Source organism: Nicotiana tomentosiformis, chromosome 6, assembly GCF_000390325.3.
Source record: "Nicotiana tomentosiformis chromosome 6, ASM39032v3, whole genome shotgun sequence".
Lineage (NCBI taxonomy): Eukaryota > Viridiplantae > Streptophyta > Magnoliopsida > Solanales > Solanaceae > Nicotiana > Nicotiana tomentosiformis.
Window position 1 is genome coordinate 94,039,403 of NC_090817.1, and position 144,179 is coordinate 94,183,581.

Consider the following 144,179-nt stretch of genomic DNA (forward strand, 5'->3'; position numbering starts at 1 on the left):
TTTGAAAATTAGTCTGAACAGTCACAAAAATCAACCGAGCTACACCTGAACTTGAGGTAAGTCACTTATGATCATTGTCAGTCAATAATATTGAATTATCATTGAGTATTTCGACTAGATTACTTATTTTTGAGGTGAAATTCGAGGATTTGGACCTAGGGATTTGAAAATAAGATTTTGAGGATTTGAAGGTCGAGTTGATGTCGGAATTTGGTAAATTTGGTATGGTTGAACTCGTAGTTGAATGAGCGTTCATATTTTATAACTTTTATTGGGTTCCGAGATATGGTCCCCACTGATAATGTTTGAGTTAAATTTTGATTTTTTTTTGAAAATTTAGTAATTTCATATGGAATTGATTTCGATAATTCGTATTGATTGAATCGGATTATTGTGACTAGATTTGAGGCATTCGGAGGCCAATTCGTAAGGCAAGGGCTTGCTAGCGGAGTGATTTGAGTTACTTGAGGTAAGTATCGTATTTAAACTCGGTTAAGGCACTAGTTGCTTGAATTGTTTTGATATCCACGTACGTTTGGGTGCGCACATGTGTGGGGATGGTCCCACGTGCAGGCATCGGGGTTTTGTATTTATGTTTGGGTTGTTCTCGGGCTCCTATAAGCCCATAAATGACTGTTAAGCTTCGAGCTTCGATAACAAATATGTGGTAACATTTTATGCGATCTGATTAAACCATGATGTGTTTACTCAGAGGTCTAAATCCCGAGACAAACTTGATAAATGCTTTTCATTGATGAAATTCCCAGATTAGTTACGATAGCACACTTTGCACAGGCCTACACTTTATCATGTCATTTATACTAGTCCGGAGACATGAGAATATTATTTTATTCATTATATACTTGTACCCTTGCTTTATTGCTACTGTGTGATACTTTGGCACGTTAGTTTTCCGTGCAGCACGTAAGTCGTCTGTGCGGATCCATATATTGATACTTTGGCATGTGAGTTATCCATACAGCACGTAAGTTGTCTGTGCATATCTATATATTATATTATTGACACGTGAGTTGTCCGTGTCGCACGTGAACTGTCCGTGCAGATTCTATTATTAACACATGAGTTGTCCGTGCATCACGTGAGTTGTGAGTGCAATGTGTGAAACTTGTATTTTCTTGATCTTTATCTGATTTACTTGCTTTCTTTCCCCTACATGCCAAAATACTGTTGAGCATAATATAGTTGTACTGATTTAACTCGTGAATTCAACAAATTAAGCTTCTCTTACCTTGCCCTATTTACTTGCGATACTTATTGAGTTGGTTGTACTCATACTACACCCAACACCTCGTGTGCAGATCTAGGTACTTACAGATATGGTGGTTGCTAGATTCGGGGATTCATCTGTTGGAGACTATCGAGATAGTTATTTGGCGTCCGCAGACCTTGACTCTCTTCCCTTTTAGTTATTTCTGTTGTTCTATATTTTTAGACAGTATTTTTATCAGTCAGACTGTGTTATCATTTAGATGTTCATGTACTCAGTAACACCGGGTGTTCGGAGTGTATTTATATCAGTATTTGTGGGATTTTCTATTAAATTTAAATATTATGTTTTCAAACTTAAAGAAATTTATGGTTTATTGAGGTTGTCGGGTTGCCTATTATTAAGATAGGCATCATCACGACATGTGTGATTTTGGGTGGTGACAAAGAGGTTACATAGCTTAGGTTACATAGGTCTCACGAGTCATGAGCGGGTTTAGTAGAGTCTTGCAGATCAGTACGGAGACGTCTGTACTTATCTTCGAGAGGCTGCCAAACCCTTAGGAAAAATTTCACTTTCTTGTATTCTGTCGTGTGAATTTGTCAATTTCGAAAACTAAAATTTTGTTATTCTATTCTCTCACAGATGGTGAGGACACGTACTACCCGATCGGATGGTCAGCCACCAGTTACAGCCACGAGAGACCGGGGTCGTGGTAGAGGTCGGGGCTGTGGCAGAGGTCGAGGTGTAGCTCGCACAGCAATTAGAGCAGCACATGTAGAACCACCAGTTTCTCCAGCTCAGGAGCAGGTTCCAGATATAGTTTGGTTGGCAGGACCAGCTCATGCACCAGCTATGCCTATTGTGATTTTGGGCCTTCAAGAGACTTTAGCCCAGATATTGGCTGTTTGCACTGGCCTTGCCCAAGTGGTTTCGGCTCAAGCTACACCAGCCACTTCTCAGGCCGGGGGAGGTACCCATATCCCTGTTGCCCGTACTCCAGAGCAGGTAGTGCAGGGACTTCAGATATCGGGGGCACTGCCAGTCCAGCAGGTTGCAGCTGCTCAGGCCCAGGTGGATCCTATTATGAATTACTAGGAGAAGAAGAGACTAGAGAGGTTTGGGAGACTCCGTCCTCCATCATTCAGTGGAACTGAGTCAGAGGATGCACAAAATTTCTTGGACAGATGCTAGTGGATTCTTCGTACAACGGGTATTCTCGAGACCAGTGGGGTCTCATTTACTACTTTTCATTTAACGGGAGCAGCTTTCAGATGGTGAGAGACTTATGAGAGGAACAGACCAGTTGGTGCAGCACCACTATCATGGCATGAGTTCTCCGTATTATTCCTGGAGAAGTTTGTGCCATAGACCCGCAGAGAGGAACTACGCAGGCAGCTCGATCATTTACGTTAGGAGGACTATCCGTGACCTAGTATGAGATGCGGTTTTCAAAATTGGCTCGTCATGTAGTTTGGTTGGTTCCCACTGAGAGGGAGAAGATCATGAGGTTCATTAATGGCCTTAACCAGTAGCTCCGTTTTGTTATGACTCTGGGAAATGTAGCAGGTGCTAAAGTCGACGAGGTGGTTAATAGTGCTCGACGGCTAGAGATGGTCTGTATTCAGGAGCATGAGGAGAGGGAGGCCAAAAGGTCTCGTGGTCCGGGTAATTCCAGCGGCGTTCCTTCTGGGGATAAAAACATATCACAGCAGGGGTCGTTCTTATAGGCCCGCTCAGATGGCTCGTTCAGCCCAACATGGTGCATCAGATAGCCACAGTTCTTACAGTGCTCGCGCACGCCAGTCCTCATTCGTATGCAGATCCAGGTACTTCCAGATATGGCGGTTGCTAGATTCGGGGATTCATCTATTAGAGACTATCGAGGTAGTTGCTTGGCGTCCGCAGACCTTGACTCTCTTCCCTTTTAGTTATTTTTGTTGTTCTATAATTTTAGACAGTATTTTTATCAGTCAGACTGTGTTATCATTTAGATGCTCATGTACTCAGTGACACCGGGTTTTGGGAGTGTATTTATATCAGTATTTGTGGGATTTTCTATTAAATTTAAATATTATGTTTTCAAACTTAAAGAAATTTATAGTTTATTGAGGTTATCGGTTTGCCTAGTATTAAGGTAGGCATCATCACGACAGGTGTGATTTTGGGTGGTGACAAAGAGGTTACATAGGTCTCACAAGTCATGAGCAGGTTTAATAGAGTATTGCGGATCGGTACGGAGACGTCTGTACTTATCTTCGAGAGGCTGCCGAACCCTTAGAAAAAAATTCACTTTCTTGTATTCTGTCGTGCGAATTTGTCAATTTCAGAAACTAAAATTCTGTTATTCTATTCTCTCACGGATGGTGAGGACACGTACTACCAGATTGGACGGTCAGCCACCAGTGCCACCAATTAGGGCCACGAGAGACCGGGCCCGTGGTAGAGGTCGGGCTCGTAGTAGAGGTCGAGGTGTAGCTCGCACAGCAATTACAGCAGCATATGTAGAACCACCAGTTGCTCTAGCTCAAGAGCAGGTTCCAGATATAGTTGGGCCGGCAGGACCAGCTCATGCACCAGCTATGCCTATTGTGATTTCGTGCCTTCAAGAAACTTTAGCCCAGATATTGACTGTTTGCACTGGCCTTGGCCAGGTGGTTTCGGCTCAAGCTGCACCAGCCACTTCTGAGGCTGGGGGAGGTACTCATACCCCTGTCACCCGTACTCCAGAGCAGGTAATGTAGGTACTTCAGATACCGGGGGCTCTACCAGTCCAGCCGGTTGCAGTTGCTCAGGCCCAGGTGGATCCTATTATGAATTACGAGGAGAAGAAGAGACTAGAAAGGTTTGGGAGACTCCGTCCTCCATCATTCAGTGGAACTGAGTCAGAGGATGCTCAGGATTTCTTGGACAGACGCCAATGGATTCTTCGTACAGCAGGTATTCTCGAGACCAGTAGGGTCTCATTTACTACTTTTTATTTAACTAGAGCAGCTTTCAGATGGTGGGAGACTTATGAGAGGAGCAGACCAATTGGTGCAGCACCACTATCATGGCATGAGTTCTCCGTATTATTCATGGAGAAGTTTGTGCCATAGACCCGCAGAGAGGAACTGCGCAGGCAGTTTGATCATTTACGTTAGGAGGACTATCCGTGACCCAGTATGAGATGCGATTTTCAGTCATGCAGTTTGGTTGGTTCCCACTGAGAGGGAGAAGATCATGAGATTCATTAATGGCCTCAACCAGCAGCTCCGTTTTGTTATGACTCTGGGAAATGTAGCAGGTGCTAAATTCAACGAGGTGGTTAATAGTGCTCGACGGCTAGAGATGGTCCGTATTCAGGAGCATGAGGAGAGGAAGGCCAATAGGTCTCGTGGTCTGGGTAATTCCAGCGGTGTTCCTTTTAGGGGAAAAGCATATCACAGCAAGGGTCGTTCTTATGGCCCGCTCAGATGGCTCGTTCAGCCCAACATGGTGCATCAGATAGCCACAGTTCTTACAGTGCTCGTGCAGGCCAGTCCTCATTCGTGTGCAGATCCAGGTACTTCCGGATATGGCGGTTGCTAGATTCGTGGATTCATCTATTGGAGACTATCGAGGTAGCTGCTTGGCATCCGCAGACCTTGACTCTTTTTCCTTTCAGTTATTTCTGTTGTTCTATATTTTTAGTAAGTATTTTTATCAGTTAGACTATGTTATCATTTAGATGCTCATGTACTCAATGACACCGAATTTTGGGAGTGTATTTTTATCAGTATTTGTGGGATTTTCTATTAAATTTAAATATTATATTTTCAAACTTAAAGAAATTTATGGTTTTTTGAGGTTATCGGCTTGCCTAGTATTAAGATAGGCACCATCACGACAGATGTGATTTTTCGTGATGACAAAGAGGTTATAGAGCCTAGGTTACATAGGTCTCACGAGCCATGAGTAGGTTTAGTAGAATCTTGCGGATCGGTACGGAGACGTTTGTACTTATCTTCGAAAGGCTGCCGAACCCTTAGAAAAAATTTAACTTTCTTGTATTCTGTCGTGCGAATTTGTCGATTTCGGGAACTAAAATTCTGTTATTCTATTCTCTCACAGATGGTGAGGATACGTACTACCGGATCGGACGGTCAGCCACCAGTGCCACCAGTTAGGGCCATGAGAGGTCGGGGCTGTGGTAGAGGTCGAGGTGTAGCTCACACAGCAATTAGAGCAGCACTTGTAGAACCACCAGTTTCTCCAGCTCAAGAGCAGGTTCCAGACATAGTTGGGTCGGCAGGACCAGCTCATGCACCAGCTATGCCTATTGTGATTCCGGGCCTTCAAGAGACTTTAGCCCATGTATTGACTATTTGTACTGACCTTGCCCAGGTGGTTTCGGCTCAAGCTGCACCAGCCACTTCTTAGGCCGGGGGAGGTACTCATACCCCTGTCGCCCGTACTTCAGAGCAGGTAGTGTAGGGACTTCAGATACCGGGGGCACTACCAGTCCAGCCGGTTGCAGCTGCTGAGGCCCAGGTGGATCCTATTATGAATTACGAGGAAAAGAAGATACTATAGAGGTTTGGGAGACTACATCATCCATCATTCAGTGAAACTGAGTCAGAGGATGCTCAGGATTTCTTAAACAGATGCCAGCGGATTCTTCGTATAGCGGGTATTCTAGAGACCAGTGGGGTCTCATTTACTACTTTTCATTTAACCGGAGCAGCCTTCAGATGGTAGGAGACTTATGAGAGAAGCAGACCAGTTGGTTCAGCACAACTATCATGGCATGAGTTCTCCGTATTATTCCTGGAGAAGTTTGTGCCACAGACCCGCAGAGAGGAACTGCGCATGTAGTTCAATCATTTACATCAGGAGGACTATCCGTGACCTAGTATTAGATGCGGTTTTCAGAATTGGCTTGTCATGCAGTTTGGTTGGTTCCCACTGAGAGGGATAAGATCAGGAGGTTCATTAATGGCCTCAACCAGCAGCTCTGTTTTGTTATGAATCTGGGAAATATAGCAGGTGTTAAATTCGATGAGGTGGTTAATAGTGCTCGACGAGTAGAGATGGTCCGTATTCAGGAGCGTGAGGAGAGGGAGGCCAAGAGGTCTCGTGGTCCGAGTAATTCCAGTGGTGTTCCTTCTGGGGGAAAAACTTATCACAGCAGGAGTCGTTCTTATAGGCCCGCTCAGATGGCTCGTTCAGCCCAGCATGTTGCATCAGATAGCCACGGTTCTTACAGTGCTCGCGCAGGCCAATCCTCATTCAGTGCACTACCAGTACAGAGTTGTCACCATACCTCGTCTGCTCAGGTTTCTATAGGGAGTGCCTTGGGTTATCAGGACCAGTAGCTCCGTCAGAGGAGGGGTTATTTCGAGTGCGGGGACTTGGGTCATATCAAGAGAGATTGCCCTAGATTGTTGAGTGGGACTCCACAGCAAAGTTCTCGGCCGATGGTACCAGCACCGGCGATTCCACCACCCACCTAGTTAGTTCGAGGAGGGGCTCAGTCAGCTAGGGGTCGCCCAAGAGGGGGAGGTCGATCAGGTGGCAGTCAGGCCCAATTCTATGTTATTCCTGCCAGGCCAGATGTCGTTGCTTCAGATGCTATAATCATAGGTATTGTCTCGGTATGCCACAGGGAACCTTCTATATTATTTGACCCTCGTTCCACATATTCATATATATCATCATATTTTGCTCATTATCTGGATATGCCCTGTGAGTCCTTAGTTTCACTTGCTCGTGTATCCATACCGGTGGGCGATACTATTATTGTGGACCGTGTGTATCAGTCGTGTATGGTAACTATTGGGTGACTGGAGACTAGAGTTGATCTCTTATTACTTAGTATAGTTGATTTCGACGTAATCTTGGGTATGGATTGGTTGTCTCCATGTCATGCTATTCTGTACTGTCACACAAAAATCGTGACGTTGGCGATACCAGGATTGCCAAAGGTCGAGTGGAGAGGTTCTCTAGATTATGTTCCCAGCAGGGTAATTTCTTACTTTAAGGCCCAACGGATAGTTGAGAAGGGGTGTTTGACATATTTGGCCTTTATGAAAGATGTTGATGCAGACACTCCTACTATTGACTTTGTACCGGTAGTGCGAGACTTTCCGGTTGTATTTCCTGTAGACCTGTCAAGTATGCCACCCGACAGAGATATTGACTTTGGTATTGACTTGGTGCCGGGTACTCAGCCAATTTATATTCTTTCGTATCGTATGGCACCAGCTGAGTTGAAGGAATAGAAATAGCAACTTCAGGAACTTCTTGATAAGGGGTTTATTAGGCCTAGTGTGACGCCTTGGGGTGCACTAGTTCATTTTATGAAAAAGAAAGACGGTACTATGTGGATGTGTATCGACTACAGGCAGTTGAATAAAGTTACAATCAAGAACAAGTATCCTTTGCCACGTATTGATGATTTAATTGACCAGCTTCAAGGAGCGAGGGTGTTCTCTAAGATTGATTTGAGGTCTGGGTATCACCAGTTAAAAATTCGGGATTCGGATATTCTAAAGATGGCATTCGAGACCTATTATGGTCACTATGAATTTCTTGTGATGTCTTTTGGGCTGACCAACACCCCAGCAACATTTATGCACTTGATGAATAGTATATTCCAGCCATATCTTGATTTGTTTGTCGTAGTATTTATTGATGATATCCTGGTGTACTCATGTAGCTAGAAGGAACATGCTCAACACTTGAGTATTGTATTGCAGAGATTGAGGGAAGGGAAACTTTATGCCATGTTCTCCAAGTGTGAGTTTTGGCTTAGTTCGGTGGCATTCTTAGGGCACGTGGTGTCCAGTGAGGGGATTCAGGTGGATCCGAAGAAGATAAAGGCAGTTCAGAGTTGGCCCAGGCCATCTTCAGCTACTGAGATTCATAGTTTTCTCGGCTTGGCCGGGTATTATCGTCGCTTCGTGGAGGGCTTCTCGTCTATTGCGACGCCTATGACTAAATTGATCCAGAAAAGTGCTCCATTTAGGTGGTCGGATGAGTGTGAAAAGAGTTTCCAGAAGCTCAAGACTGATGATGTCACCCAAACTCACAGCACTAATTGGGATTGTGAGGCGGTCGATGCAATTATAAATACCCAACGCGAGTCGGGGTCGATTCCACGGAGAGCTTTATGTTGGATTAGGTATATACCTAGTCTAAGTATATGACGTGTCCAAGATTATACTTCCACATATTCGGTTGTTTCTTTTCTACTTCTAAATCTTATGCTAATGTTGTAATTGTAAAGCTAAAGGATGATGTTTTTGGTATTGTTTTTTTTTTTCAGGTTATAAAAGATCTAGGGTTGTAACTCCCTCCTAGTTGGTTACCTAACGGATTGAGAGCTTTAGGGCATATTTGGTTGGTCAGGATATAATATAGCAATCACACGCGATTACTCACTCTATACCTCTCGGTAGTTTGAGTGATTTTGCCCAATTTGGTTTTCTCAAGTCCAAATGGGTATCTCACGAAACAAGTGATAGCTGCTCAAGTCGGGTCTTACTATCTTTTGATTCGACCCTTTAATTGGGGCTATCAATTTCTCGAGTTCACCCCAATTGCTTGTTAGCCAAGTTTTCCTAGATTTAGTCTCTCTTTCTGAAGTAGAGACTAAGTCAATTAGGCATGAATCAATGTTTGCAACCAATAATTCTCAAATTCAAGCAAGAACTAGGCTAAATATCATATACCAAATCATAAATAATCCCTAATTCAATTACCCATTAAGTACCCATACTAGGGTTGGGTCATAACCCTAGATAAGGGTTTAGCTACTCAAAGAAAATGAAGAAATTAAAGAAGAAACTAAGATAAAACTCATAATAGATGATTAAGGGAAGAAAATCTAATGTTAAAATAATAAACTATTACAAAGTTGCCCAAAACAGAAAAATGGCTATCTATTTTCTGGAGTTCAAACTTAACCTAAAAATGACAAAAAGATCTATTTATACCCAGCTAAAATTATCGGACAAAATTGCCCCTGCGGAGATTCTGCGGCCGCACAATTATGTGTGCGGTCCACACTTTGACACTAGCTTGACAGGATGGACTTCTGCGACTGCACAATTCTGGGTTGCGGCCGCACTTCTTTAAATTCCGCGGTCTGCACATTTCTGAGTGCGGCCGCACTCTCGAGTTTTAGCTTGGACATGCAAGACTTTTGCGGAACGCACATTTCTGAGTGCGGCCACACTTTTGATTCTGCGGCCGCAAAATAATGGTGTGGTTCGCACTTCTTCATGACCCCAGAATCCATCTCTCTAAACCTCATCTTCTACGGCTGCACAATAATTGTGCGGTCCACACTTTGCATGAAAAATTTGTCAGAGGATTCCTCATGTTCTGTGGCCGCACTCAATATTGTATGGTCTGCATTTTGCCCTTTTAGCTTAGTTTTGGTCCTTGTCCAAAATTACTCCTTCTTGAGTTGATTTTCATTTCTTTGACTCATATTCCAACACTCCTGCAAGAAAGCACATTTCATCAGTTTTCGGGAAAACCTTTAAGCAATTTTGAGCTAAACCAAAAATAAAAGAGTGCAAATAAGTAGTCAAAATCCCTACTCATCAACTCCTCCAAACTTAAGATTTTGCTTGTCCTCAAGTAAATAAGGTAATTCCCAACTCCACAAGAAAAGAGCTATTTCAGCTGGCCTAAGGTGAATCAAACACACATCAATTGGGACCAACACTGACCCACAACACTTATGAATTATCAACAATGGAGTGATTTGACTTTTTAAGTACAATAGTTCTAATGTGACACTAGAGCATCAAGAGTTGACTTTATTCATCAAGGAAGTTCGCTCTTTTATGTAGGTCATTGTGGATCCCAAACTCCTCTTCCTCTACTCTCCGTTAGCATATCTCACTTAAGAATGTAACACTCAATACAAGGATTGTGAAAAGTTCGCTCATCTCTCTCAAAAGAATGTCGCAAGTACGGCTCGAAGTACCATATGCTTGCCCCTCATGTAAATCACCACTAATGCAAGCTCACTCGACTTGAAATGATGTAGGGCTTTTTTCGGGATGTAATGAAGGCTTTTGGACTAAGGTAGGATTTGTTGGAATATCATCTTTACTTAAGCACTCCATTTTCTCTTTTTGGCTCATACTTTGTCGACTCTTTGAGTCATGTTCTTTTTCCTCGGTGGAACTAGAGAGGCTTAACGTCACTCTTTCTTGGTCATGATATTCATTTTCTCCTTCTTTGTTTAATCCATGCCTTTCATCCTTGTTTTTCTTTTAATCCCTTCAACTCTTTACTTTATTTACTTTCTTTTTGGCATTTTTCTTTTTGTTCTTTATTTCTTTTCTTTGCCTTCCCTTTTCTTCATTTCTTTCCTCTTATTTGTACCTTTATATCACTTTTAAACTCCTCATCTCTCCCCCAAACTTATATTTTAGCCAATTGTTTCTCAAGAATGCCAAGGAAAGATCGGGTGCCAAGAGAGGGTCATTACAGACGGGTACATGCTTGTAACGTGGTTATTAAATGAAAAAGGGCTTAGGCTCTAATGGGTTGACTAGGGATATCACATTGGTAGGCTATGGAAAATTTCAAATTGGATCAAGGAGAGCCTACAATCATTTCTCAAGCCAAGCCAAACTTAGAATTTCGCCTAGAAAAATATTCGGGCCAAGTTCTAGACTATTAGCACGGGTACTTGGACTTGCAACTAAATATATCACCTCTCATGCTGCTGGATTGCTAAGAGTAACGGAGTCGAAGGCCCACAACAAACCTATTTAATATTGAACAACACAAATGGCTCGACTGGACCACTCGATGAATGCTTAAGTCAACATAAAAGTCAAAAGGTCACAACTAGAGCTATTTTCTGCCAAAAACTTATTTTTAACCATAAGGTCGTAGGTAAATGTGTTGGTACCAAGTGAAGCATGCTTGAGACCCTTTTATTCATTACTACTGTTTTTTACCTAATCATAAAAAAACGGACTCAATCCCTTAGGAAGGTTATCACGCCATCTATCATTGGGAAGAGCCACCCGGTTCACACAAAACCTACCTTTGGAAAGAACCGTGGCATTAATAAAACCAAAGGCTTATTGATCACTTAAACATAACAAGAAGCTACCAAATCAAAAAAGAAGATATTGAAGTAAATAAGAAGTTATACTACTCAGAAAAACAAACTACAGAAGGTATAAAATAAACTACTGAAAGTAAGACGATGAATATACAAATCGAGGGGAAATGAATATATACATCAAGGTAAAGGGAGGACTATATACATAAGGGAAGAGAGAATAAAGATAAAAGAAAAGGAGTATTAAAGTTATTATAGGCCAATGTCAATGTCATAATAAACTATCCAAAATAGACCACCCCCCTAAAACAATAATCATTGTCCTCAATGCTTAACAAAAATAAGGATAGAGAGTGAAGAGAACTCCCTATGTGGTCTCAGTGTGCATGGCATCATCAGCAACCTCTGGATCCTCCAACTGGATTTCATCATCCTCCGGTCGGGGAATAATGGGGTGGCTGAACATCTGGAGCATCTCCTCAATGGTGTGGGCAGCAGGGTCCGGCTCTTCAGATTGGCCAGTTGTTGTCTCTGATGCCTCAGGTACTGGTGGAACTGTTGGTGCTGTCTCCATCAGAATGTCAAGGGGAATATCCCCAGCTGATGCAAGCTTGGCCACCTCGGTGCGCAATCTTTCCACTGATTTCTTTGATGCCTGAGATTTCCGTATATTCTTCACCTGTTTGCCCAACTCCTCAATAGCTCTCCCGTGAGCCACCACTGTACCCATGATAGTCTTCTGATTTTCCAGGATCTTCTTCAAAGTTTCATCCACAGACGGAGGTACTTGAGGTGCTGTTGGGGTAGAGGATTATGCTGCAACAGCATTGGATATGTCAGACAGCTTCGAAGTAGCTGTCTGCATCCAGTTGTTGAGACTCGCCAATGTCTGGGAGACTCACAACGCAGTGAGTGGATATGTGGAAGAGCCAGGCACTGGCACTGATGTAGATGGTCTAGAAGGTGGAGGTGGTGGCATGTCAGCTATCTCGGTGGAAGGGTCGGCTGCTGTGGAAGGCATGGCAGCTGTAGAAGGCTCAGCAGCTGAATCTGTAACCACCATTGTTCGCTCATCAGACTGGCCACCGGTGGTAGTTGCCTTACCCTTGAACTTTGGGTTTCCCGGACCTTGTAAAGAGTACCATGAGAATGGCTATTTAGTCCGAACCTTTTGATCAAAACTCCTCGGCTCCACATTTGCATCCGTGAGGTATGATGTGGGTGTGTTGGGATATGGATAGGAAATTTCACCTCTTTGGACCACCAACGACATATTGGCCGACATGATGGCACCCATATTTATTGGGTACCCGGCCATGATGGATGCCACCAAAACTGCTCGGGGGAGGGGAAGATTATTTTCATTCCTGCTCGGGTCTAAGCGGCTACACACAAAATTTTGCCATATTTTTGCCTCAAAATTGAGGGTGGCCCGAGCAATGGGGACCCCCACTGTGATCCACGGTGGTGGTGGTCCTGGAGCTGCCAATATCTCTGCTAGCCAAGGGCGAATTGCATCACCCTTAGATAGCTTTTCCAAGTACTGGACTGGTTCTAACTCCTCGAATCCCAAGTACTGGTTCAGAGTGCCCTGATCGAATCTAACTTTCAAATTCCGCACTTTGGTAACTTTGGTACCCTTCTTGATGTGTGCCATATTGGTATAGAATTCTCGTACTAAGTGCTCCTTGGCATTCTTGGCACTCTGTGTGAACCACATCCACCCCTGGCGCTCCTTGAACTGCCTAAGGATATTTGGATTGTATTTATCCAAATCCTTCAGTAAGATTTGCCGCTCAAGTATGAGCAATCTCTGGGGCCACCACTCTCTGAACCTGTTGAAGGCTGTCAAACTCACAAATCGATCCTCTCATGCTTCCATCTTCTTCCACCTCTCTAGGCCGCCCACTCGAGTGTCACCTCCTCTACCATCATCATCATCATCATCTATATCAATTGGTGCGGGAGGAGTGTGTGTAGAGGAGGGCTTTGAACCCTGGATGCCGACATCTGAACCCTCAGAAGAACTTGCTGGGGTGGAGGGTTTGTCACGGAGTTGGTATCTCCTTGGAAAGTGTGATGGTTGGGACTGGGCCTCAGGCTGTTTTCCCATTGAGTGACCTTCGGAGACTTCCCTAGACGGGACATATGATCTTGATTCAGAAGGTTCTGTGGCCCTGCCTCACCCCGGGGTTTACTTTTTTGTCAAAGTTTTCTTTTGCACCCCCAAAGGTTCAGTGCCTTTTCCCCGGCCTCGGGAGGGTTCACCTCTCCATTTAGATGTATCTCCTCTACCTCATGAACGAACCATTGTCTGTAATATGAGTCACATAAGTCAGTTAAAGCTCAAAGCAGTGTACACAGATGCATAACAGTTGCAGGAAAACAGACAAGAGGCAGTGTGGACCGCACAATTTTGAGTGCGGTCGCAGACTACCACGTGAGGACCGCAAAATTTTGAAGTGCGGTCGCACATCCTGAAGTGTGGACCGCACAATTTTGAGTGCAGCAGCATAATCCTAATTCCAGAACACTGGTTCTCCGAAGTTCCAAAGTGCGGTCGCATATATTATTTTGCGGTCGCACAATTTTTTCTGCGGTCCGCACTTGTCATGCAACATTTTAGCCCTAAGTTTAAGATCTGTGGACCGCACAAATTTGTGTGCGGCTGAACAATTTGAGATTACGCAGCACTAACTCTATGTTTTGCAAGTTTTGCATAATTTAGACTTGGTATTTGCAATTAAACACGATTAATGATCTACCCAGGCCCGAATGAATATATATGATATTACCCACATGATTTTAAGCACACATGACTAACAATTGACATTTTAGGTCTAACAATAACTCTATCACAAAAGAACAAAAACTAAAAAAATTTGCAAAATCTAAAGATGTAATGAACATACCAGTTATGAAGGATGTAGGTAAGAATTTACACTAATGAAATGAAGGAAGATTGTGAACTAATTGAACGTGCATTGTGTTTGCGTAGGGTTCAAGAACTCAGAGTGGTAAAGTTGTGAATAGTGTATTGAGGTTTTATTTATAGGTTGACCAATTCTCCCCAAACCTAAGGTGAATGCGGCTACACAATTTTGAGTGTGGACCGCACTTTTTACCTGGACTTTAATGCAACGCTGCGGTCCGCACAAAAGTGAGTACGGCCACAGAATTTGTGCGGACCGCACAATTTTGTGCGCGGCCGCAGATTGGCTATGAATTTTCACAGGCCAACTTCAGAGAACATGCAATTTTGGTCTTCCAGTTATGCGACCGCACACAGAATTCTACGGCCGCAGAGTGATTTCTGCTCCTGCCTTTTTCAACACTTAGCCAATTTTTTTATGACACAGTCCCTGCAATGCATATTTATTCCTGCATACACTTCAAAACTAGTTAGCACAAAACAAAGCCTATCTAATGAAAAAGAAAAAGAAAAAGACACATGGGTTGGCTCCCAAGAAGCGCCCGATTTAACGTCGCGGCACGGCGCAGGTTACCATCAATCACTTGAAATGAATTAACACCACAATGTGGCCATCATCAACTTTGCCAAGATAATGTTTCACCCGATGACCATGGACTATAAACACTTCATCATTTTTATTCTTCAAGTCTAATGCACCAAAGGGTGTCACATGTACAACCTCAAATGGACCACTCCACTTGGACTTCAACTTTCCCGGAAACATGCGCAACCGAGAATTGAACAATAGCACAAGATCACCTTCTTTGAACTCCTTGTTTTGGATGTACTTGTCATGGAGGTACTTTATTTTGTCCTTGTATAAAGACGAAATTGAATATGCATGGTACCGGAATTCACCAAGCTCATTCAATAATGCTACCCTTAAGTTGGCGGCGACATCCCATTCAAGATTAAGCTTCTCCAATGCCCACATATCCTTGTACTCAAGTTCCGCCGGTAGGTGACAAGCTTTCCAACACTAACCGATATGGAGACATACCAATCGGTATTTTGTAAGTCGTCCTATAAGACCAAATAGCATCATCAAGTTTCTTTGACCAATTCGTCCGGTTGGCATTCACAGTCTTCGACAAAATACTCTTGATCTCCCGGTTGGAGACTTCGACTTGCCCACTTGCTTGAGGATGATAGGGAGTTGACACTTTGTGAGTAACACCATACTTTGTGAGTAAGGTATCAAAAGCTTTGTTACAAAAGTTCAATCCCCCATCACTAATAATGGACCTTGGAGTACCAAATCTCGTGAAGATGTTCTTTTTCAAAAATGCCACCACACTTCGAGCTTCATTGTTAAGTAAAGCCACGACTTTAACCCATTTTGACACATAATCCACAACTACCAATATGTAAGTGTTCCCACAAGAGCTCACGAACGGACCCATGAAATCAATGCCCCACACATCAAAAAAGTCAATCTCCAAGATGGTGGTGAGGGGGCATCTCATTCTTCTTAGAAATCCCACCGGCCCTTTGACATTCATCACAATGCTTGACGATATCGCTAGCGTCCTTGTAAAGAGTAGGCCAGTATAATCCACAACTCAACATTTTTGTTGCTGTTCTAGCTCCACCATGGTGAACACCATATGGTAAAGAGTAGCAAGCCTCAAGAATTTCCTTTTGTTCCTCCTCCAGCACACATTGCCGAATCACACCATCAATACAAATCCGGAAGAGATACGGCTTATTCCAATAATAGTCAAGGCAATCCCGTTTGAGCTTCTTCCTTTGGTTTGAAAAGAACTCATTCAGTACGATACCACTCACAAGATAATTGGTTAAATCGGTGAACCATGGCATCCCGGTCATTGAAATGGCTAGAAGATGCTCGTCGGGGAAGGAATCATTTATCCCAAGACCGTCATGTGGCCTCCCCTCTTCCTCTAAATGAGACAAGTGGTCTGCCACTTGGTTTTCACTACCCTTGTGGTCTTGAATCTCTACATCAAACTCTTGCAATAGAAGCACCCACCGCATTAATCTTACTTTAAAATCTTTCTTGCTCATCAAATATCGAAGCACCGCATGGTCGGTGTGTACAATCACCTTTGTACCCATCAAGTACGGGTGGAACTTCTCTATAGCAAAAACAATAGCAAGGAGATCTTTTTCGGTCACTGTGTAGTTGACTTGGCCATCATTCATGGTCTTACTAGCATAATAGACCGGATGGAAGATTTTGTTGATACGTTGCCCCAAAACTGCTCCGACCACCACATCACTTGCGTCACACATGAGCTCAAAAGGCAAGCTCCAATCTGGTACGGTGATAATAGGAATAGTAGTCAACTTGAACTTGATCAATTCGAATGCCTTCATACAATCCTCGTTGAAATGGAACTTGGCACCCTTCTCCAAAATTTTACACAAGGGGTTCACCACCTTAGAAAAGTCCTTGATGAATCGGCGATAGAACCCTGCACGACCCAAGAAGCTCCTCACTCCCTTCACGGATGTAGGGGGAGGGAGTTTGGAGACCACCTCAATTTTGGCCTTGTCGACCTCAATACCATGCTTTGAAATTTTGTGGCCGAGGACTATGACTTCTTCGACCATGAAGTGACATTTCTCCCAATTCAAAACCAAGTTTGTCTCCTCACATTTTGCCAAGACCTTATCCAAGTTGTTCAAGCAATCATTGAAGGAATTCCCAACCATAGAGAAATCATCCATAAAGACCTCAAAAAAATCCTCCACCATGTTGTGGAAGATGGCCATCATACACCGTTAAAAAGTCACTGGTGCATTGCATAACCCAAATGGCATCCGCGAGAATGCGAAAGTACCATAGGGACAAGTGAAAGTAGTCTTCTTTTGGTCCTCAGAAGCAGTGAGAATTTGATTGTAGCCGGAATATCCATCAAGGAAATAATAAAAAGCTCGTCCGGCCAACTTATCAAGCATTTGATCAAGAAATGGAAGCGGAAAATGATCTTTTCGAGTGACTTTGTTGAGCTTCCGATAGTCCATGCACACTCTCCACCCGGTCACCATTCTTGTAGGAATCAATTCGTTCTTGTCATTGGTGACCACAATCATGCCCTCTTTCTTTGGTACACATTGCATCGGAGAGGTCCACGAGCTATCGGAAATGGGGTAAACTACCCCGGCATCCAACCACTTTATGATCTCCTTCTTCACCACCTCTTGCATTGCTTCATTTAATCTTCTTTGATGTTCAATGGAGGGTTTGGAATCCTCCTCCAATATAATCTTGTGCATGCAAAAGGCTGGGCTTATACCTCGAATATCCGCCAGTGTCCATCCTATAGCTTTCTTTCTCTTTTGAAGCACCGCTAAAGTAGAATCTACATGCACGTTAGTCAAGCAAACGGAAAGAATAACAGGTAAAGTAGAACATGGGCCAAGAAACTCATACTTGAGATGTGAAGGCAATGGCTTTAACTCCAAAGTGGGATTCAATGCGGTCGATACAACGTCTCCAAAAATTGATGTCGCCCAAACTCACACCACTAATTAGGATTGTGAGGCAGCCGATGCAATTATAAATATCCAACGTGAGTCGGGGTCGATTCCACACAGAGCTTTATGTTGGATTAGGTATATACCTAGTCTAAGTATATGACGTGCCCAAGATTGCACTTCTACATATTCGGTTGTTTCTTTTCTACTTCTAAATCTTATGCTAATGCTGTAATTGTAAAGCTAAAGGACGATATTTTTGGTATTGTTGTTTTTCAGGTTATAAAAGATCTAGGATTGTAACTTCCTCCTAGTTGGTTACCTAACGGATTGAGAGCTTTAGGGCATGTTTGGTTGGTCGGGATACAATATAGCAATCACACGCGATTACTCACTCTACCTCTCGGTAGTTTGAGTGATTTTGCCCAATTTGGCTTTCTCAAGTCCAAATGGGTATCTCACGAAACAAGTGATAGCTGCTAAAAGTCGGGTCTTACTATCTCTAGATTCGACCCTTTAATTAGGGCATCAATTTCTCGAGTTTACCCCAAATTCTTGTTAGCCAAGTTTTCTTAGACTTAGTCTTTCTTTCTCAAGTAGAGACTAAGTCAATTAGGCATGAATCAATATTTGTAACCATCAATTCTCAAATTCAAGCAAGAACTAGGCTAAATATCATATACCCAATCATAAATAAGCCTTAATTCAATCACCCATTAAGTACCCATACTAGGGTTGGATCATAACCCTAGCTAAGGGTTTAGCTACTCATAGAAAATGAAGAAATTAAAGAAGAAACTAAGACAAAACTCATAATAGATAATTAAGGGAAGAAAATCTAATGTTAAAATGATAAACTATTACAAAGTTGCCCAAAACAGTAAAGAAAAACGACTATCTATTTTTTAGAGTTCAAACTTAACCTAAAATGACAAAAAGATCTATTTAAACCCAACTAATTATCGGACAAAATTGTCTCTGCGAAGATTCTGCGGCCGCACAATTATGTATGTGGTCCGCACTTTGACACTAGCTTGACAAAATGGACTTCTGTGGCCGCACAATTCTTGGTTGCGGACGCACTTCTTCAAATTCTACGATCCGCACATTTCTGAGTGCGGCCGCACTCTCGAGTTTTAGCTTTAACATCCAAGACTTCTGCGGACCGCACATTTCTGAGTGCGACCGCACTTTTGATTCCTCCGCCGCACAATAATGGTGCGGTCCTCACTTCTTCACGACCCCAGAATCCATCTCTCTGAACCTCATCTTCTGCGGCCACACAATAATTATGCGGTCCGCACTTTTCATGGAAATTTTGTTAGAGGCTTCCTCATGTTCTGCGGCCGCACTCAATATTGTGCGGTCCGCATTTTGCCCTTTTAGCTTAGTTTTGGTCCTCTTCCAAAATTACTCTTTCTTGAGTTGATTTTCATCTCTTTGGCTCATATTCCAACACTCCTGCAAGAAAGCACAATTCATCAGTTTTCGGGAATATCTTTAAGTAATTTTGAGCTAAAACAAAAGTAAAAGAGTACAAATAAGTAGTCAAAATCGCTACTTATCAACTGCCTTGACCACAACTCCAGTTCTAGTTTTGCCTTCAGCTTCAGGCTCTTATACAATGTATTTTGATGCTTCACAGATCGGTATTGGGTGTGTCTTAATACAGGAAGGTAGAGTGATTTCTTATGCTTCGCGCCAGTTGAAGTCATACGAAAAGAGCTACCATGTTCATGATTTAGACTTGGCAGCCATTGTTCATGCATTGAAGATTTAGAGGCACTATCTCTATGGTGTGTCTTGTGAGGTATTTACAGATCATCGGAGTCTTCAGCACTTATTCAAATAGAAGTATCTAAATTTGAGGCAGTGGAGATGGTTGGAGTTGCTAAAGGACTATGATATTATTATTCTGTATCATCCCGGGAAGTCCAATGTGGTGTTCGATGCCTTGAGTAGAAAGGTGGTGAGTATGGGTAGCCTTGTATTCATTCATGTTAGTGAGATTCCTCTTGCAGTTGATGTTCAGGCCTTGGCCAACTAGTTTGTGAGATTAGATATTTCGGAGCTCAGTCGGGTTCTAGCTTGTGTAGTTTCTCGATCTTCCTTATATGACCACATCAGAGAGCGCCAATATGATGATCCCCATTTGCTTGTCCTAAAGGACACAGTTTAGTACTGTGATGCCAAAGATGTTACTATTGGAGATTATGGGATGTTGAGGATGCAGGGTCGAAATTGTGTGCCTAATGTAGATGGGTTGCGTGAGTTAATTCTTGAAGAAGCCCACATTTCGCGGTATTCCATTCATCCGGGTGCCGCTAAGATGTATCAGGACTTGAGGCAACATTATTGGTGGAGAAAGATGAAGAAAGATATAGTTTGGTTTGTAGCCCGATGTTTAAATTGTCAACAGGTGAAGTACAAGCATCAGAGACCAGGTGGATTGCTTCAGAGACTTGAAATTCCGGAGTGGAAGTAGGAGCGCATTACCATGGACTTCGTAGTTGGACTCCCACAGACCTCGAGGAAGTTTGATGTTGTTTGGGTGATTGTGGATCGGTTAACCAAGTCCGCGCATTGTATTCCAGTCGATACTACTTATTCTTCGGAGCAGTTAGCTGAGATCTATATTCGCGAGATTGTTCGCCTTCACGGTGTGCCAGTGTCCATCATTTCAGATCGGGGCACGCAGTTTACATCACAGTTTTGGAGAGCAGTGCAGCGAGAATTAGGCACACAGGTTCAGTTGAGTACAGCATTTCACCCTCAGATGGACGGACAGTTCGAGCGCACTATTTAGATATTGAAAGATATGCTATGTGCTTGTGTTATAGATTTCGGGGGTTCTTAGGATCAGTTTCTGCCGCTTGCAGAGTTTGCCTATAACAACAGCTACCAATCGAGCATTCAGATTGCTCTGTATGAGTCTTTGTATGGGAGACGGTGTCCGTCTCCGGTAGGTTGGTTTGATCCGGGTGAGGCTAGGCTATTGGGTACTGATTTAGTCCAAGATGCTTTGGAAAAGGTTAAATTGATTCAGGATCGACTTCGCACGGCGCAGTCTAGACAGAAGAGTTATGCCGATCGGAAGGTTCACGATGTTGCTTACATGGTAGGAGAGAAGGTACTACTCTGAGTTTTGCCTATGAAAGGTGATATGAGGTTCAGAAAGAAGGGCAAGTTGAGTCCTAGGTATATTGGGCCTTTTGAAATACTTAAGAAGATTGCATTGCCGCCTAGTCTATCGGGTGTTCATCCAATGTTTCGTGTATCCATGCTCCGGAAGTATGTCGGAGATCCGTCTCATGTTTTGGATTTCAGTACAGTGCAATTGGATGGTAACTTGACTTATGATGTGGAGCCAGTGGCCATTTTGGATCGACAGGTTCGAAAGTTGAGATCAAAGAACATAGCTTCAGTGAAAGTGTAGTGGAGAGGCCAGCCAGTAGGAGAAGCTACCTAGAAGACTGGGCGGGGGATGTGGAGTAAATATTCACACCTATTTGAGACTCCAGGTATGATTCTAAACTCGTTCGAAGACGAATGTTTGTTTAAGAGGGGGAGAATATAACGACCCGACCGATCGTTTTGGGTATTACAGCCTTGTTTCCTCATTTATTACTCATTTTGTGCTTTACATTTGTTATGTGACTTGCCAAGGTAATTGGTTCGGGTCCGGTGAGGTTTTGGAATGAATTGAGACACTTAGTCTCAAGATGAAAGCTTAAGTTGAAATAGTTGACCGGATGTTGATATGTGTAAACGACTCCGAAATAGAGTTTTGATAATTCCCATTTTCTAGCCTAACTTCCCACCTTTCATGTCATATTCCCTCACGTCTCCTCGCAGCACACACCTCACTTTCCACCTCCCCACGCTTCCTTTCTAACAACTCTCACGCCATACTATATAATATAATTGGCTTTTAACATTTGGGAGGGAGGGGGCAAAAAGGAAAACTAAACAATTGAGTAAGTAAAAAACGAAAAGAGAGAATTGAGAGCCGAACAATAAGAAAAGAGTGAGCAGTATTTTCCACCCAAAGAACATTTTGGTTTCATCGCCATTCTCATGCTTAACTCTTCATCATGTAAAGGCAATGATAGCTCATGTTTTTTAGCCATAGATTAGTAAAACCTCACTGTTTCGTCACCTAAAACCAGCTCCAAAACAATACAAAAACACTACCAAAAACTCCTCCAAAGCAGCCACAAAAATCTGTAGTGAAACAACCCAAATCAGTCACCAAACAGCCCCAAAAACAGCACAAAACCACCACCAAAATCAACTCAAAAACTGTCCAAAAGAAAACTAACGCCAAACATATCTGAAAATTTGTTTAGAAACCATCTGAAAATTAGTCTGAACAGTCACAAAAATCAGTCGAGCTCCACCTGAACTTGAGGTAAGTCACTTCTGATCATTGTTAGTCAATAATATTGAATTATCATTGAGTATTTCGACTAGATTACGTGTTTTTGAGGTGAAATTCGAGCATTTGGGCCTAGGGATTTGAAAATAAGATTTTGAGGATTTAAAGGTCGGGTTGATATCGGAATTTGGTAAATTTGGTATGGTTGGACTCGTGGTTGAATGGGCATTCATATTTTATAACTTTTGTTGGGTTTCGATATGTGGTCCCCACTGATAATATTTGAGTTAAATTTCGAATTTTGTTGGAAATTTTAGTAATTTCATATGGAATTGATTCCTATAATTCGTGTTGATTTTATCGAATCATTGTGACTAGATTTGAGGCGTTCGGAGGTCGATTCACGAGGCAAGGGCTTTCTAGCAGAGTGATTTGAGTTGCTTGAGGTAAGTATCGTATTTAAACTCGGTTAAGGCACTAGTTGCCTAAATTGTTGTGATAGCCACGTACTTTTGGGTGCGCACATGTATGGGGATGGTCCCGTGTGCAGGAATCGGGTTGTGTATTTATGTTTGGGTTGTGCTCGGGATCCTATAAGCCCAAAAATAACTTTTAAGCTTAAAGCTTTGATAACAAATATGTGGTAACATTTTATGCGATCTGATTAAACCATGATATGTTTACTCAGAGATTTAAATCCCGGGACAAACTTGATAAATGCTTTTCATTGATGAAATTTCCGGATTAGTTATGATAGCACACTTTGCACAGGCCTACACTTTAGCATGTCATTTATACCAGTCCGGGGACATGAGAATCTTATTTCATTCATTATATATTTCTACCCTTACTTTATTGCTACTGTATGATACTTCGGCATGTGAGTTGTACGTACAGCACGTGAGTCGTCCATGTAGATCCATATATTGATACTTTGGCACGTGAGTTATCCGTGCGGATCTATATATTATATTATTGACATGAGTTATCTGTGTCGCACGTAAATTGTCCGTGCAGATTCTATTGTTAGCACGTGAGTTGTCCGTGCAGCACGTGAGTTGTCCTTGCAATGTTTGAAACTTGTATTTTCTTGATCTTTATATGATTTACTTGCTTTATTTCCCCTACATGCCAAAATACTGTTGAGCATGATATAGTTGTACTGATTTAACTGGTGAATTCAACAAATTAAGATTCTCTTACCTTGCCCTGTTTATTTGCGATACTTATTGAGTTGGTTGTACTCACACTACACCTTTGCACCTCGTGTGCAAATTAAGGTACTTCCTGATATGGCGGTTGCTAGATTCGGGGATTCATCTATTGGAGACTATCGAGGTAGCTGCTTGGCGTCCGCAGACCTTGACTCTCTTCCCTTTCATTTATTTTAGTTGTTCTATATTTTCGGACAATATTTTTATCAGTCAGACTATGTTATCATTTATATGCCCATGTACTCAGTGACACCGGATTTTGGGAGTGTATTTATATCATTATTTGTGGGATTTTCTATTAAATTTAAATATTATATTTTCAAACTTAAAGAAATTTATGGTTTATTGAGGTTGTCGGCTTACCTAGTATTAAGATAGGCGCCATCACGACAAGTCTGATTTTGGGTTGTGACAAAGAGGTTACAATATTTTCTGGGCTAGTTGAGATCCCTCTATCACATAAGAGTTTATCGAACTTGAATGACAAGGAACTAGAGTTCACTTTCAACAATCTTCCCTAAAGTATAAAGTTAATGCAGAAGATGAGCACTATTTGGTTGCTTGAAAATGAAGAAGATGAGTTAAAACTCTATTAAAAGTCTTGAAACTCGCTTAAACTTGTGTTTGCAAACTGAGAGTTCCCAAAATTAGAATTTATTTTGAGAAGGTGCTATTGAAATAGTTTAGGTACATCTTAAGGAGTTTGAATTCTCAATTTTGGGCTGTTTTACTGGAGATTTGAGGTGGTTTGAATTAAATTTGAGCCAAATACGAAGTAGAAGATGAATATGGAAGAAGATAATGTTAGGACCGAAATAATCAGGTGTCATGCGGAAGCTAGTAAACCAAATCTTGAACAATGATAAATCAGGAAATAAAAGATAAATATACTAAAAGAGACACAGATATTTAATGTGGTTCGGTCAATTGACCTACATTTACAGGCGGAGATGAACAACCCACCATATAAAAGTGAGTACAAAATATCGAGAGAACAACCTCACAAATAAGCAAACACAAGTGGCAGGCTAACACTTATCCCGAAATTCTCCCCCTAAACAAGACTATCACTAACAATTTGCATGCCACTGCTTTGCTGGTCCCAAGTTTTTCATAGCAAAAGACTTATTTAATTCTTACTTCAACCTTTAAATTCTGCAAGAAATATGACCAACAACAAGTATGTCATCAACATAAAGTAATAAAATAATAAAGTCATCGTCAAAGAATTTTTGCACAAAAATATAATGGTTTGAAGAAGTCTTCTTGAAGCCCTGCTAACTCACTGGTGAACCAAACTTCTTGTAACATTGTCTGGGAGTTTGTTTCAAACCATACAAGAACTTTTTCAACTTGCAAACATTATTCTCTTTTTCCTTGATTTCAAAACCTTCTGGCTGCTCCATATATATTTTTTCATCTGACTCACCATGGAGAAAAGCAGCCTTAACATCCATTTGCTCAATCTCCAAATCTAGACTTGCAGCTAAGCATAGAATCACACGAATGGATGACATCTTTACAACAGGAGAGCATATATCATCAAAATCCTTTATTTCTAATTAAATCCCTTAACAACTAATATAGTCTTGTATCGTGGAACTGGGCTACCATCTTCATGTTTCACCCTGAAAACCCACCTATTTTTCAAAGCTTTTTTGTCTTTAGTTAGCTTAACCAAATCAAAGGTATGATTATCATACAAAGATTTCATCTCATCTTCTATAGCATCAAACCACTTTTCCTTTTATTCACTGTCCATGGCCTCTTCAAAACTTTTAGATTCTCCCATATCAATCAAGAGTACATACTCAATAGGAGGATAACGAAATAAAGGTATTTTCTTTCCAGTAGATCTTCTGAGAGAACTCTTTAGAGCATCAATAGTAGTTGGTTGTTGGCCAACCACATCACCTTGCACTGGAGCATCAACAACATCATATTGGTCATTCTGAACATGATCGTCATCTTCATTATCAACTTGATTATCATCAGTTTGAAGATTTTCTCGAGGTGAAATAGTCACAGGAACTGGATCAACATCAACTAAGCTCTCATTGCTCTGAAAATCAACCTTCTCAACCTTATCAAAATAATCAATTATCTGGTTTTCAAAGAACACAATATCATAGTTTCTAACAAGTTTCTTCTCAACTGGATCACATAAACGATAGCCAAATTCATCTTGATCATAACCAATAAAAATACACTGTCTAGTTTTAACATCCAACTTTGACCTCTCATCCTTAGGAACGTGCACAAAGGCCTTACACCCGAAGACTCTCAAGTGATCATAAGAAACATTCTTACCAAACCAAACTCTGTTGGGGACATTACCATCCAAAGCAACAGTAGGAGACAAATTGATAAAATAAGCAGCAGTATTAAGTGCTTCTGCCCAGAAGGAGTCTGGAAGCTTAGCATCTAAAAGCAAACATCTAACCCTCTCAACTAAAGTTCACATCCTCTCTACTAAACCATTTAACTGAGGAGTCTTTGAAGGAGTTTTCTGATGTCGAATATCCTGTGATCAGCAATAATTATCAAAAGGACTAATATACTCACCACCATTGTCTAAGTAGATATATTTTAATTTCTTCCCTATCTGTCTTTCAACCAAGGCCTGAAAATTCTTGAAGACATCAAGTATTTGATCCTTGGACTTCAAAGGAAGTACCTTGAGTTTACGAGAATGATCATCAATAAAATTTACAAAGTAAAGTGCATCACGATAATACCTTGCTTTAAAAGGATCTCATAAATGAGAATGTACCAATTCCAGCAATAAAGCAATTGTATTTAATGACATTTTTGAAAATTAGTTTAACGGATTTATGAATGCATGCAAATTAGCAAATAATAACTTACCAAACGCTTTTTTCGGATATAAGATGGCTTGATGACAATGTCGAATGAAGGGGCATAAACAACCAAGTCTCCTGATCCATTAAGTGCTTGATCAGCTGGCGGAGCTGCCGTACCTATCTCTGAACCAGCTCATTTGTAAGTTGACTATTTTTGGAACTGAAGTTTAAAGGTTAAGCATGAAGATAGATGTGTCACACCACACTAGCTACAAGCTGAAGATCTTCAAAGAAGCTTACCCTGCACAATTTCTTCGTCCAATGGATGCAGCTCAGGCTCTTTGATGGCAGTTACGTCCCACTTTAAGCTGCCATTTATCCCATATATTTTAACGTAAAAGTTTGAATTTCCAACATAGGAAAAGGTTAAAAATTCTCCAAATTTCAAATTATTGTCCCGCACAAAGTCTGGCCAACCTCCCATGAAAAAGAAATCATTGTCATTCTTTTCCACAACAACCTTCCAAGATCTCCCTGCAAGATCTTGAAGCATAGAGTTTGCGGGAATATCTCCATTGAAAAACTTGAGAAAGGCCGGTGGAATTCTCTAAGCAAAGGAGACACAAAACGAAACGTAACTTCACTTTGATTTCCGAAGGAAGAAAGATGTGCAATATAAACAATAGAACAAGATAGAATTGCTTTAACAAAAATTAAAGTACACTCCTAGCTGGGTCTTATTCCAGTGCTAATTTCTTGAGTATATTGTCTGATAATGTCCACCCTAGTCATCTAGGGCCATAACTACCCGGTAAAGCTTTTATTATGTCAACATTCACTCTTCAGTCAATAATGAAGTGTATTAAATTGGCATTCATTTAGCATATACATCTTTAAGCCTTCTTTAAATATTTACAAACCATCTCTAATCCTAGTTTCTCTGCAATTATAAGAGTATAGATTGCTTATTAGGATAATAAACACTCATTCTTACCAGATTATTAGGAGTAGCAGTAGGAAATAAATATTTGCAAGTTTTGAGTATTATTTTCATCAACATCTAAAAGGACCCATATTACTGTGAACATTCAGACAAGAACCAAAAACTCTAAGAGAACATACCAGCATGAAATGATCTCTGTTTTTCAATTAATTAAGAACAGCAACAAGGTTGGAATAAGTTAAAAGTTCAACTAGTGGATCTTAATGCGACAGTTCTGTTACCAGTTAAGGAGAAATAACTAACAATTATAACAGCAAATATTACCAGTTGGGGGTTGCATATTTGAGGGTGATAAATCTTAAAGAACTCAGGGAGATGATCTGGGATAGTCACTTGCTCAATTGATGTCACCATTTTATCTTTCACCTTCTTTCTCTGGCTCATTTTGTCTATTGGAAATATGCTCTCTATCTCCACAAGGTAGGGTAAGGTTTGCGGACACACTATACTCCCCAAACCTTAGTATGTGAGATTACACAAGGTATGTTGTTGTTGTTTCTTTCTCTGACTCAACTATAAAACAACAGAGACAGAGAGAGGGGGAAATCAGTACTTAAAACAAGAAAATCGTATAAACACACAATGTAAACAAAATAAAGAGGAAAATGGAGAATACGAGTGAGCAGTAAAGATAAAATGAAACCTACATCCTATAGTACTTGACTTTTGGTTTTTGGTTCTGATTTTTGCTGGGATTTATAGAGGGGGGATAAGAAAGGAGATGAAGAATTGGGTCGACCCATTTGGGACGCGAATTACCTCTCTCTCTCTCTCTCCTTCCTAATCTACCTCTTCCCGAGGTGTCCCAGGTCTGAAGCATTGGGGATTTGATGATTTTGGCGTGGGGATGTGATTCCAGAAGTTTCACAAAAAAGGGATGTGATTCCAGAAGTTTCACAAAAACGGGATGTGAGAGAAGGGTGAAGAATGAGCAAGGGAAAAAGACTAAACATGAAAATGGAAAAAGAGATAGCAGTTGATGCAGAGCTGACAGTGGCGGCGGAGTAGCCGCCGGTGACATGACTGGACGAAAGTCGGAATAAAGGAAGAGAAGAAATAGGGGTTACAGGGAGGTCCTCCTTTGAATTTAACCTTTACCCAAAATAGACATTACTGTAATAAATACTGTACCATGACTACGGAGTAGTTTGTTTGAATAACTAGTATTAGCCTGTATTAAAGCAAACTTAACTTGACAAATTGTGATTTGATTTGTTTGAGCATATTAAATTATATTATTTTAATAAAATTTCAATTATATCTCTTTTATCAATATAGTGTACCTAATGATATAGTAAGTTTTATGATATTAATTTAAGCAAATGGCTATCTAGTAACTTTTTTATTTTATATTTTTATTATTATTCTCTATTTAGTATTATTATATTAGTAATATGACTTTTTATTAACTTGTCACTTGAATTAATATATTTATCGACTATTTCTTCTTTTTTGAATAAATGAAGAGTAATAATAAGGGCGTTAAGTCAAATTAGGGACTAATTAAACTCACATGGCAAAGTAATAACATCATTCACTAATTTTCTTTTTAATAACACACACGCAAGCATGCACGTGCGCGTATATATATATATATATATATATATATATATATATATATATATATATATATATATATATATTAAATTTTAATTGAATTGTTCACAATTTTTTAATTGTCTAACCCAAAAATAATATTTTTGAGTGTTATTTACTTACTGTATTTTATTCTTGAGTTAATTCGAAGTATAAATATCCTCATAATATATCTACCCCTCTTTCTATGTTTTTATCATATTCATTAACAATTCAACTTTCAATTTCTTTTTTTCCAGTGAGATTTAGTTTCAAAAAAAATTCTTTATTTCTAAAATTCATGACCAGTCAAACACCTTCTAAAATGCATGAACCTTTACATTTGCTCTTTGCTTATTACTATTGCTATATCAATACGAGATATCATTACATTATCTTCTATTGGCTTTCTACTACACTTAGAGCCTGTTAGGCCAAGCTGCCAAAAACTGCTTATTTTGAAATATATTTTTTTCTAAAAGTAAGATATCATTACATTATCTTCTATTGGCTTTCTACTTGACTTAGAGCCTGTTAGGCCAAGCTGCCAAAAACTGCTTATTTTGAAATGTATTTTTTTCTAAAAGTACTTTTTTAAAAGTACTTTTTAAAAAAAAATTGTGTTTGGCCAATTCATTTAATAAGTACTTTTTGCAATATTTGATAAACAAATTATCTTTGGCTAATCTTTATAAAAAGTGCTTTTGAGTGTCAAATTACCAAAAAGAATAGTACCAAGGTTTTATAATTATTTAAAAAAAATATATATATATATTTAAATATTTATTATAAGAGACTGTTATTATTTTTTTATTTAATTTAATTAAAATATAAACATAAAGTAAACATAAATACCAAATATTTAAATCATTGCAACATCTATAGTTATACTAAAGCAATAATATTATCTAGTATAATTACTTGTTATTTACACGATGATTTGAATAATCAAAATACGTCATTTAGTGTGACTTAAAGTTTATTCCATATATTGATAATCAACAATGAAATAGTAAGCAAAGTCACTCACACATGATAATATTTCTCAACAATTCATCTCTAATTCTATCACGCAACTCATCCATAATAGTAGAAGACTTGTTTTGCATTTCTAAAGGAATACCAGAAGGCCCATCTTCTTCCTCAATCTCTGCAGTAATGTCTTCATTAGCATAATAGTTGAATTCTTTATCAGTAGAAGAATGTCGTTGGATGAAATTGTGTATAACCATGGTAGTTGTAACAAGATGAATCTGAGTGTCAAACTTGAAAGTTGGCATTGAACGTAAAATAGAAAACCTAATTTTCCACACTCCAAATATTCTTTCAATTGTACATCGAAGACTGAGAGAATTCTAGGAGATCTATTAATTTAGAAAAATAAAAAAACAAGATTAGTCAAAGAAAACATCAAAAACAAGAAAAGTCAAAAAAAAAATTGAAAAATTACAAGATGATTCATGTATTTGATATCTTTAATTTTTAAAATAATGGTAGAAATTAGAGAAAAAGAAAAGAAAAAAAGAACTATCCAAGCGAAAGAAGCAAAAACAAAAAAAAGACAAAAAACGAATTTGAAAAGTGTCACGACCCAATTTCACCTATAGGTCGTGATGGCGCCCAACACTACGGCTAGGCAAGCCAACTAATAAGTCAAACGTACATTGGTTAAACTTTTATTCCAAAAAAATAATAAAATACCAATTTCTACCAATGAGTGTGCCAAGACCCGGTGTCACAAGTGCATGAGCATCTAGTAGATTATACAAAACTCCAAATACTGTCTGAAATGAAATAGACGGAATATAAGTATAAAAAAAGACACTGGTAGCTGCAGAACGGCTCAGAAAGGCAGCTCACTACTATGCCTCGGGATGACGTGGGTATGTGATGATAGGTCCTCCACTAGTACCTGTCTGAAATCCTGCACAAAAAGTGCAGCAAGTGTAGTATGAGTACGTAAACAACGTGTACCTAGTAAAATATCAAGCCTAATCTCGAAGTGGTAAAGACGAAATGGCCGACTTTGACACTCACTATGGGTCAATAATAATAACTGAAATAAAACTAGGATATTTAAATCAGCATGATTTACAGAATTCACAATAATTTATTTAATGAGCAAAAATAATCAAATTCCTTCAAATGTAACAATTCTCAATATATTAATTAAATTCCTTCAATTCAAATAGTTTCCAATTTATCGATTAAACATCATTTACAGGAGTAACAATTAATTCCTTAACAAGCAAGAATAATAATTCATTAAATTCTAAGGATTTTTCAATTTATTAATTAACTTCACAAGCTGAAATAAATTATTAAAGCATCGTGTAATTATTATTATTATTAAGCACGATTTCTGCCGAGGACGCACGGCCCGATCCACAGTGTCGTGTACACTGATGAGGGACGTGCGGCGCGATCCATAGATGCATCTATCCTGCCGAGGCGTTCGGCCCGCTCCACAAGAAAGGAGGACATTTTCTTATGTGCCTCCGGAAGGAGAGTATATTTATTATAAGGTAAATTCAGGAGGAGAACAAGTTCTTTTAACAATTAATAGATTTAAACAGAAAATCAAGCCTATGAGATTTCCATCCTTTAATATCTTTATCTAATAATTCACAATATATTCATATAGATATCAATTAATATAAATAAATCAAAGAATACAATTTACACAAGTAAGGCATGCTTTGAGTCCTAAACTACCCGGACTTTAGCATTAATAGTAGCTACGCACGGACTCTCGTCACCTCGTGCATACGTAGCCCCCCACAATTAGCAATAATTATTTAATTTTAATCACCTATGAGGTAATTTTTCCCTCACAAGATTAGACAAGAGACTTATCTCGTCTTGCTCCAATTTAATCCACTATAAAGCCTTTTCCACGATTATCCAACTCCGTCTGGCTCGAATCTAGCCAAAATAATTCGATACAATCACTAAATATTATACGAATCAATTCTATAAGAAAATACTATATTTTTAAGAAAAGATCCCGAAATTAATTAAAAATTCGCTCGCAGGGCCCACATCTCGAAATATGGCGAAAGTTATGAAATCTGACAACCCATTCAATTACGAGTCCAATCATACCAGTTTCACTCAAATCCGACTCTGTATCGATACCGAAATCTCAAAAATTCGCTTCTATAAGATTTCTAAAATTTTCCAAATTTCAATCTCAAAACACTAATTAAATTGTGAAAATAATGATATATTTATGTTTATAGACCAAATTCAAGTTAGAATCACTTACCCCAATGTCTTTTCCTTGAAAATTTATCAAAAATCGCCTCTGCTCAAGTTTCAATTTGTTAAAAATAGTGAATGGGACGAATGCCCTCTTTTTATAAAACTGCCCAGCAGCCTTCGGAACTGGGCCTCGATCGCGGCTCCGATCACAGGCTCGAGCCTGGACCTCGGTCATGGCCTCGATCAGGGCATCGAGCATGTGCCTTCGATCAGAGCATCGAGCATGGGCCTTCGATCACGGCATCGAGCATGGGCCTTCGATCAGGGCATCGAGCATGGGCCTTCGATCAGGGCATCGAGCATGAGTCTCGATCCTAGCCTTCGAGCCTTACCTTCGATCATGGCCTCGAGCTGGACCTTCGATCGTGGCTTCGATCTCAAGCTCGAGCCTGAGCCTCGTCAACCCTGGGCTCGATACCTGGGCAAGATATCAACACAGAATATCCAACAGAAGAGGAAACAACACTGCAGCAGCTTTTAAGTCCAATTTGTTTGATCTGTTAACCATCCGAAACTCACCCCGAGGCCTTGGGGACCTCAACCAAATATACCAACAAGTCCTAAAACATCATACGAACTTAGTGGAACCTCTAAATCACATCAAACAAATGCTAAAACCATGAATCATACCCCAATTCAAGCTTAATGAAACTAAGAGTTTTCAACTTCTACATTCGATGTCGGAACCTATCAAATCAACTCCGATTGACCTCAAATTTTTCACACGAGTCATAAATGACATAACGGAGCTATAAAAATTTTCGGAACTGAATTCCGACTCCGGTATCAAAAAGTCAACTCATCGGTCAAACTTCCAAACTTAAATTCTTGTTTTTAGCCATTTCAAGCCTAATTTAACTACGAACTTCCAAATAAAATTTCAAACACGCTCCTAAGTCCAAAATCACTATACAGAGCTGTTGGAATCATCAAAATTCTATTCCGGGATCGTTTTCACATAATTAGGCATCCGGTCACTATTCGAACTTAAACATTTTAATTTTTCTTCGAAATTCCATATCTCGGGCTAGGGACCTCGGAATTTACTTCCGGGCATACGCCCAAGTCCCAAATCACGATACGGACCTACCGGAACTGTCAAAATACTGATCCGAGTTCGTTTGCTCAAAATGTTGACCAAAGTCAACTCAATTGAGTTTTAAAGCTCTAATACATATTTTAAATCCATTTTTCACATAAAAACTTTCCATAAAATTTTACGGATTGCGCACGCAAGTCGAGGAATGATAAATAGTACTTGCCGAGGTCTTAGAATACATAATTAATTATTAAATTTAAAGATGACATTTTGGGTCATCACAAAAAGTTTACATGATTCATGTATCTGATGGTAGAAAAGTTACACACACACACACACACACACACACACACACACATATATATATATATATATATATATATATATATATATATATATATATATATATATATTCATGGTGAGGAAAGTTTTGTCTTGAATAAATTAATTTTCTTCTTCTGCTTCTGCTTCTTGGAAGAAGCTAAAATTTTCTGCTTCTTCCCAAAAGCTGAAAAATTGCTTCTGTTGTTGGCAAAAAATACTTTTTTATTTTGGCCAAACACCTTAAATTTTTCAAAAAGTACTTTTTTGACCCAAAAAAAAAAGTATTTTTGGCCTCCGAGAAGCTTAGCCAAACAGGTTCTTAGTGTCCTTAACATTACTTCGTTTACTCAGATAAATATTAACATAATTTTTTTTAAAATTAGTATATTTTTATACTTTATTTTATTGCTCAAAGTTCTTTCAGTATTATTTAAATATGTTTTGTAACAAACATCAGCTCTAGTTGAATACTCTAACAATAACTGTTCATACCTATTTTCTTTTCTGTTTTTTCCTTCCATAGTTGGTTCTTCAATTTTCATGTGTTATGTCACTACTGATTATGCACAAATTGAAATGAAGTAATTTACCTATAAACTTTAGCTTTAGCAAGAGACCTATACGATCATAAATCTTTTATCAGTAAAATCTAGGTGAAGATTGAAACTAAATATTCATTTGAAAAAAAAAAGAGAGAAAGAAAGATGAAAACAATAGAGAAAAAATAGAAATAGCAAAATAAAAACAATAAAAGAAATTTAATGATAAATGGCTTAATGAATTAAAAAATCGCTTAATAAAAATAGAAATACAAAAAGAAGAAAGAAAAGGCTACTTGTTTCTGTTGCGGAAGCCGAATATATAGAGAGTGATTAAATCACAACTACTATATCTAAAGGTAGCTAATAAATAGTAAATGAGACAATAATAAAAAGAACACCAGAAATTAACGAGTTTCGGCAAAATTTGATTTTTGCCTAGTCCTCGGACACAATCAACTCAAACTTTATTTCACTCAAAAAAATACAAGTGAAATACTACAAGAGAGAGAGAATATTCAAATACCTTAGGAGATAAGAATGCAAGTGAGAGATGTTTACAAGTGAACAAAACCCTTGCTATTTATAGAAGGGAAATGACCTTAATAATGTCATGCATAAGTCATAACATCATATTAAGTGTGATCATGCAATGTAAATGCATGAAAAATGCATCTACCAATTTCTTCCAAAAAACGAGGCTTCAAATATTCACACTAATTCACATTAATCTTGTCAAATTCAACAAATCTCCACCTTGGTAAGATTCTATTTTTTTAATTTTCTCTCACTGATAAATTTTGATTGTGTCTTCAACTTCTGTCACGACCCGAAATTCCTACCATCGGGACCGTGATGGCGCCTAACATTTCACTTGCTAGGCAAGCCAACGTTAGAGAATCATTAAACCAATCCTTATTCCATTAAGTAAATAACAACAATTAACTAGGATGAAATATAGTAAGTGCGGAATAATATAAGAACTACATTAATTTCTACCATCCGGATCTGGAGTCACAATTCACGAGCATTCTAGAATTCACTACAAGTAATAGTCTGAAAGAAATATAATTGTCTGAATGAAAGAAACAGTAGAACAGAAAAGATAGACGGGGACTTCAAGGTCAGTGAACGCCGACAGATCTACCTTGAGTCTCCGTATAGCGGTCCAATAGCAAACTCTCGATCAACCCGAGCCAGTACCAAAATCTGCACAGAAAGTGCAAAGTGCGGTATCAGTACAACCGACCCCATGTACTGGTAAATGTCGGGCCTAACCTCGACGAAGTAGTGACGAGGCTAAGGCAAGACACCTACATACAATTAAACAGTATATATACAAATAACAGTAATGAAGAGCTAGACAAGAATTATCGGGAGGGGGAAACATGTTGGAGGGAAATACGAAATAAAGAGCTACAGCAAAATGAGAACTGGAACAACCAATATACTATGAATCAACAGGAGCACGAATACAGTAAAGGAAAAAATGCACGGCATCACCCTTCGTGCTTTTACTCTCAATCTAACCATAAAATCAACAGAAATGGTACGGCATCACCCTTCGTGTGTTAACTCTCATATCATGGCAAGGTATCACCCTTCGTGCATTAACTCTCATATCATGACACGATATCACCTTTTGTACTTTTACACTCACAATATGGCACGGCATCACCCTTCGTGCATTAACACTCTCCCTTACCATAATGCAATGCATAAATAACAACAGAGAGATAGAATAACAAGTACAAGCCTTACTTAAAAATTTGGTTCCACAATATCAATCTCAACTTTGAAATAAATACTCGATTATCACCAGAAAATCCGTAAACATGATAAGAGCGATCAATTTAACAACACTAGTATAAACACTTAGTAATTAGGCATAGAAAAGAGACAATATAAGAAAAATGAGAGAAAACAGGGAAAACAAGTAAATTAGCGGTGCATAAGTACTCGTCACCTTACATATACGCCGCTCACATAAATTTCACATAGCAAATAATCTGAGGTTTCTAATTCCCTCAAGTCAGGGTTAGACACAACACTTACCTCGTTCCGAAGGCCACTCAATACTCAATCACAGCTTTTCCTCTAGAATTCACCTCCAAACCACTCGTATCTATTCAAAAATGACTCAATAATATCAAATATTGCTAAAAGAATCAATTGCATTGCATAAATTAAATTTCCCAAATTTTTCTCCAAAAAGTCGAAAATCGACCCCGGGCCCGCTTGATTCAAAACTCAAGGTTCGGACCAAAATTCATTTACCCATTCACCCCCGAGCCCGAATATATAATTAGTTTTAGAATCTGACCTCAAATTGAGGTCTAAATCCTCAAATTTCCGAAATCTCTAGTTTCTATCCAAACCCCTAATTCTACCATGAAAACTCTAGATTTTAGGTTGAAAATTAATGAAATGTAATGGATAATTAAAAGAAAATGGTTTAGAATCACTTACCAATACCCTGGGGAAGAACATATCTCTTGAAAATCGCCTCTAGCCCGTTTGGTTCTTGAAAATGTGAAATAATGACTAAATCCCGTTTTTGATTCTGTTAAGTGTTGGGCGACAGTGTTCATCACGATCGTGTGAACACTGTCGCGTTCGCGAAGTGCAACCTCCTAAGGACTTATGCGATCGCGGGAGGCTTTACGCGTTCGCGAAGGTTTAGCCCGCCTTACCTTCGCGTTCGCGACAGGGCTCGCGTTCGCATAGAGTTTCCCAGGTCCCCTACCCAGCCTAGCTAAAGTTATGCGTTCGCGTTCGACGGGTCGCATTCGCGTAGAGCAACTCCCCCCAATGCTCCGCATTCGCGACCATGATCTCTCGTTCGCGTAGAGTAAAATCCTCCCCAGCCCAGGTTCCCCTTCGCGATCGCGAAGCACAACATATCAGATACCAGATACAAAATAGACACACTAGATTTTCTAAGTCTAAAACATCCCGTAGCCTATCTGAAACTCACCCGAGCCCTCGGGGCTCCAAACTAAATATGCACACAAGTCTAAAGACATCATACGAACTTGCTCGCGTGATCAAACTGCCAAAATAACATCTATAACTACGAATTTAGCACCAAATTGAACGAAATTTTCAAGAAAGCTTTAAAATTCCTATTTCCACAACCGGACGTCCGAATCACGTCAAATCAACTCCGTTTCTCACCAAATTTCACAGATAATTCATAAATATTATATTGGACATATACCGGGCTCCGAAACTAAAATACGAACCCGATAACAACAAGGCCAAACATCAACAAATTCTTAAAAACAATTAATTTTCAGACTTTTAATTTTTATTAAAAATTCATAACTCGAGCTAAGGACTTCCAAATTCGATTTCGGGCATATGCCCAGGTCCCATAATTCGATACGAACCCACCAGGACCGTCAAAATACGGATCCGGGCTCGTTGACCAAAAATATTGACCGAAGTCAACTAAAATTAATTTTTAAGGCAAACATTCTTATTTTCATCAATTTTCAATATAAAAGTTTTCCGCAAATACGCCCGGAGTGCGCACGCAAATTGAGGAGGGTAAAAATAAGATTTTTAAGGCTTAAGAGTACAGATTCGAGTTCTAAAATATAAGATGACATTTTGGGTCATCACAACTTCAATCTTCAAAGTTTGACAATGTTGATCAAGTTCAAACAATGTTGAAACTTGATTGCAGTCACTACTTTTGTTAGAATATCGGCAGGGTTGTCTGTAGTCCTTTCTATACCATGACTCTACCTTCTTCTATAATATCTCGTACAAAGTGATATCGAACATCAATGTGCTTCGTCCTTGCATGATAAACTTGGTTCTTTGCTAATTGGATAGCACTCTGTCTATCATAAAATAGTGTGATATTTTTTTGACCAATACCAAGCTCTCTAAGCAACCCTTGAAGCCAAATTGCCTCCTTTACAGCCTCTGTAATTGCCATGTACTCTGCCTCAGTAGTAGACAAAGCAACCATTAACTGCAAAGTAGACTTCCAACTAACTAGTGCATTTGCAAAAGTGAAAACATAACCAGTAGTTAATCTACGCTTATCCAAATCACCCGCATAATACGAGTCACAATATCCAACCAGATACTGACTATCTTCCTGCTCAAAAATTAATTCAACATCTACAGTATTACAAATATACCGTAGAATCCATTTCACAGCTTGCCAATGCTCCTTTTCTGGATCATGCATATACCTGCTTACAACTCTGATAGCATGTGAAATATCAGGTCTTGTGCAAACCATTGCATACATCAAGCTACCAACGGCATTCGCATATGGCACTTTTGACATATACTCTCGTTCAACTTCATTCTTTGGCGACATAGCAGCACTGAGCTTAAAGTGAGGAGCAAGAGGAGTGCTAACCGACTTCGTATTCTCATTCATGCCAAATCGATCTATTACTCTCTTCAAGTATTCTTTTTGAAATAGATAGAGTTTCTTTGAATGTCTATCTCTTTTTATCTCAATGCCAAGAATTTTCTTCGCCTTACCCCTATCTTTCATCTCAAACTCTTTTCTTAGTTGAATCATCAATTTCTCAATTTCCTCTTGACTTTTGGAAGCTATCAACATATCATCAACGTATAGGAGAAGATATATGAAGGATCTGTCTTCAAGCTTGCGCAAATACACACAATGATCGTATTTGTTTCTTCTGTACTTCTGCCGCAACATAAACTTGTCAAATCATTTGTACCATTGTCTAGAAGATTGTTTCAATCCGTACAACGATTTTTCAAGTTTGCATACCATATTTTCCTTTTCAGCAACTTTGAATCCCTCTGGCTGAGTCATATAGATTTCCTCTTCCAAGTCTCCATGTAAAAATGCAGTTTTTACATCTAACTAAACTAGTTTCAAATTCAACTGTACTACCAAAGCCAACAAAACTCTAATGGAGGAGTATTTCATGACTGAAGAAAATACCTCATTGTAATTAATTCCCTCCTTTTGAGCGTACCCTTTGGCCACCAATCTTGCTTTGTAACGAACATCTTTTTGGTTAGGAAATCCTTCTTTCTTTGCAAATATCCATTTGCACCCAATTGCTTTCTTGCCCTTTGGGAGATTGGCCAATTTCCATGTGCAATTCTTATGAAGGGACTGCATTTCTTCATTCATGTAAATCCTCCACTTACCTTCTTCTGAACTTTGGACTACATCTTTATAAGTGGTAGGAATACCATCAGCTACAATTGAAGCTGCACAAGCCACCGCCTCTATGAGATGAACAAGTTTCTTTATTGTTCTTTTTGGCTTGCTGGTTGTTATTGATTCAAGTTGTTGTTGGGGTTCCTGAGTTGGAATCTCCCCTTCCACTAACTCTTCTTCCAGGGGAAAATCTTCTTTCGTTTTCTCGTTTTCTCCCTGTGTTGGGAAAATTAATTTTCCATCAAACTCCACCTGCTTTGAAGCACCATCAGTTTGTTTGACATCTTCAACCGTCACCTTATCTGTTATGGACTTATGGCATATTCATCAAAGGTAACATCTCTGCTGAATATAATTTTTCTTGTCTCTGGACACCATAATCGGTATCTTTTGACTCCAGAAGTAATCCCCATAAATATAGCTTTCTTTGCCTTAAATCCAATTTTGACTCTTTCACATGATAGTATGCATTTGAGCAAAACACATGCAAAAAATTATAATCTTCAGCAGGTTTTCCATATCATTTTTCAAATGGTGTCTTGCCTCCAATAGCGACAAATGGTAGACGATTAATGAGGTGGCATGCATATGTTATTGCCTTAGCTAAGGCTATGCATGGATCAGATCGGATTCAGCACATTTCGGATTCGGATTTCAAATTTCGGATTTCAGATTCTACAAATGCAATCTGAATCCGATCCGAATTAATATCGGATCAGATCAAATTTTAAAATTTGGATCGGATCGGATTTTTGAATTTCGGATCGGATTATTATGCCTCAAAATTGCAAAATTATATGTATATTTTCTTTGTAAAAGAGGCAATACAGTGAGAAAAATTCATGTTTCTGCAATTATGATAGTACTATGGTGCCAATATAGCTAAATCCAACAATTGAAAAAGTAATAACTTGGAGAAAGATGTAAAGGAAGTACTGACTATCCGAAATTAAAGTTTAATATTTATACATGCCCTAATAATTTTGGATTTTGGATCGGATCGAGTTACAATTATACCAATCTGAATTCGATCCGAATATCCAAAATTTTAATAAACACAATCCAAAATCCTATCCAAATATCCGAAATCCGAAATTCGAAATTGAGCGGATCGGTTCGGATTTTGGATATCCGATCCAAATGAACAACCCTAGCCTCAGCCCAAAATTCTCTGCCCAAGCGAGCATTAGACAACATACACCGAACCTTCTTCAGCAAAGTCCGGTTCATGCGTTCTGCTACTCCATTCTATTGTGGTGTATTTCTGACAGTGAAATGTCTCAAAATGCCATTATCTTCACAAATCTTATTGTAAAGATCATTTTTGTATTCTCCATAGTTATCGGTGCAAAGACACTTTATTTTTCTGCATGTTTGAGTCTCTATCATCACCTTCCATTTGAGGAAAATTCCCAGTACCTCATCTTTGGTTTTTATAGTATACACCCACACTCTCCGGGAAAAGTCATCAATAAAGGTTGCAAAATAATGTTTCCCACCTAATGAAGGTATTTTGGAAGCACCCCAAATATCAGAGTGAACATAATCTAAAATACCTTTAGTATTATGGATTGCTATTTCAAATTTAACCCTTGTATGTTTCCCCTTGACACAATGCTCACAAAACTCCAAATTGCAAGTCTTTACTCCTTTTAACATTCCTTGATCTGATAAAATCTTTAAGGATTTTCTTCCAGCATGTCCCAAGCGCATGTGCCATAGCTTGGTTGCTTCTGCCTCCTTGTCATCACTGGATATCACTGTTGTTGTTCCAATAACTGTACTACCGTGATAGCGGTACATGTTATTATTTCGCCGAATTTCCTTCATTACCACTAGTACACCAAAGCATATTCTCATTATCCTATTTTCTGCAACGACTTTGAGCCCATTTGACTCTAGAGGTCCTACAGAAATGAGATTTTTCTTCAATTCCGATACATATTGAACATATGTTAATGTTTTGATCAATCCATCATGGTTCCTTAATCGGATTGAACCAATACCATATGCGGTAAGAGGATTATTATTCGCGGTGTGAATAACTCCACATTCTCCTTCTTGAAAATCAATGAACCAGTCCCTGTTGGGACACATATGATAGCTACAAGCCGAATCCATCATCCATATGTCAGATGGTTTGAATGGCTCAGTTGTAACTAGTGAGAAATCAGAGTCATCACAATCAACTACATTTGAATCCATGACAGCTTTCCCATTGTTAGGTTTGGCCTTGTTTTTTAACTTTGGACAGTCTTTCTTCCAGTGCCCGTTTTCTCGGCAAAAGGCGCATTCATCTTTGCTAGGTCTGGATCTTGACTTGGAAGTTGGATCTTCCTTTCTTCGTTCTCATATGATTTTGAGAACGACCTCTCACAACCAGTGCTTCTCCTTCTCTACTCTTTTGCTTTTTTCTCTTTCTTTGTTCATAGCTGTATAAGGCAGAATAAACTTCTTTGAGAGATACATCATCATTCCCATGAAGTAGAGTTGTTTCGAGGTGTTCGTACTCATCGGGAAGTGAACTTAATAACATTAAGGCCATATCTCCATCACTAAAGGTCACGTCCATATTCTGCAAATCTATCGCAAACTTATTAAAGCTGGTGATGTGATCATTCATTGTAGTACTAGAAACATATGTGAAGCGCAACAATCTTTTTTTCATGTAAAGTTTATTTTGACTGTTTTTTTTCAAGAATTTATCCTCCAATGCATTCCACAATTTACTTGCAGAAGTTTCTTTTATGTATGGATATTTATGTTCTCTTGCGAGGTAAGATCGAATGGTACCACAAGCAACGCGGTTGATAATCTTCCAATCTCCTTCTCCGATATTGTCTGATTTATTTTCTTCTATGGCAATATCTAGCCCTTGTTGAAAACGGACATCAAGAACCTCAGCTTGCCATATACCGAAATGTCCTGACCCGTAAAAAATTTTAATTGCAAATTTCGCATTTGACGTAATTCTTGTCATAAGCGAAGATGTCAACGACGTATTACTGACACCTGATGTGGACTCTTCATTTTTATTATCTTCCATTTTACTACAGATACTATTTATTTGCTGACATTACAGAACACCAAAGTAATTCTTTTTTGATGTGGAAATTCAGACTATACTGCAACCACAGAGCATACTAAGATAGAACTTTGGTTTTGATACCAATTCTTGCGAAAGCTGAATATATAGAGAGTGATTAAATCACAACTACTATATCTAAAGGTAGCTAATATATAGTAAATGAGACAATAATAAAAAGAACACCAAAAATTAACGAGGTTTGACAAAATTTAATTTTTGCCTAGTTCTTGGACACAATCAACTCAAACTTTTCTTCACTCCAAAAAATACAAGTGAAATACTACAAGAGAGAAATAATATTCAAATGCCTTAGGAGATAAGAAGGCAAGTGAGAGATGTTTACAAATGAACAAAACCCTTGCTATTTATAGAAGGAAAATGACCTTAATAATGTCATGCATGACATCATATTAAGTGTGATAATGCAATGTAAATGCATCTACTAATTTCTTCCAAAAAAAGAGGCTTTAAATATTTATACTAGTTTACATTAATCTTGTCAAATTCAACAGTTTCTTCATTTCACAAATAACACAAACTTGAACTTTTCATATGCACTACATTTGTGGGTTTGCTATTGCAAGAATTTTACTTTTAATTGAATCTTAATATTTTTAACAATTTTCATATTCTTATAAAATTTAAAGCTCGCACCTTATATAACCTGTTGAACAAAATCTATTGATAAATGTATGAGTAAAATCCAATTTACCCCCTTAACCATTAAAGCTTAGAAAACTATACCCCTCTTCACATTTTGAGCAGGAACGACAACCCCTTATGCAATCCAAAGGTTGAAAAACTATATCCCTTTTCCTTTTGAATGGGAATGATAACCCCTTGCACTCAAAAGATGAAGTATATTTCAACGGCATCTCAATTCTCCCTTAGAGCTTTTGTCCTTGTATCAAGAGTATTCAGCTTTGTCCCTATATGTCCCAGAATGAACAAAATGGCACCTCACAGGAAATTTCACAATACTTTAATCATATATCATCGCTAGTAGAATGTGTCTACCCTACATGGCTTTAGACCATTCTATAAGGCAACACATTTAGAAGAATCTCTAAAAAATTTTACTTAAGATGCCTATCTTTTCTTGAACTTTTTTGATATACGATTTTCTCTATTACATGATTCTTAGGAATGACCTCAAAATAACATAAAAATATCTTAAAATTTTCAAGCAAGAAAACTCAAGTATTATTTTGGATGAAAATATTACACTTCACCTTATAGTAAAATGCCATGTTAGGCTAGCAAGCCACTGGAAATCTTCAGATGAAAGTGTTTGAATAAATTTGCATCGATTTGGTGCAAATGATGAGGACCCCAACAATCCCGATTGAGAAGATATAGATAAAAAAAGCCTAGAAGTGAAGCTCTTAGGTGGAATTCCTTGCTGTTGGATTGAAGAGATATGGATTCATCGATGGAAGTTAACGAAGAGAAAGATATTGGATTGGACAGATAAAACTTTAACCACTTGCAAATCAATACATATAATGAAAACATTCTTAAGTGAAAATAAAAAAGTGAAAGAGATGTGTAGTATTCGCTCACTAGATATTGAGCAAGGAGTTGATTTTGAAAAAGATTAGAATACCCCCATTGTTGCTGCTGAGCAGTACCCATAGTTTCTCAACTAATAAGGCCGATGGACTCCATTCATATTTTAGTATATGTCTTTTGTCCCTTTGAAACATAGAATATGACAAATAATATTATAATAAGAATATATTATATAAATAGATAGGAGTACAAACTTTGTAAATTGTGTGCAAGCACAAAACCACTTATATGGAATAGTGAAAAAGGTTACTCACCTTGAAAAGTTCGTCTAGTTTCCGGATAACTCTAGGAGCTCGTTCGGACATAAGAATTGTTTTTCTTTTTTCCCACAAAAAAATTACTTTTTTCGAAATCAACGTTTATTCATAAAATTTCTAATTTTCACTTAAAAATACATTTTGAAAATTTTTAAAAATTTAAAAAACTCCAAAAAGCTATTTTTCATAATTTTCACTCAAATCACTCACAAAACTTCAAAAACAACTCAAAATTATATTCATGTCCAAACACAACTCTAAATTTCAAATACCATTTTCACTTGAAGATTTTTTCCCCCTATTTTGGAATTTTACAATTCTTATGTCCAAACCCACTATGTTTTTCCCAAATTTTTCAGTCAAGCTTTTGCTTAAAAGTTAAAATAAAATACTATAATTTATGCTAATTACCAGAATATAGCGCCAAAACTATTCCCTCCAAAAAGAGGGTTTATTCTGATAGTTTTTTTTTTCCAACTGATTTTTTAGTATAAGGGGTTGTCGTTCCCATTCAAAATATGAAGGGGGTATAGTTTCCCAAACTTTAAAGGTTAAGGGGTAAACTGAATTTTACTCTAAACGTATTGGACTACATAAAATAAAGCTAAAACCGATTACTTGCACTCAACTTGTCGAGTTGTAGGCTAATATTTATATAGAGAAGGAGTAAAACATAGGACTATCAGTAATGTTACATCACTAAGGATTAGGCTAAGGATAAAACGCTAAAAGGATATTTATCTTCAATCCAAATTCAAACATTAATAATGTGATCTCTATTTTCAAAATAATTATGTACATTATGTTGGAGATATATTTGGGTAAATTCAAATTGAAAATTATTTTGTCACTTCATTCCCTCAAACCCCGGCGTTTTATTTATTATAAATGTTGTACAAATTATGTTGAATAGAGTATATTATTTAAATAAATTAAATTCGCACTATTTTTAGCACTTTAATTTTACTAAACCACACGGTTTTAATTTCATCTAAAAAAGGTGTGCAGATTATTTACATAAATTTTGATGTTCAATTCAAAATAAAAACTAACAATATTCATTTGTAAAACTTTATCTTTCAAAACCTTAATGTTTTTAACGAAAATATGTTATTATTAAAAGTTTATTATGGTAAAACGGGAAATCCAATCCTTCATGATGGCGTTTGTTTCAAGAAATTGAAAAATAGTTTTTCAAATTCTACAAAATATAGTTTCAACTAAACTCCACCATTGAAACGCTGTTATTTTTTTAAAAAAATCTTGATTGAGTTTTGGCGAAAAATAATTTTACAATTTCGCTTTTTAATTTTTGAGAAAAAGTCACCATAATTTTAAAAAAAATCCACGAGGAGGGTGATAAAATAGACAAGAAATAAATCTAGAATTTTTTTTATTTTGTTTATTTAAAAAGCTTTATCTTTGAATTTAAATTTAATGTTATTACCTAATTTAGATGACATTGTCATAAGATTGCCTAGTGATTTATTTTTAGCTTGCCATTTCGCTTAACCACATTGTAAACTACTCTCATTTTTATATATACAAAGTATATATGATATTTGGTTAAAATTAAAGTTAAAGTTGCAAAAAAGTTCTTAATTTTTTTGTTTTGGCAAGAACTATATTTTACTTAAATATTTAAAAACTTGTGAAATTTTAAGATATTTTATTTAAAATGCACCTTAAACTAGTATTCTAAGTATTATTTAAAAGTTAAAGAGTTTAGCTTATAAGAATCGACACTGTTGACTGTAAATATGTTGACATATTCAAATCAAAATGATCTACAACAATATGTAGTTGTCTATAATAAATATGATTTGCTAACTTACAGAACGGAGTAAATAAGCCGTACGTAAAACTAGATCAATACGTACTAGTATAAATGCATATCCATAAAATCTGATTGTACTTGAACAAACAAGTCATGATTGCACTTCTTCGTTAAAAAAGATTGATGGACAGCTTGAATCAAATTTATTGTGAAAGGTATTTTTCGCGCCAAACAGTTTATGTTTGGCTAATGAAAGTTTTATCGGAAAGAAGTTTATGTTTGGCTAACTTAAAAAGTATTACAGAGCAGTAATTAGTATTTGATCAAACTTTTAAAAAATATTTTAAGTATATTTTGAAAAAAAAAAACTATTTTTTCTACTTCTCAAAAACTAATTTTGACTCAAAAATAATTTGTTTTGCCCATATAAAAGTTTGGTCAAATTAACTTTGAAAAAAAAATTACTTTTACCAAAACAAAAGTTTAGTCAAACAGGCTATGAATCCTACAAATGTTGTGTTCAAACACTCAAGAGTTAAGAGTGTTCCTTGATAAACTCGTGCACTTTATCAATGAATCCTTTTTGAAATACAATTATAAGTTCCACAGCGTTAAGTGTTCCTTTCTTTCTTGGATTAATTTCATTTAACACGTAATATTTGTAAATTAAAAGTTCCAAGTTCCAACTATCAAACAATAAGACGCTAACCATTCAACTAAGACTAACAACGACACATAATATCAAAACAAGCTCAAAATTTATAATCCGATAAATGGTAACTGTCATTTCTCAAGTACAAAGAATTGCCAGAAACGACCATTTGGAATCAAACACATATAGTTAAATACTAGATGATGTCAAGCCTGTGCTGAGCACTGGCCCAACATTGTGCTTATAAGCTAGTAGCTTACAAAGAAATTTAAATTATTGCAAACTAAGAGCCCGTTTGGACATAAGAAAATTTTTACTTTTTTTCTAAAAATTTTAAAAACTCCAAAAAGTTATTTTTTTAAATTTTCACTCAGATTAATTACAAAACTTCAAAAACAACCCAAAATTATATTCATATCCAAATACAACTCTAGTTTTCAAATATCATTTTCACTTAGAATTGTTTTTTTTTTTTTTTTTACTTTTTTCCGAAATTTTATAATTCTTATGTCCAAACGCCCACTAAAGCTAACTCAAATGGACCTACCAGAGCTTAGCGCTCTCCTTTTTTATTTTAATTATTTTATCAGAGTTGAACGTTTTCAAGTCTCTAGTTAAGTTTAAAAACTCTTGGATAGAGATAGTACATTTTTATTTTACAAGATGAAGTTTAGTAGATTTGGTGCCTATAAACTGAGCATTGGAGTTAGCACAATAAATAATATTTTATTCAAGTGATCATATCGCATAAACAATGATCTTTAAAAAATAAAATTACTTTCAGATGCCTTTTCACTTTCTAAGCTCTAGAGGGCAAAGGTCATCCCTACAATTATTATTGATCGGGTATGGCAGGTTTTGAGACCAATACAGTATCAAGATGGTCTAATTTCTCCTCCAGCTCTATTTTGCATGGAGCTAGCTCATCTCGAGCATCCAACAAAGATATATACGCTCCAATGGTGTCTGCAAACATGAAAGTTTTAAATTATCAGCCAATAGATCATTACAACAATGAGTTAAAACTTTCTATCATACAAAGAAATGTCATACTTGTGATTTTTGATAATTGAGCTTCTCCAAGAAGTACACAAATGAAAAAACTACAACAAATCTAGTGTAATCCCATAAGTGGGGTCTGGAGAGAGTAGTATTTACACTGACTTTATCCCTATCTTTAAGAAGGCAAAAATATTACTTCTGGTAGATCTTCGACTCATGAAAGATTTAAAAAAAAGTCAACAACACAAGCAAACCAATCGGAAAACACAAATGAAGCATTGATATAAATTCAGGAGGCCCCTCTTTTGGCCTACAGGCCAAATCTAGTAGAATCTGGCTAATACTGACATCGAAAGTAGAAAAAGAATAATAGTCAACATTAATTTAAATCAAGATAAAAACAATGACGTTTCATTTTCTATATTTCAGATAGGGAATTTTACTTGTAACAACATCAATTAAAGTACTTACCTTTTTGATATATTCATATTAGTTATAATTACAACAATTGATACCTAATTTAAAACTTGATGATGATAATGATTTATATTTTGAGCTAGTAAAGGTTTTGAGTGGCTCCAACAACAAATTCAAAGTATTTGGTCCCTTCTCTGGAATGAAGCGTCTGAATTTGGAGAATCTATTTTATTTTAATTCTTGAAGCCTGACAACCTTTAATCCCTTAGATGTCTTAGACATACATAGTAAAAGGAGTAGCAGGGTAGTTCAGCAAGATGTTGCATAAACTATTACCTCTTCTTGAGTTTCATAAGCCTATCAACTTTTTCTAGTTCCCCTCCACATACTTAATATTCTAGAACTTGTTAAGGTTCTTGTTTCAACTTTTATTCATGATACTTTTATGATAACACCTCAACATATAATTGAACATACATGATTCGGAATTATAAGCTTTTTTACTTCAATCTTTTTCTTAATCAACTCTTTTTCCTGCCAACTTAATGGAACTTCTAAAGCTTCAACCTAGTAAGAATTCAATACCGTAAATTTTCAGTTGAGCATAAGAGCCACCAAGTCCAAGCAAGTTCTTATTTTCTTTTATAAGCACAAAAATTTCAGCTCTACGTGTGTTTTTCTTTTTTCTTCAACAAGTGAGACTCTAGATATCAGAATACGGAAGTCATAGTAAAATGAAACAAAAAAGCACAAAATAGTTGAAAAGAAATTAAAAAGCTAAATATAAATACCTTATGGGATAGGATAATCTTTAAAATTCACATAAAATAGACTACCAACATAATAAAATGATCTTTTAGGAGTAATACACTGTTGAAATAGTCCATCAAAAAAGTTAACTTTTCCCAAGTATCACTCTTCTGGGACATTAAATAAGATTGAGGAAAATCTCAAAATACAATAAGATGAACATATGACCTACTTTTGAGAATATAACATAATGCATCTGACACTACAGAGACGAAAAAGCTGCAGCTACAAGCTAGTAGCCATTCCTTGAAGAACTTGAGAAGAGAACCTTCGGGATAGAGGTTGAAGTATACCCACATTTAATATGGAATTAATTGAGAAGTTTCTTCTAATAAAATATTTTCTAAAGAAATTTATCCAATAGAGTTATGAGGAACCAAATATAATAATACATTCAATTACTCAATAATAGATTTTCTAACATTGAATGGTAACAACCTAACATAATGGGGGGATTCATTTTCAGTTAATCACCAAATCAAACATTTAGTAAGTCTTGTTTAAAGATAGGTCAAAATATAAGAAGTCATATTTAAGATCTCAAATTTATCAGAGTATAGTCGAAAGAAAGAAAGAAAAAGGCTTAACCAACTCTTAACGGGAAGCTATAAAAGGCATTTCAAAACATATCAGAAATAGAATGTCATTGTTACTTGAACATGTAAGCATTTATCAACAAGAGCCAAATAATTGGACCGTATCACATTCACATGTCAACCAGATGTATCATTATTCCCTAATATTAGAATGAAGCAGTTAAATTTACCTTACAATATTTTCATTTCTTATTCAAACTCTCTTCAACGAAAGGCAATAAACAAGTTATTGCTATTAATTGTCGGCTAACCTCTCCTCTTTGAATAAAAGAAAAATCATTCATATCCAAGTTGTGGTGAAAGAAACAACGTATTAATTTTATGGAGCATCAAATTGTTGCCATTTGCATTCCAGTACTAATATTCTTCTATTGTAACATCTAGGTTAACAAAACTCCGCTTCAGTTAGCGGAAAAATTTATTCATGAACGAAAAACATAAACATAGACTTAGATAATTTTTCAAACTAAGGATTAAAGGAGAAAAATAACAAATTCAAGCTTAACAAATAGATGAAGCATCCAAACAAATCAAATCTTGTCTAGTAAGTGTTAATGTCAGTAAATAGACTTCAAAAGAGAGCAAATATTCTTCTTAATTATGATTATATAGCAATAACACAAAATCCTAAATCTGAAAGCCAGTTTCAAGAAACTACCTGGAACAATAGATTTTGCTAGCCTGATTATATAAAATACTGATGTGTATTTGACATACTTCCCTTACTCTGTTAATCTTCTTATGCATTTACATATAGCATAAAGGAAAAGTTTTAAAACAAAGAGGTGTTAGAGGAAAATTCAAAATTAGCTACTTCCAGATAGAGGAGAGGATTTTGGCCTATATAATGTGAAAAAATTTAACTAAATATGCTATCTATTTTTCCATCTGAAAGAGTATTATATGTGAAAGTGTGAAGGAGGAGAATCTTTTTTTTTTCACCGAAGAAGAAGGAAAGAAGGAGAATAGGAGTAAAAGAGATGGACGTGTCGATGTTTCTAGACTTAGGTTTGTGGGAAAGAAAATATAAAATGTCCGAAATGACAGGTTTGCCCTTGGTCGACCATGATGGCTTTTCTATATAATAGAAGAAATAAAGATCTTGAATTCTTTATATATTCATAAATAAAGTAAGTAGAGACAAGAACATATATAGAGTCCATTTAGATTGACTTAAAAAAAGTGATTTTTTATTAGAAATAACTTTTAAACCAAAAACTAAAAGTTAGGGTTGCCCAGTTTATTACTTTTGGCTTGTTTTGAGCACTTTTAAATTTATTTTAAACACTTTTTGACTTTTCAAACACTAAAAAAAATTAAAAAGATCTTTAAAACCTCAAATAGCAACCTGCTAAATGCATATTGAGCTTCTTTCTTTATATCCACATCCTTTATTTATTCAATTCGGTTCAATCTCAAAGAACACAATTGACTAGAATGTCAATTTTGGCCCTTTTGGTTTGCTCACATTCTTACTATGAAATTATGAATCTTCTTGCTTCTTGTCTCTATTGAACTCTAGGTTAAAGATTATTCAATCAGGGAGACCTTCCTGTCTCTGGATCTTTCTATTGGTAGTCTATGAAACCCAGCTCGATTGTCAATTCAATATATTGGAGTAGGGTACCAACTACCAATTACCAAACTTTAAGAACGTTCCCATATTTTTTGACCTACACGTGTATCTGTAAATTAGAGATGTGTGGACAATCTTATCAGGCTATATAATTAAATAAATTAAGCCTAAAAGATGCACTTACCATGAATAGTCGTACGTTTAATGTACTCCCGCTTTATTTTTGCATCAAATTTATCTATTTATCATAAATCAAGTCATAAATTAAGTAAGAATGTACATCCATTAATTATGATTACATGAAAATAATACGTGTCAAGATATCATGCATTTATTGGATTCTCTAAACACTGAAAAATAAAAATTTATTTTACAAGATAGACAATATAAATTGGCGTGGAAAAGTAGAGCAAAAGCACATATAAGAATATTAGAACAAGAAAGGCTTTGTAGTTAATTCAGAAGATTTTTTGTTTTTTTTTTAGAAACAACAACAACCCAGTATAATCCCACAAGTGGGGTCTGGGAAGGGTAGTTTGTACATAGATGATGTGTGACTATAATTTCATAGTTTCGTACATTATGTGCCTTACATTTTACATGCTTTAATGATAAATTATATTTTATTTGCGCATAATGGAATCTATTTTATGTGTAGGTGAATGGAAAAGAAAGTAGAGCAAAATGGATACTTAAACGTTGAAAGTGTGCTCGAGAACAGTGAAAAGGAGAGACCTGGCGAGGCCAGCCAAAGGCCAGGCTGAACCAGGCTTTAGCCTGGCGAGGCCAGCCAAAGGCCAGGCTTAACCAGGCTTTAGCCTGGAGAGGCCAGCCAAACCAGGCTAAAGCATTAGACTGGCGACGCCAGGCCTGAGGCCAGGTCCAATCCGAGTTTTGAAGACTTAATTCATTTTCGGGTTTGACTAGGACTTGGTCTACACGTTAGGGTTTATTCTACACATATAAATAGACCTAAAAACACCACTTGGAGGTATTTTTGCAACCAGAGGCAAGAATAGCTGGTGGAATCACCCCTTGGGAGTTAGAATCATAGATTTCTACATCTTTTCATCTTTACTCTGTATTTTAATTATGCAAAATATTTGAAATATTGTTACTATGAGTATGAGTAGCTAAATTCCTAATCTAGGGTTTTGATGGAACCTATTGAAGGATAATTTTTTTGTTACGTTAATATAGATTTGCCGTAGTATTTTCTCTATTTGTTCAACTATATTATTCTTGTGATTGATAGAAGGGCCCTCAATTAGCTGTGCCTATTTAGTATGTATTACTCGGGAGATAGTGCATATTTAGGTGGTTGTTGAACAACATCACTCCTAAACATATATGAGGGATCAATACAGAGGTTTAAATGTGGGTTTAGGGATAACGAAACCTTGATGCGATCTGAGTGAGCTGTACTTAATTCTAGCTAGCGTAATTCGGGAGAATATGCCTAATAAATTATGGTAATTACTCGGGAGAGAGTTACGACAGTTAGAGTGCTCATGGTCGATAGAGAAGACTTAGAAAGATTTATAGGAAATGTGGCGGAAAAGATTCCGACAATAGGGGAAATCACAACCTTAGATCATTTCAATTCTTGTTTACAACCCGTTCATAATTAGTTATTAATTATTACATTTTTATTACGTAATATTTAGTTAATAAAAACCTAAATTGTTACTTAAATATTTCTGAAGATTGATTGTGTGAATTTTTGCGAGTCTAGTAGCTGTGTTTGATAGGTTAATTCCCTGTAGGATTCGACTCCGGACTTATACGCCGGAATATATTTGCAATGACCACTTAGTCCTTTTTATAAGGCATAGTTGGGCATGATCAAATTTTGGCGTCGTTGTCGGGGAATTAACGGTGTTATTAATTGCAGCTAAAAGAAGTGCTAGAATTCTTAGTGTAGTCAATTTTCTCGATTCTAAACCAAATACATTGAAATTTTAACGTTTTTAGTCTTGGGTGTTACAAGTGCATGCCTAAGAACTCCTCAAGAACTGGTGAATTGATCGAAGCGTTATCAGATCCTGAGAAAGTTTTCAAGGCGCTAAATCGTGCAAACAAGAAAAGCAAACAGCAACGAAACTCGACAGAACAAATCGAACCAAACATGGCTGACGGAATAGAAAATCCAATCAACAATAGAAACAATGAGAATGAACCAAACAATCGGGGTGTGGTGCCTTTTGTACGAGAAACAACATTATATTATTGGGCACAGCCCACCGCCGACAATCTGGCAACTGCAATTACAGTCCCTCAGATACAAGCAGAATCATTCCAAATCACAAATAACATGCTACATTTGTTGCAGTACAAGGGACTGTTCTTAGGGTCACACATTGAAGATCCTCAGCAGCACCTGAAGAATTTCCTGTCAATATGTTTAACGCAAAGGCAACCTAACGTAACACCGGACGCAATAAAGCTTTTGTTGTTACCATTCTCGCTGATAGGAGAAGCTCATACTTGGCTTAATTCACTCCCCGTAAATTCCATCACTACTTGGGAGGAATTAGTCAAGCAATTTTTGAACAAATTCTACCCACCAAATAAAATTGCCCAACAGATTGATGATATATTGAGCTACAAGAAACGTGGGAGAGGTTCAAGGGCATGCTGGTTAAGTGTCAACATCATGGTATTCCAGATCAGATGTTGGGACAAAGATTCTATATGGGACTGGCTGGCAGCTTAAAAGCCAATGTTGATGCTCCAGCAGGTGGAGTATTTTTGAGTAAAACATTCGCAGAATGCAAGATCCTACTTGATAAGATGGCACAAAACTCAGGATGGATGACAAAGCCTCCACGATCACTCCGGTAATTCACTCAGTGGCTTTGGACCCAAACAACTTCATAGCTGAAAATGAAGCCACTCTAATGACACAAATGAGTATCCTCACCAAAAAGATTGATGAATCAGGCCAGAAGCAGCAGGTTCACATAGTTGACACAACTAATGGGGGCTTATGTACATCATGCATTAACCAACCATATGTTTGCTCGTGGAGTGCGGAAAGTGACAACCAGCAATATCATGAAGATATGAATTATGTAGCCAACTATGGGGGACAGAGGCAAGGTGGTCAGAATTGGGGTCAACATAATCAACAATATAGACCAGCGCAACAGCAGTACAATAACAACAACAATCCTGGAGCTATGCGACCACTGGGTCAAGTTGTGCCTTACCAAAGGCAATAGGGCTACATTCAGCAAAATCAGTAGCTGACTTATCAACAACCTCAATAATAACAGATTATGAGACTAGATGATGGGTTTACTAAACTTGAGGGAATGCTGGATAGCAACAACAAAATGCTGCAACAATTGATTAGGTCCACAGGAAAAATGCAATAGAAGGTAGACTCACATGAATCAGATATAAAGGGTATTGAGATTCAATTAGGACAGATTTCTATGGCCCTAAACAATCATCCCCAAGGGACGTTACCTGCAGATACACAAGTTAATCCAAAAGAACAGGGCCCGAAATAGCTTATGGCAGTGAGTCTACGAAATGGTAGAGACCTAGATCTGGAGCAAGAGATGGCTCGCGAAAGCAGGCCTACTGAAACACTTGTGCTAGTACCCATCGAGATAGATGACTCAACAGGGTTAACAGAGGTGACGGTACAACATGTGCCAGCTGAAACAAGCAAAGAAAAAGAAGTCGCGAAGGAAACTGAGTCAGAGCAAGAGAAGGCAGCAGAAACAGTGCTAGAGCAGGTTCAAAATCAAACCACATTAAAGAAGCGGCCTCCAGCACCCTTCCCCCAAAGATTGGCCAAATATCAAAAAGATAAGCAATATAAGAAATTCTTGGAGATGTTGAAGCAAATTCAGGTAAACATTCCATTTATTGACGCCTTAAAGGAAATGCCTGGTTATGCAAAAATGATGAAGGACTTGATGTCTCGTAAGTTCGACTTTCAAGACTTGGCCACGGTTACACTGACTCAGACATGTAGTGCTGTTGTGACAAAACCCATAGCTGAGAAGTTATCTGATCCAGGGAGTTTCACAATCCCATGCACAATAGGCAACTATGTGTTTACTAAGGCACTTTGTGATTTGGGGGCAAGCATAAACTTGATGCCCTTGGTTATCTACAAAAGGTTAGGCATTGGAAGAGCTAGACCCACGTCTATGTTATTACAGCTGGCTGACCGGATAGTGAAAAGGCCCTATGGTATCCTTGATGATGTATTAGTACAGGTGGGGAAGTTTGTTTTCCCAGCAGATTTTGTCATTTTAGACTGCCGGATTGACGAGGAGATTCCCATAATTTTGGGAAGGCCATTCTTGGCCACTGGGAGAGCCCTAATTGATTGTGAAACTGGAGAGCTAAAGATGAGACTGAACGATGAAGAGATAACGTTTAATGTGCAAAAATCTATGCGGCGACCCAGTGAGTTTGCTAATTACTCTCTAATAGAGGCTGTGGATGTGATCTTAGAGGAGGAAGATGAGACTCTGAATGCAAAAGACCCTCTAGCAGCATGCCTCATGAACTTAGAAGAAATGAATGGTAAAAACTTGGCAGAGTGGGTTTTGGCCCTTGAAGGGCGAGGGTACTGGAAAAGAGAGCTCGAATTCGAGCCCTTACACTTAGAAGAAAGAAAAATACCTCCAGTTAAGCCGTCAATTGAAGAGCCACCACAGTTGGAACTAAAAACGTTACCGTCTCACCTTAGGTACGTTTTCTTGGGACCTAAATCCACTTTACCTGTTATTATCTCATCCAGTTTGTTAGATGTGCAGGCAGAACATCTTTTGCAGGTGTTAATGGAATGCAAGACTGCAATTGGCTGGACCATTGCAGATATTAGGGGGATCAGCTAGACATTTTGTATGCATAAGATTCTACTGGAAGATGGGCACAAACCTTCCAGAGAACATCAAAGAAGGCTAAACCCCCCAACATGAAAGAAGTGGTGAAGAAAGAAGTGATCAAGTGGTTAGATGCGGGAATCATCTTCCCAATCTCTAACAGTAACTGGGTTAGCCCAAATCAGTGTGTGCCAAAGAAGGGTGGAATGACTGTAGTGCCCAATGAGAATAATGAGTTGATCTCAACTCGTACAGTTACGGGTTGGTGAATTTGTATGGATTATAGAAAACTGAACACAGCCACCCGGAAAGACCATTTGCCTTTACCATTCATTGACCAAATGTTGGATAGACTGTCAGAGAGGTCTCACTTCTGCTTTTTGGATGGGTATTCGGGGTACAATCAAATTTCCATAGCCCCTGAGGATAGAGAGAAGACATCATTCACTTGTCTGTATGGCATCTTTGCCTTTCGGAGAATGCCATTTGGCCTATGCAATGCACCTGCCACCTTTCAGAGGTGTATGTTAGCCATTTTCACTGACATGGTTGAAGATATTATGGAAGTCTTTATGGATGATTTCTCTGTGGTGGGGAATTCGTTCGAAGATTGTCTGCACAATTTAAGAAGAGTGTTAAAAAGGTGTGTGGAGACAAATTTAGTGCTGAACTGGGAGAAGTGCCATTTTATCGTACAAGAAGGTATAGTGCTGGGGTATCGAGTGTCCAGTAAGGGTATTGAGGTTGACCATGCTAAGGTTGAGGTGATTGAGAACTTGCCACCGCCCACTTCAGTTAAGGCAGTAAGAAGTTTCCTCGAGCACGCCGGTTTCTACAGGCGATTTATAAAGGATTTCTCTAAAATTGCTAACCCCTTATGTAAACTCCTTGAAAAGGATCATTCTTTTGTGTTTTCTGATGACTGCAGGTTAGCATTTGAGGAGCTGAAGAGGAGACTGGTGACTGCACCAATCATCGTTGCACCCAACTGGGAGCAACCATTTGAGCTCATGTGTGATGCGTGCGACTATACTATAGGAGCATTCCTGGGGCAGCGGAAGGACAAACTGGTGCACCTAATTTACTATGCAAGCAGAACACTAAGCGGTGCACAACTCAATTATACCGTGACTGAGAAAGAGATGCTGGATGTGGTGTTTGCATTCGACAAATTCAGGTCTTATTTGATTGGTTCAAAAGTGATTGTTTATACTGACCATGCATCACTTAGGTACCTGATAGCAAAGAAGGAGTCAAAGCCACGCTTGATCCATTAGGTTCTTTTGCTACAAGAATTTGATTTGGAGATCCACGATAGAAAAAGGGCATAGAACCAAGTGGCAGACCACCTTTCAAGGTTGGAGGGAGCTGAAAAGAGAGTCGAGGTAGAAGATATAACTGAGACATTCCCAGATGAACAATTGCTAACAGTGACATTGGAGGAAGCGCCATGGTATGCAGACATTGCAAACTACCTGGCAAGCGGTATTGTCCCCTATGATCTTTCCTCTGTTCAAAAGAAAAAGTTCTTTCGTTACTGTCACATGTATTATTGGGATGAGCCTTACCTGTTTAGGATTTGTGTTGATAACATGATCTGGAGATGTATCCCCGAGATAGAACAATCTTCTATTGTGCAGGCTTGTCATGCATCACCATATGGTGGCCACTTCGGAGGAGTAAGGACCGCCGTGAAAGTGCTGGAATCGAGCTTCTACTGGCCGACAGTGTTCAAAGATGCACACTTATGGGTGAAAGGTTGTGACGAATGCCAACGAACTAGGAATATTTCTCACCGACATGAGATGCCTATGAACCCAATTCAAGAGGTAGAAGTGTTTGACGTGTGGGGAATCAATTTCATGGGGCCTTTCGTCAGCTCATATAGCAACAAATACATACTCGTAGCTGTGGACTATGTGTCGAAATGGGTGGAGGCTGCAACGCTCCCGACAAATGATGCTAAGGGGGTAATTGGTTTTTTGAGAAAGAACATATTCACCTGATTTGGCAGTCCAAGGGCGATAATCAGTGATGGAGGCACTCACTTCTGTAATCGAGCCTTTACAAAGTTGTTAGAAAAGTATTGTGTACGTCACAAAGTGGCCACCCCATATCATCCACAAACGAGTGGGCAAGTAGAAGTGTCGAACAAAGAGATAAAGAGTGTTTTGACAAAGACTGTGAATGCTACAAGAACGGATTGGGCAAGAAAGTTAGATAATACACTCTAGGCCTATCGTGCCGCTTTCAAAACTCCGATTGGTATGACGCCATATAAATTTGTATTTGGGAAGGCATGTCACCTACCAGTGGAGTTGGAGCATAGAGCTTTATGGGCACTGTGGCAGTTGAATCTCGATATAGAAGCTGCGGGCATAAGTAGAGTCACAGAGCTGCACGAGCTTGATGAATTTCGTTACCATGCTTTTGAGAGCACAAGATTATACAAGGAGAGAATGAAAATAATGCACGATAAAAATATTCTTGAGCGGAGTTTTAAACCCGGAGATAAGGTATTGCTATACAACTCAAGGTTGAGGTTATTCCCGGGTAAGTTAAAGTCACGATGGTCGGGACCATTTAGTGTGGTGGAGATTCACCCCACGGGAGCTATAGATATTGTTGCATCAAATGACTCTTGCACGTTTAGAGTCAATGGGCACAGGGTAAAACATTATTTGGGCATGGAAGATGCGAAGGTAGTATTGGTGACTCATTTGCTCGAGCCACCAAGGTTAAGCGAGCCTTAAGTGCAATTATCTGCATCGTGCCACGACATTAAATCAGGCGCTCGTTGGGAGGCAACCCAATTCGTAGTTGATTTTTAGTGTAGTTAGAATTTTATTTTATTTTTTGTTTTGTTTTTAGGTACTAACAAGTTTGCAGGCGAGTTTGGGCAAGTTGAACATGGTTTCAGCATCACCTGACGTACACCAGGCGCTGGGGCTGGTGACGCCCGGCTAACGTCAGGTTCTGCTTGGCCTTAGGCTGGTGACGCCTGGCTAACGCCAGGTTCTGCTTGGCCTTAGGCTGGCGACGCCTGGCTAACGCCAGGTACTGGGCCAGGCAATGCTAGGAACAACAATGCCTCCCTGAAAAGACACAGGCAAAGCCAAGGCTACTTTCACTGCGCCGGCTAAAATAAAGGCGACCTCAGCACATTCCCCAAAGAAGAGAAAAAAAGGGGAAGCTACCTCCAATCTAAGTGGAGTACAAGCTGTGGCAGTTATAGCAACCATGCGTCAACAACCACAAGGCCAACGGGAGTTTGGCATCAACAACATACCACCGCATACTAAGGATTGGTACATGCATTGTATGCCTAAACATGTACACCCGGAAGTAGCTATCAATGAACGCAGCTTGAAAGCAAAATATCAGGCAATTTGGAGGGGCATTCAAGATATGGGGTTGAGCTATGTATTCAAGAACACAGGTAACATTAATCTCAACTTAGTCCGAGAATTCTATGCAGGGTTTGATCCGCAGAGTACTGAACAGCTGGTGCCGATTCATGGATGATTGATAGACTTTTCACCCACGGCCATATGTAAATTTTTAGGTGCTCCGGATGTTCCTGTGGAGCCATTGGATCACTTCATTCGCCGGCCTACATATAGAGAGTTAAGACACATGCTTTGTGGTGCCGATTCTACGGCAGCATAGGTCCAGGATAAGATAACTAATTAGCACAAGAGGTTTCCCAAGAAGAAGATGAGGGCGAAGGCTCAAGTGTGGATTAAACTGATAAATGCACGGCTCCTACCGTGCAATCATGACACACTCATTAGCCGTAAAAGGACATGTGTACTCTACTTCCTCATGACGGGTCAAAGGGTAAATATGGGTCATCTGACCCGCTACCAGATGTTTGTAGTCAGAACGAGTAAAAAGATCAATCGAATACCATTTGCCAATTTTCTAACTCAGTACTTAAGACACGAGGAGGTTGAGGAGGAGCCATAGTTTGACCACACCATCGATCAGCCCCTACGACAAATAGACATCACTAGCCTACGGCTGAAAAAAGAGACTGCCATGACATCGTTGACAAGTACTGAGCGCAACACTTAGGATGATAGTTTTATGGCCCATATCTATGAGATGATGGATTTGTAGCTAAGGATAGGAGGTCGACAGGCCACATCTGAGGAGAGGACTGAATTGGAGCACCGGTATCCGCTCAATGCTCATGCTCAGCAGCTGGTTGGGTTAGGAGATGAATACAGACTCCCCGATGATGAGGATATCAACACACCGGAGCAGTCTGAGGCTGAGCCGGAGCAGTCAGATAGTGAGGGAGATGATGATGAGAAGGAGGACGGACATGATGAGGAGTGGAGAGCGTCAGAGGATGAAGGCGTTGCTTGATCAGGGAGTTTCTTTACACCCTACTCATTTTTTCGTGTTTTGTCATTTTGTGCATGCACTGAGGACAATGCATGAGCTAAGTGTGGGGTGGGGACTTGTACATAGTTAATTTTAGTTATTTAGTTATTTAGTGTTAATTATTTTAGTATGTGTTTTAGTAGTTTAATAATTGATTTGGCTATGTGTTTTAGTTACTTAGTGCCATTTTTAAAAAAAACAAAAAAATTGGACTCATCCCGACGATAGATCTCCCAGACAGTTTTCTTGAGGGAAGTAAGTCAAAAGAAAATACCAAAAAGATATTTTTTGGTAGGTAGTGTAGTAATTCCCCTTGGTTTTTCTTTGGGCTGCAGTTATTTTCCAGGGGCTTTTAGTTGAACCAGGTGTAGTTGGTTTTAATTTTTAGGTGTAGGAACCACGAAGCTATGCATTTAATTGTAGCAGTATCTCTTAGCTTTGTTATGCCTTGAGAATAGTTAGTACTATGGTTGTGACGCTTAGGCTCAGTTTTTGACTCTCGCATAAGTACCTTAAATCGTAGATTCCTAATGTTGCTTAACTGCTTTGACTGGAGTATCGCGATGAAACCAATTCTGAGTAAGTTATGTGCCATGTGTGTGTGAGTTTTGTATGTATTCTGTGCATTGCATTTGATGTCTAGAACTTGCCCTATGTGTGTGCAAAGCGAAATAGTAGTCTTCTTCAGTCTGAGAAGTGATATAGGCGTTTCTTTGTTAAGCCAAATATATATAGTTTACCCACCTAAAAGTTATGTAATGTAGTTAACCCCTTTGAGCATGTAATCCTGTTTCTTTGGCAACCACACTACAAGCCTTACCCAATTGTTTGAATTAACCATCTATTTGAACCTTTTCACCTCTAATGAGCACTTGAATTGTTATGAACTTTGTAAAAGTTAAAGTGTAGGGTGGTTGGTTTGGTTTTTGCGTGGAACTAATGAAATAAGGAGAAAGGTGAACTGTTTTGAAAAAAAAGTAAGAGCCGCTTGAATTGAAAAAGAAAGAAAGAAAGAAAAAATAATAATAGCTGTATTGCTAGGAAAAAGAATATTCTTTGATATGTGACGACTCTTAATGTAATTATGCTTAAATAAATATGGGGTAATATAAATTGAAGTGAAGCTGGAATGTTTGGTTTGGCATAAGTATGGGATGTGTGTCAAAGTATATGTATTGAAGTGCTTAAGGGAGGTGTAGTCACTCATATCCAAATGTATCCTACCTGACCCGCAGCCTACATTACATCCAGTGAAAGTCCTACTTGATCATAGACTGGATGAACTCGATTAGTAGAGTATTATACTACGGGCAAGCCTATGGTGCATCATTTGTGGCATATGAATGTTATTTATGAGAGCGAGTGAATGTTGTCTATCTTGAGTTCCTATGTTCTTAAAATTCATTGTGTGTGGAACTAAGCTCTTTGATTGAGTGAGGGCACATGATTCATAAAAGAAAGGTAATGTTGTTGACATCCATGTTAAAGCAAGTAAGTGAATTATGAATAAGGCATGGTATTTGTGAGTCGAATCTTGAGACGAGGATGTCACACTTGTGTGCTTAAACTATTTTTAAAAAAACTCTTGGTGTAATGAGTTAAAAGAATTGCTTAAAAAGGTTGTATCTACAAGTGTAGTTTGATTGCTCGAGGACGAGCAATGTTTAAGTGTGGGGTATTGATGTGTGGCTATAATTCCATAGTTTCGTACATTATGTGCCTTGTATTTTACATGCTTTAATGATAAATTACACTTTATTTGCGCATAACGGAATCTATTTTATGTGTTGGTGAATTGGAGATAAAAGTAGAGCAAAATGGATACTTAAACGTTGAAAGTGTGCTCGAGAACAGTGAAAAGGAGAGACCTGGCGAGGCCAGGCTAAACCAGGCTTTAGCCTGGCGAGGCTAGCCAAAAGCCAGGCTTAACCAGGCTTTAGCTTGGCGAGGCCAGCTAAAGGCCAGGCTGAACTAGGCTTTAGCCTGGCGAGGCCAGCCAAAAGACAGGCGTTAGGCTAGCGACGCCAGGCCTAAGGCCAGGTCCAATCTGAGTTTTGAAAACTTAATTCGTTTTCGGGTTTGACTAGGACTTGGCCTACACGTTAGGGTTTATTCTACACATATAAATAGACCTAAAAACACCACTTGGAGGTATTTTTACAACCATAGGCAAGAATAGCTGGTGGAATCACCCCTTGGGAGTTAAAATCATAGATTTCTACATCTTTTCATCTTTACTCTGTATTTTAATTATGCAAAATATTTGGAATATTGTTACTATGAGTATGAGTAGCTAAATTCCTAATCTAGGGTTTTGATGGAACCTATTGAAGGATGATTTTTTTGTTACGTTAATATAGATTTGCCGTAGTATTTTCTCTATTTGTTCAACTATATTATTCTTGTGGTTGATAGAAGGGCCCTCAATTAGCTGTGCCTATTTAGTATGTATTACTCGGGAGATAGTGCATATTTAGGTGGTTGTTGAACAACATCACTCCTAAACATATATGAGGGATCAATACAGAGGTTTAAAGGTGGGTTTAGGGATAACGAAACCTTGATGCGATCTGAGTGAGCTGTACTTAATGCCAGCTAGCATAATTCGGGAGAATATGCCTAGTAAATTATGGTAATTACTCGGGAGAGAGTTACGACAGTTAGAGTGCTCATGGTCGATAAAGAAGACTTAGGCAAATTTATAGGAAACGTAGCGGAAAAGATTTCGACAATAGGGGAAATCACAACCTTATATCATTCCAATTCTTATTTACAACCTGTTCGTAGTTAGTTATTAATTATTAAATTTTCATTACGTAATATTTAGTTAATGAAAATCTAAATTGTTACTTAAATATTTTTGAAGATTGATTGTGTGAATTTTTGCGAGTCTAGTAGCTGTGTTTGATAGGTTAATTCCCTGTGGGATTCGACTCCGGACTTATACACCGGAATATATTTGCAACGACCGCTTAGTCCTTTTTATAAGGCATAGTTGGGCGTGATCAACAGACCTTACCCCTACCCTGGGGATATAGAGGTTGTTTTCGATAGACCCTCGGCTCCCTCCCTCCAAGAACTCCCCACCTTGCTCTTGGGGTGACTCGAACTCACGATCTCTTGATTTGAGAAACATGATACTTATATTAATACTAACTTGGTTCCAAAATATTACATTCCATAGTAATATCCCATAAGACATTTTGATTCCCGTAGTAGCTAGCTAGTATATTACAAACATTTAAAGATAGATACTTAACAAAAAGAGTTATCCCTTCACGATCTAGCAAGGTTATTTTCCCCATTAAACAAGTCACAAAACGGTATTTTTTGTTCACTATATGTACTGCTTGGAAGCTTCCTTGGCTATAAGTGTGCAACAACATTTGCTTATCGAAAATTATGCATGATCACCATTTGTCTTCTCCTAGGCATTAACAACCTGCAGTCATTTATAGAATGAGGTTACGAGTTATGTTTCCATGAGAAAGTAGGTTGACAACATTCGTTGAGTCTGTTTCGACTTCTAAAGGAAATAGTTCAAGTTAATATGTCATTTTCAAGCCCTCCTTTAGTGCCAACAGTTCTGTTTGTATTGGTGAGGTTGCATACACACTTCTTCAAAACTCCACAATCCAGTAACCTTTACAAATTCTGATCATACAGCACCCAAAGCCTCTTTTGAGTTGTTATTCCTTGAAGCCGTCATCTATGTTAAGCTTGTACCAACCTGAATGAGGTTTAGGCCACTGTATATTAATCGCATAAAGGTTTTATTTTTATAATGTCTCTTTATGTGAGGAACTTATGTTCAGTAGCATGATGGATGACATTTTGTAGACTTACATAAAGGCTAGTATTATTCAGATTATTTCTATTTATGTTTAACCAGATACACCAAATAGCAAAAGGAGAGAGATAATGTCAATCAAGATGACTTGCAGGTATGACGGGATTTAGGTCTTTAATCAAAATGAGGCAGTGAGTGATTATTGCGGGAAAGAAAATCGAATCATTTCACGGTCTTTGGACAAAGTTGTTGGAAAATGTTAGTGCTATTTGTTTGAATGATGTGAAAAACATTTCACAGTCTTTGGACAAAGTTATTGGGAACTGTTAATGCTATTTGTTCGAATGATGTGAAAAAGAAAGGTGCCTAAGCCTAAAGGTGTCTTGGACATAAGTGGGACAGAGTGAACATCATCTTTTTCATAGCTAAAAATATTCTTTCTAATTCCTTGTATATAAATAGGTCACTATACACGGACTATAGTATCAAGAAATCAATATACAAGGTATTGGAGAATCTCCATAATTTTTTTCATAGTATCAGAGCATCACTAAGATATTTTTTACAATTTTCTCTTGTTCTTCTTCTTCATTGAATCTTTGTCAATACAAAGATGGTTGAATCAGACACTGAAAATAATTTTTCTGGTCCTAAAATGGCTGAGACAATGGCTGAAAAAATAGATGTTTGTCATCCTTATTTTCTAAACAACTCAAATTCTCCAGGAATGAATCTCATCAAAATAAACTTTGATGGAACTAGTTATGCAAACCGGCATAGAGGCGTCTTGATATCTTTATCAGCTAAGAACAAGCTTAGATTTATAAATAGAACTTGTACCATGCTATAACGATCCAACCGGTCATTTTGAGTATTGCAGCCCCGTTCCCCTATTTACTACTCAATTTATGCCTTATAGCTGATTTATGACTTATCGGGTTAGTTGGTTCGGGTCCGGAAGGATTTCAGAGTAAAATGAGACCCTTAGTCTCATAATTAAAAACTTAAGTTGGAAAAGTTGACCGGATATTCACTTATGTGTAAACGACCTTGGAATTGAATTCTGATAATTTTAATAGCTCCGTATGGTAATTTTGGATTTAGAAGCGTGTCCGAAAAATTATTTGGAGGTCCGTAGTGAAATAAGGCTTGAAATGGCGAAAGTCAAATTTTTGGGAAGTTTGACCGGGGGTGGACTTTTTGATGTCGGGGTCGGAATTCGATTCTGAAAATTAGAATACCTCCGTTATGTCATTTATGACTTGTGTGCAAAATTTGAGGTCAATCGGACGTGATTTGATAGGTTTCGGCGTTGTTTGTAGAGATTTAAAATTTCAAGTTAATTAGGCTTGAATTGGGGTATGATTCGTCGTTTTAGCATTGTTCGAGGTGATTTGAGGGTTCGACTAAATTCGTATGATATTTTGGAACTTGAAGGTATGTTTGGTTGAGGTCCCGGAGGCCTCGGGTGAGTTCCGGGATGGTTTTGGATCATTTTTCTTTGTTTTGCAACTACTGGAACTGGTGTCTGGTGTTGTTCTTCGCGAATGCGAAGGGTCTCACGCGTTCGCGAAGAAGGATTTTGGACTGCTGGGATTTCCCATCGCGAACGCGATGAAGGAGACGCGACGTGGAGAAGGGAGCTGGGGAAGCCTACGTGAATGCGAGTGGGCGGACGCAAACGCGAACGCGAAGAGGAAAGGGAGCTAGGAGCCTGCCTGGCGTTAAGCCTTCGCGAACGCGACTCGTGTCTCGCGAACACGAAGGGTAGAGATCGGAAGGCATCACGAACGCAATGAGAATATCGCGAATGCGAAGAAGGAATCTTAGCAGTATATTTTTGTGCTTCACGAAGGCGAAGGTATGGTCGCGAACGCGATGAAGGCATTTCTGGGCAGAATTAAAAGTTCCAAAACGGGGGTTTTGAGTTCATAACACAAAAATCAAATTAGGAGCTCGGTAGAAGGCGATTTTGGAGAGATTCTTGCGTGGGTGTTTGGGGTAAGTGATTCTTATCCAGTTTTGATTAATTTCCATGATTATGCCTTTGAATCCATCATTTAATGGGTGAATTAAGTTAAAAATTTTAGAAAAACCCTCTTGGTTTAATTTGAAGATTTGAGGGTCGAGTTGAGGTCGGATTTTAGTAAAATTATTATGGCTAGACTCGTGGTTGAATGGGCTTTCGAATTTTATAACTTTTGTCGGATTCCGATACGTGAGCCCCACGGATAATTTTTGGGGTGTAATTTCGGATTTTTTGTGTGGAAAATATTAGTATTTTGATATAGTATTAATTCCTATAATTTTATGGACTGAATCAAATTAATTGTGGCTAGATTCGAGCAGTTTGGAAGTTGATATGCGCAGAATAGTATTTCTGGAGCATTGTTTAGCTTGCTCGACATTGAATTCGTCTTGTTCGATGTAAGTAACTCTTCTAATCTTGGAGCTGAGGGTATGAACTCTGAATATATGTATTATGTGAATTGTTGGGAGGTGACGCACATATTAGGTGACGGGCGTGTGGGCGTGTGGGCGTGCACCATAGAAATTGTGACATAATTGGTTCCGTAAAATTTTGTAGTCAAACAATCTTGGCATTTTCTATGCAGTTTTATGTGTTAAAGAAATTGAGCTGAGAATCATATTAAAAATCATGTTTAGGCTATGTGCTAGTATTATTAGGACCCACAAAGTCATATTAGTGTGAATTATTTGTTTAAATTTAAGATTTATACTCACTCATATTCATTTCATTACACATCATATCTCAGTCTCTGTTGCTATTTATTGATTCATCATATCATCATTTTGGGCTAGTTTCATGACATTCTAAGCCTGAGAGACTGGAGAGATTGATGACTGAGTGAGGTCGAAGGCCTGATTGTGAGGATAATTATGGGATCGGGCTCCATGCCGCAGCAGGCCATATTGGCTTTATATACTTTATTATAGCACGTGAGTTATCCGTGCGGATACAGATATTGATACTATAGCACGTGAGTTGTCCATGCAGATTATAGTGCTTGGGCTGAAGGAGCTCCTCCGGAGTCTGTACACACCCCCAGTGACCGCAGGTACCTACTGAGTGCGAGTGCCGAGCGATTGGGAGGACTGAGTGACTGTGAGGACTGAGTGATTGGGAGGACTGAGTGAAATGATACTCTAAGAGTATGCATATGATTTTATCACTGAGTTGCATCGCATTGACATGCACATTTGATATACAGGCATAGAGATGCATTTTCCTCATGCTGTACGGTATCACGTTATTCTTGACTTCTCACACATACTGGCCTATGGCCATAATGATGCATTTTTCACTAGCTATCTGGAAAAAAAATGAAACATCTTATTTACCGTGGCAAGGATTTTTGCAAAAAATTACTATTTTCAAACTTACTTATAATTTTGGTAAACGATTTGGATTTTCACTGACACACTGGAAAGGCAGAATTGTTTTCAGAAATCATGATGTAGCTGAGCATTTATTCTTTGAGTTACTTCTTTTATTACTCGCTTTATGTTATTATGAACTATTGTTGGTTATTGGAGTTGGACCTTGACCTTGGTACAAGCTCGTCACTACTTTCATCCTAAGGTTAGGTTTGTTACTTATTGAGTACATAGGGTCGGTTGTACTCATACTATACTTCTGCACCCTGCATGCAGATATTGGTTGTTGATGTTGCTGTGTTCGTTAGGAGCTGGATCTGAAAATGTACCTGCATTCCGGTTGTAGCTGCCTCTTGTTCATGGTAGCCTTTGATTTATAACAATCTGTTCATGTACATTTCGAACAGATGATGTATTATTTCATATCAGTTTTGTAAATTCTATTATTAGAAGTTCATGATTTGTACTAGCAGTTCTTGGAAAATGTATAAGATTAAGATTTTTCTTTACTTAAGTTGCTTTAATAGTTGGTAATTGGTTTACCTAGTGAGTTGGGTTAGGTGCCATCACGACTAGTTGGATTTTGGATCGTAACAAGGTGGTATCAGAGCTATAGGTTTATAGGTTCTACAAGTTATGAGCAAGTGTCTAACAAAGTCTTGCGGATCGATATGATGACGTCCATACTTATCTTCGAGAGGCTACAGGGCATTTAGGATAATTTCCCATCTTTCTTTCTTTATCGTGCGAAATTGATTCAGCTTGAAATATAACTCTTTGAAATTCCTTCCACGCATTCATGTGCGCATGTGAGCGCTCGGTATCAGTTGTGCATCGGCGGCTTGTGGTTGTATGAACGAGTTACGAGATGTGTATTCTATGTTTTGGTGACAGGCCAGTCTGGAGGACTTGAGGCCAGGTTTAGACCGTAGCTTAGGCTCAGTAGCTTCAGTTATAACTTGTACATTTGGACTCATATGTCTGGTAGTATCCCTATGAGTGGAAAATTTATGGCTCGATGAGCGGCTGAATGGCTATATGATGAGGATGATGCGATTGCGGGATGTGTTAAGATGGATTGAATGTTACGAGAAGTGTTTCCTTGGAATGTAAAGAGGGTCATTGGGTGCTTGATTTTCGTTTGATGTGACGTACAGTCTCGAATTGTGAGTGTGTTGAAGGATCTGTCATGCAGTTTAATTGTGGAGAGAATTAGATTTTCATGTCTTGTTAATGAGTTTGGACTCAGGAATATTAAGTTATTGCATAGTAATTGTGGATGCGAAAGGGTACAACAAGATGCCAATTTGAGGCTATGTAGGTGGGTTATCTCCTGTAGAGTAATCTACATAGGTGTGTTCTTTATAATGTTGATTGGAGAGTTTCTTTTCTACCAACGGGTTATATGTGTTGAGATTTAATTTTGAATCTGGTTGAGAAAGTTGACTTGACTGTCAAGAGAATAAATGCGAGCTTAGAGGATGATCGAGGTATTTTATGGTTGGTGTTACATGAGTTTGAGAAGAATTTTCATTGAACTAACTGCAGTATTATGGCAGTAATAGAGTATGGGTATTGTGAGTTATCGAATGTTTTGATTTATGGCTTTGAGCCAAGTGGGGGAGTCTGCTATTGACAATTTAATTCATGGCTATGTGTCAAATTTTTGTTTTGGCCTGAGGTTTACTTGGGAATCAGTGATGACTTGCAAAGGTGGAGTTCGAGAATGACTCGAGTAAGGAAATTTCTGGATACGGGTTATATTGCGCTTTATAAGTATATAAAAATTGTGGGATGAGTGAGTTGTTATTTGTGAATGATATAGTGCCCACAGAGTATGGATTTGATCGGTGGTATTAAAGTAGAGTTACTTCTTTGAGTGTTATTGTGCTAATGTGGCACGTGTCTCTTGGCCCATTTGGGCGGTGTAATTTGGATTTGAACAAAGGGGGACAATTTTAATTTTAGATAAGGTCTTTCAGAGTAGATATCTCGTTTGTGGTGCTTTTGGGGTACTTAAGAAGAATACATTGACTTATGGGCCTTAGGGCGGTATGGTTTTATGTTAGGGTGTCTTATAGTGAGTTGTGGTTAAAGATCGTGGTGTTTTAGCAAGGAGAAGTATCAATGTGAAGACAAATTCGGAAGGGACTCGAAGAAATAGGATAACTGGTAGTAGACTGGACCAGTATGGTAATGGCAAGATCGGTCCTTTGGGTAATTATTACAGATGTTTTGGTGGCAATATTCTTGGGTTTGGTGACCTGCGTGGCTTGGTTGAGTTAGAGAGATTCAGTTCTGATGGCTTGATTATGTGCAAATGGATTCCAAAGTATTCTTGATGGTTTATACCATTGTTTGAGCCGGATACTTTTCTACCGGTGTGGGGAACGTGTTGTGTATTATGATTTTCTCCTAGAAAGAAGCAAGAGAAAGGTTTCTAACTAATAGGGTATATAAATTGTTGGTGACTCAAAGTTGATAATGAGATTCTTGTGCTTGTCACATGATGGCATGATAGATGTTATGTGTTGTGCGGAAGTTAGATTTACATGTACAAGGTGGCAGTTCAGTCTTGAAGGAAGGTCACGAAGTTTGGGCAGAATGGTCATGAATTCTTAGACAATATGGGTGGTTCCAAATGACTAGATGAATACTATTACTACTTGGTGTTGTATGAGAAGGGTGCGGACTTCAGAAGGCGCATTGTATTTTGACTTACAGATGTTTAATTAGTATTGCGGTACTCACATGGTTGATAGATTGCCGATATTCAAATTATTGCTATGTGGCACGGAAGAATTATGAAAGATTTTCTCGTGGGATGATCGTGCATGAAGGATGTGTTAGTCATTCTAGTGATGGAGTTGGGATCAATTATGGTGATTCATGTACTCGATGAATTTGGAGAGTGGGAGTTCTCAGAAGCATAATGTTTCGGGTTGCGGCCTGTTTGAGGTGAGTATTTTATTTAAACTCAGTGGAGGCGCTAGTTGCGTTAATTATTTGAGATAGCTACGCGCTATAAGTGTGCATATATGTGAGGTTTGAGCCAATGTGCGGGCATCGGGGCAAGTATTTATACTCGAAAGAATGCTTAGGCTATGATATGCCTAGAGTTGATTGTTAAGCGTAAAGTTATAACATTTCTCGTGTAATTACCTTTGTTGAGAACTATTTGGGCTACACTTGAGGTTACAAAGAGGCTAATTCCCTGAATAAACGGGGTAATTACTATTTCTGCGTTAAATTGCCGATTTGAAGTGTGATAGCAGACTTTGCACATGCTTACACTGTGGCGTGTTATTTATACCAGTCCAGGAGCATGAGAATCTTATTTCATTATCATATACAAGTGTACCTGTTTAATTACTCCTGTATGATATGCTGGGACTGGAGGCCTGTGACCATGCCAGGTGATTCATATTATTGGCACGTGAGTTGTTTGTGCCGTGTGTGAAAATTTTATTTCTATGATAATTTATCTGATTCATTAATTTCCTTCCTCTACAATTGTGCACATGTGCCTACGGTTATCCTCTTCACGAAATTTGAGGAGTTGGTTGTAACATTGTGGTTGTGGTTCTTGTTGAACTTGCAATACGTTTCTCTTCCTTGAGACTTCTCCCATATTTGGGTACACTAATTGCGCAGATGTTACTGGAGTTATATTGATGTGGAGTGTCTGTGGGATAGTTGCATTTAATAATGTAAGGTCATTGGACCTAGAATGGGTACTATCATGTTTGATTACAGTAAATTTGGAAGGATAATATTGAAAGTCGGCTTAGCAAGTGATTATGGTTCTGGCTGGGGCAAGAGAGCTTCATGACTTGTTGATCTGATAAGGGGTTACGAGATTCTACGTGTTTCTTTTATTATCAACATTGTACGAAGGTGTTGGGATAAGGTTTTGTTCTATATGGGATTTAATGCTAGTACTTGGTTGGTTTGGAGTAGTTACTGTGATTCGGAATGGTTCTACGAGCGAGCGAATTGTGTAATATGCTGGGTGATTATATCCGTGAATATAGTTATAGCTCGATGCAGTTTGTTCAGACTCATACAATATGTAAATATAAGATTCGTGTCTTGAAAAGAAATTCTGAAGGTTGGGAACATAATTCCAAGGTTTTTGGGCTAAGGTTAAATTAAGGATTTTCAGTTATAATGTTTTATCAGGCCTATATGGAATATGGTGAAGTGGGATCACCCTGGGTACGTGCGTGGTAATATGGAATAGTGATTTGATGGCTTGGAAACAACTCTTGGCACGTTCGAGGACGAACGTATGTTTAAGTGGGGGAGAATATAATGACTCAGCCGATCATTTTGAGTATTACAACCCCGTTCCCCAATTTACTGCTCAATTTATGCCTTACAGTTTATTTATGACTTATCGGGTTAGTTGGTTTGGGTCCGGAAGGATTTCAGAGTAAAATAAGACACTTAGTCTTAAAATTCAAAACTTAAGTTGGAAAAATTGACCGGATTTTTACTTATATGTAAACGACCTCGGAATTAAATTCTGATGATTCCAATATCTCCATATGGTGATTTTGGACTTAGGAGCGTGTCCGAAAAATTATTTGGAGATCCGTAGTGGAATTAGCCTTGAAATGACGAAAGTCGAATTTTTGGAAAGTTTGATCGGGGGTGGACTTTTTGATATCGGGGTCAGAATTCTATTCTGAAAATTAGAATACCTATGTTATGTTATTTATGACTTTTGTGCAAAATTTGAGGTCAATTGGACGTGATTTCATAGGTTTCGACGTCGTTTGTAGAGATTTGAAATTTCAAAGTTAATTAGGCTTAAATTGGGGTATGATTCGTGGTTTTAGCATTGTTCGGGGTGATTTGAAGGTTCGACTAAGTTCGTATGATATTTTGAGACTTGATGGTATGTTTGGTTGAGGTCCCGGGGGCCTCGAGTGAGTTCCGGGATGGTTTCAGATCATTTTTCCTTGTTTTGCAACTGCTGGATCTTGTGTCTAGTGTTGTTCTTCGCGAACGCGAAGGGTCTCACGCATTCGCGAAGAAGGATTTTAGACTGCTGGGATTTTCCCATCGCGAACGCAATAAAGGAGACGCGAACGCGAAGAAGGGGCTGGGGAAGCCTACGCGAACGCGAGTGGGCGAACACGAATGCGAACGCGAGCGGGCGGAAGTGAATGCGAAGAGGAAAGGGAGCTAGGGGCCAGCCTGGCGTTAAGCCTTCGCGAACGCGACTCGTGTCTCGCGAATGTGAAGGGTAGAGGTCAGAAGGCATTGCGAACGCGAATAGGAATCTTGGCAGCACATTTTTGTGCATCGCGAACGCGAAGCTATGGTCGCGAACACGATGAAGGCATTTCTGGGCAGAATTAAAAGTTCCAAAACGGGGTTTTTGAGTTCATAACACAAAATCAAACTGGGAGTTCGCTAGAAGGCGATTTTTGGAGAGATTCTTGTGTGTGTGTTTGGGGTAAGTGATTCTTATCCAGTTTTGAATAATTTCCATGATTATGCCTTTGAATCCATCATTTAATGGGTGAATCAAGTTGAAAATTTTAGAAAAACCCTCTTGGTTTAATTTGAAGATTTGAGGGTCGAGTTGAGGTCGGATTTTGGTAATATTAGTATGGCTAGACTCATGGTTGAATGGACTTTCGGATTTTTATAACTTTTGCCAAGTTCCGAGACGTGGGCCCCACAGGTAATTTTTGGGGTGTAATTTCGGATTTTGTGAAAAATATTAGTATTTTGATATGGAATTAATTCCTATAATTTTGTGGACTGAATCAAATTAATTATGGCAAGATTCGAGCCATTAGGAAGTTGATTCGTGCAGAATAGAATTTCTGGAACATTGTTTAGCTTGCTCGACATTGAATTCGTCTTGTTCGAGGTAAGTAACTCTTCTAATCTTGGAGCTGAGGGTATGAACCCTGAATATATGTATTATGTGAATTGTTGGGAGGTGACGCACATGCTAGGTGACGGGCATGTGGGCGTGCACCATAGAAATTGTGACATAATTGATTCCGTGAAATTTTGTGGTCAAATAATCTTGGCATTTTCTATGTAGTTTTATGTGTTAAAAAAATTGAGCTAAGAATCATATTAAAAATCATGTTGAGGCTATGTGCTAGTATTATTGGGGCCCACAGAGGTCATATTACTGTGAATTATTTGTTTAAATTAAAGATTTATACTTAGTCATATTCGTTTTATTACATATCATAGCTCAGTCTCTGTTGCTATTTATTGATTCATCATATCATCATTTTGGGCTAGTTTTATGACATTCTAAGCCTGAGAGACTGGAGAGATTGATGACTGAGTGAGGTCGAGGGCCTGATTGTGAGGATAATTATGGGATCGGGCTCCACGCCGCAGCAGGCCATATTGGCTTTATATACTTTATTGTAGCACATGAGTTGTCCATGCGGATACAGATATTGATACTATAGCACGTGAGTTGTCCATGCAGATTATAGCGCTTGGGTTGAAGGAGCTCCTCCGGAGTCTGTACACACCCCCAGTGACCGCAGGTACCTACTGAGTGCGAGTGCCGAGCGATTGGGAGGACTGAGTGACTGTGAGGACTGAGTGACTGGGAGGACTGAGTGAAATGATACTCTGAGAGTATGCATATGATTTTATCACTGAGTTGCATCGCATTGACATGCACATTTGATATACAGGCATAGAGATGCATTTTTCTCATGTTGTACGGTATCACGTTATTCATGACTTCTCACACATACTGGCCTATGGGCATAATGATGCATTTTTCACTAGCTATCTAGAAAGAAAATGAAACATCTTATTTACTGTGGCAAGGATTTTTGCAAAAAATTACTATTTTCAAACTTACTTATATTTGTGGTAAACAATTTGGATTTTCACTGACACACTGGAAAGGCAGAATTGTTTTCAGAAATCATGATGTAGCTGAGCATTTATTCTTTGAGTTACTTTTTTTATTACTCGCTTTATGTTGTTATAAACTATTGTTGGTTATTGGAGTTAGACCCTGACCTTGGTACAAGCTCGTCACTACTTTTAACCTAAGATTAGGTTTGTTACTTATTGAGTACATGGGGTCGGTTGTACTCATACTACACTTCTGTACCTTGTGTGCAGATATTGTTTGCTGATGTTGATGTGTTCGTTAGAAGCTGGATCTGAAAATGTACCTGCGTTCCGGTTGTAGCGGGCTCTTGTTCATGGTAGCCTTAGATTTATAACAATCTGTTCATGTACATTTCGAACAGATGATGTATTATTTCGTATCAGTTTTATAAATTATATTCTTAGAAGCTCATGATTTATACTAGCAGTTCTTGGGGAATGTATAAGATTATGATTTTTCTTTACTTAAGGTTCTTTAATAGTTGATAATTGGCTTATCTAATGGGTTGGGTTAGGTGCCATCACGACTAGTTGGATTTTGGATCGTGACACATGCCAACAGATCCACTAATGCAAGATCAATGGAGGTGGTGCAATGACATGGTCATTTCTTGGTTGCTTAACTCGCTCAGCAAGGACATTGCAAAGAGTGTTATTTACTCTCAGACGGCTGAAGAGTCGTGGAATGAGCTAGAGCAGCGTTATGGACAATCTGACGGGACTAAGTTGTTCCAGTTACAAAGAGAGCTAAACAACATCAACCAAGAAACTAATGATGTGGCAAGGTATTTCACTAAGCTGAAGAGAATCTGGGATCAAATGAAGGTCCTAAATACTTTTATGACTTGCAACTGTGATTGCAAATATGGTGCAAAGTCACACAACGACAAGATGAATGAGGACCAAAAGCTAATACAATTTCTGATGGGGCTGAATGATGTTTACAGTGGAGTAAGAGGTAATATCTTGATGATGAAACCACTCCCCACAACTGCACAAGCTTACTCAATCATCTTGCAAGAGGAAACTCAAAGGGAGATACACTTGGGTATTCATGTCTCCATTGAATCTGATGCTTTTATGTTGAGTGGACAGAGATGAAATGGACAAAGGAGTAACATAGAGAACAAAGGAGGAAATCAGCTTTCTAACTCTGATCTGAGGAAAAATGAGTTGTACTGCAGATATTGCAAAAAGACAGGATATATTAAAGAAAAATGCTACAAGTTGGTTGGTTATCCAGAACATTTCAAGATAAGAAAACAAAGGAAAGAGGGCTATGGAAACCATCAAGCTAATGCAGTAAATGCCGAAGAAGGAGATAGTGCAGGTACTGGAGAAAATGCAGTGCTAACTTCAGTCAACAGTCAAGGGTTTACCAAAGAACAATGTGAAAAATAAACCAAATATTTCGGACAGTGCAAGGATCCAGTGGATCAACCTCAAATTCTGAGCCTGGTGTTAGTGCTAACCTTGATGGTACAGATTTTGTTCTACACATTTTTACCTCTTTCTTTTCCAATCTTTTTCATAATACTTGGATTATTGACTCGGATGCAACACAACACATGGCATATGATAGGAACCTGCTTCATAACATAAAGAAACTTTCAAATCCCATCTTTGTTAATTTACCTAATTCATACAAAGTAAAGGTTACCATAGTAGGAAGTTTATTCTTAAACTAAGATCTTGAGATCCATAATGTGCTTGTTGTCCCTACATTCAAACATAATTTATTGTCAGTATATTAACTATGCAAGCAAGTTAATTGTATTCTGATATTTACTAAGCATGGGTGTTTTAAACATGCCCCTTCAATGAAGAGGCATCAGCTTTTTGGTGAAGCAACAACAGGTCTTTATATGCTGAAAGATAACACTTCCCAAGCCCTTTCCAAGCTTTATGTTCAAGTTTCTCCAATTTTCAGTCAATTACCTAAGTGCAATGCCACAGAGTCTTGTTCTTTTGTGTCCAAGTCTGCTTGTTCTAAATCTTTGAGTCATGTTTGTTTTGAGTTTTTAAGTCCTGTTTGTCATGAAAATTTGAATGAAAGAACCAATGAAATTATTCCTATTTGCAATGTTTCTACTCTTGAAAGACTTTGGAACAATAGATTGGGATATCTACCTTATCATGCAATGAATAACATTACTGAAATTCCTATTACTTTCAGAGAACTTAAAGATTTTCCTTGTGAAGTCTGCCCCATGGCAAGACAATCTAAACTACCTTTTCCAACCAGCACTATTAAATCCAAGAAATATTTTGACTTGATTCACATTGATACATGGGGACCTTACAATACTCCAACATATAAAGGAGAAAAGTATTTTCTTACTATAGTGGATGATCTTTCTAGAAGTATCTGGACTTATCTCCTTTACACAAAATCAAATGCCTTTCCTATTTTGAAGTCCTTTTTTGCCCTTATTGAAAGATAATTTTCTGCCAAAGTGAAAGTAATAAGATCAGATAATGCTTATGAATTAAGAACATGGAACATGCCTAAAGATTATTTTTGTTCTCAAAGAATAATTCATCAAACCACTTGCATTGCAACTCCACAACAGAATGGAGTGGTTGAATGCAAACATAGACACTTGCTTGAGACTTGTAGAGCTTTATTATTTCAGTCACATGCCCCAAAAAAATTCTGGGGGGACTGCCTTCTTACTACAATACATTTGATTAATAGGTTTCCTTCTAAAGTTCTTCAAAACAGGTCTCCTTATCAAGTAGTCTTTGGAAAGCAACCAGATTATTCTTATTTGAAGCCTTTTGGATATTTGTGTTTTATATCTACACTTTCTAGAAATAGGGACAAGCTAGATCCCAGGGCTTTACCAGGTATATTTTTAGGTTATCCCTATGGTAAGAAGGGATACAAAGTTCTTAGTTTGCAATCAAATCAAATATTCATTTCAAGAGATGTGAAATTCATTGAAAATATCTTCCCTTTTTCATATTCAAAACCTATATCACAATTGTTTCCTGCTTGTTTTCCTTCATCTACTGATTCAGCATATCAGCCTCTGATAATTCAAGGAAAATCTACTTCACCTGAACCCTCATCACTCAAAGACACTACATCTCAATCACATGAACTACCAACCACTTTAAATCAATCCCCTGAAGTTTCTTATGATATAAGTTTTAGTCCAAATCATTACTCTAGGTCTCCTGAACTTTCCCCTACTCTTGATGAAGTGTTATCTACAGCAGAAGAACTGGTTTTGCGCAGATCTGATAGAATACATAATGCACCTAAGTATTTATCAGATTACATATGCAACTTTGCTTACTCTGTGATTTCTCCTAACCCCCCTTTTTCTTCCTATTCACTCATTTTTTTCTCTGCTTTAACACAACAAAATAAAGATATAGTTAATTCTATATGTCAGATTGTAGAGCCTACTTCTTACCAACAAGCAATGAAGCACCCGGGTTGGCAGGATGCCATAGAAAAAGAATTTGCAGCACTTGATTCCAATCACACCTGGGATGTGGTAAAGCTGCCTCAAGGAAGAAAAGCTTTGCTCTGCAAATGGGTGTACAAAGTTAAGTTAAAGTCATATGGATCCTTGGAAATATGAAAAGGCTCGATTAGTTATAAGAGGAGATATACAACGAGAAGGAATTGATTATACCGAGACCTTTTTTCCAATGGTAAAGATGACCACAATTCGATGTCTTTTAAGCATAGCAGTTAAGAGGAATTGGATTTTACACCAACTCGACATCAATAATGCCTTTCTACATGGCAATCTGGACAAAGAGGTTTACATGAAATTTCCTTCTAGTCTGGCAGCTCCCCCTTCACACGTGTGTCGATTTCGTAAATCACTATATGGACTTAAACAGGCATCACGCCAATGTTATGCTAAATTATCTTCTGCTTTAGGGAATAGAGGATACACTTCATCTTTGAATGATTACTCTCTCTTTTTTAAGACTTCTGGGAATCTCATCACTATTTTGGCCATCTATGTCGACGGCATCTTAATAACTGGGAACAATCAAGAAGATATTGATGAAACCAAATATTTTCTTGATACCGAATTTAGAATAAAAGACTTGGGAGAAGCTCACTACTTCTTGGGTTTGGAGCTTCTTCGAGAATCTGGAGGATTAGTCATCACTCAACGAAAATTTGCTCTAAAACTTCTCTCTGTGTTCGATTGTTTAGAAGAACGATCAGCCTCAAGCACGTTGGATCCAACTATCAAAATTTTAACTAATTGCGGCACTCCTTTGAAAGATCCTACAATATATCGGCGGCTCTTAGGAAAGTTAAATTTTTTGATGAATATCAGACCAGATATCTCATTTGATGTTCAAACTCTAAGTCAACATATGCAATCCCCTTGCACTGGGCATTTTCAGGAAGCTCTATATACTCTAAGATATCTAAGTGGAGACCCAGGACTTGGATTATTCATGTCTCCGGATCCCTCTTTTCAGCTCTTGGCCTATTGCGATTCCGATAGGGCATCTTGTTCCGATATACGACGATCTATAAGTGGATTTTTTATAAGTCTTGGAGGTTGTCCGGTGTCATGAAAATCAAAGAAATAACCGATAATCGCCCTTTCTTTGGTAGAAGCAGAATACCGTTCTATGTGTCGGCTTGTTGCAGAAATTAGTTGGATTGTCCGCCTTCTACAAGATCTTTCAACTCCTCCCTCCTTACCTGTGTTGCTTCACTGTGATAATCAATCCGCTATATATATAGCTAAAAATCATGTCTTTAATGAACTAACCAAGCATATAGAGCTTGATTGCAACTTCGTTCGTGAGAAATTGCTAGATGGGTTGATTTCGCTATCCTTCGTTCCTTCTTCTTCCCAAATTGAAGATGTATTCACCAAAGCCCTATCTAGGCCTCTTCCCGATCAATTATAAGCAAGTTGGGAGTCCGATCTACTGGATCCCACTTGAGGGAGGTGTTGCCGGAAAGAAAATCGACGCAACCATTTCACGGTCTTTGGACAAAGTTGTTGGGAAATGTTAGTGCTATTTGTTCGAATGATGTGAAAAATATTTCACGGTCTTTGGACAAAGTTGTTGGGAACTGTTAGTGCTATTTGTTCTAATGATGTGAAAAAGAAAGGTGCGTAAGTCTAAAGGTATCTTGGACATAAGTGAGACAGGGTAAACATCTTCTCTTTCATAACTAGAAATATTCTTTCTAATTCCTTGTATATAAATAGGTCATTGTACAAAAACTATAAGATCAAGAAATCAATATATAAGATATTGGAGATTCTCCATAATTTTTCTCACTGATCGACGGGATATAATGTTTGATATACTTATATTATTTCAGAAGTGTCTAACTATAGGACAATCCAGGAAAGTATGCTCATCCGAATTTTTACACATAGGGCAAGTAGCATCAATATTGATACCAATATATAGCTAAGATATGAAAATACACGAAGTCTTTACTAGCCATTTGTCTTTTTTTTATATAAATATTTTTCTTTCCCTTTTTCTTTTTCTTTTTGACTCTCTTCAGACAAAAGTGACTCTTACATTACCTTCGTCATCTGGATATATTTAAATAACGTCGAATTCTTGTTGCACATTGATATATCTTGTCTTGGTGCCTCCTTCCCTCTCACTGTTGTATTTTTATGCTATTTTTGTATTGGGAAAATATATTTTGTGCCCATTTTTACCTAAACACTTAAAATGAGGATCTTATGACCTTTGAACTATTCTGAAGTAGAGTTATTATACTTTTATTGGCTAACATGACAAAGAAAGTATATACACTTAACTAAAGAGTGTAAAAAGATTAAATTGCATTTTGAATAGAAAATAATGTGAAAAAGGCGCATTGTGCACTTAAATTTGGATTTGTGGTCTCTTAAAATGATAATAATTCTATTTTACCCAAAGAATGATACGCTTATTGCAAAGTTAAAATGTATAATTAAAAAGGAGACAAGTTAGAAGAGTATTTATGTATTATTTATTTTTTAAAATTTATATGTACATACTTTGACTATTTCATCAAATGTTTTTTTTTAAAAAAACTAAAATTTATCTTATAAGCTTAGAGAATGATTGGATAAACTTATAAATAAAAGATGCTCATAAGCTAACCGTGATTTCCAGCATTTGATACTTCATATACCACGTATGAGAACAATAGCATATGCTTGATTTTATGTAAGCGATGTCGCATTTAAAACGTTAATTACTATAACTAATAGTAGTAGATGTATAAGGAAAAATACGACATGATACGTGGCCGCTTAAAGGAAGGACACGTGAAACACAAGATGGAGATGGCCACCGAACATAGCTATTCCGTTTGTCACAGGAAAGAATAATGATCATAAAAGGAGTATTAAATGCATTGCGTCCGGTAACATTTAATATGAAATATTTCACAGCATTAAGGATGATGGTCCGTTACAAGGAATTTGGCATTTATGTCTAACGTTACATCTGCATCAATGGCCCTCATAATTGACATTAAAGAAGGGCATGATCCTAGAAGTTCCTTCTCTAGACATAGCTATAAATAGAGAGCTCGGTGATCATTGTAAGGGGGAATAATTTTCTGGCTTAACTTATGTTACACTTTATACAGAGTATTTCATATTTCATCAGTTATTTCATTACTTTTTGGATCGAATTAATTCACTTATCTAGAAACCACGAACAAATTCAACTGTACCATTTTTTGGGTAAACAGTTTGGCGCCCACTGTGGGGCCTAGAAAGCCGTACAATTAAATTGATCCTTACCTTTTTTACTAATAAGTTTGATTATTGTTGTCTTAGCAAATATCACAAGCCGAGTGCGGCCCCAGAACTAATCCCGAAGCGGTTCAAAATGCCCGAAGTGCCGAAGTATGATGGAACTTCATAATCGCAGGAACACATTACCACTTATACAATAGCAGTGAAAGGAAATGATTTGGCTCCTCACGAAATTGAGTTCGTGTTGCTGAAGAAATTTGGTGAGACTCTCACGATGGGAGCTTTAACGTGGTATTCACTATTGCTCGAGCATTTCACAGATTCCTTGGAGGTGCTCGCGTATTCTTTCATCAAGACTCATGCCGGTGCCAGAAAGGTGCAGGCCCGAAAGATCGACATATTCAGGATCACGTACGGAGAGTCCGAGTTATTATGGGAGTACGTCACCCGGTTCTAGAAGGAAAATATGTTACTACCGGTGGTCCCAAATGAATGGGCAGCTGAAGCATTCACTAAAGGTTTAAATCCAAGAAGTACGGATGCTTCCCGGAAGTTGAAGGAAAGTTTTCTCGAGTTTCAAGCGATGACTTGGGTGAATGTCCGCAACCGGTACGAGTTGCAACTAAGGACCGAAGATGATCAGGTTGGATTCCCATCATCGACCAAAGGACGAGAGAAGAACAGAGAAAAAATAAAAGATGATATTGACACGGATAGACGAACTTCGAGGGGCCGGTTTTTGCCCTACGAGCGGACAGAAGGCCGCGACATGAGTTTTAGTACAATAAACAAGTTCACCATTGATAGAAGGACAGATCATGGCCGAAACAACAGATCACTGCAGGATAAAGAAATCTAGGGGACGCGAGATCCTTCTTACCCAAAGTTATTAGAGTATAACTTCAATATCAGTGAAGTAGAGTTGGTGTCGGCCATGAGGAATATCAAAGAGGCATGATTCCCAAGACCTATGAAATCCAATCCTAGCTAGAGGGATCCCAATTTATGATGTGAATACCATGACACTAACGGCCACCGGACTGGGGACTGCCGACACCTCCGGGAAGAAGTGGCAACACTGTTAAAGAATGATCACCTCAGATAATTCTTGAGCGACCGAGCTAAAAATAATTATGGTCGGAGCAGAGGCGACGCTGAAACCTCGAAAGCAGGAGAAGAACCTCCACGCCAAACGATCAACATGATCTTCAGAGGGAATGAAATTAACGGGGTGACCTTTTTGGCAGCAAAGAAGACAAAAGTATCAATAACTCATAGTAAAAGGCTCCGGGAAGACAATATCGCATTCACGGATGAAGATGCAGATGGATTACTGCTGCCGCACAATGACGCACTGGTAATTTCTTTAAATGTATTGGATTTTAAAATTAAACGTATTTTAGTGGATCCAGGAAGTTTCGCTAATATTATGCAATGGAGAGTACTGGAGCAAGCTAAACTCACCGGAAGCATTATCCTGGCAACAAAACTCCTCGCTGGATTCAACCTCACAAGCGTGACAACTCAAGGAGAAATTTTACTACTTACAGGCATTGAGGTAGTAATGAAGACAACTCTCTTCGAAGTGGTAGATGGAGACATGGGATATAATATCATCTTGGGAAGACCATGGCTGCATGAGATGAAAGTTGTGCCTTCAACATATCACCAACTGTTAAAGTTTCCGACACCCGAGGGGATCAAACAGATAAGGGGTGATCAACCTGCAGCAAGGGAGATGAATGCAAATTCGGTTTCTAGTAGCAAAGTAAAGGAACATGCGGCATACCAATTACCGAAACCGACACCTGCCCTCGAGCCAGAGGAAGATAATTCGGGGACAGAAGAATCAGAACAATATCAGGTACCAAGGTATTTTCAAGTATCGGAAGAGATGGACGTGACGAAGTCCACGGAAGAAGAACTGGAGCAGGTTGCATTGTTCGAAGAATTCCTAGAAAGGAAATTCCATTTGGGAATAGGACTGCACCCGAAGCACAAGTCTACTTTTATTGAATTCCTTAAAATTAGTGCCGATTATTTCGCATAGTCGCACGAAGATATGACAGGCATCCCAACGGAGATAGTTGTACACAAGTTAAGTTTGGATCCCAACATACCTCCGGTAAGGCAAAAGAAATGCCCTATTGCTGAAGCAAGGAATAAATTCATCGAAGAAAAGGTAACTCGTTTACTTAATATTGGTTCAATCTGAAAGGTATGATATCTGGACTGGCTAGCCAATGTAGTAGTAGTACCTAAGAAAAATAATAAATTTTACATGTGCGTAGATTATAAGGATCTTAATCAGGCATGCCCGAAAGACTCATTCCCATTACCAAATATCGATAAGATGATTGATGCTACGGTCGAGCACGAGTTAATGAGTTTCCTCGATGCTTATTCTGGGTACAATCAAATCAAGATGAACCCGGGAGATCAGGAAAAGACTTCGTTTATAACGAGTTTTGGTATATATTGTTACAATATGATGCCTTCGGGATAAAAACGCCGGAGCCACTTATCAACGACTCGTGAATAAGATGTTTGAAAAACAAATAGGAAAGGCTATGGAAGTATACATAGATGATATGCTCGTTAAGTCTTTGACTGCAGGTAACCACTTGAAGCATTTGCAAGAAACATTGACATCCTGAGGGAGCATAATATGAAAGTTAACCGCGAGAAGTGTGCGTTCGATGTCAGTTCGGGTAAGTTCCTAGGATTCCTAGTATCACAAAGGGTAATTTAGGAAAATTCTGACAAAATCAAGGCCATAGAGGACATCCCAGATCAATTGTCTAATGTAAAAGAAGTCCAACGGCTCACAGGGAGATTGGCAGCTTTGAGCAGGTTCATTTCCCATTCATCAAAAAAATACCATCGCTTCTTTGCACTATTCAAACAGAAAAACAATTTTGAGTGGACATCGGAGTGTCAGCAAGCCTTGAGAGAGTTGAAGAAATATTTGTCAAGCCCTCCGTTGCTCTCAAAACCAAAGGAAGGTGAAATGTTACTACTCTACCTCGCGATTTCAGAAGTTGCGGTGAGTGCAGTTTTAGTCCGAGAGGACGAAGGTATGCAATCTCCTATTTATTATATTAGTAAGATTATAACGGGAGCAGAAACTCGCTACCCACATCTGGAAAAGCTGGTCTTAGCTCTCGTAGTCATCTCTTGGAAGCTGAAGCCCAACTTCCAATACCACCCGAGCTGTGGTAACTACTTTCCCTTTGAGGAATATCCTCCATAAACCCGAGCTCTCGGGTAGATTGGCCAAATGGGTCATCGAAATGAGCGAATTCGATATAGAGTATAAACCGAGGAAAATAATTAAATCGCAAGTCTTGGCTGACTTCGTGGCCGACTTCAGTCTGGGACTATTGTCTCTGGCAACTAAGGGGGCAATAATAGTGTCAGAATCAACATCGGAAGTTTGGACCTTATTTACGGATGGAGCTTCAAACGTAAAAGGGTCCGGGCTCAGAATAGTTTTAATCACGCCTTCTTGGGAAACCTTAAGGCAAGCCATCAGAACGATTTCTTTAACTAACAATGAAGCAAAGTACAAAGCTTTGATTGCAGGGCTCGAATTGGCTCGAGGACTTGACTCCGAAGTCATCGAAATCAAATGTGATTCGCAGTTGGTGGTAAATCAGGTATACAGATTTTTTGACACCAAAGATGAACATATGCAACAATACATGGTAAAGGTTCAGGCTCTATTGGAACGATTATGGGAGTGGTCAATAACTCATATCCCAGGGGAAGATAACGTAGAGGCAGATGCATTGGAAAAGTTGGGCTCATCAATAGAAATCCAAGGATCGGAATCAGGGACGGTAGTACAACTAATGAACTCAGCCTTGGACATAGATAGTTACTATGAGGTGAATTCGACTAGTTTGTTCTGGGACTGGAGAAACAAAATAATCGATTATCTCGACCATGGAAAGTTGCCTGAAGACCCCAAAGCATCAAGAGCGTTGCACGCCAAAGCTGCACGTTATAGCTTCAAGAAAGACCAATTGTACAGAAAATCCTTTCAAGGCCCGTTGGCCCAGTGCTTAGGAGTATCAGAAGCTAACTATGTCATGAGAGAAGTCCATGAAGGGATATGCGGCAACCACTCGGGTGCAGATTCTTTGGTGCTGAAATTAGTTCGGGCAAGATATTACTGGCCCCGTATGGAACAAGATGCCAAAGACTTCGTACGAAAATGTGATAGGTGCCAACGCTACGCACCACTAGTACATCAACCGGCAGAACCCCTACATTCGGTTCTGTCCCAGTGGCCATTCATGAAATGGGGGATGGACATCGTCGGACCACTACCACCGGCTCCTGGAAAGGTCAGGTTTCTTTTAATTTTGACTGACTATTTTTCTAAATGGGTGGAAGCAGGTCCTTATCAGAGATTGGAGAATGCGAAGTGGTCGACTTCCTGTGGAAAAATATAATTTGCAGGTTTGGAATACCAAAAGAGATTGCATGCGACAATGGCTCGTAGTTTATCGGCGCAAAAGTTTCAAAGTTCCTTGAAGGCTTGAAGATAAAGAAGATTACCTCTTCACCTTATCATCTGAGTGCAAATGGTCAAGCGGAGTCAACAAACAAAGTGATTATTCAAAACCTCAAGAAAAGGTTGGAAGCGGCAAAAGGCAACTGGCCCGAAGAATTACCTGCGGTTCTATGGGCCTACCAAATAACGGCCAAGTCAAGCACAGGAGAGACTCCTTTTTCCCTTGTATACGGTGCAAAAGCTTTGATACCGGTGAAAGTAGGGGAACCAACCTTAAGGTATTTCGAGGCGAGCGAAGGATCGAACAACGAAGCAATGCTAATCAACTTGGAGCTGCCTAAGGAACGCAGGGACTTGGCGCATGTCAGAATGGCGGCCCAAAAGCAGAGAATGAAGCGTTATTATAATCGAAGAGCCAACCTCCGATATTTCAAAGTAGGAGACTTGGTCTTGAGGAAAGCTTCCACTCGGGGACGATTAGATAATCTTTGCTTCGATAGCTAATTCCCACCGGGAAGTTAAGTTTGCTACCGAAAATAGGTTACCCGAACATTCACGAGCACAAACCACTAGAGGATTGTTAGGTATTCTTTCGCTCGATAGCATGAGTTCCTAATGGGAAATAAGATATGTTGCCAAGTGAAGGATTACCTAGCAATTCATTGGTGGATCTTCGAAAGGTACAAGGCTTCCAGTGTTCCAGTTCGTATTCTTCGCATTCGAATACTAGGGGGAATGATATGAGGTTACGACAACACTGAATGCCAAGCAACACTAAATTCCACGTCAATCGGGGAAGGAACATTCGGAACAGAATACATCATTGGGACTGGGGAGTGCACAACCAACCCCATAGAAACAAGTTGTACAAGATAAGCCATAAGTCATGGTAATTTCTTTATAGCCACAAGTCATGACAATTTCTTTTCTGCATAGCAAAATGCTTATGTGCTTTTGAAAATAGAAGGAATTAAATGAAATGAAATCATTTTATTTTTATCTTGTTTCTTGTCTGAATGATGATTAATTTTACCATTTGAAAGTTAAACAAGTACTTCAAATATTTGTGCCGTAATGAACATGAGACGTCCTCTTCAAGAGCACCGTAAACATAAGAGGGCCCTCTCTTATAAAAACCCTCACGTTAGAGGGTTGGTTCCGGAAGAATCAATGCCCGGAATCCATAATGCATTCGGGGAAAAATACACCCAAAGCTGAATACGAAAAAGGCGCAGAAAGCAAACTTGCGCGAATACTTATTGAAACCCTCATGTAAAAGGGATAATTCTCGGAACCAAAATGCTTCGAAGATACTTGAGCATAATAAAGTACGAACAAAACAACATGCGCAGAAAATATGTGCATTTGAGATTACACATAATAAAGCGCGAACAAAACAACATGTGCAGAATACTTAAGCAAGTACGAAAGTTAAAGACTTGCATGAATATTCAAAAAGCAAAATAGGACTCAAATGATACTTGAGCAAAAAATATATTTTTATTTACAAGGGTGCGTCAGAGTGATAAAGGTACAAAATAGAAAAAGAAAGAAAAAGCTAAGTTGCAGCGTCTTCGGAATCAGAAGGAAGAGAAGTATCCGCATCCCGGGGAGTTGGTTCCACCGATGGCTCAACATTTTTCCCAACTTGGTCTTCGGCATCATCACTTTTCGATCCCTCTTCAGTTTCCGAAAACTCAGAATCGGAATCAGAAGAACCTGGAGCGTCAGACTGCACCGGGAGTCCCTTTTTTTGCAGCCAACTCAAGCTATCGGGCCTTAGCAATTTTGGCATCAATGTCAATGATACCAGTCTTGGCCTCTTCTAAGGTTTTTCTCCTCATGCTATACATGGAAGAAGTTTTTTCAACAATGAGGAAAGCCGCTCGACGCTTAAGTTCTTCTTTGAGCTGAGAAATTTCGGCTAAAAGGTTTTCCCTGGCGGACCTAGCACAATTGAGACTGACATCGAGCTCACAAACAGTTGAACTATAGAGCCTATTATGCTCGATAGTTTTCCTGTACTTCTCCTCCAACTGGGAATGTTTCGCTACCACAACAGCAAACTCTTCACTTTTATTGTTTAAGGCTGCCTCTAAGTTAATCACTCTTTCAGTGGAGGAAGCCTCACGATCATTTGTAGCAAGAACGACGTTCTGGACTTCTGCCCATTTAGCCTTGGCTCCATCAAATCTAACCCTCAGAGGCCCAATTTCTTGGCTAAGGGCCACCATTTCTTGCCTGCAAATGGGCCTTAAAAACAACGGCCTCGGTAGCCTTGGTCTCCAGTTCCGAGAGGCGGAGAACAGTCTGGTCCCGTTCAGCCAAAAGCTGATCCCATTCAGAAGTAAGTTCCTCCTTCTCACGAATCAACCTTTGGAGGCCCTCAGAAGCAAGAAAGTTGGCCTACAAAACAGGAAGAGGTAAAACTTAGAGTACATTTGTTCAAAAGTGGAAGAAATAACAGAAGAAGAAAGGAACGTGCTGTTGCGGCATTATGCATAGCATTGTTCAACAAACACTCTCCCAAGAATGTATGAATCTTCTCCTAGTCTTTTTCTGAAGCCAAAGGCTTCAGATAGTTAGCAAGTTCCACGGGCCTCGAAAGCAAGTTGCACCTGGTGGAGACCGAAAGGGTAATACTCCTCCTCCTTTGTGGATCTTCAGAAGGGGCAGCATAATTTTGCCCTAAATTTCCATGAACTGGGACTGGGGAGAAGGGTTACCTTTTTCATGGTCAGGTGCGGCCGATGGAGATGATGTAGCAACCGCTGTTGGAAGAGTGGATAAAGATGGGAATGATATAGCAGTTGTTGATGATGGTGAATGTGGAGATGAAGCTGATGGAGTGGAAGAGTGAGAAGCAGCTGCATCAAATGCAGTGCTGGTTGTTTGATGCTCGCCAACCAAAGACAGCACAGACCCGGTACTCTGCCTTGCAGTTCCGAGCATAATAATTGGGGCCCGAGAACGGGAGTTGGTATGACTGTCTCAACAGGTTGAGCATCTTGTTGAGATGATGAGGATCGACGCCTTCTATGTAAAGAAGCTCCCTCATCATTAGCTTCTTCATCATCATCGATCATCACGATGTCTAGGGCTGTTCATTTGGATCGGATATCCAAAATTTGAATCGATCCGCACAATTTCGGATTTTGGATTTTGAATATTTGGATCGAATTTCGGATAGTGTTTATTAAAATTTCGAATATTCGGATCGGATTCGGATTTGTATAATTATAATCCGATCCGATCCGAAATTCAAAATTATTAGGGCATGTATAAATATTAAACTTTAATTTTGGATAGTCAGCATTTCATTTACATCTTCCTCCAAGTTATTACCTTTACAATTGCTAGATTTAGCTATATTGGCACCATAGTACTCTCATAATTGCATAAACATGAATTTTTCTTATTGTATTGCCTCTTTTACAAAGAAAATATACATATGAGTTTGCAACTTTGAGGCATAATAATCTGATCCGAAATCCGAAAATCCGATCTGATCCAAACTTTAAAATCCGATCCGATATTAATTCGGATCGGATTCAGATTGCATTTTGTAGAATTCGAAATCCGAAATCTGAATTCGAAATGGGTTAAATCTGATCCGATCTGATCCATGCACAACCCTAACAGTGTCTATGACCGGCCCGGAAAGAGGACCAGTCATCATCGCCACCGGAGATGACTCGGGGGCATCAACCATAGCTTTGCCCTCTTATTCTTTTCCCCAGCCACAGAGGAACTTCTTCGTTTTGCTGGCCGGGGACTCCGTAAAGAAATGTTTGCGCCCGAAGCAGGCCTGAAGACGCATGTTCGAGTAAGTGCCTCCTGAAGCAGCCTCGCCGCATTAGCAGGGTCATCTAAAATATCCTCCTTAGGGACATCAACTGAGCCCACAGGTAGACCTAATTTCATGAGCAAGTTAGAAGGGTTCGACCAAGTTCTTCATATACAAAAAGTAGAAATGAGGTAAATTAAAGTTACCATGATTTTTTGCCTTCCACCAGTATTTAATAGACAGTTCTTTCCACAAATGGGTTCTGGGTGTTGTGATGTCCAAGATCTTCTGAACCTACCAGTGGGATCCATCGAGTTGCTGTAACAAACGAAGGTTGAAGGATCAATACAAGCATGGAAGAATATTCAGTAAGAAAAGATGTATTAAAGAGAACTTACGGGAGCGGTTCCAAGCAACCGGAAAAAATGATGTTGTTGTTGGAATAATGTCACTGATGGCAACTGTAACGAACCGTTCCATTCACCCACGGTCGTTGTCGTCGTCCATGCTAGACAACAAAGCATAGTGGCCACACTTGCATAGGTTTATCATTCCCCCGCGGAAGATTTTGCGGGAATATTGTCACGACCCCAAATTTCCTCCGTAGGATGTCGTGATGGCACCTAGTCTCTAAGACTAGGTAAGCCTATCAATGCGGAATAATAATAAATATCTGAAATAAATAAACTACAATTTCAACTCCCAAAACCCGGTAGAAATAAGTCACAAGCTTCTAAGAATTTATTCTCAATGTCTCTATATGTCAAGGTCTAAATAAAATATAAGGAAGCAACATAAAATGATAGAAGGGGACTCCAGAGTCTGCGGACACTTGCAAATATACCTCGAAGTCTCTGTGCGCAGGTAACTCACTGATGTCTAGGCTGGTAAAAATGTACCTGGATCTGCACAAAAAGATGTGCAGAAGCGTAGTATGAGTACACCACAGCGGTACCCAGTAAGTGCCAAGCCTAACCTCGGTTGAGTAGTGACGAGGTCAGGTGAGGCCCTATTGGAATATAATAATGGCATGGTAAAATATTTATCAATGTAGTAAAATAAAATGACATTGGAAATGAATCAAATAGTATGTCATATTTAATGACACCAAATAATTGCAAATAATATCTCGTGGAATCAAAACAGAATTTTCTTCAACTTTATGAAAATCACAACAATTAATCGAAAGCAACTATGGCTATAAATCAATATCAACAAGTGCACTACCGAGGTACCGCCTCGTAGTCCCAAGTTATAAATAATTTCACAATATCTCATTTCCTTATATCACCGCGGGAGCCTTCACAATTTATTTAAAGAAAATATTTTTTCCCGAAATAGCATCCCGTGTTTTAGCCACCCTTATCACACCGCATGACTTCTAGTAGTCACCCCTACTAGCCACGCATATCAAGCCACCCTTATCTCACCGCATGCGTTTAAACACCCAGACCTTATACCACCGCATACGTATCAATATCACAATATATCACAATTTGCACCTCAAGTGCTCAAATAATATAACTTGCCAAAATAATTCAACAACAGTATTTTTTCACAATAAAGAGCTTACGGCTCATGCCAAAATAAATCATCAATAATATTTTTCTACAATAAAGAGCTCACGGCTCATGTCAAAATAATTCAACAATAATATTTTTTTCACAATAAAGAGCTCACGGCTCATGTCAAAATAATTCAACAATAATATTTTTCCACAATAAAGAGCTCACTGCTCCATCACAATGAGTATGAAAATCTTACAAAAATATTCAGGAGTAAATAATTCAGGAAAATAATATTTCAAAATCTTTAATATGTTGCTTCAATATCAAGTTTAAAAATGTCAAATACTTCATATTAATAATATTTAATTTAAAGAAAATCAACCTTGAAATAATGCACAGTATAAAAGAAACCAAGTTTCAATTAAACGAAAAAAAACAATTAGCAGGAAAAGGTCAAGCAAATTTAAAAAATATAAACATTAAATCAATAATGAAAAATATAATTTTATTTAATTTTAAGCATATACGGGTTCGATTCCCACAAGTCACACTACAGTCTCTTACTTTTTCAAAAAAAATAGAAAAAGGGTTCAAAGATGCATAAAACGCTTAGGTGGTTTCGAACCAGCTTTGTCAAGCGGTGTCACTTGAATTGTATTTATTTGATTAAAATATTATTTTCATGTTAATTTAATAAAATTTGCATCCGCCTCGCCCCTATGTGAGAATTATTAAACGAATAAAAAGCAGAATAAAGCGATGAAAAAGAAGGGAAAAAAAGAATAATAATAAGAAAAATAAAACTCAATAATTTAATAATGACTCTTAACCAATCATGAACATTATCTTTAGCCAAAGCCCCCTCTCATCCCATATGTATTTGTCAGGTTGAATCACTTTCATACATCTCCACACGCGCCGATCCTGCGCGTCTCATAAAATCCTTCTTGTTCACGAGGGAATCCCTCCCGTTGAAATCGGAACCGGTTATCACCGTTAAAGCTGTTGTACCACATGATGTAATATCTTGTACGATCTGCAAAAAAAAAGTGTAAATCTCGCATCAGGACTTGTACCCTGAGAGGTAAAAATAAAGTCCACTGTAGTCAGATTTCTTCATAGCCATTTGACAGATGAGAGAGACAGAGGTACTTTATGTGCAGAAAAATACGTATAAATTTATAGATACAGATAGATATATCTAAATGTGCGCCTGTACATACATTTAAATATTCGTAGAGAGAGAGAGAGAGAGAACGAGTGATCGAGGATTGGACAGAGAAGAGAGTTTTAGTGTGAAAAACTGTTCGGATTGGTATTCCTCGACCGCCTTGAAGTTTCTTCAGAAAGAAGAAGAGAGAAGAAAAACCTAGAATTTCCTCTCTTTTGGTCTGTAATTTTCTCGTAAATTTTGGATGTGTTTGAATCAGAGGATTTGAAATTGTGATTTTCGACATTTGGGGTTTGAATTGGATTGGATATGTTGATCCAAAATGCGCATGGTTGAGAATTTGAGCTCCGATAAGCTTAAGAATCTAGGGTTTGGAGGTGGGGGATATGGATGTGGATTCAACGATGTCGCCGGAATCCGATCACGATCAGAATAACGGCGCGTCGTCGGAGCAGCTAAACGGCCAGTCATCGACTGGAGGATCTCCGCCGGAGACTCCTCAGGATCAGCAGCATCCGGCAACTTCTCAGCAGCAGCAGCAGGACAGTACTCCGGTGGCGGGGCCGAGGTGTGCTCCAGCGTACTCGGTGGTGCACGCTGTTCTAGAGAAGAAGGAGGATGGTCCAGGGTCGAGGTGTGGGCATACCTTAACGGCTGTACCGGCGGTTGGAGAGGAGGGTAGCGCCAATTACATTGGTCCTAGGCTTATTCTCTTTGGTGGTGCAACTGCGCTTGAAGGGAATTCTGCTGCTTCAGGGACTCCTTCTTCTGCTGGAAGTGCTGGAATTCGTATGTTTCCTTGAAGTCTCCAAATTATCCAACTTGTACCCTTTTTGTCTGAGCAATTTTTGGACTTGACTAGGATATGATCTTTCCAGTTATGCAGACTAAATGAAACGAGTAAAGTGACTTTTACTGGTCTCAGAAAACCTCTGAATACAATGTTTATGCGTAAAAAAAAAAAACAGAATTTGATTTTTGTAGAATAATCAATTGATAGAAGAGATCTTAATTGCAGGTTTAGCAGGTGCTACAGCTGATGTGCACTGCTATGATGTTTTGACAAATAAATGGTCTAGGTAAGTGCCTATTGGTGTCACTGATAAGCTACTTTCAGTTTTGTGGTTTACTGAGATTGGATAAAGTATGTCTCTGTTTCTTAATAATCACAGGATGACTCCTATAGGAGAGCCACCCACGCCAAGGGCTGCTCATGTTGCTACAGCCGTTGGAACCATGGTTGTTATTCAGGTTGGTATAAACTTATATTACTTTGTCTGAATCGTGCATGATCATCTACTTCAGCTAGTTAAGATGCTCTATCTTATCCATCCCAGGGTGGAATTGGTCCAGCTGGTTTGTCAGCTGAGGATCTTCATGTTCTGGACCTTACACAACAGCGCCCGCGATGGCACAGGTTAGCATTTAGCAGTTCAAGTAATGACTTAGTTTCAATGAACGTGGTGCATGCTGGTGAGGTGTGAAATTTGGAAGTGCTGATCAACTACTGAAATAATTCTGACATTTTCAGGGTTGTGGTCCAAGGACCTGGTCCAGGGCCACGTTATGGCCACGTCATGGCTTTGGTAGGGCAAAGATATCTCATGGCTATTGGTGGAAATGATGGTCAGTCTCGTTAAAAGGCCCTCCCCATCTTTTAAGCATATAAAGTTTAAGAAATAAAAAGTTGATCCATTATTTCAGGAAAACGACCTCTAGCGGATGTTTGGGCCTTGGATACAGCTGCCAAGCCATATGAATGGCGCAAATTGGAACCTGAGGGTGAAGGTCCACCTCCTTGCATGTAAATTTCATGATCTCTTTCTTGAAGATGTGTATTTTAGTTCCTAAATGTACATGACTTTCATATTTTCTTGTTACTTTTGACTGTATTCAATTTGCTTTTCTGAACTTTATGTTCTTTATTACATGGTGAAGAACCTAAAGTTTTGTTTGTACATATCAATCAAAGAAGTAGCATGTGGTAAACAGTGGCAGTCTTCAGTGACTGTTTGGTTATGATTTATTGCTTAGAAGAATGAACCTGATCCCTTGACAAGGGAGGGATGGCCAACAGGTAACTCTCTCCTCCAACCACAAGGTTGGAATTTCAAGTCACCAAGGAATCAAAGTGGGAAAGAGTTATTGTTAGGCTCCTACAGGGTTTGGTTGTGGGGTTATCCATATAAGAAAATGCACCTGATCTTTTTTACGCTATTCATAAAAGAAAATGCCTCATGGTCATTTCTGACTTACTTACGTGGTGATGATTTTGTTATCTATTCCCAAGTTCCAAGTCCAATAATCCAGCTTCTTTTTTTGTCTTAAGGGAGGGGGTGTCTTCATTTCTTTGGCTTATAAAAGTATGTGTTTACTTATTAGAATTATGATGGATTATTGACATCTAAAAAGCTGGCCAGTTTCCGAGTGGTGTGTGCATTTGACGGCAGATAATTTAAGGAAATGAAATTGCATCATAGTTCGTTGGTTTTGCTTGTGTATAAAGTAGGCATGAAGTGAACCATTTTCTGGTGCACTTTTGCGATAGAGTTATTAGCTTTGTTCCTTTTCATTTTCAACAATATGTGAACGCTACCTGAAACAGTTGCAAAGTCCTCGAGTGGTTGGAGGATGAAGAAGCTGGATACCAGAAATAAAGAGCTGTTGAAGGTCACTCCTCATTTTCTTTTCTTGTTAATTTGAACGGAAAGAAAAACGATACTTAAGTGTGTAGAAAATCCTTTGAGGAGAGCTAAGAGCTCCCTTTTGCTTAATATATGCTTTTGGTGTTATAAGATATTCCATAATGTATTTGATATAAACCATACTTATCAAATACTGGAGGAAAAGAAACAACAGATGTTTTGAAGTTACTAGCAGCTCCATTCAAGTAGTTAAAATGAGTTGTATTTTAGATCTGCACTTTTGGTGTAAAGAGTCTTCTGTAGTAGATGCTGAATCTATATTTTTGGAAGCCTTGTAAAATACACAAGGGCTGTAGCTTGTAAATTCTGTTGCCAGTACATTTTGTACTGACGAATACAATGTTATCATTCTAAAAAATAAAAAATAAAAAAATCTTTGTGTGGGACATGCTATTGGGAAATTGCTTAGATCTTTTTACTTTTAAAAAGAAGTATTGAGCTTGTTATAGTTGCAAGTGCAATATTAGAGAAGATCATTTGAGATGGTTTGGTCATGTCCTACGTCGACCTTTAGATGCACATGAAGAAAGTTGTTTCAAAGACGTAGAATCTCTTGAATTTGTGCAGACTTGGAGAAAAATAGGTTATAATGAAAGAAAATGATCCATATATGTGATAACAAATTTTTGTTGGGATTGAGGCTCAGTCATATTGGTAAACTCACTTTAGGTTCAATATTATTTTGGACTCTTTTAATAATGTTGGAAATTTGTTACCTGTAGAAATTTAGAGCTTTCTAGTGTTAGAGAGCATAATTTTTTTTATAATTTGAATAGAACGAGTCGAAATGAAGAGATTTGGATAGTAATAATTCATATAGCGAGCTCAACTAGCTTCATTGTGAGACTGAGTTGCTATATTGGTTAATTATTCCAACTGTTAATTTACTCGGAAGTATTTTCCATGAAATTTAAATTTAGCTTTTAACGTAGCATGTGATGTGTGGATTAGGCGCATGTCACGGGTTCAAGCCCTGGCGCAGACAAAAGCGAGGTATTTAAATGGAGAATGTTAGGGGCCATTATCCACCGAGTCTCAAATTGTGTGCCACTAGCCATCGTGGATTTCTTGGCTATAAAACACGAGTTATCAATTCCGATTTACTGGTGCGCAACACAAACTTCTTTTCCGTATTAGTGTTGACATGAGATAACTATGTTGTGGGATTTGTTCACTACAGTCAAAAGAATCAAGAGGCGTTACTACGTATTGTAAATAAAGCACATGGACTACTTAATAAAGACTTGCGAGGAAAATGACATTCCTTTTCTAGTATTGTCTTTAGAGTAGAGAAATAGTCATTAAGTTTAAGAAATAGTTCCTTTAAATCAAGATTTTAAAGTTGAAAAGTTGTTATACATTTTAAGTCACATGCTTTTTACCATATCCTTGATCCTCTGTCAACATTTTGTTCACTTCCTTGTATTCGACGCTTTCGAACATTTGACACATCAAAATATAAATTTACTTCCAACACTCGAAACGTTTGGTGTATCAAACCATTAGAGATATGATGGTAGGATGGAAGTTCAAATGGATGAGTCGAATAAGGAGATCACTCATGTGGATAATATGGTAAGAAGAGAACCACAGAGCGTTTGAAGGAGTTGAAAATACTGTCATACAACTTAGTGGAATCTTCTTATTTTTTTTGAGTAAGGTAACAATATATTCATCAGCACCAAGTTGGTACTGGTATCCAAAAAAAGAATGTACAAATTACAGAGGGCCTTGTATCTTAGAAAGAATATAAGAAATCTACAAGTAATTCTGCATCCTCTATATTGTTCTCTTTACACCAGAATTGAAAAGACAAAAAACAATTCAGCTTAATTCTTTGTATGGAACTAATTCTATCCTCAACACATCTATGATTCCTTTCTGTCCACACCGTCCACCATATACATGCTGGCACCATTCTCCACCATAGCTTCTGACTCTTCCTTGTTTCAATATAATTCCAGCACCACAAAAGGTCCTTGGTATTCTTTGTCATTACCCATCGTATTCCTGCCAGGGAAAGGAATAACTGCCACAGAGTATCAGTTACTTTGCAATGTAGAAAGAGATGGCTAGTGGTTTCTTCCTCCTTCTGACACAAGAAACATCTGGAAGTCATAGGAATCCCCCTTAACCGCAAAACTTCATGAGTGAGACAAGCTTTCCTGGCCACCAGCCAAGAAAAACATGTGACCTTAAAAGAGGCTTTAATCTTCCATATGTATTTCCATGGCCAACTAGATAATTGAGCACCTTCTGACAAAAAATAATATGCAGAACTGACTGAAAACCTTCTCGTGTTTCCTTCATTCCATATCACTGTATCCTCAACATTCCTGGTACCATGAAAAATTCCCAGAACCTTCAGCATTTCAGCCACCCTACCGATTTCCCAATCATTTAGGAGCCTTCTGAAAGAAAAATTCCAACCCTGTAAATTCCATGCACCTTCTATTATAGATTGAGGTGTAGTTGTTAAGCAAAATAGTTCTGGGAAAAAATCTTTCAAAGGACCATGCCCTAACCAAGTATCACTCCAAAATAATATTCTTCTTCCATTACCAACTGTGAATCCAATGTTTAAAGCATACTCCTCCCAAAGCTTCCTAACTGCCTTCCATATGCTTGTTCCATAGGGAGAGTTGACTGGAGGGGTGATCCATTGCCCTTGCTGCCCATATTTGTGGCTAATCACTCTCTTCCATAAGGCACACTCTTCTGTGTTAAATCTCCATAGCCATTTCCACAATAAACTTTTATTATGCAGTCTGAAATTTCTGACCCCCAAACCTCATTCTTTCTTGCTGGACATGACAGATTTCCATCTAACTAGATGAAAACATCTAGTCTCCTTGCAACCTTGCCACAAAAAATTCCTTTTGTGAGAATCCAATCTTTTTTCCACCTTAGTAGGCAGTGGAAAAAGAGACATAACATAAGTTGGCAAAGCATCCAAAATGCTGTTAATCAATACGATCCTGCCTCCCTCAAAGATAGATATTGAGCCTTCCATTTTGCTAGTCTCTTCTCACATTTATCAATCACACCATTCCATATTTCCATAGCCTTATTTTTTGCCCCCAGGGCCAAAACCAAATATACAGTAGGAAGTTTCCCAATGTCACAACCCAATGACCATAGCCTTAGTGGAATCTTCTTATTTTTGTTTTTCATTTTTAACAGATTGGAGTGCACGTGATTTTGATGACTGATGCTCTTGGCAGAGAATTTGTTATTTGCATAAGTTTTTATTTGCAGCTCGTGTGCAGGAAAAATAAATAAATTATTGACTTGATAAATCACACTCAAAAAATCTGATGTTTTCGGAAGTGGTGGTGGTTGTTATTGTGCTTAAACCTTGTTCAGAAAACCAAATATACAGTAGGAAGTTTCCCAATGTCACAACCCAATGACCATAGCCTTAGTGGAATCTTCTTATTTTTGTTTTTCATTTTTAACAGATTGGAGTGCACGTGATTTTGATGACTGATGCTCTTGGCAGAGAATTTGTTATTTGCATAAGTTTTTATTTGCAGCTCGTGTGCAGGAAAAATAAATAAATTATTGACTTGATAAATCACACTCAAAAAATCTGATGTTTTCGGAAGTGGTGGTGGTTGTTATTGTGCTTAAACCTTGTTCAGAAAACCATACTGTATGGACTATTTCAGTAAAGATATATACGACATTGACGTCAAAGAAGAGAGATTTGCTGAACTATTGGTATCAGCATTTCCGTGGATAAGTCCTTATTTTTGAAGAGGTAGATATCATGTAAATGTTGCCCTGGTATGATTTTAGGAAACTAAAACTTGAAATTCCACAAACTATTGCTACCATTTGATGGTTGAGTGGCTCAATTTTGCACCTCGCTGGCATGTTCTTGGTTTCAAATCAGTTTCACTTGCTGATGGAGTTGCCATCTCTCTAGAATAGCATATTTTCTTGCACCTACTTTTCGGATTTCATACATGATAAGGGGAGCTCCTTTTCTGAGGTTTTAATAGTGAAGTAAAATTACGAATTCTCGATATCATAAGAAAACAAGTTTATTCCTTCTGGTGATGTTTCTTATAAGTTTTTCGATGACCTAGAAGAAAATAAAGAATTCAACGAAACAAAGAAGATATACCTTGGCTTGTCTTCTAGGGAGTTTGGTTGAGGCATAGGATAACAATATGGCCATTCCAGGTTCAAAATCCGCAACTACACTCAGTGTGAGCCCATCTGCTGTAGTCATTATTGGCAGGTCTTTGTTACGTGTGCTTATATTGCAGGTTGTCTTGGTTGATTAGTTTAGGTGCATGCTCGATGGCTTGGACACACCAAACATAAACATGACAAAGGCTCAAGCAGTGGGATGTACATTTTTTTCTTATCTGAAGATGGTTATTTGATGAACAGTGGTGACAGTTTGAGCATATGTTGGTCTCTTATTTTTTCAAAACTTCTACATTTTTTTTAGCAAAGTCTCTTTAGACTGTACTGTTTGTTGAACTAAAGCTGTCGGAGTGCATTTTACACATTTGCATCTTCATCTATTCTGAATTTTGTTTGTGTATTCTCACTAGTTTCCTCTGGTGATGTCCAACTGAAGATAAATTCTTGTGAATCTAATCTGGTCCAAGTGTCTAGTAAGGTAATGAAGTCCTAATTTGCTCTTGTTACTTGGCTAGGTACGCAACTGCAAGTGCGCGATCTGACGGTCTTCTTCTGCTTTGTGGAGGGAGGGATGCCAATAGCGTGGTGAGTGAAGCATGCTTTCTGATGCAATAAGAAAAAATGATGGATTTTATACTGATTTACTTGTTCCCTTGGTTTTTATCATTAGCAGTTTTACTTGCACTTAGAAGTTAGAAGGATATCTCGCAGAAAGATTGTTCTCTTTCTTGAACCAATCATGCTTTCTTTGTCTCAGCCTTATCTCCTTCTCTCTCCTTCTCTGACTCCTCTTCTATTTCAATTTCCTCACATAGAGTCAGTCTCTTATTTTATTATGTGAATCACCTCTTCTAAAAAGTTTTGCTGCTAGGGAAGGGACTCTTTTACTCATTTACTTGTCTTTTCTGCATCCTCATATGTGAGACAAACTACCTCATCGGCCAAGTGCATGCAAACTGCTTTTCTTATGATAGGTTGCATTGAGAGTTGAATTTGAAAAAATTGCTTAGACAAGGACACCTTTGTTTACTTAATTATGTCTGTAACCATTTTATGTGAACATCCTCTGTTTCTCTGCCCCAAATTTTGCGCATCTGTTTGGAGGTGCTTCCCTTTTCCCATTTCATGTACCTACTTAGTGGTTAATCGCTTTAATGGATAAAACTTGAGTGGAGCTCTTTATCTTTCCCATTTTTGTTGAATATACTCCTTTACTATTTCTATGGAGAACGGTGTGTTTCTTATTCCCTCACTTTTTTGTCATGTCCTCTCACCTTCCTTTCTAGCTTTGCCTTACGTCTCATGATTGCACTCTGCAGATCTCTCTAATCTCTAGCCTGCTCCTTCTTGATCCCTACCTTGGTTGTACTCCATTGTGTTGCCACCTTGCTCTCCCTGATCTACCCATCTGCCCAACGCCCCAACCTCTGCTGGGAAACCGTTTTCCCAGTGCCAGCCTTCCCCTCCCCTTCTCTGGTACTAACACAATCCTCATTCCCATGATCCCTGCAACCTTCTGCTCGGTGATACTCCATTAATCTGCAGCCACTCTATTTTGCCGCTTTGACTTATGTGCGGTAGAACCTAGCCTTACATTTGGGGAAAAGTTCATTGCCAAAAAAAAATGATCCCCACCCAAGAACCTAGTGAAAGAAGAACAAGATTTGATCGATTCACAATTGGCTGTATGTGCAGTAAAATCTTAAGAACATAGTAAAAAGAAATTGTCAGGGTACAAAACTTTGTTTCCCAATGCCTGCTCAAGTAAATGTTTGATTGTGTTATAGCCTTTAATGTTGCGGAAGATGCGACTTCTTCTCATACTTTGAGATATCAGTTGGTGGATTTGTTTATTGAAGAGAAAGCTGATTTTCATCTATAGCATTGTTTCTGTTTTATTAGTTGTAAGTATTTTGGTTGATTCTGTTGTCTCTTTCTGGTTTACAAAAGGCATATGAGTGCAAAGCTAGTTAAGAAAGGGGAGAGAGGACCAAAAAGAGGTTATGTGACCCATAAAATTAGGGGAAGTGTGCTAGTAACTAGAGGCGTGTAAAGTCCTACCATAGTCCCTAAATGCTTTGCCAACAACTTATGATCGAAATCTCATATTATTTTGACCTTTAGTTTTATTTGTTTTGTGAGAAGGCACGGGAGAAAATATGTTATTGATATATTGAATGAATGAATAATACTACACAAGAGGTCCTTATTTATAGCTATACTATACAAGGACATACTACTCCTCTACCGATGTGGGACAATACTACACTATATACATGCTGTAAATTAACACTCCCCCTCAAGCCGGTGCATACAAATCATATGTACCGAGCTTGTTACATATATAACTAATACGAGGACCAGTGAGAGACTTGGTGAAGATATCTGCAAGTTGATCATTTGACCTCACAAACTTTGTAGCAATCTCTCCTGAAAGTATCTTTTCTCTGACGAAGTGACAATCAATCTCAATGTGTTTAGTTCTCTCATGGAACACCGGATTTGATGCAATATGAAGGGCAGCTTGATTATCGCACACAAGTTCCATCCGACTGATTTCACCAAATTTCAACTCCTTGAGCAATTGTTTGGTCCAGACTAGCTCACATGTTGCCATAGCCATTGCTCGATATTCTGCTTCTGCACTAGACCGAGCAACTACATTCTGTTTCTTGCTCTTCCAGGACACCAAATTTCCTCCTACTAAAACACAATATCCAGACGTAGAACGTCTATCAGAAGGTGATCCTGCCCAATCAGCATCTGAGTATCCAATGATCTGCTCATGACCTTGATCCTCAAAGAGTAACCCTTTGCCTGGAGCCGATTTTATATATCGAATAATGCGGACAACTGCATCCCAATGACTATCACAGGGAGAATTCATAAACTGACTTACCACACTCACAGGATAGGAAATGTCGGGTCTAGTCACTGTGAGATAATTTAATTTTCCAACCAGCCGCCTATAGCTTGCAGGATCGCTAAGCGGCTCCCCCTGTCCTGGCATAAGTTTAGAATTCGGATCCATCGGAGTGTCAACAGGTCTGCAACCTATCATCCCCGTCTCCTCAAGAATGTCTAAAGCATATTTTCTTTGAGAAATAACAATACCTGAGCTAGACTGGGCAACCTCAATACCTAGAAAGTACTTCAATCTGCCTAGATCCTTAGTTTGGAAGTGCTAGAAGAGATGCTGTTTCAGGTTGGTAATACCATCCTGATCATTGCCAGTAATAACAATATCATCAACATAGACTACCAGATAAATACAGAGACTTGAAGCAGAGTGCCGATAAAATACAGAGTGATCAGCTTCACTACGAATCATGCCAAACTCCTGGATAACCGTGCTGAACTTACCAAACCAGGCTCGAGGAGACTGCTTTAGACCATAAAGTGACCGACGCAAGCGACATACAAGGCCACGAGACTCCCCCTGAGCAACAAAACCAGGTGGTTGCTCCATATAAACCTCATCCTCAAGATCACCGCGAAGAAAGGCATTTTTAATGTCCAACTGATAGAGGGGCCAATGACGAACCGCAGCCATGGATAGAAAAAGGCGGACTGAAGCCACTTTAGCCACGGGAGAGAAGGTATCACTATAATCGAGCCCAAATATCTGAGTATATCCTTTGGCAACAAGACGGGCCTTAAGTCGATCAATCTGTCCATCGGGACCAACTTTGACTGCATAAACCCAACGACAACTAACAGTAGATTTACCTGAGGGAAGAGGAACAAGCTCCCAAGTACCAGTTGTATGTAAAGCAGACATCTCGTCATTCATAGCCTGGCGCCATCCTGGATGAGACAACGCTTCACCTGTAGACTTAGGGATGGAAACTGAGGACAAAGAAGATATAAAAGCATAATGGGGAGATGACAGACGATGATAGCTCAAACCGACATAATGAGGATTAGGGTTAAGTGTGGTCCTTATACCTTTCCGAAGTGCAATCGGTGTACTAGGAGCAGGGTCCGCAGCAGGAGCAGGGTCAGGTGCAGGACGAGAACCAGTTGGGCCTGATGGAGGACGCAAACGACGATGATAAGTCAAGAGTGGTGTTCCTGTGGCCGGGGAACTAGGGGGAACAACACTAGACTCCTCAACGGTTGGTATGGATGAAAACTCTGTGGTCGAAGGTGGAGGAGGAGCTATAGTAAACTCCTCAAAGGTCGGTATAGGTAAGACCTCAGATATATCATGGTGGTCAGCAGAGGTAAAGAAAGGTTTAGACTCAAAAAATGTGACGTCAGCTGACATAAGGTACCTACGAAGATCTGGAGAATAACAACGATATCCCTTCTGAACACGAGAATAACCAAGGAAGACACACTTGAGAGCACGGGGAGCTAACTTATCTTTCCCAGGGGCTAAGTTATGAACAAAACACGTGCTCCCAAAGACACGAGGTGGAAAAGAGTATAAGGGTGACTGGGGAAACAATACTGAATGCGGAATCTGATTCTTGATGGGAGATGAAGGCATCCGATTAATCAAATAACAAGCTGTGAGAACTGCATCGCCCCAAAAATGCAACGGAACACGAGATTCAATTAGAAGTGTGCGAGCAGTCTCAATAAGGTGCCTATTCTTTCTCTCAGCAACCCCATTTTGCTGAGGGGTATAAGGACAAGATGTCTGATGAATAATTCCCTGAGAAGTCATAAATTGCTGAAATTGAGAAGATAAATATTCTAAGGCATTATCACTGCGAAAAATGCGAATAGAAACACCAAATTGGTTTTTGATTTCAGCACAGAAACTCTGGAATATAGAAAATAACTCAGAACGATCTTTCATTAAGAAAAGCCAAGTACATCTTGAATAATCATCAATGAAACTGACAAAGTAACGAAATCCCAAAGATGAACTGACTCTACTAGGACCCCATATATCAGAATGAACTAAGGAGAAGACAGACTCTGCATGACTCTCAACACTACGCGAAAAGGAGGCTCGGGTATGTTTCCCAAGTTGACACGACTCACAATCTAATGTAGACAAACTAGATAAACTAGGCACCATCTTCTGAAGTTTGGATAAACTCGGATGTCCTAAACGTCTGTGGATTAGATCTGGAGGATCTGTAACTAGACATGTTGTGGAAGGACTGAGTGAGTTAAGGTAGTAAAGGCCTTCTGATTCACGTCCTGTACCAATTGTCTGTCCCGTACTGCGGTCCTGCATAATAAAAGAATCGTCAATAAAGTATATACCACAATGGAGGGCACGAGTCAAACGACTAACAGATGCAAGACTAAAAGGACAGCCAGGGACATAAAGAACGGAATCTAGGGTGATAGAAGACAAGGGATTAGCTTGTCCAACTCCTTTTGCCTTAGTTTGACATCCATTGGCTAAAGTAACAGTGGGAAGAGACTGTGAATATACAATATTTGACAAAAGTGATATATTACCAGAGATGTGATCAGAAGCGCCGGAGTCCATGACCCATGGGCCAAGAGTGCTAGACTGGGAAACACAAGCAAAAGAATTACCAGAAACAGAAGTATCAGTCTGAGCAACTGAGGCTACTTGTGGAGATGTCTGCTTACTTGCTCGATACTGAAGGAGCTCATTATATTCTTCTTTAGATAAAGAAAATCCTTGGTTACCTGGAGTCTCGGTCTGAGCAATGTAAGCATTTTTGGGTGGACGACCATGTAAGGAATAACACATTTCACGAGTGTGTCCAAGTTTGTGACAATAAGAACACTTGGGTCTAGATCTTCCAAAACGACCTCCTCCTCGTCTATGCTCCATAGTTTGAGATGCCCGAACATCCATTGTCTGGGATGCAAGAACAGAGGAATCAAGTATCTGTGATGAGCTCACTGGTGGACTTGGTGCTGCAGCAAGGCGGAGTAATCGAGAGAATAATTCATCAACTGTCGGGACAGACGGACTAGCCAAAATCTGGTCGCGTACTGAATCAAGATCATTAGGAAGTCTAGCGAGGGTAAGAACGAGAAACATCTTCTGTCGCTGCTCTTGTTGTTTTTCCACACTAGCCGAAACTGGCATCAACTTCTCAAATTCCTCCATGACTGCCTGTACTTGACCCAAGTAAGTAGACATATCCAATTCCTGCTTCTTTAAGTTTGTCATCCGTGATATCACATCATAGAAGCGAGATATGTCATTAGTGTATAAGGTGCGTGCCTTTGCCCAAACCAAATAACATGTCTGGAATGGACGAAACAAGGGCATCAACTTGGAATCAATAGATCGCCACAAGATGCTACATAACTGAGCATCGATTTTTGCCCAAAGTGCTATTGCCTTTTCATCTCCATCGCTAGACTGTTTGATTAGATGATCTTGAACACCTTGACCTCTACACCATAACTCGACAGATGAAGCCCAAGCTAAGTAGTTTGAACCTCCCATTAAAGGTTCCGAGGTAATAATAGCACTAGAATTTCCAGAACTCATGTTTCTAGACCCAAAAGCATCAAATCCCAAAGACATTGTTGCAAATTATTACCAAATAGGAGAAAGAATCAACTGTAATCCACTGAAACAGTGTATGGAAACACAGAAACAGAATACTGAAAACTGTAGCTGCCGGAATCTACTGTAGCTATCGGAATAGTACTGTAGCTACCGGAAAAAAAACTCAAAGTTGTCGGAATGAAATGAAAACAGTAGGGGTAGGATCGGAATTACCAGGCGACCCAACTGTTCTGAAGGAAGATTTTCAAAAAATGGCCGGAAGTGGTCGTACGCGCCGGCGCGTGAGCTCACGCGCGTGAGATTCTGGTGGCGCGTGAGGCTGCTTCTGCCGGAGTTGTTCACTGGGGTTTGGTCGCCGGACAGTGACGACTCTTGTGGTAGTGTTGGATTTTGCACAACACTGACAGAAATGAAGCAGATAGAAAACAACCTTAAAAAATACTGATTTCTCTTTCCCGGAATCGCTGGAATTTATGCACAGCGATAAGTCTCTCACAATTGCTCTGATACCATGTGAGAAGGCACGGGAGAAAATATGTTATTGATATATTGAATGAATGAATAATACTACACAAGAGGTCCTTATTTATAGCTATACTATACAAGGACATACTACTCCTCTACCGATGTGGGACAATACTACACTATATACATGCTGTAAATTAACATGTTTTTCAGTAGGTTATGACATTTGCCTCCTCAAACTACATTTCTAAAGACATTTCCTCTAACTTAAGTAACGCAAAGCCCTTTTTTCGCTATAAAATAAAGGACATAAGAGTAAAAAGAGAGATTTCTATGATTTGTATTTTCTGTAGTTTGTGTCGAGTGTTGTAATTTGATGTGATATCTTGTTAACATATCCTGTCTGTTAGATACTTCCTACTATTGTTTCTGTACTCTTTCCCTATGTCACTTAAAAATAACAGACTTATCAACTATCTTTTCTGGATTTTTATGCCCAAGAAACTGTCAGTGAAAATGATGCTGTGTTGAGCTTCATCCACTTAAATACTGCAATAATAATTTGAGTGGTGGAGCGGATTTGTGATTTGAGATTAATGAACAGTGGATGTCTGGGGCTTGAGGTTAAGGAAGTATATGCAGCATGATATGATGGTACTTCAGAAAACTGTGTTTTCAACTTCCACCATGTGATGGGTTTAGTTGGATACCTCAAAGGTTATGGGGATTATAGTGCAATCATGCAGGGCAGAAAATTTTTTGTACCGACTATATGAGTACGTATATGGGGTTGCATAAGTGTCCAGTGAAGTGTCTGGTTTTTGATATTCTTAGTGTATTCTTTAGAGCCATAAAGTATCCACACCTATACTACACCTGTTCGACATGGGTTCGTCAAAACAGATGTGAAGATCCATGTAACATAAGTGATGAACTCGAGAGTTCTGTTTTTTGTTTGGTCTTTCATCTTCTTTTGGTCTAATTGATAATTGGATGGGGCCCTGAGCTTTTAAACTGTTACTTCCTCGTATGCTCTTGCGCTCATTGGTTGATGTACTTGTACTTACTTTTCCCACTGCTTTGTTGATCCACAGCCTCTGGCCAGTGCATATGGACTTGCCAAGCATAGAGATGGGCGCTGGGAATGGGCCATTGCTCCTGGTGTGTCGCCATCCTCTAGATATCAACATGCTGCTGTGCGTGTTTGTTTCATTCCTTTTATTAACTGCATACTTTCACATGGATACAGTATTTATCAATTACGTTCTGATATTATAGGTTTTTGTTAATGCTCGGCTCCATGTATCTGGAGGGGCACTTGGTGGTGGACGCATGGTGGAGGATTCATCTAGTATAGCCGGTATTTTTTACTTTTAGTCGATACATAGTGGATATAACACTTTTTGCACTGTTATGCTCATCCCTCACTATCATGGTTCTTTGCCCCCTTCTGGCAGTACTTGATACTGCAGCAGGAGTGTGGTGTGACACGAAGTCTGTTGTCACTAGTCCTAGAACTGGCAGATACAGTGCAGATGCAGCTGGGGGAGATGCTGCAGTTGAATTGACCAGACGTTGTAGACATGCGGCTGCTGCTGTTGGTGACTTGATATTTATTTATGGTGGTCTGCGTGGTGGTAAGACTATAAGATAGACATCAATCAATGTTTTTATATTTGCTTTCAAGTTTGATTTCAGATGACAATCATTCTTTTTCTTGGAATAGTAAAAAAGAAATTGTGAAGCAACTAAAAGTATCTTCTATCTTCTTTCTTCGACTCCAGGGGTGGTGCAGGATGTGCTATGGTTTAGGCATTCATAAGTGGTCTTCACTAGCTAAATCCCGTTCTCTAGTGTGCATATAGCCTGCTAGATTAAAGGTTTTCATGACACACACTAATGCTGGTTCCTGTGTCTTTCATCAATGTAACGCTTATCGTGCCACTGGTGCATAGCAAGTTATCTGACTCAGTAATTTGATATCACTGAAAAATACTCACATTGTCACTGTCAAGTACTGTATTATTATTATACCTTTCTTGGCCTTTTGGCTAAGATCAAGTGCTGAATTAATAGAGGGCATATTTCCAGTCTGGTGTAAAAGGATTTCATTCAAGAGTTTTAGAACTGGTCCACTTTAGCTGTAATGATGTGGTGCAACTCATACTGTTAAGTCATGTTTGCACCTAGATGAACAACTTTCCCCATTCAAAAAATTAACTGCAGTGAGGCCAGACAAGTGAGGGTAGCTCAATTGGCAAAGGTTGAGGGACTTGTGTCTTAGGTCATAGGTTCGAGCCTTGCGCCAAGAACTAACTCTGGTATTTAAATGGAGAAGGTTCCCGAGTTCCGGACACTGCGGTTGGCCTATAGGCTTGGCTCAAAACGGATTTTTCGGTCATAAAATAAGAGAGGGTCGCTCAAGTGGAAAGCACCCTCCACTTCCAACATTTACGGTGTGGGTTCAAGTCACCATGTTACTCTGTCAGATGTGAAAATCATACTTAGCCTCAAATGTATCTGTTGCATGTTTCCAACTGTAAGGAAAATAAGTAGTGTAATGAAAATACCTTGGGAGAAGTTATTCAGATCACTTCCTGGTTTCTGCAACAAGTTTAGTGCTGCTGTGTTTTGTCGCAGGGGTATTGCTAGACGACTTGCTTGTCGCCGAAGACTTTGCCGCTGCTGAAACAACTAGTGCAGCTTCACATGCAGCTGCTGCTGCTGCTGGGAGGATAGCAGGAAGGTATGGGTTTGGTGATGAAAGAACAAGGCAAACAGACCCTGAGGTAGTTAATGATGGCTCAGTTGTACTGGGAACTCCTGTTGCTCCCCCTGTAAATGGTGATATGTATTCTGATATAAGCACTGAAAATGCGACGCTTCAAGGATCTCGGTGAGTTTGCAGTTGCATAGGAACAACAGCATCTGCTATCTGTTTTATGATAATTGTATGATTAGTTTCTAAAGATCTATCTTGTGTTTTGTTTTGCAGGAGACTCATCAAAGGTGTTGAATATCTAGTGGAGGCTTCTGCCGCAGAAGCTGAGGCTATTACTGCTACCCTAGCGGCTGCAAAAGCTCGACAACAAGGTAATGGAGAAGTTGAACTTCCAGACAGGGATCGTGGAGCAGAGGCAACGCCAAGTGGAAAACAGGCGCCTACTTTGATCAAGCCCGATTCTGTCTTATCAAATAATTCTGTCCCAGCTGGAGTCCGGCTACATCACCGTGCCGTCAGTGTTCAAATCCTTAATGCTATGCTAGTCTTAGTGCTCATAAGGTTGACTAATGATGTGCCTTAATGCATTGAAGGTGGTTGTAGCTGCAGAGACTGGTGGAGCTCTTGGTGGCATGGTACGACAGCTTTCGATTGATCAGTTTGAAAACGAAGGCAGGCGAGTTAGTTATGGAACCCCAGAAAATGCAACAGCAGCAAGAAAACTATTGGATCGTCAAATGTCCATCAACAGTGTTCCCAAAAAGGTAAATGATTTGTCTCTATACGCATCGCCTGATTACATTCCACAATGTGGCTTACCATTATTTGTCTGATGTGTTATTCAGGGAAGTAAAAAGGGTAAACTGCTTGCAGTTAAAGCATAACTTTTGCTACATAAGTTGCTGTGTTGATTAGATCCATATTTGGCTCTTGCCTCTTTTTCTTTGGGTGTAGTTGCTTGAAGGACCATGTGTAACATCGGAATGGCCCGTTTGGTAGCACAAAAGTAACCCCCCCACCCACCCCCCCACCCCCCAAAAAAAAAAAACACACACACACACACACACACAAAGCATAGCTCTGTAGCAGGTGGAAGATAGGTGTTCTGGTGACTGTTGTACTGCTCCATTTATAATTGCAATAACTATCGGGGTATCAAGCTGCTTAGCCATACTATGAAAGTCTGGGAGAGAGTGGTAGAGCTAAGGGTGAGGAGGAGTGTGTCTATTTCCGAGAACCAGTTCAGGTTTTTGCCGGGGCGCTCGACTACAAAAGCCATCCACCTTGTTAGGAGATTGATGGAGCAGTATATGGAGAGAAAGGACTTGCATATGGTGTTCATCGACTTAGAAAAGGTATATGATAAAGTTCCGAGGGAGGTTTTGTGGAGATGTTTGGAGGCTAGAGGTGTACCTAGTGCCTAGTTAGGTTGATTAAGGACATGTATGATGGAGCAAAGACCCGAGTGAGGACAGTGGGTGGGGACTCAGACCGTTTTCCGGTTATAATAGGGTTGCAGCAGGGGTCGGCACTCAGCTCTTTTTATTTGCTCTGGCAATGGACGTACTGACGCGCCACATCCAAGGGGAGGTGCCGTGGTGCATGCTATTTGCAGATGATATTGTATTGATTGACGATACGCGAGACGGTGTGAACGCGCAATTAGAGGTGTGGAAGCAGACCCTGGAGTCTAAAGGTTTCAAGTTGAGCAAGACCAAGATAGAATACTTGGAGTGTAAGTTCAGTGGCGAGACTCAAGGCGGGGAAGGGGAGGTGAGGCTGGACTCGCAGGTCATCCCTAGGAGAGGAAGTTTTAAGTACCTTGGGTCTATTATTCAGGGGGATGGGGAGATTGAAGAAGATGTCACACGTCGTATTGGGGCGGGATGGATGAAATGGAGACTCGCTTCCGGTGTTTTGTGTAACAAGAAGGTGCCACCGAAACTTAAAGGTAAGTTCTACAGAGTGGTGGTCAGGCCAATGATGTTGTATGGGGCTGAGTGTTGGCTAGTTAAGATCGCTCATGTCCAGAAGATGAAGGTAGCAGAGATAAGGATGTTGAGATGGATGTGCGGGCACACCAGGTTAGATAGGATCAGAAATGAGGTTATTCACGACAAGGTGGGTGTGGCCCCTGTTGAGGACAAGATGCGGGAAGCGCGGCTTAGGTGGTTGGGTACTTTGGTCATGTGAGGAGGAGGAGCACAGACGTCCCGGTGAGGAGGTGTGAGAGGTTGACATTGGAGGGATTACGGAGAGGTAGAGGTAGACCAAAGAAGAGGTGGGGAGAGGTGATTAGGCAAGACATGGCGCAGCTTCAGCTGACCGAGGACATGACCCTTGATAGGAAGGTATGGAGGTCGAGAATTAGGGTAGTAGAGTAGGTAGTCTAGAGTGTTTATAACAGTAGTATTGGCACGTTGTCTCGCTTTCTGTTTGTATTAGGGTTTTTATGACTAGCCGTTGTGTCCTTTCATTGTTGATCACCTTACTATCTTATTGTTTTTATTCTGCTTTTATATGGCTTTTTGGCACTGTTCCTTGTCTATATTTTCATTAATGTGGTGCTTATGCTTTCCTGAGCCGAGACTCTATTGGAAACACCCTCTCTATCCTCACAAGGTAGGGGTAAGGTCTGTGTACACACTATCCTATTCAGACCCCACGTTATGGGATAATACTGGGTATGTTGTTGTAGTTTGTTTTCCCGGGAGAAATGGAGCTACCAAATAGAGGTCAGAGTTTAAAATGAAAATGCATATGGTGGAATGCATTATGATGTTCTTTAAAGCAAAATTTGAACTAATGTCAGACTGCTCATGTCTTACTCCTATCATTTTAATTTCTTCTTAAAGAATGTAACTGTATTTTGCCTCTAGTGAAAAGCAGTGTTCTACCAATTCCCTGCCTCAAGTTAACAATTACTTTAGTCTCTAGTGGGATTGGAATTTGAAAATGTGATAGATCATAATGTACGCGTCTTATCTTTGAGTTGGAGAGCGGAAAAATGGAGAGGAGTGTCTTGAAGATACCACCTGATAAGCTACTTTTCTTTCATCTTTCAAGACCGTCAAACCTCTTTTCTTCAAAAGAATCGAAACACATCAAAATTGTACCTTCCAGACTTAATAATAGAAGGGCCGGGCAGAAATATGCTAGGTTAGCTAGGTCTTCAACCATATCTTTTCATCGAAGAATGTGAGACCGCTCACCATTACTAATTGTATTGTCAGCTCTTTTCATTGATTGAAGGTTTCATTTTTTTCGTTAGATCTCCCAGCCAACAACCTAACCCTAGGTTTGCGATGACCTTGGTTGCATCTAAATTCCTATTCAATGTTTCATTTGGGATGGAAAGAAAAAGATTTGCTGATCTCGAAGTGAGGATGCTTCCTTCAGCATGAGCTGACCCTTTCAGAACAGTTTAAGAATGGGCGCAACTATTAGAGCCAGAATTCATCCAGGTTCTATTAATCATGAAGGGAGGAAAGAAAAAAAATCCAAAAGGAAATTTTAGAAGCAGCAAAGTGTAATTTTTGTTGCTTCATCTAGGAAATTTGGTTCCAAATATAGAAGTGAGTAGAACTCTAGGTCTCTAAGAAGTTGAATGAAGAACTGGAGACCGGAGAGTAAAAGTGTGTAACAGTACTTTGAAGGGAAGAAAGAGGGAGAATAATTTTTTTATTTCCTTATTTGTGTCTTGTGGCCTGTTAGGGTGAGTTCAGATATTTTTTTTGGGGGGGTGAGGGGGTTGGGGGGACACACTAGGTGGGGGGGGGGGATGCATACAATTGGACTGTCTTCCTTGATTCAATCAGGGTAATGAGTCCATAACCATTCTGAATCTCGAGCAAAGACTTACCTGCTCTGTAGAAAATGTAACTGCCATCATCTTTATAACTTAAGCTGTTATATTCGTATAAAGACAAATAACTGCATTTGTTAGTTATATCATTTCTTTTCCTTACTGTCTCAGGTGATTGCCCATCTTTTGAAGCCTCGCGGCTGGAAGCCGCCTGTTCGGCGGCAATTTTTCTTGGACTGCAATGAGATGGCTGATCTTTGTGACACTGCCGAAAGGATATTTGCGAGTGAACCTAGCGTTTTACAGCTTAGGGCTCCTATTAAGATATTTGGTGACCTGCATGGGCAATTTGGGGATCTTATGCGGCTTTTCGATGAGTATGGTTCCCCATCGACTGCTGGGGATATATCGTAAGTGCCTTGACTCAATCTAGCTTCTAGCTGTTTTATTTTCTGTCCAAGCCATTTGACTGCATAAATTCCTTGGATTGCAGTATTTTTTCGATTTACCCTCTTTTTGTTTTGAATGAATATTTTGATTGAAACTTGCGGGCGTCGCAGTTTGCTTGTTGTTGTAACTGTCTGGTGTCTCGGTACGGCTATCAGAATTCTGATACTGATTTTATGGAAAACGGTCATATTTACCCCTCTGCTTTTGAGAGTTGTTCATATCTACCCTCCATTTGAGTATTCGACTGTGTATAGCCCTACCGTTACACATTTGAACACAAATATCACTCAGCCGTTAAGAGACCCGAACCCATCATTAAAATCAACAAGTGAATACACATTTTAAAACATCCAGTTCATTTGCCCAAACCCATTATCCGACCCATCCAAAAATCTGTTTTAATTCGTAATATTTGCAAGGTCCGAATTATGCCCAATTGCTCAAATTAGGAATAATAATCGTATTCCTCATCTTGGCTGTGTTAGCCATATACTTTGCTTTTGTGCTATGGAACCATTTGATTGTAAAATCCTGTTGTCTTCAATTAAAGGGAAAAGATGAGACCAATAAACACTCTTGGTAAAAGTTATGTAGCATAACCAAATATCCCATGTAGCAGATTATGTAGCCTTTATACATCAAAACTTATATTCTAAGCGACACTTTACTTGGTCTCAGGTGAGGCTGTCACAATATTCTCTTGGTGTCTATTTGCTGTCTCTCATGTCATTCTGACTCCTGCAGACTTGTACCATTTTTTGGATTGATCTATCACTTAGATCAGTTTGATGTGTCAAGAAAGATTTGTTCTTCTAGTTTGATACTAATTTTGGTAAGTGAATACCAGGTATATTGACTACCTCTTCTTAGGAGATTATGTTGACAGGGGCCAGCATAGTTTGGAAACGATAACTCTTCTTCTTGCTTTAAAGGTACCTCTTGTGTATAATTCTTCTTGCTTTAGAGGTACTCTTATACCTGGTTGTTTGTATGCTTTCAACTTCTTGGTTACTCTGTGATTTTGATGATCATAAATTGATGCTTTAGGTTGAGTATCCCCTCAATGTACATCTAATTCGTGGCAACCATGAAGCTGCAGATATTAATGCGCTTTTCGGCTTTCGAATTGAGTGCATCGAACGGATGGTATGTTATGATTTACTGGGTGAAGCTTGTCCTTGCTGTCCAAGCTAGATACTGATGTCCAATTATGCAACAGGGTGAGCGAGATGGAATTTGGGCATGGCATCGATTTAATAGATTGTTCAACTGGCTTCCTCTGGCAGCATTAATCGAGAAAAAGATAATCTGTATGCATGGTGGTATTGGAAGGTCAATTAATCATGTTGAACAAATAGAAAATATCCAGCGTCCTATCACTATGGATGCTGGCTCAATTGTTCTTATGGATTTATTGTGGTTAGTCTCTCTCTTCTCTTGTGCTTCCTTCATTGACTTTACATACTCATATTTTCTCACATCAGTGTGTGTTTCTAGGTCTGACCCAACAGAAAATGATAGCGTTGAAGGATTAAGACCAAATGCAAGAGGTCCAGGGTTGGTCACTTTTGGGGTGAGTAATTTTCATTCCGTATCAATTTCAGTGAGTTAATTTTCTCTTGATCTTGTTTTGGGGTAGTGGAATCTTTTGTTTTCGTTCAACTATTGTCTCTTATTTTGGGAAGCTGCAACGTTCTTATTAGTTAACTGGAGTTACTTAAGAGGGCCCATTGCAGAAAGATATGATATTTCAAACATAAAAGTTGAGATTGCTCCATCTCTGCCCTCTTTTTCCACTTTGACATTCTATGGGCTGTCATTTTCTTGAGTTTGTTTTGTGCAAATTGCAGCATTTCCATCTTTGTAACTTGGATGTTTTTAATTTCTATGTCCAAGCTCTTTTCATTCAAGACAACTGAACTCATAAGTCCTTGAAGTCACTTATCTGTTTGCTGAACTGGAGTTTTAGTACTTCAGTTAATGTGGTGCTTGAATATTAGATATCACTGCTATTCTGTCTCAGGGGTCTTTAGTGTGATGTAGTTTCTCTAGCATTTCCTGTCGCACTAATGTAAACATTTGCATACATGCAGCCTGATCGTGTGATGGAATTCTGCAACAACAATGATCTTCAACTGATAGTCCGAGCACATGAATGTGTGATGGATGGATTTGAACGATTTGCTCAGGGACATTTAATTACACTTTTCTCAGCCACTAATTACTGTGGTATGATGTTACAAATTTTGGATGTTTGGAAGTTTTCTACTTTATTTATATGGTTTTATCTTTATGCAAAATATTAATGTTCTTTTTTTTTCTTTCTACAGGTACTGCTAATAATGCTGGTGCTATCTTGGTATTGGGTAGAGATCTTGTTGTAGTTCCAAAACTTATTCACCCGCTGCCGCCAGCAACATCTCCTGAAACTTCACCAGAGCGGCATATAGAGGACACTTGGATGCAGGTTTGTTATTTCCAGATCTTCTTCGACCCAAATATTCTTTGGTTTGATGTGTGTCTAATCACTCTTACAATTGTTGGGATAGGAGCTAAATGCTAACAGACCACCTACACCAACTAGAGGACGTCCTCAAGTTGCCAACGATCGAGGTTCTCTCGCTTGGATTTAGAATATAGTTCGATTATTTTGCTATACTTCCAGGCTCATGCTTACATGTAGGATTTCCAGTGATATGTACATAGCACGACACCATTCAGAGAGTTCCATGGAAATGCTTATCCTCTTGAAAAGTTGAAGGCTTGAGGCACCTTGGGGATTCTTCCACAGAAAAGATGCTTTCAGAGGATCAGATTTAGATATTGGAGGTTGCAGGCGCATGGTCTATTCATCATGATGCAGAGCAGTTCGGGGTTTCTGATAGTTGCCCTTTGTACATTGAGCCACAAGCAGGTAGAAGGATTTTATCATGATGCAGAGCCAGTTCCTGGTGGGTTTTTATTGTATTTTATTCCTTTTTAAGAGCCAGTTCCAGGTGGGTAGTGCTGGGTTTTTATTGTATTTTGTTCCTTGTTAATCCTACATATTTTTTTCATCGTTTAGGGTGTGTCTACGGTAGAAGAGGACTTGAGTCGTCCCCCACATATGATTGCTGTCGTAATTCATGTATCTTAGAGGTGGTTACTTTGTGTAATTGTATTGCTGCCTTGTAAAATGTTACTTCCACGTGAACAAGAAAAAGATACGAAAAAATAGCTGGTCATCTACTATTTATGTTTTTTATTTTCGTCTTCCTTTGAAGAAATTTAGAAACTCAGTTGGAAGCATAAGCTCCTTGTTTATTGCATACAGCGCCTTTAGATGTTTAGTATTCTCTCAATGCATCAAAAGAGGCAGAGAATTGCGTTGAGCTTTCGCCATTGACTACGTCTTTGGGTTTCTTCGAAAACAGTTTACTTTTATCAGTACTATGTCAGACTATTCTTTCATTCTACTTTTTACAAACTATCGTCAGGAGCAGTATCTTGTTGAGATGTGGAGATTGTGTTGTAGCGGGTTATTTGAATAAGGCACAAGCACCAATTTCTCTTGACCAACGGCCATTTGAAGTCTACATCTTCAACTCTCATATATTCTTGCAAACTTAAACATGTTTGACTACTGACGAAAGATTAACAGAATGATAGAGATGTAATTTAGGGGAAAGCGAATATGGCTTCTTCAGTATATGCACATTACCTTAATAAATGTATATTAGTTTCAGATTTTGCATACTTAGTCATTTACGCAATTGGAGCTAGAGAATACTGAAAATACATCAGATGTAATTCAGTCAGTCTTTCCATGTCATTCTCTAAGAGGTGAATTTCCCCTGCTCTCTCTCTCTCTCTCTCTCTCTCTCTCAACAGCTACATTTCTTGAACAGCTACTACCTACATAACCCCTCTCCCTCTTTTCAAGGAAGTGCATCTCAGACCCTATGTAGTTTTGTCCTTTTTTTAACAGTTCCTGACAGGTGCTTTTGTGGCTCTTCCCTCCAGCCCTGAAGTGAGCTCATTTGAACGTGGACTCTCTCTCTCTCTCTAGATTTCACTTTAGGAAGTCTGATGATCAAATAAGGTAACCAGTGCAGAACAGAATACCAAAAGCTGGCATCTTTCCGGGCAGGTCCACACTTGAATGCCAATAATAATTTGCTGCTCAATAATTAGTATCTCAAAGGATACATCTTTACACGAGTGTGAAGCTTACCCTCAAGAAGCCAGTTCCTAAGCTTGGATGAGATTCACATAACTGTGAGAGGAATAAAAAACTATCAAGTACATGTGTTAATCTCGTTTAACTGGTCTTTAAACATAAGATTTGTTGGGATCTTTTGTCTTTGAGCTTTGGAGGCCGAATCTCTCATTTCTTAACCTGCAAAAAAGCATGATGAAACTTGTTCAATCATTTTTACTTCAATTATAAGATGCTTGCCACCCACACCCTATTCTTTACCATTACAATCAATGATGTTGCCCAAGATCATCACTCAAATTCAAAGTGGCTTTGTTAAAGGAAGAGCCATAACTAAAAACATTCTCTTAGCACAGAAGCTCATCAATGATGTTGGCAAACTTAGGAAAGGAGTTAATGTGGTGATTAAATTGGATATGGCTAAAGCCTATGACAAAGTCTCTTGGCTCTTCTTATGTTTTATGCCGAGGAAATTGGGATTTGCCGAAGAATGGATTGAACTAATTATAGATTCATTTTTAACAATTGGTATTCCAACGTTATGAATGGTGGTAGACATGGCTTTTTCAAATCAGGAAAATGTCCCAGACAATAACAATAATAAGATAATAACAGAACCGAAGTAGAAGCATCATTGGGTAGTAATAAAAATATAAGATTAAGGAAATAACCTTCTACCTTAATCTTTAGCATCCATACTTTCCTATCAAGAGTTAGTCCAAAATAATCACGTTGAATTTGAATTAATTGAGACTTAAAAAAGTAAATATCTCACATTAGGAGGAGAATTAAAAAACTAAAACTGATATCATCCTTTACGTCAGCTGACCGGCAAAAAAAGAGCCCGGAATCAAAATGTGATTCTTTTGGACTCAAAGAACCAAAATCTGTGGAAAAAAGCTGGTGACCATAATATATATAACACCCTTTTATAAGACGCTATAGCTTAATGGCCGTTTGCCCAGTTAAGTATAGCGCCCTAATATACGACGATATATATATAAAGCCCTAACATACCGCACTATATATATTATGTAGGCCGACCAATAATTCTTCTGGGCTTAACTGACATAACAATAATTCAACTGGGTATAATGCCCATATTTAAGGCTCTATATCTCAAATAATTACTCCCCCAGATTGGTTTTTGCCTTATTTAAAGAGGTTAAGGATTTTGTAAAAAATCATTCATAAATATTTTCAAGTCTTCTAAAATATTTCTTCGTTAAGTTATTTTGCATTTTGTCATAATGTCTGAAGAGCGAAGAATTAGGGTTTCATTATATTGGGGGGAGGGGGGAGGGTTAGGGGAGGGGTGAGGTTGTGGTGGTGAATAACTTAGTAATCTATAGTTTATCTCCACAGTATCATGTTAAGTTGCCACTTACAATGAAGTATGATACATTAGTATCGTTGTTATGTAAAAAAAATGAGTGTGAGCAAACGTTTGGTGAATATTAAAGTAACCAAAAGATATTCATATTCTGTCACTCCGCAAGGGGTTGCTTGTTATGCTGAGTTTAACATCGAGGACGCTGAAACTCTGAGAGATTTTTTGAGGACTCCGGATGAATACCGGGAATTTCTTGTGATAAAAATATTGGAAATGTACGTCAAGGCTGAAGACGTTCGCAATAATGAGGTTGCGCAAAGTAGGGATATCCCTCAATCATCGGGCGGTTATTTTGGAGCAGTTTTAGCCGAACAGGTTCCAGGTGAAAGAGTTTGGCATGATCTAAACTTATCTCCACGGGCGAATGAGGATCAAGGAAATAATTTCTCACCTAGTTTACATAATCCACAAGCCAATTGGTAAACTTTAATTTTCCTTTGTGTTAAGATGCTTATTTTTATGTATTGAATTTGTATTAACACTCATACATCCACAGAGGGTACCGGCCATATATGAATTTTACAAGTTATGAACCAATGCCCACTTGGAATATTATGCCTAGTTTTGGTGTGTTGGATCATGGTGGTCCATCCGGGAGTAATCATCAACAAGATAATGTCCATCATAGGATATCAACACATTATGATTTGTAAGTGAAGTGATAAAGCTATAAGTTTGGATCAATTTGAGTAACTCATTATTTTGTTGGTTGTGCACTGAAAATGAGCAACTTGAAGGTCCCGTCCTTACTTAATTGCATGAAGACGACATATTTAATCGGGATCTGGCAGATGCGCAGAGTCAGGAAGAGAATAGTGATTATGACAACAATGCCGATGAGTATGGAGATGACACACCCTTCCCCGATTAGGGTGATGATGAGGAGGAAGAGAATGTTGAACCTGATTTGACGAGGGAGCATGCTCTACCTCCCGGTAGACAAAAAGTGTACGAGTCCCACGTGTCGTTTCATTCAAGGGAGATTCCCTACCTTGATCATTTGCCAAGTATGTCAGATATGGATGCCCTCACAAGGGATATTGACGAAATTTGGACAATAATGTGGGATAAATCTAGAGCAACGGCTATGTCAAATGGCATGCTTTTTCCTGATAAAATGCGCCTAAGCAGGGCAATGCGAATGTACAGCATAAAAGAGTGTACAGCGTAAAAGAGTCATCTCCAGATGTATACAAGGTTATTTGCCGTAGATGGTTTACGGGTTGTAATTGGATGATGCATACGAGGAAGAAGAAAACAAATATGTGGGTCGTGGGTAAATACATTGGCACCCACAATTATGAAATGGACACATTCAGTTAGAATCATTTTAACTTGAATGTTGACTTGATTTCTCTTGTCTTGATTCCACACATTGAAGCGTCCATAAGGTACAAGATCAAAGAGTGTATAACATCTGTCCACCAGGAATATGTGTGTACCATTACCGAAAGAAAGGTATTTCTCGGGTGCAAATGTGTATTTGAAATTATTTATGGTAGATGGGATAAGTCCTTTGCATCTCTACCTAGGTACATGGCCGCATTGCAACACTTTAACCCTGGGACTGTTGTTGAATGGAAGCTTGAGCGGAGTCTGAAAATACCAGAACATATATTCAGATATGCGTTCTAGGCATTTAAACCAGCAATTGATGGTTTTGTGCATTATCGACCGGTAATATCCATAGACAACACTCATGTCTATGGAAAGTATGATATTAAGTTGTTGATCGTCGTTGCAGTAGATGCTAATGGAAGTATATTTCCCCTAAATTTTGCTATTTGTGCCAATGAAAGACAAGAGACGTGGACACTATTTTTGAACCACTTGAAGGAGCACGTTGTCAGACAACGTTCATGTATTTGTCTAATATCTGATCGGCATGGCGATATTTTAAGTTCTGTACAGAATTTGTCTACATGGCAGGAACCGTATGCCTACCACCATTACTATATGAGACACCTGAAGGCCAATTTCGAGAAGGCACATCCCAACAAGGATTTGCATGATTTAATGTGGATGGCTGCAACATATCACCAAGAGTGTAAATTCAGGAGTCGCATTGAATCGATCAGGTAGGAAGACGAAGAAGCCTATCGTTCGTTGATGCGACATGAGCTTGACAAATAGACTTTGCATGCAGATGGTGGCAGAAAATGGGGAATTCTGACTATAAATATGTTATAATCTTTCAATGGGTTATTGAAGTCTGCTCGTAGATTGCCTGTCAATGCCATGGTGCGGATGTCATTCAAGGAGATGGCGGAGAGGTTTGTTGAAAGGGCTAGAGGTGCATCGTCATTGACGGAAATGGGTGTTGAATTTATGCCAATACCAATGAAAAGATTTGAGAAATACAGGAAGCGGGTACATTGGCATTCATTTTTGTAATATTGCAACGAGCGAAATATTTTTGAAGTTCGCACCGCTATCCATCACAACCGGGGGAATAATACACACATCGTCAATGAATCCAGAAGGTTATGCTCCTGTGTAAAATGGTCCATCTATCGCGTGCCGTGCTCACATGCCATGAAGTGCTTTCACCATACAGGTTTCGCGGCAACACGGTATGTTGATAAAGAATATAGTGTTGCTGCATACGTAAACACCTATAGTGGACAGTTGCAGTCAGTGGGTGCTGAGCATTATTGGCCGCCGGAACCATTTAAAATGGTGTGTAACAAGGAGTATTTGCGTCAACGACAGGTGCAAAAAAGAACATGTATACGGAACCAAATGGATGTTGGTGATATCGTTTATGCCCGTAAATGTGGCATATGTTCACAAACAAAACACGACCGTCGCAAATGTCCTTCAGCTGGTTTGGGTAGCAGTGGTAATAGAGCTCCTGGTGGAAGTTCATCCAATGTGCCCAATTATCAAGGGTAAATATAGTATTTTGTTTTCAGTAATTTGTTGTAATAAGTGTATGTACATGTTCATCTTACAGAATGTATGAAATAAAATTATGTTCCCATTGGTGTTAAGTCTTATTGATATTTAGCATTAATACTTCAATACACCAATTTAACATACACCCCAAGAAAAAGAATTGTCATTCACCATTATCGTCGTTGTCTGGCACTATTTCATTGTCACTGTCTTCATCTTCTTCGTCAACATCGTGTACGCATCCTTTAGGACCGAGGGCATCGTAATCTAGACAGACCCCAATTGACACACATTTCTCGTATTTCATCGCTACCATTAATAAGATCACTTGCTTGATTTCTACAATAATATGGGACTCTAACGTCCAACGTTTGTGGTAGAAACTTAGGTAGTCCCTCTCATTCGACAACTGTTGGGAAAACAGGATAATCATCATCTCTACGCAATTTTTTATTTTCTAATAAATCCCAGTATTGATCCTCCGTTCCTCCCAGGAAGTTAAGATCATCCATTGCATGATGAACATCTAATGCCTTTTCCATCTCTAGAATCTCCTTCATCAAATGCCGAATTACTTCTGGTTCATCTTTGTGTGTGTTTGTTAGGAAGGTTGCAGACAGTGCTTGTGGAACAACAAGCCCATGCCAGTGACATAGTACTTCATAATCACATCGTTTTTAATAAGGGGAACCCACTGTAGTTTTTCTCCCCAAATCCGCATACCTTTAGGCTTTGTAGAATGCGCTTCGCCCTCAATAATGTGCCTGCAACTTTGAGATCAGTGTGTATATTAATAGGCTTATTTTCCAAGGGACGCAGAACACCATGCCACTTGTCATCAACTAAGTCAGTATAGCAACCTATCATATTTTTTTCAAGGTAGGGATCGATAGTGTTAAGACGTGTTCCATAGTGATCTGTTGAACTACCTTCACCCTTCTGCCTCTTTTTGAACCACTTATTAAATGTTAGTGGTATTTTTTTAAATGGATGTTGTAAACAAAGAAATATTTTAGAAGACTTGAAAATATTTATGAATGGATTTTTACAAAATCCTTAACCTCTTTAAATAAGGCAAAAACCAGTCTGGGGTACAATTATTTGAGGTATAGCGCCTTAAATATGGGCGCTATACCCAGTTGAATTATTGTTAAGAAGTTTTACATTCATATACACTATTTCAAACTTTATTACCCTCCCTACTCAAGTTTTGATCTAATTACATAATATATACAAAATTACCAATTATGTACATTTTTAGGCATTTAATGATAATAATTAAATTCTAAAATCACTCTAACGTCTATATCCCACTCCCTCACGTTTTTCTCTCCACACACCCCCTTTGAAGAAGACGTTAGAGTGTTTTTTTAAATTGGACTAGTCAAACATAATTTTTATTTGCAGCTACTCTGTTAATTTGATCCTTGGGCTAGGCAGCACATGGAATGGTTTCATTAGTGAAAATTTTGATACCATCATCTTTTGATTCATTTGTAAAGCTTGAGATGTTTAGCTTGTCGGCTGTGACGATCCCTGGAGGGAAATAATTTTGGAATTTTTACATTCCTATACACTTTTCTTCAAAAATTCCTCTATATTTTTTTACTCTTCTTCAAAAATCAATCTCCATTTTTATAGATTCAAGCTCTAAATACTCTACCACACACCTCCATTAACGCCTGTTGCTTGCTTAACTTTCAATGAAGAAGAAAACACTTTCGAAGATCATCCCTAATTCCAGTAAGAGAGCAGCAATTCGACCATTGACAACCATTAAAAAGCTTTGAAGCTTTGAATTCGAATTTGAGTTTTCAAAAATCATTATTTGTTTGGATTGGGTGTTGTTGCAAACAATTGGGAATAATCTTTTGAGTTTATATCTCAATTTTGAGGGTATTTTGGTGAAGATTAGACTTGATTTTGGCTGAATTTCAGATTGAAACTCGAAGAAGAAGAAGAAGAGGAAGACATTACATATATTATACTTACGAAATTGTAGTAAAGTTATAGTAAAATTGCAGAAAAATTATATTATGCTGTTTATATATATTTTTTTATTTAAATATTGTATGAAAGTTGAACAATATTGTATAAAAATTGTATATAAGTTGTATGATATTGTAGTTGTATATAACTAGGTAGAAATAATGTATGAAAGTTGTAGATAAGTTGTAAATTATTTGTATAATATATAATTAGTTGTATGAAATTTATTTTTATTATGTATAAATCAGATACAAAATATACAAAAGACATATTATATAAAATTTGTATAAAAATCGTATTTAAGTTGTATGATATTGTAGTTGTATATAACTAGGTAGAAATAATGTATGAAAGTGTAGATAAGTTGTATAATATATACTTAGTTGTATAAAATTTATTTTTACTATGTATAAATGAGATACAAAATATACAAAAGACATATTATATAAAAATTATATTTAAGTGGTATGATATTGTAGTTGTATATAACTGGATAGAAATAATGTATGAAAGTTGTAATTGTATATCAATTGATAGATGCTCTGTAATGGTTGAAAGTAATGTGTCGTAACTTGACTCCGAGTTTATCACAATTTTGTCGACATTGAAATTAACATATCGACCACTATAATCCCATCCATATGAACATATAGCAAAGGATATGCAAGAATTTAATTATAAGAGAAGATGGTGTAACGGTAACTTTGAATTTTCCTTGAGCATTCTCCAGTAGATTTTATTCCTTTGTAGAATTAAGGGCATGGTAGTTGCCGGTTGGAATAATAATTCATAATATTTATCTTTATTAATTAAAGGACAAGATTTAAGGGTAAAGTGGGTTATCTTAAAATAGTACTTGAACTTTCTGCAATAGGTTTGTCCTTGGTGAAGGGCAGGGTAGTTGGAAAGAATTCCTAATTCATTATCATTCAATTTAGTGATTACCTTTACTAGTACATCTATTTGATACTTTAAAGAGTATATAAATAAGATAAAAAAGAAGAGTAAGAAAGAGGATTTTGAACAAAGTTTGTTAGAGTAGCAGATTTAGTTGGAAAATTATTTATTATTCAAAGCACTCCGTTTACTCGAGATATGGGGAGAAAGGAGAGAAAAAAGTAAAATGATTTAACTAAATTCTTTGGTTGAAGGCACAAATAATGGATTGAGAGCCTTTTAAAGTGGATTATATATATTTTGTAACTAAAATGTATTTAGGTCGGGTAAATACTAATACATGGATATTTTTCGTAATAAGATTTTAAATAGTATATAAGAATGAAAAAATCTCTTATTGTTATGTTAGTTAAGCCCAGAAAAACTACTGATAGACTCATATAATATATATAGCGCGGTATATTAGAGCTTTATATATATAGCGTTATATATTATGACGTTATACTTAACTGGACAAATGAGTCATTAAGGTATATCAACTTATAAAATGACGATATATATATTACGGTAACCAGTTTTTTTTCCAGATTTTGGTTGTGAGAGTCCGGATGAACAGGATTACGGGCTCACCAAAAAAAGGGGGTCCCTATTCTACGCATCACCTAACCCCCTCACAACTACTCCATTCACAACCAATTTCACCATTCATCTGCTCCATTCTCTCTCTCTTCTCAATCTTCACTTCCACTCTTCTTCTATCCTTCAAACCCTAATCTCAAACCTCACTTCTACTCTTCAATGGAATTTTCACTTTAAATTTTGTCCATCACTCATTTTTCCCAACGATGTTGAATTTATACATCCTTATCCCATCTCTTACACTTCTCATCTCTATCCCAATTATCTTTCTCTTAGCCCCAACTATCCTCCCTCCCCACCAACTCCCCATTTCTCCCTCCGACGAACTCGACGATCTTTCTCTTTTTCACAAAGCCATCGCCGCCGATTCTACTTTCCTTAGAAAGCCCTCTCATAAACGCCCCTCCAACAAATTTCGTCTAGGTTCCGCCTCCATCCGCCGCCCCAAAATCGCCTTTATGTTCCTAACAAATTCCGATTTACACTTCGAATCCTTATGGCACAAATTCTTCAATGCTTCCGATCCGCATCTGTATAATATCTACATACACGCTGACCCTACAGTGAAAATCACACCTCCAACGGGTGTTTTTACTGATAGATTTATACATTCGAAGAGAACTCAACGCTCATCGCCGACGCTAATTTCCTCCGCGCGCCGCCTTCTTGCTCACGCGCTGCTCGATGACCCAGATAATGCTTATTTTGCTCTTATTTCACAGCATTGTATCCCTTTACACTCTTTTAATTACTTTTACAATTTTCTATTAGATACCCAAAAATTATCCCAAAAAATGGAGTACCCTAGTTATATAGAGATTCTTAATGAATCTACTTCGCTATTGGATAGATATAATGCTAGAGGGGAAAATGTGATGGAACCAGAAGTGAGTTTTGATGAATTCCGGGTCGGGTCACAGTTTTTTGTGATTACAAGAAAGCATTCTTTAATGGTGATTAAGGATGTTAAATTATGGAGGAAATTCAAGAAGACTTGTGTAAAAATCGAGTCTTGTTATCCAGAGGAGCATTATTTTCCTACGTTGTTATCAATGGAGGATCCAAATGGGTGTACGAAGTATACATTGACTCGGGTGAATTGGACCGACTCGGTTGATGGGCATCCACGTACTTATCACCCGGTTGAAGTTTCGCCCAAGCTGATTTATAAGCTCAGGGAGTCAAATTCGACGCATTCCTATATGTTTGCCAGGAAGTTCTCGCCCGATTGCTTGAAACCCTTGATGAAAATGGCGGATTCTGTCATTTTTAAGGACTGAATTTGTGTTCTTCATGGTAAGTTCTCTTTGTTCTTTTTGGGCTTTTTTAGTTGAGTTTTGCTGAGTTCATTCGGTAGATTTGGTGATTTGAGATGGAGGTTTTTTAGTGTTTTATAAATTACTAGTAATATTACTAGAGTTGGCTTAACATACTCGAAGTTTTGACAATCTGGGTGGTGAATTCTCCTCAAGGTGTTTTTTTTTTCTTTTATGGTGATGGGACATTCTTAGAATCTAACTAGGTTAGATATTTTGAATAACTGAGCATATTTAGTTGAGTTGGAGCCTTTCAGATGTGAAGAAGATAGTTGTGTTTTCACGAATTTTATGTACACTTTTTCTAAAACTAGTTTAACAGTCCTAATGTTGTCTAGAAAATACTACAGTACTTAGTAACTTCGAACTTTAATAACCATTTCAGTCAATCCAACTCTTCTAGATAGTAGTAAAAGCCTTGAAAATGTTACTCTTTCTTTGTTTGTGGCATACTCACCTTTACCTTCTAAGTCTTGAATTTACAACCAAAAGAAAGAGTACCCAGTTGAATGGTTTTATTAGATTTTGACTGTTTAAGACACAAGTTGAGGTCTTCTTTTTTCTCTTTTGGACGGCGAAAAATCTCCAAGGGACAAAGGAAGAACAAGAAGGAAATTTTATCTCATGTAAAGAAGATAGTAGTTAAATGATGGCATCTGTAGTTTATATGTGGATATGGATTGGGAAAATTAGGCCAGATGTCTCAATCATCATTATTAAAGAAATTCTGGTCAATTTTCTTATTTCAGGGGTTGTGTTTTGGTATAAAAGCTAAAACCTACGTGTTAATGAAGCTAAGTATATGATAAATACTTTGGTAATATGGTTATTGGTGAGTTTGGATCTGATGTTATATGAACTGAACCATGTTCTGTTTTATTTATTTTTGTTTACAGCTGATGATGAAGAGGAGAAATCTAATGCAAATTGTGATGTGAAGATAAAGGATGCCATCTTGGAGTACCACGTGGGAACGAGGTCTTGAAGGGTTTGTCAAAAAGAATGCCCTCAGCCTAAAGTAACCCCCAAAGGACTCCAACTCAAAGCTTTCAAAGAAAGCAAGTAATAGTCAAAATGTACTTTTGAGGTGTAATTTGGTAAAGTTTCTTTTTTCTGTTAGGTATATGGTTTCCCACTGCCCGACTAAAATCAGATTTGTGCCTGAAAGATTTACTGAGATGTATAAAGCGAGCTCCCTATCAAGAGATCTTTTATTCCCGGGTAAAATTTCTAGTTATAGCTCGTGGGACCTATTTGCTCTCCCCTATGTTTGGTGTGTTCCACTTGTACATAGATGCAAATAATATTTGGGTGAATTATTGGAGGGTTGTTTGTGAATGTTGTATTATGGATTTATTTAGCCATAAGCAAATCAAGAAAGGGCTAAATATATGTTGCTTTCCACTTCTTGTGAGAATGAGCATTGGGTCATAATTCTAGTTTTCCCCTCTTTTTCTTTTCCTCCTTTCGCTCTCAGCATTTTATTTACTTTTCTTGTAGGTTATTCCAATGTATAAAAGATTTCTTTTTCTAGTTCGTAATTTATGGCAATACTTCCCCTATTGTTATAGTAACACATAGTAGCAAACTACAACCATGTAGTGTCACTTAACAAATATCAAATAGGGTAATCACTGAAGTAGATCCATCCCATTTGTAATCTCTCTTGGAGTATAATTTAATGACCCCAGTCTAAATCACTAAAGTCAAGAAACTTAACAAGTTTGCTTGAATATGATGCTAATTTGCAACAGCAGAACTTCCCCAGTATCCTTTTTTTCCCTCGACAATGAAGCTTCCAATTTTCAAGTTTAACTTCAAACATATTTTTTCTTCTAATTTCAATCAAATTATGTCTAAACACCAATTAAAATTAAACGACATTTTGGGTTGCTTTTGTTGCAGTTCTACTGGGGTGTGTCAGTCTAACTCAGGGTAAAATGGTTTTACCTAAGTTCCATAGGATTTAGTTGCTCTAGGCGTATGATGCCATCCTTGTACATGACTTGACTTTATGAGCAATAGAACAGTCAACCAGTTTTGGTGAATGTGTGTTTTTTGTTAATGCTTTTTGTTAAATGTCTGATAAGCAGAATATTTTCCTGTTGATGTAAAGTTAGTAGTGAGACTTACTGCAATTGTTAATCCACACCATCTCCAAAGCATTCCTTTCAGTTGGCAATATTATGCGAGCAACTAGAAAGATGGGGTGGATACACAATTATAGGTTTTGACTTTTAATAAATCTAATGTAGTTCCTAGCTACATGGTACACGTGTAGAGCAAGTTTAAGAGTATCAAAATTTATGACTTCCATTTTGCTTGACACAGAAATTAGCAGCAGATTATAGGAGTTATTTTATGAGCAAAAGGTGGAGGCAGTGTTGGTGGCATAAAAGGACTGAACAAAGTCTGCACTGCAGTAATGAGTCTAATGACCATTGAATCAAGAATGTTGTGCTTTACACCAACAGCAAAATTCATTGAAATGCACCAACAAAATACATTAAAATGCACCAGCAAATTAAATCGTAACACCAGAAAATATAGATTGAAATGCACCAGCAGCATACATTTTAAACGCACCAGGAAAATACATATAAACCATCTACAAAGTAAATGTCAGAAGATTTGGTTCAATAGATCCCTTAAATACATTTTACTAGGCAAAATGAATCCAAAATGATCTCTAGTTGCAAGATCTTCTCTTCAAAGCAGTCAAAGAAACCAACAGCTTTCTCCATCAGCAAAAATCAGCAGCAGATTAAACATCTATGGGGCAAAATGCTAAAGTTACCAGCCCTATCTGAAAATTCTGTTAGATTTAGGATTTCACACCAAATGCGTCACCTTTTCACATACATTAAGGACTATATCTGTAGGGAGTATTCAAGGACCAAAAGTAAAGCAGCCCCCAAACATTAAGGACTATTTTGATCATTTTCTTCTTTTCTAAAGGAAGATGCACTCTGAAATGAATACTGTCTACCTTCTTAATTTTTCCTTTACTGGATATCTGGAATGTGCTTTTCAGCTTTTTGGTTCATGAAGATCCTAATCTTGCTTAGAATTGGGAAAGACAGATGAGTACTAGGTAATCAATGTTCAAAATTAAAGGACAATTTCCCGCTGTTATTTTTCTTTTTCTGCATCTGAAGACTATGCCGATTCGAGGAAAGAAAAAAATTTCTGCAGTTGCCCTTGTCTATTGGAGGAGACTTTCCTTTGTCCTCATATTGAGAGGATTGCAAAATCTCATCCTGATGCTGAACGGACAAGAAATATTCAAAAACTGCTGAGACCTGCAAGTTAAAGAACAATAAAACCAGTGCTTGACAACAACGGCCAATGTCTAACAATGGTGATAATTAAAAAGAAGCTGCAGCTTACCTGGTGCAGTTCTGGGAGTGCAAGATTATATCTGGCAACCCCGTGGCTCCTCGTTGTTGCTTTCTAGTTTACTCTTTTCTTCTACATTTTCTAGAATATTTTCTGATAAATTACTTTTCTGTGGCCTATCACTTTTGCTGCCACGTGCAAGCGAATGGTTTGGTACATAAACAATTTCCTTTTTGCTCCATTTCTCAAGTGGTCTACCCAATCTTCTTCTCCCCAAATCCTGTTCCTGCTGCCTCTTCAACTGTTGCTTTTCCACTTGGTCATTTTGCTGTTGTAGGTCTTCACCAGTAACTTTACTCACCTCTGTGTTACCATCCTGGATTGACATGTCGTTGATCTTTTGTTCCACTTTTGGCATTTCTGTTCCTGACAATTCTGTTTTACGCGGCCTTCCCCTTTTCCTGCCACGTCTATGTGCATGCTTTGGAACATAAACGACTTCTTTTTTGCTCCATTTCTTACGCGGCCTGCACAAATTTCTCCTACTTCTTTCTTGTAACAGCTCCCTGTTCAACTTTTGTTTCTCTTCTGCTGGAAGTTTTTCATTGACTTGTTCTTCAATTAGTTCCATAAAACTTTCATCTTCCTGCCTGTGAGCCTGAATATCGACCAGTAACTCGGTTTTCGCTGCTGGACGATGCTGATTATCTTTGCTCTCTGTTCGCTCTAAAGGATTTTCTACTTCCATTGCCTCTGGTTCTTCTCTGATACTTAACCTCCCTTCTGCCGCCAAATCACGTACCTCAATCTGAACTTCTTTCAATGAGTCTTTCCAGCATGGCCTATTCCTTCCCTTCCTTAGCGCTTGTTTACACTCCCTTCTACGTGGCCTAAGCCTTTTCTTAATTGATTCCTTCTTCTGCTTCCTTTTCCTTCCCTTTTTCTTTGGCCTAGGACTAGTGTCAGAACTTGAGATAGAGCCAGAGCTGCAGCTAGAACTAAGGCTAAAAGTGGAGAAAGAATCAGAACTAGTGCAAGCACTGGGGCTAGAATAGGGAATAATAATATCGGCAACTGCATCATGAAGCCTGTAGCGACCACAGGGAGTCGCTACAATTTCACCCTTTTCACAGAGGTTTCTCAGATGGTGCCCAAGTATAGTAACATGAGCCCGTGGCAAGTCACCCCACTCTATCAAAATATACTCTGATATTGCCTTTTCATAAGAACCGCCTTCTTCATTCAACTGCTCAATTGCTCTCTGAATCATCTGTAAAAGAAACCGAGAACCTTAATATCCGTTAAGACTGTTATGAAAACTTTTCAAGACGCACTTGCGAGGAACAATACTTTGTCTTACAGTTCCATCGTACAAGTACAAATTATCATAAAAAAATGATTAGGTATATTCATATTTACATGCTCATAACCAGTCATAATAAAATTTGAAATTTTAGAAAAGCTATGCGCTGCTCCCTTTGAACTGCAGATGTTTCCTCAAATCAACTTGTCTCCTCTTTACTAACCGAGGCAATCAGAGTATCAATATCTTTAGCAAAAGCAGAAATACCATAAAGTGTAACACTAATAGAACCAAGCAAATGCTCCTCTAAGGGTTGGCCTGCGATCACAAGCAAAAATCTGGAAAATAGTGGAGAAATTATAATGTTCCTCTGTTGCTGACATTGTTTAGAATAATACAGCACACACACACACACCCCCCCCCCCCCCCCCAACCTGCTGAGAACTTTTTAACCACTATTAAAGCATATCATTATGTTTTCTCCTATGACAACTTTAGCTAACAGTTCAGAGGATTTTCAGCAAAACGTTATAAATCATGCACAATGTTAAGAGTAATTTAGCAAATACTCTGGCACCAAATGTCAGAAAATGTTATTCTTTCTATGCCGGCCTATTTGTTCTAAATTCTTGGGCTGCTTCTTTCTTCCTTTTATTTTCCTTCAGTTGGATGTTCAGGACCAATTCTGCAGGAATGTAACTCATCAGGAGATGAACATCAAGCATGAAATTACTGTTTGAGCCGAAGCTTGCAGTCTAAATATGATTAACTATTCCTGAAATCATAGCCCATAGGTGCATGTCACGGGTTCCAAACTTGCCACAAACAAAAGCCTGGTGTTTAAGTGGAGGGCCCAATATACTTCTAGCTTCGAATCAAGGATTTCTCAATTATATAAAAAAGAGGACATCAAAAAAACATATCTCAATTTAAAAAATCTGCGAAATAACATTCATTTTCCCCTAGACATGCATCTACCTATGGGCAGAGGCGGATGTAGCTTAGTGGCTACGGGTTCAACAGAACCCATAACTTTCGACGCGGAGTAAAAATTTGTATGTAAAAATTCATTAAAATTGCAAAAATAATAGATATGAACCCATAACTTTGAAAATATAATGAGTTCAATATTAAAAATCTTAAAATTGAACCCATAGGATTTAAATTCTGGATCCCCTCTGCCTATGGGAGAATAAAGAACTTATATTTCAAACATAGACAATGCTACTCAAAGTATAGAGCATAGAAAAAACAGAATACACTTTTTAGATTTCTTTTTAAGAATGGGTACTAAACAAATACTCTGACAATATAAAAATATAAAATGTAGTAACAAATTTCGAAGAATGCCCTACAAAAGATAAGACACTGAGAACATGGCTTAAACCATAAATTAGAAAGAATAGATACATTTTCATAAACATGCAAAAAGAATTAAATATAGAGTGAGTTACCCAAGAGTAAGCGGGGTGATCGGGAGGATGAAAATGAGGGAAGAACTGATGAAGTTTCTGTTCAATGAGTGATCTTTGAGTAAAGGAGAGTGATTTGGTAGGAACAGAGGCAACAGCAAATTTCAAGACCAAAGCTTTGAAATTTTCCATTGCATGCATGTACTTCTTCTGGTCGTCATTGTGTTTGTGGCTGGCTCTGGCTGAGGAGGATGGCAGTTCTTGGGTTTTTTGCGGTGGCGTTTCAGCCGCAGACGGTGGACTTAGGTGGTCCATTTGGATTTTGCACACTAATGACAAAGCACAGAATTGATCAGTATATTGGAGTAGGGTACTACTACCAATTACCAAACTCCAAGAATGTCCCCGTATTTTTTGACCTACACGTGCCTCTGTAAAATAGACGTGTTGACAATTTTTTCAGGTTATAAAATTAAATAAATTAATTAAGCCAAAAAGATGCACTTATCTTGAATAGCCCTACACTTCCTCATTTCTTGGCACTTAACGATATCTAATCTTAATAATTCAAATCTTTAGATAGATATTAAGTAGGCGTTTGGACATAAGAATTGTAAAATTCGAAAATTACAATTCGAAAAATAGTGAAAAAAAATTTCAAGTGAAAATAATATTTGAAATTTAGAGTTGTGTTTGGATATAAATTTCAGTTTAGGTTGTTTTTGAAGTTTTGTGAGTGATTTGAGTGAAAATTTTGAAAAACAGCTTTTTGCAGTTTTTCAAATTTTCGAAAATTTCCAAAATGCATATTCTAAGTGAAAATTAAAAATTTTATGAACAAACGTTGATTTCGGAAAAAAACGATTTTTTTTTAGAAAAATCTTCAACCAAATTGTATGTCCAAACGGGCCCTAAGTGTGTTTGATTTTAAAATCTGAATCTTAATTATTCAGATCTTAATCATTATGCGTGTTTATTTTTTTTATTTCACAACTACTTAACATGTCTGAATAGGTCGGTATGATTAAGATGTATAACAAAGATTTAATTTCATTTAGATGCTATCATCTACATTCTTTATTAATTATCACTTACCACCTACCATTATCAACTATCACCCTGCCACCCACCACCACTATACTCAACCACTACCACCACCATCGTACTCAATCATAGCCGCTACCATTATCGACAACCACCAACCACCATCCCCATTAGCCCCACCACCATTATTCTCAACCACAACCACAACCACAAATTCATCCACCTCAATTATCACAACTAACCACCCCATCATCATCAACTACCATAGTCGGCACTGCGCACCACCTTTCTCAATCACAACCACAACCACCACCACCCACCATTATTAATTACTAGTTTTAGTGTACTTGCGTTGCACGTGAACCTTACATCAATTAATGAAAAAATAGAAAAATATATAAATAACGAACAAATGTTTGAAAAACAACAATTTTGGTTAAAATAAATGCAAATATTTGTTTAAATGATAAAAAAAACTATTTTATTAACATACGTAGCAGCTAAACTCAATATCTTCTGAACATGATGATGAATTAAATTAAATTAGAATTAGTAATACATGACATATAAATTTTTTTTGAAATTACCGTAAAAAAATCAATAGATAACTTTCAACTTAATTCTAATTTATGAAGAGAAGGTTTCCATTTTTTTTTTAGAATAAAAATAAATAAGATATTAATATGTCATGATTCTGAACTAAATGTTTTATTTAGAAAAATGAAGTTAAGATATTTTTCACAAATTATTTGATTTTTTCATGTATTACAAAAGAGATTGATAAAAATTAAAAACATGCTCTACTTTTTTAATCCTTCTTTTTTCAATTGTGATTCTTAGTTTTTCTTTATCTTTTGGTATTTATAGATCTTTTTTCTATGTGGTGATATATATATATATATATATATATATATATTTTTGGTAACTTAAGTGTAACGATCTGACCGGTCGTTTTGAGTATTATAATTCTGTTTTCCCATTTACTGCTCAAATTGTGAATTACATTTGTTATTTGGCTTGTCGGGGTAATTGGTTTGGGTCCGGTGAGGTTTTGAAATGATTTGGAGCACTTAGTTCCAAGGTTTAGAATTTAAGTTGAAAAGGTTGACCGGATGTTGACTTATGTGTAACGACCCCAGAGAAATTTTTGCTAAGAAAATTAAAGTTTGGTAGTGCCGGCCCGGATTTTTTGGGTTGAACAATGCACCAATGTGTAAAGAAAAACTTTTATCGGAAAAGAGTCATTTCTGCGACCACTATGCGGTCGCAGAATCACTATGCAGACCAAATAATGGTCGCAAAGTGGATCAGTAGAGGGGCAAGATTTGAGAAAACTCTGCGGTGCACTATGCGACCGCAAACCTATTTTGCGGTGCATTATGCGATCACAGAACAAGTATACAGACAACATAATGACTGCAGATCGGTTCAGTAACGCCTATCTTTGGAGGCCAAATTATGCGGCCGTTATGCGGACCGCATACCTGTTATGCGACTGCATAACTGCGTCGGAGCTTCCATTCTTTCTAATTTTTGACCCGACCCAATTTCAATTTATAACCCTTGAAGCTCATTTTTGAGCCAAAATCTAATATTTTAGAGAGAGGTGAGAGCATTTTAGATAGAGAAAGTGAAGACTTAGTCATTTATCCATCAATTCTTGTTCAAGGTTTGAAGATTTCACAAAGATCTTGCTAGAGCTTCAAAGAGGTAAGAATTTCTTTTCTCAATTTTTCAATTTTGGGTTTGGAGTAAAAATGGATGATTTATAGTATGATTCTTGGGTGTAAGAGTATTATGTATACATACCAATAAGGTTGTGCAAAGATGTTTAAGTTCAAATGGGCAAAGATTGGGTTGAAAATGGTAAAAAATCTTCTTAGACTTTAATTGAAGATTTGAGGTTCGAGTTGATGTCGGATTTTGGTGAAATTTATATGGTTGGACTCGTGGTTGGATGAGCGTTCATATTCTGTAACTTTTGTTGGGTTCCAAGACGTGGGCCCCACTGACGATTTTTGAGTTAATTTCGGAATTTTCGTTTAAATGTTGATTTCGTTAATTAGATGAGTCTATTATTGTTTTATTTATAATATGTAATTGCTTTTGGCTAGATTTGGGCAATTCAGAGCCGGATACTCGTGGAAAAGGCATTGTGACCGATTGATTGAGCTTGGTTCGAGGTAAGTGGCTTGCTTAACCTTTCGTGGGGGAAATCCCCTTAAGATTTGGAACTATTGTGCTATGTGAGCGCCGTGTACGTGAGGTGACGAGTACGTACACGGGCTAGTTATGGTAAAACCCGATTTTCTTGCCGAGCATCAACATGTTTTCCTGTTATTTTGAGTTATACCATTTTAATGAATACTAATCTATTTTCATTCTTAATTGAGTTATTCCAATATGTGTAGCTATCATGTTTCGTCTAATACAACATGTCTACGTATCTTAATTGTTTATGTGAATTATGTGCAGCATGCTTAGTGAATTTTTCTGCTTCTTCCCTGACTGGTACTTAGGCTAAATTGTAAGAATTTCGTGATGTAGTTGTATTTCTATCACTCGCGTTGCATATTTATTTTGGGACTATGGAACGGTATTCCGGGAGATTCCCCTGCATATTTACTTTGGGACTACGGAACGGTATTCTAAGAGATTTTCCTGCACATTTACTTTGGGACTACGGAACGGTATTCCGGGAGATTTCCCTGCACATTTACTTTGGGACTACGGAACGGTATTCCGGGAGATCCCCCTGCACATTTACGTTTGGGACTACGAGACGGTATCTCGGGAGATCCTCTCTTGTGTTTTTTTATTTTTGTGTACTGAGCTGTTACCTTCCATGATTCCATTGTTGTTAAATTTTAGCCTTTATTTTATTGCGGTATTACACTCTATATTATTTTATTATATATATTTACCAGTAGGGCCCTGACTGACCTCGTCACAACTCGATCGAGGTTAGGCTTGGCACTTACTGGGTACCGATTGTAGTGTACTCATGCTACTCTCTGCACATGTTTTTTGTGTGCAGATTTAGGTGCACCTTATCAGCCGCACTATCAGTGAGCCGGGACAGCTTTGGAGATTTTAAGGTATATCTGTCGCGTCCGCAGACCTCGGAATCCCCTTCTACTCTTTCTCATGTCCATTATCTTCTGTATTTTCCTTGTTAGTGTGATAATCCAAAATGTCATCTTTAAATTTAATGATTAATTATGTGATCTAAGCACTATTTATCATTACTCGACTTGTGTGTGCAGTTCGTAAAAATTTTCCGGAAAGTTTTCAGATGAAAAATGGATTAAACTGTGAATTAGATGTTTAAAATATAACTGAGTTGACTTTGGTCAACATTTTGAGCAAACAGACTCGGATCAGTATTTTGACAGTTTCGGCAGGTCCGTATCGTGAATTGAAACTTGAGCGTATGCCCGAAATCAAATTTTGAGGTCCCTAGCCCGAGATATGGAATTTTGATGAAAAATTTAAAGTTTAAGTTCAAATAGTGACCGGATATCGAATTATATGCAAATGACCCCGGAATAGAATTTTGATAATTTTAATAGCTCTGTATGGTGATTTTGGACTTAGGAGCGTGATCATAATTTTATTTGGAAGTCCGTAGTGGAATTAGGCTTGAAATGCCGAAAGTTAAATTTTTGGGAAGTTTGACCGAGGGGTTGACTTTTTGATATCGGGGTCAAAATCCGATTCTGAAAATTTTTATAGCTCCGTTATATTATTTAGGATTTGCGTGCAAAATTTGAGGTCAATTGGACTGGATTTGATAGGTTCCGATATTGTTTGTAGAAATTGAAAGTTTAAAGTTCATAGATTTTGATTTGAGGTGCGATTAGTCGTTTTGATGTTGTTTGATGTGGTTTGAAGCCTCGACTAAGTTCGTATTATATTTTGGGATATGTTGGAATAATTGGTTAAGGTCCCGAAGGTCTCGGGTGGAATTCGGAAGGTAAACGGAATGGATTTCGGACAAAAAAGGCTGCTGGAATTTCGCCAGAAAATTCTGGTACATAGAGCCAGATTTGGAAGCTTATATCGCACAATCTATAAGGAATCAGAAAACTTTCAAAACATTAAAGTTGTAACCCGTTGATTCTAGTTTTCAGAAAGTTAAACCATTCATCATTTGGACATTTGTACAGAAAGTTATGATGGATTGAATGAAGGCTGGTAGAGCAGTTTTGCCAGAAATTTCGCCAGAAATCTCTGATGTGTGGAGCCGATTTTGGAAGCTTATATCTTGAAATTCATAAGGAATCGGAACATTTTCAAAACATGAAAGTTGTAGTCGTTTGATTCTAATTTCCAGAAAGTTACACCATTCATTATTTGGACATTTATATATAAAGTTATGATCGATTGAAGAAAGGTTGGTAAAGCGGTTTCTGGTAGACTTTTAGTGACAAAAAATGGACTTTTAGTGACGGATTGGCAGAAACTTAAGGACCAAAAATGGTCATTTCATTCATTTCGTTTTGGATTTTTGGAGCACGGTTCTTGGGCGATTTTCACAGGAAAATATTGGGGTAAGTGTTCCTTATCCTATATTGATTATATTTTATGATTCCATACTCATGTACATCATGAATCCGTGAATTTATGGAAGAAAAATCAAGATTTTTGTAAAATCTTCCAAAAACGAAAATTTAAGATTTGGAGGTCGAGTTGTTATCGAAATTTGGTAAAATTGGTATGGGTGGACTCATAATTGAATGGGTTGTCGAATTTTGTAAGTTTTGCCGGATTCCGAGATGTGGCCCCACGGGCAAATTTTGAGCTAATTTCGGATTTTATTGAAAAAATATAATATTTTCTTATGAAATTGATTACTATAATTTTTGTTGACTGTATCGAATTAATTATGACTAGATACGAGTCGATCGGAGTCGAAATAATCGAGGAAAAAGCATAATACTTGGTTAAATTGGAGCAAGTCGAGGTAAGTGACTTGTCTAACCTTGTGTGGGGGGAATTTTCCCTAGAATTGATATTAATGTGATTATTGAAATGTGCTGAAAGTCGTGTACATGAGGTGACGAATGTGTACACGGGCTAAATGTGAAAGATTATATTTTTAAATTGTGTAGATCATTGTTGCTCATTTATTAAATTATTTTATCTTGTTATATTCTTCATCATTGATCTGTGATATATATTTTAAATTTATTTGCCTTTTTTCTGCTAATTGTTTTACCTGTTTAATTGAAACTTGGTTTCTTTTATACTGTGCATTATTTGAAGGTTGATTTTTTAAAAATTAAATATTATTAATATGAAGTATTTGACATTTTTTTATTTGGATATTGAAGTAACGTATTAAAAATTAGAAATATTATATTTCCTGAATTATTTATTCTTGAATATTTTCGTAAGATTTTTTTTGGATTATTCTGGCATGAGTCGTGAGCTCTTTATTATTGAAAAATATTGTTGTTGAATTGTTTTGTGGAAAAATTGAAATATTGGGCACTTGAGGTGCAAATTGTGATATTGATACGCATGCGGTGGTATAAAGTCTGGGTGTTGAAACGCATACAGTGAGATAAGGGTAGCTTGATACGTATGGCTAGTATGGGTTACTACTAGAAGTCATGCAGTGTGATAAGTGTGGCTAAAACGCAGGATGCTATTTTGAAAAAAATATTTTCTTTAAATAAATTGTGAATGCTCCCACGGTGGTATAAGGAAATGAGATATTGTGAATTTGTTTATGATTTGGGACTACGAGGCGGTACCTCGGGAGTGCCCTTGTTGATATTGATTTATGGCTGTAGTTGCCTTTGATTATTGTTGTGATTTTCTTAAAGTTGAAAAGAATTCTGTTTTTGTTTCCACGAGGTATTTATTTGCCATTATTTGATGTAATTAAATGTGACATACTACTTGATTCATTTCCATTGTCATTTTATCTTATAATATTGTTTAAACATTTTATCATGCCATTATTTATTCTCCAGTAGGGCCTGACCTGACCTCGTCACTACTCTACTGAGGTTAGTCTTGGCACTTACTGGGTACCGTTGTGGTGTACTCATACTACGCTTCTGTACATCTTTTTGTGCAGGTATATCTTATCAGACCATGCATCAGTAAACTAGCTGTACGAGGAGACTTCGAGGTATATGTGCCAGCGTCCGCAGACTCCGGAGTCCCCTTCTATCTTACTATGTTGTCTTCCTTATTTGCTTTAGACTCTAATGTATAGAGACATAGAGAATAAATTCTTAGAAACTTGTGACTTATTTCTACCGGGTTTTGGGAGTTGAAATTGTTTGAATTGTAGTTTAATTATTTCAGATATTTATTATTATTCCATATTGATTGGCTTACCTAGTCTTAGAGACTAGGTGCCATCACGATATCCTATAGAGGGAATTTGGGGTCGTGACAAGTTGGTATCAGAGCTCTAGGTTCATCGGTCTTATGAGTCACAAGCAGGTTTAGTAGAGTCTTGTGGATCGGTACGGAGACGTCTGTACTTATCTTCGGGAGGCTATGGAACTGTTAGGAAAATATTCACTTCTTTGATTCCTTATCGAGCGACATTGATTTAGCTTGAAACATATATCTTATATTCCTTTGTATCCACTCGTGTATGACATTGCGCACTCGGTATCAGTTGTGCGTCAATGGTTCGTGGTGCCGTAGATGGACTATGAGGGAGCTAGAGATGCTGAAACATTGCCTCAACGTGTGGTTCCGACTAAAGATACGGGCGTATTGAGAGATCACCTAGTGAATCATGCGGGGGTGCAACAGACGTTGGCATCTGATTGATTTATACAAGCTGTGAAGGTTATTATTGTAGATCATCAAACGTTGTGACCTATGACTTCGCTCCGAGTGGGGGGAGTACACTACCAATGGGTGGATTGCGGGGTCATGTATTATATCAGTTTTGGCCTGAAATATATATATGTGGTACTGAAAGGTTTCCTAAAATTTACACATGTTTAAGACCTGAGATTTTGTAGAGGATAAGGTTGGGACTTGCGGTATGTACGCCTCCTTAATAATCCTATACTTCAGTACCAAAGGAGTTATAGAAACAACTCTAAATTTACAGAAGGTCTACTTAGCGTGGACGTTACGGTTGCGAATTTTGGGGTGCTTTGGAAGAAGTGCAGTTGTTGACGAGATTCTGGACTATGTGGTTCGTGCCAAGATTTGTCTGTATGGAGCTCTACTTTTGTGATCATTGTGTATAAATAGGGGTAAGGGTTACCCTAAAGAAGAATCGAAGAGTATGTTAAGAAATGGGTCAGCTCAACAGTGTTGAGTCAGCATAACAAAAGAAGAAATTTGACTTGGGAGAGATAATTCTCCACCGGTGTTCGTGGAAAGCCTATGAAGAGGGCAGACCAGTCAATGTAACACCGCCCACTTGGCTCAGTTCTCAGAAATGCTTTTGAAAGAGTTTGTTTCCCGACCTCTCCGTAATGCGTGGCGCATAGGGTTTGAACAGTTGCGTCAGATCACCATTGACGGTGTCAAAATATTCCATCAAGTTCAATAAGTTAGCCCGTCATACTCCTACTTTGCTTCCTACAGCCAGAGGGCGAGTCCATAGGCTCATTAAATGACTCAATTATGATCGTAAAATTTTGTACGACTCGGGAGCTACAAGCTGATACTTCATTTCTGCTAGTTATACAAATTACCAAGATATTAGAATGTGTTCGGGGTGAGGAAAAAGGAAACTAAGGAGACCAAGACGTCTCGAGGTTCTGGGGGATTCAGTGGATTCTTCTCTGCAAGTATAAATCATTATGGCGGGGGCTCGGGCAGTCGGGCAGCCCAGTCCGCACATCGGATTACTCGGGGTGCTCCAGTAAGTTCTTTTAATGCACCACCGACATGAGTTCCTACAATGGTTATTCCAGTTATCTGGCACAGACTCAATATGAGCAGCCTAACCCGCAAATGGGTTGTTATGAATAAGGTGATACTAGGCACATCATGAAAAAATTGTCCCAAACTTGGGAGAGACTTATTTCATCAAAGCACTCAGGCTACGTGCCCCATTGCAGTTACTACGCCACCCACACGACCAGTTAGGGGTGGAGGAAAGACGGGTAAAAGACGTCCTAGAGGTGGAGACCCAACCGTTGATATGTTTGTTTTACGGTATGGCGGAGGTCGCTACATCAGATGGTGTCGTTACAGGTACGACCTCGATTTAATATAAAGGAATAATTTCCTTAACTTGATTCGGTTCTCAGTATCGAAACGAGTCCTATTGTGCCCCACTTATGAGTGAACTTCATAATTCTATAATCTATGTGTTTACCCATGTTGGGAGATTTTATGGAGATAACTACGCCTATCATTTAGTGTTGGTCACTAATAAGAGCCGTGAGGCTACATGTGGCTTTCTGTTACTCATTTCGGTAAATTTTGATGTAAAATCCAAATAATTAATTACAAATTGTGAATTATATGCCCTATCGGTGTGGGTTTCATTATGTGTTGTGATTTGGTGTAACCGAAATTATTTAAAAGGAGAAAATGGAAATTTTCAATTGGCACGATGTGCATATTACTTGTGATTCAGAACTGAGGACGAGATCCTCACATTTTTATATAAATTGATATGTTTAAACTGGGCTACGAGCTGCGGTGGAAGTTATATAAGGACGAGATCCTTGTGAGAAAAATTCTTGTGTTTAAGTTCTCCCTTGCGAAATTAAATTTGTACTATAGTACTAATAGGGAGTCATGCATGTTAGGCTTATTTGAAAATTCTTATATGAAATTCTCTGTGCATAGTTGTCAAATTCGTGTTGTAATTATTAATTTTTAACCTACGAGGTAGGTGCCCGCCTAGGTGGCATTAAATGTGACTTGTTAATTCGGATAAATAATTATGAGGTCTTCATGCCTCGCATCTAGTTATCAGTATTGTGAAGGTTTGCAACGAGATTTTTGTTAACATGAGGTTAAATAACGATTCTGTAATTGATTATGAACAACTATTAAGACCAAATTGATCCAAGAGGGTGCCTCATTTACAGGGTCAGACGAGTGTGAGTTGAGCTTTCAGAAGCTCAAGATCAATTTGACTCCGACACAAGCGTTGGTATTACTTACATGTTCAAGACCTTATACTGTGTATTGTGACGTGTCACATATTGGTCTCGGCACGATGTTGATGCAAGACAGTAGGGTGATTACCTACGCGTCCAGACAGTTAAAGGTACATGAGAAAAAAAAATAAAAATTCGGTCCACGGACTTGAGTTAGCAGTTATTGTTCGTGTCTTGAAGAATTTGGCTCCATTATTTGTACGGTGTCCATTGTGAGGTCTACACCGATCACCGAAGTCTACAACATCTGTTTAAACAGAAGGATCTTAATTTGCGGCAGCGGAGATGGTTAGAGTTGCTTAAGGATTATGATATCACCATTCTCTATCATCCTGGGAAGGCCAATGTAGTGGCCGATGCCTTGAGTCGTAAGGCGGAGAGTTTGGGCAGCTTAGCATATTTACCGGTGGCAGAGAGGCCTTTGGCCTTGGCCAACCAGTTTGTCAGATTGGATATTTCCGAGCCGAGTTGAGTTTTGGCTTGTGTGGTTTCTTAGTCTTCTCTTTATGATCGTATCAGGGAGCGTCAGTTCTGCTTGTCCTTAAGGATACAGTTCAGCACGGTGATGCCAAGGAAGTTACTATTGGAGATGACGATGTATTACGAATGCAGGGCAGGCTATGTGTGCCTAATGTGGATGGCTTGCGTGAGTTGATTCTCCAGGAGGCTCACAGTTCGCGGTACTCCATTCATCCGGGTGCTGCAAAGATGTATCAGGACTTGAGACAACACTATTGGTGGAAGCGGATGAAGAAAGACATAGTGGGGTATGTATCTCAGTGTCTAAATTGTCAACAGGTGAAATATGAGCATCAGCGACCGGGTGGATTACTTCAGAAGTTAGAGATTCCAGAATGGAAATGGGAGCGGATCACTATGGATTTCGTTGTTGGGCTCCCACGGACTCAGCGAAAGTTTGATACAGTTTGGGTGATTGTGGATAGGCTGACCAAATCAGTTCATTTCATTCCTGTGATTACTACTTACTCTTTATAGCAGTTGGCTCAGGTATATATTCCCGAGATTGTCAGACTCCACGGTGTACCAGTATCTATCATCTCTGACCGGGGTACACAGTTTACCTCACGGTTTTGGAGGGCAGTACAGCGTGAGTTGGGTACTCAGGTAGAGTTGAGTACAACATTTCACCCTCAGACGGACGGGCAGTCCGAACGTACTATTTAGATACTGGAGGATATGCTTCGTGCATGTGTAATAGATTTTAGGGGTGCTTGGGATCAGGTTTTACCACTTGCGGAGTTTGTTTACAACAACAGTTACCAGTCAAGCATTCAGATGGCTCCGTATGAGGCCTTGTATGGTAGGCGGTGCCGGTCTCCAGTGGGTTGGTTTGAACCAGGCGAGGCTAGACTTTTGGGTACAGACTTGGTTCAGGATCCCCTGGAAAAGGTTAAGTTGATTCAGGATCGACTTCGTACAACCCAATCTAGACAGAAGAGTTATGCGGATCGGAAGGTTCGTGATGTTGCATTCATGGTTGGTGAGCGGGTATTGCTCCGGGTTTCGCCTATGAAGGGTGTGATGAGGTTCGGGAAGAAGGGCAAGTTGAGCCCTAGGTATATTGGGCCTTTTGAGATTCTTGAGAGAGTTGGAGAGATGGCTTACAGACTTGCACTACCACCTAGTCTTTCTGCGGTTCATCCGGTATTCCATGTTTCTATGCTTCAGAAATATCACGGCGATCCGTCTCATGTGTTAGACTTCAGTTCGGTTCAGATGGACAAACAAGGATCTATCTTATGTTGAGGAACCAATGGCTATTTTAGATAGGCAGGTTCGAAAGTTGAGGTCAAAGAACATTGCTTCCGTAAAGGTTCAGTGGAGGGGTCATCCGGTCAAGGAGGTGACTTGGGAGGTCGAGCATGATTTACGCAGCTGTTATCCACACTTATTCACCAGCTCAGGTACTTTTTCTAACTCCGTTCGAGGACGAACGTTTGTTTTAGAGGTGGAGAATGTGATGACCCAAAATGTCATCTTTAAATTTAATGATTAATTATGTGATCTAAGCACTATTTACCATTACTCGACTTGCG

At 38.6% G+C, this 144,179-nt stretch overlaps 6 protein-coding genes and 1 long non-coding RNA gene across 10 annotated transcripts; 4 read left to right on the plus strand and 3 right to left on the minus strand.

Moving 5' to 3' along the window:
* Positions 1-24,150: 24,150 nt before the first annotated feature.
* LOC104107012 (B3 domain-containing protein At3g06220-like) lies at positions 24,151-28,204 on the minus strand. Of its 2 annotated transcripts, none has more exons than XM_009615690.4 (5): positions 27,865-28,204; positions 27,370-27,618; positions 26,403-26,709; positions 26,167-26,285; positions 24,151-25,360 (listed from the first exon to the last, which is right to left on the minus strand). In XM_009615690.4, exons 2-5 carry the CDS (start codon positions 27,487-27,489, stop codon positions 25,046-25,048), a joined length of 861 nt encoding a protein of 286 aa, XP_009613985.1. In that variant the 5' UTR covers positions 27,490-27,618; positions 27,865-28,204; the 3' UTR covers positions 24,151-25,045. The 2 variants fall into 2 exon arrangements, with proteins under 2 accessions (XP_009613985.1, XP_009613984.1); XM_009615689.4 differs by having other exon boundaries at positions 27,753-28,204.
* Positions 28,205-34,811: 6,607 nt separating this feature from the next.
* On the minus strand, positions 34,812-43,783 carry LOC138893374 (uncharacterized). The gene is made up of 2 exons (XR_011408742.1): positions 43,340-43,783; positions 34,812-35,055 (listed from the first exon to the last, which is right to left on the minus strand). It is a non-coding gene; the product is annotated as an uncharacterized lncRNA (long non-coding RNA).
* Positions 43,784-54,287: 10,504 nt separating this feature from the next.
* On the plus strand, positions 54,288-55,631 carry LOC138894429 (uncharacterized). The gene has a single exon (XM_070179128.1). The coding sequence runs from the start codon at positions 54,288-54,290 to the stop codon at positions 55,629-55,631; it is 1,344 nt and encodes a 447-aa protein (XP_070035229.1).
* A 19,021-nt stretch (positions 55,632-74,652) lies between these two features.
* On the plus strand, positions 74,653-75,501 carry LOC138894430 (uncharacterized). Its single transcript, XM_070179129.1, has 2 exons — positions 74,653-75,182; positions 75,285-75,501. The coding sequence occupies exons 1-2, from the start codon at positions 74,653-74,655 to the stop codon at positions 75,499-75,501; spliced, it is 747 nt and encodes a 248-aa protein (XP_070035230.1).
* Positions 75,502-91,537: 16,036 nt separating this feature from the next.
* On the plus strand, positions 91,538-115,825 carry LOC104100548 (serine/threonine-protein phosphatase BSL3). 2 transcript variants are annotated; one of them, XM_070177598.1, is made up of 21 exons: positions 91,555-92,596; positions 92,826-92,886; positions 92,980-93,058; positions 93,145-93,224; positions 93,339-93,433; positions 93,512-93,611; positions 99,189-99,258; positions 106,699-106,800; positions 106,883-106,964; positions 107,062-107,241; positions 108,245-108,500; positions 108,600-108,840; positions 108,920-109,090; positions 112,303-112,541; positions 113,429-113,513; positions 113,629-113,727; positions 113,801-114,000; positions 114,079-114,154; positions 114,675-114,810; positions 114,912-115,048; positions 115,131-115,825. In XM_070177598.1, the coding sequence occupies exons 1-21, from the start codon at positions 92,194-92,196 to the stop codon at positions 115,212-115,214; spliced, it is 2,976 nt and encodes a 991-aa protein (XP_070033699.1). In that variant the 5' UTR covers positions 91,555-92,193; the 3' UTR covers positions 115,215-115,825. The 2 variants fall into 2 exon arrangements, with proteins under 2 accessions (XP_070033700.1, XP_070033699.1); XM_070177599.1 differs by lacking the exons at positions 114,079-114,154; positions 114,675-114,810; positions 114,912-115,048; positions 115,131-115,825 and having other exon boundaries at positions 91,538-92,596; positions 113,681-113,727; positions 113,801-113,943.
* Positions 115,826-124,546: 8,721 nt separating this feature from the next.
* LOC104100547 (glycosyltransferase BC10-like) lies at positions 124,547-127,315 on the plus strand. 2 transcript variants are annotated; one of them, XM_070177597.1, is made up of 2 exons: positions 124,547-125,904; positions 126,822-127,315. In XM_070177597.1, the coding sequence occupies exon 1, from the start codon at positions 124,802-124,804 to the stop codon at positions 125,873-125,875; it is 1,074 nt and encodes a 357-aa protein (XP_070033698.1). In that variant the 5' UTR covers positions 124,547-124,801; the 3' UTR covers positions 125,876-125,904; positions 126,822-127,315. The 2 variants fall into 2 exon arrangements, with proteins under 2 accessions (XP_070033698.1, XP_009606095.1); XM_009607800.4 differs by having other exon boundaries at positions 124,547-125,891; positions 126,808-127,315.
* A 1,143-nt stretch (positions 127,316-128,458) lies between these two features.
* Positions 128,459-132,324, minus strand: LOC104100549 (uncharacterized). Its single transcript, XM_018772229.3, has 3 exons — positions 132,008-132,324; positions 129,302-130,520; positions 128,459-129,213 (listed from the first exon to the last, which is right to left on the minus strand). Exons 1-2 carry the CDS (start codon positions 132,278-132,280, stop codon positions 129,327-129,329), a joined length of 1,467 nt encoding a protein of 488 aa, XP_018627745.1. The 5' UTR covers positions 132,281-132,324; the 3' UTR covers positions 128,459-129,213; positions 129,302-129,326.
* Positions 132,325-144,179: the final 11,855 nt, after the last annotated feature.

What these genes read in the sequence shown, in the direction of transcription:
- LOC104107012 (XM_009615690.4), bottom strand. Translation starts at nt 27,489, where the DNA reads ATGAGCCAGAGAAAGAAGGTGAAAGATAAAATGGTGACATCAATTGAG. An exon ending in AAATATGCAACCCCCAACTG is followed by an intron (nt 26,710 to 27,369) that starts GTAATATTTGCT and finishes TCCTTTGCTTAG; the next exon opens with AGAATTCCACCGGCCTTTCT. An exon ending in ATATCCGAAAAAAGCGTTTG is followed by an intron (nt 25,361 to 26,166) that starts GTAAGTTATTAT and finishes GTTGATTTTCAG; the next exon opens with AGCAATGAGAGCTTAGTTGA.
- LOC138894429 (XM_070179128.1), top strand. Translation starts at nt 54,288, where the DNA reads ATGGCAGTGAGTCTACGAAATGGTAGAGACCTAGATCTGGAGCAAGAG.
- LOC138894430 (XM_070179129.1), top strand. Translation starts at nt 74,653, where the DNA reads ATGCCAACAGATCCACTAATGCAAGATCAATGGAGGTGGTGCAATGAC. An exon ending in ATTGAATCTGATGCTTTTAT is followed by an intron (nt 75,183 to 75,284) that starts GTTGAGTGGACA and finishes GTTGTACTGCAG; the next exon opens with ATATTGCAAAAAGACAGGAT.
- LOC104100548 (XM_070177598.1), top strand. Translation starts at nt 92,194, where the DNA reads ATGGATGTGGATTCAACGATGTCGCCGGAATCCGATCACGATCAGAAT. An exon ending in TTGAGTGCATCGAACGGATG is followed by an intron (nt 113,728 to 113,800) that starts GTATGTTATGAT and finishes ATTATGCAACAG; the next exon opens with GGTGAGCGAGATGGAATTTG. An exon ending in TAGAGGACACTTGGATGCAG is followed by an intron (nt 115,049 to 115,130) that starts GTTTGTTATTTC and finishes TTGTTGGGATAG; the next exon opens with GAGCTAAATGCTAACAGACC.
- LOC104100547 (XM_070177597.1), top strand. Translation starts at nt 124,802, where the DNA reads ATGTTGAATTTATACATCCTTATCCCATCTCTTACACTTCTCATCTCT.
- LOC104100549 (XM_018772229.3), bottom strand. Translation starts at nt 132,280, where the DNA reads ATGGACCACCTAAGTCCACCGTCTGCGGCTGAAACGCCACCGCAAAAA. An exon ending in ATCACCCCGCTTACTCTTGG is followed by an intron (nt 130,521 to 132,007) that starts GTAACTCACTCT and finishes TTTCTTTTACAG; the next exon opens with ATGATTCAGAGAGCAATTGA.